The sequence below is a fragment of the Rhinolophus sinicus genome, chromosome 18 (genome assembly GCF_057876585.1).
Source record: "Rhinolophus sinicus isolate RSI-liver-muscle chromosome 18, RSI-T2T, whole genome shotgun sequence".
In the NCBI taxonomy this organism is placed as follows: domain Eukaryota; kingdom Metazoa; phylum Chordata; class Mammalia; order Chiroptera; family Rhinolophidae; genus Rhinolophus; species Rhinolophus sinicus.
Genome location: NC_142518.1, coordinates 28,203,746 through 28,323,332, shown reverse-complemented (window position 1 = coordinate 28,323,332; position 119,587 = coordinate 28,203,746). Strand labels below are relative to the sequence as shown.

Genomic DNA, 119,587 nt, shown 5'->3' with positions numbered 1-119,587 from the left:
AAAGGATTACTAATGTCTATTTATAGAACCTTGCCGGCCACCATGTCCAGGATCAAGATACACACACTGTCACAAATAAAGAATAGGCAGCAACACTCCACAGAGTATTTTTGTAATATTTTATTTGACACAGTCTTAAGCTTTAAAGGAAAAATATGTAGCTTAGAATTATTAATTAAAGTACACTCAATATTTAGCATTAGATTTTATTTTAAGGCAAAGGATTATCACAGGTTTTATATTATTAAATAGACTGTACATAAATCGGGGGAGGGGCGAGAAGCCAATAAATAACATCACTTTAAATGCTTACAGAGTCCAGTTTATGGCAAATTATTTTCTACAATACAAAACTAATACAGAAAACACATCTGGAAAGATCACAGTGTTTAGAACGTTGTGACAGCAGTTTTAAAAACAGTAAGGTACATCTCTAAGTGTCTGAGTCAATCCTGCTTTTAAAGAGATTTCATTATACCATGCATTGACTGTGAGCAAACGGCACTGGGAAAGAAGCGGCAACATCAACTGGCCAGCACTTCCCCCTCCAGGAACAACCAATAACAAAAGCTAAAATCTGATGAGCATTTGCAAGTTGATCCTTCTCAGTCTGCACGAGCTAGTAACTTGCCCCATTGACTATGTCTGTATGTATTATCATTTGCCTTTTTGTCCTTGAGAAAAATGTATGCATTTGAGCTTATGATTGCTAGTTTCCCTGTCAAATACCTAAATGGATTTTTACTAAAGATCAATTTAATGTCATGTATTGCATTATACTTTCTTGCTAGGACTGAAATACTCATTATTTTTAAAAATATGTACACAATAATAGACTTATAGAAAGTGGGTTTTTTGGTATAATAATATGTAAGACCAGAATACTTGAGAATTTGGTTTTATTATAAAATACAGTACTACGACATTTTGTGAGATAGTAAAATATCTGACAGAATGTTCTGCTCTAAATTTAGACCTAACTGCTATAGATACGTCTTTGAAAGCGCCTCACGGTACCTCTAAAGAAATATATAATAATTATCAAGAGGTCATAGAACCTGTTTTTGGCAAAAAGGCATTTTTGAAGAAGCTTCTTGTTTTCTGTGCAGGACTTTCAAAAATTTAGTTATATAATACAGATAACTGGTGTTGGATTTAGTGCTAATGGAAATTAGTAGGATTTTAAAGGAGTAATAACTACTCTCTATTACTTGGTTAATTTTACATAATTTTATGTTTTTAATTGCATTTGTGCTAAGAAAAATCTATTAATATACTAATTGATTGAGCAGTTCTTCAAAATTCAATACTACTTTAAATAATAGTATGTATTCTTTCCTACATATAATTAGGAACAAGCAATTATAGTCTATTGACAGAATATTCTTTTATATCTCCCAAAATAATTAAGGAATTGCACTAGTTTACTATTGAGTATGAAATGTATCATTAGGAAGGTGAGCTTTATTCCTCCAATGATACAATCATATTTCTGTAAGTATTGTGAATTGTGCAAAAAATCTTTTTGGTAAATTCTATTCGCTTGGGAAATGCACATTCCAAAACTAACATGTGGTGCTTGACTATTCCCGCATATGGCTTTGCAAAGTGTTTCCCCTAATAACTGGATTCTACAAAATCCATTTTTAAAATGTTTGTTAATTTAGTGCCACTAAATCCATGAAATTAAAATTCAGACTTCCTTTCCAAATAGAGCTCCGCCAGATGTTCAAAGTTGGGAAAGCTGTCACCTTTTTAGAGAATGGGCTGCCCTTTCTTATTAGAAGGATTCTAAAACCAAACTTTTGCACTTAGAATGTCCCACTCCCATTCCTGGACAGTCTACATAAAACTCATGGTATATTTTGCATTTTCAAAAGCAAAGGGATTCTACTGCAGCTACAGTCTCCAGAAGACATCTCTAATATTGAAAAACTAAAGTCCTAAAAAACAGAGACAAAACTGATCATTTAAGTCAATCTTCTTATTTGAATACATCTATATATAAAGATTACTAGAGTCAACTTGGGCCAAATTCAGTGACAGAAGTTATTTCTAATTGGTAACTGCCATGTAAGCACGGATCATAAAACAAAACTTATGCGGGCAACATCAGAGGTCCCACTAAAACAAAAGCAAAAACATCATTTGGTAAAGATTGACAGCTGCCAAGTATAGTCTATATCTTCTTTAAACTGATTAAGTCACAGCTACTTTACACACTTTACAAAAATAGTACACATTAAAGCATGTAAATTAACACAACACACAAAATATAAAAAGAAAGCATCAGCAGGACCGGTATTACTACTTAGGAAACTGTATTCTGTGTTTACACATACGTATACACATCGAGATGTTTCTCCCCTCATCTTTTTAGAGTGCTCATAATTTCTGGAAGAATAAGAAAAAGGTGTGTATTTAGGTACTGTCTGAAGATCTACGTCCATGTGCAAGGCATTACGCCATCAGCTGGTTTCGATGTACTAGGTGGTTCCAGAACAAGAAGCTATAGCTTGGCTCTCAGGTGATTCTGAATACAAAGAATAAGTAGAGATAGGCTCCCAAAAGAGTGGAGGAGGGGAAAACACAAAGTTTTTCTTATATAGAGCTACTTGTGGCAATTTCTGGAATTCTCGTCCCCAAAAGTGTAGTAAAGAAAGACCTCAGGTTTCTGTGAGTGCAAGATAATAGGGACTAATACTCTGGGACAGAACCATTGTTCTAGTATCTTTAATGGGGGTGGGGGGTGTCGAGTGAGGGGAAGGGTGTTAGAACTCCTCTGTAGAACAAAAACAAATATAAGCATACCATAAACGTACCATGCCAGACACTAACCATGTTTTTACAGCAGTGGCTGGGCAACAGGGACTATCAGGAGGTTGACGTTACCGACACAGAACTCAACAACTTCAAACTGGTTTCTTTACTCAAGGAGAGTTTTCTCAGAGTCTATGATACATTAATCCACCGTGTAAATCTCCAAAAGGGGGTAAAAGAATAGAACTTTCCTAACTTACTTAATCATGGAATATATTTTTCCACAGGGCAGCTCTTGGTACTAGTGCTCTGCATTTGAGGAAACACCTCAGTAATCAAGTAACATGCCGTGTTTTGTTGCCCTTTTCTCTCCTAACAACAAAAACGTACATAAGCTGTAGAAAGAAGACCTTATCATTACTATGAAACCTGCACTCTTCAATACAGAGGCCAAGCGACATGTAGCTCTTGAGCACTTGAAATGTGACTAGTCCGATTTGAAATGTGCGGTAAGTGTAAAAATACACACCAGATTTTGAAGATTCAGTACCAAAGTACTGATTACATATTGAAATGATAATATTTTGGATATACTGAGTTAAATACATCATTAAAATTAATTTCACTTTTTTGTCTTCACTTTTTTAATCTGGCTACTGAGAAAAATTTTAAATTACCTGTGTGGCTCACATTTGTGGCTCTGTGAAACTCACATCTGTTATCTTCTACAGATGGCTACTAATGGCTTAAACATGGCAGAAGTTTTAATGAAAATGAATGCTTAAGACAGACAACTAGAAGTATAACTAGGGCCCTCATTAATTATGTGCTAATTTGTTAGACAGCAATTAACACCCAATGAAGACCTATTCATTAATCAATGTATGCTTGCATATATCCGTTCACTCAGATGTATCTAATAGCTAAATGTTGGGTTTTGTTTCATATGTGATACTGACTCTCCCTAAGTCATTCGATCTCTCTCTCTCTCTCTCTCTCTCTCTCTCTCACACACACACACACACACACACACACACACACTCTCACAGAGTCCTACAGGCACTAAGAAAAACCAAAGGGGAAACAAACAGCAAGTACCTGCAAACTGTTTTCACAGTCCTTGACAGTCAAGCCTTGTGTATCTTTTCTCCCTCTCTCCAGATTGTGTAGGAAGGAGAAAGGCAAGGAAAAGAAAGGGCAGTCTGCTCTTTTAACCGTACTGCTCACTAACAACCCGCCCCCCCCAAAGAACAAAAATATGGATGATTTGGTTTTCATTTTAAATACTTTTTCAAATTCAGTTCAGAGGGGTAACAGGTACACAAAGGCAAAAGAAGATGCAGGAAATTCTGCAGATAAGAGACTGCCATTTGTGGAAGAGTCTTGATGGGAATGGCAGGGTTCAATACTTTAAGAAAATAAAATCAAATATTTTTTAAACCCTAAAGACATCATTCATCAGGCCTCTATTTATTAGCACTTTCAATTAAAGAAATCAGGAGAGGGCACCCCCATGATGAGATTTATGATAATGCAAGAGGCCCAGATATTTAATGTCATCATCAACTTTTCTTTTCCTTCACAACAGTACAAATAAAATGGCCAGGAGGAGAAGCAGGATAAATGCAGTCACCATTCTCTTCTCATGCACAGCTGCACTTGAGGTGGCTTGTTCGGGACCTGTGATCTGACTACAGTGGGCCCAAGTCCTTCTGCTGCTGACCTTGAGGCCGGCCCTTCGGTCCAGAGTGGAATCCAGCCTTATTGAGCCTGTAGCTCTTAGCTACAAATTGACATGGATGGAAGACATAAGGAGAAAACCTGCCCTCTCAGGATAAAGTAGGTCAAATGATTAAGCAGACATAGGAAAAAAAATTCAGAATATACTATTAAAAGAGGAAAAGGACTAGAAGTTGCTGAATGAGGGAGGGGGCATTAGAAGTCCCAGGAAGCAATAAAACCCATTAAATGTGCATCCACAACTCCCACTGAAATGCTGAGCTGCAGAAAGCTTTCCTCCACCTTTTGCCTGCCTTCTCATTTGCTTTCCTTGCCAAGTTTATGCCAAGGTCACATGGCTTTTGTGAATATGAGGCCTACTTATTTAGCTATTAATTTAGGATAGCATTGAATAAATAACCAAGGTCCCCAAAAGAAGGCCTTATATGTGACTGAGAATATATTTGTATCATTATGTCATGCAGTTCTGAGGCCTGAATTAAAGTGCAGACCAAACTCAACCCAAAATATTTTATTTCCCAGTCCATTTTTGCCCGGTAGCTCTAGCCTGCCAACTCCTTTTCTCACACTACGGGCACTGTAATTGTTTGTTTCCAGCAAGCAAAATAAATATTTGCATTAAAAGGAGTTCTTGAGCTAAACCAGCCTATTTCTATATACTACGCCCTGGTGAATCAGAACCTTCTGAGGCACAAATGCCATAGTCAGGATTGGTTCTAGAATATAAAAAACATACACTTTGTTTTTACCCATCAAGTGATCCAGACCCTGAGTACTGCACCCACATATGGAGATTCCATTTGGCTGAAATGCTTATTAGAAGTCATAATTGAGCATGATTTTCTATGCATTGTAATAGGTACATAAAATAGTGTCCCCTTTAAATATATAAAGGACCTGCATATTACAAAACTGTCATATCCATTTCATCATTGACAATCCTCACGACAATTCTGTGAAGTGGAGAGGGTGATGGTGATGATGATGATTGCCCATGGAAGTGGCAGAGAAAGGTTTTAAGATTTCCAACACAGGGCTCTTTGTATTACTAATGTGTTTTTTTTCTCCTTTTAATCATGTTTCCTTAATATGATTATATCACAAACTTAAGTTTGTTGCATTGAAATTACTGAGATTGAAACAATTTGAGTACTACCTTAATTAAAATCTTAGTGTGTCAAAGAAAGTTAAAGATACAAATTGCCATGGAAGAGTTCCAATTTAGCATAGACCAAGAAAATGATTGTTTCTCGAGTTATCAGAAAGTGAATACTATTGTTTAATAATTAGTCAGTTACCTGAATCACAGGGGAATATATGCTGTCAATCTCTGTTCTCACTTATCCGATTACAAATGGAACAAGGAAAGTAAAAACCGAGGACTGATATGAAATTGGGCATAATGAAGATATATAATATTTTAGGGTACGTATGGAAGAGAAGGCACATAATTGTGTTAGTGCAACAAAATACACAAAATTGAACTATGTCCCCAAAACTTGGTGTTCTCAAGGAATAATGCAGTCTGCCCATTGTTTAGAGATTCTTTCAATCTATCCTCAAATATTTCCACTGTTACCTTCAGGGTTTACAACAGTTCATGCTATTAACACACATAGTAAATAATACTAAAGTTATATTAGTTGTGGTGAAAATGCCCCCACAGCCTTCAAGAGGCAAGATGCTTGATTAAGCACTATTCAAAAATAATGTAGAAGGGAACAAATTGGTTAATTAAAGAAGTGACATGCCACACTTTTTTATAGCAACACTTCGGGATATTTTTTCCCCTTCTTGGGAAAACAAGATAGAAAAGGACCTTCCCAAACCTATAATTCTACTCTTTCAGGAAAATTAAAACGTAAAACATGTTTAAGTGCTAAACAAGCTTACCCTGGCTTCTAATTTCCCGAGGTGTCAATTCATAGACACACTAAAACATGGCCTTTGCTTTGATTTGACACACAAAAGAGTTGCCTTTTTACAATGGGCAGCACAACAAAGTCAGTTACCATACTGGACCTTGCAAGGGCAGGTGAGCAAGAATGAGTCCAGTTTTTCTGAAGTTCCCAGAAATGAAACTGATATTTTGAGCTAGATAATCACTTCTTAGTGTTTTAGGTTTTAGGTCTCAAGGATGAATGGTGGAGCCACAAACAGAAACAGATGGTAACTCCCAGGGGTTTTTTGTTCACTGCTATAGCCCCAGATTGTAGTCTAGAATGATGGATAAATACACTTGGGAAGTGAAACCTAGATTTGAATCCTCACGCTTCCCCGTCCTAGCTATGAGACTTTGGACCAATTCCCTAAAGCATCTCAAAGGCTTTCTGGATAATGAAAAAAGCATGTGTTCCATAAAGTCCTGTTTATCAGATGCTTATTACCTTCAGCCCATAGGGGTCAAATGAAATGAACTTAAAACCAGATGGTGGAAGGTAGGTACCACTATCATTTCAAAAGGAACCTACACTGTCAAAGGCATTTTGTCTTAAGGCTTTCTGAGAGGTCCTTGATTATTCTTGAAAGAACTTCTAGAATCCAACTTTAGGAGTCATCTGAAAGCTGCTGTTTATGTGGTATGGCCCCAACATGAGTATTTTCAAAGATAAACAATTGAGGCCAATTTTATATGTTTATATCTGAGGATGTGAAAATGAAACAAGAAGCTAAACAAGTACATGCTATTCAAAATCATTCTGTCCTAGTTTGTTCTGATGCGTGTGAACATAAACAGTCACAAAATATACAAAGGTTCTTAACTTTCTTCAGTCACAGATTCTTTGAGAATCCTATGAATGCCAGACATCCTCTTCCCAGAAAAATGAGCACACACACACACACACACACAACACACACGTACACATGCATACATGCCAACACACACAACACACACACGCACCCCCACAAATATTTTTCGGCAACAGAACACTCCCCGACTCTTCCCAAACTTCATATATGAATCAAGAACTACTGAACTAAATAAGTACTTGGATTTACATGGGGATAGATGTAAAATATTTACACATATCCACGTATTTAATGGCTATTTAAATAATTCTTAAATCTTATACAGTACATAACTTCCTCCTCCACTCTGATACATGAAATTGCCAGTGACCAAATTCTAGGGAAGGGGTAAACTCGTGTTCTGAGTATTGAAGTGACAGATGCTCGTACAGTGTTCTACAAACCACTATGACTTGAAGGAGTTTTGCAACCTCTATGTGTGTACAGCAGGGTTGAATTTAATGTGACAACTTGGCTCAGTGGGTATTGTAGACAATTTCTAGTGCAGCCTGTGTGTTGAAAGATAAGGTGATTAGCCAGGGAGTTCACTCATCTCTTAATCTAGCAGCATAAAACTGAGCTACGTTCTTTTCACAATCACTAGCTCCTTTTTCAGCCAGTGTCTGTCTGTTCCAGGGCACACAGTATTATACCATCAAAGGCAGAAACATCACACTTTTGTAGTGGTTACCCTGATCTTTGAGATTAGTGACTTTTACCAGGAGTATACTTTATAGTTCAGCAAATAGCTTCATAGGAATTATATAGGCGTTTAAAAAAATGACAATAGACAATAACAGCTCACACTTCAAATTGAGAAAAACATTTGACAGCAACACTTGCTACAGTATTTACTAGCCTATGAATTTTACTATTCTCACTGAGCTTTAGGAAAGAAATAGCAACCAGGAAAAAAGATGCTCTAAGACTTAAGGAAATTGTATTTCAGGGTTGAAACGAAGTTATGATATCTTTCAAGTGCCCAGGGTAATGATAAAAATAGAGATTCATATGCAAAGTTCTCCATTCAGTAAAAATCATGAATTTCAATAACTAAAGGCATAGGATAGCCAAGAGTTCCCCTTTTTGTCCTTCAGCAAGCTGACACTTCATCCCTCCTAGCAGTTTTCAGCTGGGCAATTATTTTAGCTTTAGATTGTCTTTATTTCTGAATTTAGGTGTGGAGGGCACCCACAAATGATCAAATTTTCTCTTCATTTGCAAAAGTATGGGCACTTTATTGCTGTAGTCCACATTTCAGTTTTGTTTTCTATGCCCTAAGTGAAAAAAAAGATGATTTCTCTTTCTCTTTCTCCTCTGATCTCTGGTGTCACATCCAGTCCCTGAAATATTGAATCTCTACACTTTTTAGAAGAGTTTTGTGGTGTCTTTATTTTGCAGGTTCTCAGCCCATCCTCCCTTAAGTCTGGTATCATGTTGCCTTCACCTGCCTCCTTCCTTCCTTCCCTTCTGTCTTTCCTTCCTTCCTTCCTTCCTCCCTTCCTTCCTTCCTTCCTCCCTCCCTCCCTTCTCTTCTCCTTCCTTCCTTCCTTCCTTCCTTCCTTCCTTCCTTCCTTCCTTCCTTCCTTCCTTCCTTCTTTCCCTCCCTCCCTCCCTCCCTCCCTCCCTCCCTCCCTCCCTCCCTCCCTCCCTCCCTTCTTTCCTTCCTTCGGGCAGCAATGTTAAGGCTCATGGTTGTGATACCATTGAATGTGGCTTGTGTGGAAACTGCCTCAAGTAGGCTCAGGAAATCTCCAGGACCTTCTGCAGGGCCACAGTAGGAGATGGAGCCTTCTAAACAAAGACGCTGAAGAGCGGGAACTCAGCCTGACTGGGCTGCAGCAGATCGATCAGAAAGCACACCGTCCCGGAGAAGCCTTCATACAAGCTGTATATACTCTCAAGGACCCGAGAACCGGCCTTGAATTCCTCGGTAAATAAAAATTCAGCAAACCTAAGAGAAGAAGAAGAAAATATGAAGAGATTTAACATGAGTGTTTCCACATTGTTGGCCTTGGGTTGCTTCTTTCTCCTCTCTGCTGAGTTAAAGTTTTAGCATCATTTTCTTTCCAGAATTGTATAATGTTTTAAGAGAGACTTTTTCTCTGCTCAAACAAACAAACAACAACAAAAAACAGAGGAGCCCTACAGAGGAGCTATTATGTAATTGTATATGTTTCACAACAAATCATGTTGACAGGCAAATTCAACTATTTTGAGCATTTGCAAAGCATAGCAGTTTGGTATTTACTGAGGATTTCAATCCTTCTGTCATCCAATTAAAAATAAAAAAAGACAGGTAAGTAGCCATACTTTTATTTATTTTGAACAGAAGCAAGCTGATGTATGACTGTTCCTTTAAAAAAGTAAATATGCTGTCTTTCTGCAGGCATATTATTGCTAAACTAGGTTTCATTTATATGTGACAGGGAACAGAGACTATGAAAATAAATGGGCAAGTTTTTAGACAATCTGCTTTGGGCAAACAAGGGAATACGATGAATGGGAAAAGGCAAGCCACATTTTATAATCATGACATCAAATAGCAAGATAGATTATTTTTCGGACATCTGCCTTAAAAATAAGTCACTGGCCTCTAAATTCTCTATGAAAGAGCTTTTTTCTTTTACTGATATTTGCCACAAATCCTATTCAAATTGTTTATCATGAGTAACATTTTTAGTAATGAACAGCATTTAAAGTTCTGTCAGCTATGTCATCTCTTTACTGACTAGCTCTCCTTCTTCCCATCAACAACAAAAATAATCACCAATTCAGAGGCTGGCGCTCAAGGGTTGGTAAGGCCTGACAGCTGATCCTGCCATGAATTTAGATGATTGCTACTACACAGGGGGTCTTATGAAGAGTAATTACTTATTTGATCTTTGTAGGGTTCTTAGAATTATTGCTGGCAGCTTAAAATAAATCAGCAGGAAACACTGCAATTTTGTTTGGTACGAATTTTCTATCAACTGTTTTCCTGAAGATGTAACAATTTCTAAATGGAATTCAGAATTTTAAACAGTAGAATAATGATGCATCTTAAGAGTTTATTCAAAATTTGTAATTATACAATGAAGCTTCATTGTATAGCTTCAAAGAGTCTTAACCTTTTTAGTGCTATGGATTATTTGGCAGTCTGGACTCCATCTCAGAAAAAAGTCATCAAATACATAAAATAAAATACACAGGACTCCCAAGAAAATTAATTATATTAAAACACAGTTAGCAAAATTTTGCAGCCGTTATGAAGGCAGTGTGGAGGTTCCTCAAAAAATTACGAATAGAATTACCATATGACCCAGCAATCCCTCTCCTGGGTATCTACCCAAAAAATCTGAAAACATTTATACATAAATGTTTTGTGTACTCCAATGTTCATTGCAGCTTTGTTTACGGTGGCCAAGACATGGAAACAACCAAAATGTCCTTCGATAGATGAATGGATAAAGAAGTTGTGGTATATATACACAATGGAATACTATTCAGTGGTAAGAAAAGATGATATAGGAACATTTGTGACAACATGGATGGATCTTGAGAGTATAATGCTAAGCGAAATAAGTCAGACAGAAAAAGCAGAGAACCATATGATTTCACTGATGTGTGGTATATAAACCAAAAACAACAAAAGAACAAGACAAACAAATGAGAAACAAAAACTCATAGACACAGACAATAGTTTAGTGGTTACCAAAGGGTAAGGGGGGTGGGGGATGGGAGATGAGGGTAAGGGGGATCAAATATATGGTGATGGAAGGAGAACTGACTCTGGGTGGTGAACACACAATGGGATTTATAGATGATGCAATACAGTACTGTACACCTGAAATCTATGTAATTTTACTAACAATTGTCACCCCGAAAATTAAAAACAAACACAGTTAGCAAAATTTTTAAAACCAAATTTGTGATATAATAACATATGTATTCTTTATTAACATATTAAATAACAAGATCTAGTAGTGGGTCTAATAATTGCAGACATTTCTAACTAATGATGGGAGTGAAATATATTTCACAATATCTGCAAAAATAGTAACATGATGATATGTGAATATCTTTGACATCTATTAGTGACATTTTTAATAGTGAACAGCATTTAAAGTGCTGTCACCTATGTCATCTCTTTACAGATACTGCTAATTGTCCTGTGGCTTATTACCTATATTCAGAATTGAAGGAAATGTTATATTTCAATTTGAGACGTAATATTTTTCTCAAGTAAATTCACAAACCCTAGATTAAGAACTGCTGGTGTAGTAAAAAGAGGAAGAACTTTAGAGTTGAATTATCCAACTCTGATAATCTCATGTTATATGACCTTTGGCAAATATCTTAATCGACTTTAAAATGGTGAAGTTGCAGAATTGCATAAAGTTACCTGTGAAGATTAGAGATATCATATGCTAGTCTCTGAGCATATAGCAAACATTCAATATATGGTAATTTTCATTTTTTTCACTTAAACATATTATAGTGGAATAGTTGTAAAACATAGACAACCATTGCATACTTTAAAAGAAACCCACAGTTAATTTTACTCTCTCTTCTTCCAACTTTTTCCCCCCCTAAGCTTTGATTGATTTATTACATTTTTGACATTGGGCTGCATAATATTTGGTCTACTACATTGTTTTACTTAAAAATAATATGATAAACATTTTTTGTGCTTTTCAAAAAATTTCTAAATGATATACAGCAATTTACAAGAGCACCAACAATGTGTGAGAGTAGCTGTTTCATTGTATTCTGGCCTGTATAGTGTGTCATCATATTAACCTGAAAATTATTTGTTTCCAAAATCTACCCAATGGTACAGAATTAAAATTAACAAACTCATTTTTCTAAAAAATTCTGTCAAAATAGAAGTCAGAATGGTAATTAAAGTGAAATACATCAGTCACAAAAAGACAAACACTGCATCATAACACTCATATGAGGTATCTACAATAACCAACCTTATAGAAGCAGAGAATAGAATGGTGTTTGGCAGGGACTGGGGGAGGAGAGGGAAATGGAGAGTTACTTACTGCTCAGTGGGTATAAAGTTTTAGTCATGCAAGGTAAGTGCTAGAGATCTGCTATACGACACTGTGCCTATAACTAACAATATGGCATTGTGAACTTTAAAATATGTTAAGAGGATCGATCTCATGTTAAGTGTTCTTAGCACAATAAAAAAAAATCACAAATACACATATCCTTTGGCCCAGAAATTCTACTTCTAGGGATTTATGTTTCAGATATACCATACATGTACAAAATGATGTACAAGGTTATTCATCATAGCATTCTTGGTAAGGGAAAATACTGGAAATAATCCAAATGTCCCTCTGGGACTGATTAAATGAATTATGGTTCATTCATACAAGGTAATACTATGCAAAAATAAAAATCACAAGTCCTGTATGCACTGATTTGGGTGATCGCTAAAATAACAAGTTGCTACCATTTGTGTAAAAAAAAAAAGAGGCAGATTATTTTGCCCTATTTGCTTGTATATATATACACAGACTATCTCTGAGAAGATAACTAAGAAACTGGTGACACTGATTATCTCCTGGGAAGTAAACTAAATTATTTACAGTGCATAGTTGATGTATTTCTTTTTACACTTTTTAAACTATGTGACTCTATTATCTATTCAGAAAATTCGTTAGAATAACATTTGGCAAAAAAATACATGTGAAGAACAGCTGACCTTTGGGCTCGGTAGATGTACTTAGAGTTTCCTGTGAGCCGGTATAGCAGCAGGAAGACATAGGCACTGCCAGCTACACCATGGCAAATCCCCGGCCCCTTCTTTAGCAGGCCCTTCTGCCATGTGAGTTCCCCACATCGGATACATGTGTCCAGGTACTGTGGTTTCTTGGAAACCAGATAAGCTTTGGCAAACAGATAGGCAATTCCTGTGAAAATATCAAAAGACATTAGAGGTGACTTTCAGGGCTTAATACTATAGAGTAGAACTTCTCAGATTGTAAAAGGGTCACAAATCACCAGTGTATTGGTAAAATATGCATTCTAATCTGGCAGGTCTGAAGTGGGCCCCAAGACACTGCATCTCTAACAAGTATACTGCCGGGGACCTCATTTTGAATAGCAAGGCTACAGAATTTTCTACAAAGAAGTCTTATTTTACCTGTGAGATTTAGTTTAAGTTCTTTGAATTGTATCATGGTGTTGGCTGCTGGAGAAAGAGCAACAAGTACATAGGTTGATAAAATCCATAATTTACAAATGGGTTAATATTTAATGCATACTCTGGTGAGCATTATGCATATCTGGCTGTTTGGAATGGCTAAATGTTTACAGTTTGCCCATTCCCCTTCAGAGGTTCAGAATTTGTCATGTTAAAGTACTTATAACTCTACACCTTTTCTTAAGAACAAAACTTGTAGTCCTGCCAAAAACAACAATGATCCCAAACCACTGAGCCAAGACTTCTATTCCAGCTGTGAAGTGAATTTTTTTCCCAATTTGATTGTTCCAAGGAAGGACACTTTCCTTCAAAACTTCTCAACAAAGGCAATCTCGATTACACAGGCAGGAACAGAAACAAGAGAAGTGACAACTATTAATAGAATCATTTCCCCCCAAGCTCCAGGTGCTCATACGCAGAGTGAAGATTAGTGACCTAAGATAACTCTCTCTCCTGCGTGGCCTATCTTCTCCTATATAAAGTGGGAAAGACTGAATTTTAGTTGGTATCTTGAGTAGCCCATCCATGAAGGTTTCCCTGCCTTTCCTTGTCTTTGACTAGGCTCTTTTACAACTCTGTAGAGATAGGAATTACCATGTAGAAAACTGATAGTAATGTAAAGAATTCCTGTCCCTAGAAGCTCACATTGTCTGGTAGCAGTCAGACTGATTCCTTCAACCCTTGTGGAAGCAGCCAGGTTTTCATCTATTAAGCAAATTCATGTCTGCATTCCTAATGGCCTGTAAATCCATCTGCTCTTTGGATTTTCCTTTGAACCAGTCGTAACACCTTTCTGGTTCCGTCATTAATTAATGAGCAAATAAAATTACTGACATATATTTATTTTATATTTGTATGAGTTAACTTTATTCTCTTTTAAAATTTATCATTTAACACTTCCTATGATTAGCACTTACATAACAGGCTCTCCTCAGCCAGTGCTTTCCAGTCAACCGCTGATAACGTCACGTATAGCATTGTCGTCCTTCAGTTTTAGGAACAAAGTATCTCCCACAAACTAAAGGATGATTTTAAAAGAACTGAACTGATGTAATTATACATCCATTCATTCACTGTATCCATTCATTTGAAAGTGTTCATTGATTATCCATCCACTGTATGCAGAGGCCTACGCAGGACTGGCTTTATGGGCATGTGACCTGTACAGCACCACAAGGGCCTCCAGAAGGGCCTGATGCTGGCTTTAATGCTCTGCTGTCGCCATCTTGAAATTCTTCCATTGTTTAAAAAGAGGTTGTATTTTCATTTTGTACTGGGCCCCCCCAAATTCTGTAGCCAGTCCCGGCCCTGGGTGATATAAAATAAGTGCTAAACATGATCCCTGCCCTTCAGGAAGGCAGTGTCTAGAAAGGGAGAGAAAAATAGTACATGTGACTGACATATAATAGGACGTGTAGTTCATGATGATAATGGAGCATGAAATGAATGGTGCTATCAATAATACTAGAGGGATCAGAATAGTGGAAGCTACCTGAGGGAGACAATCAGATGAAGCAGCGTTTCTTCAGGACTTTGTAGAATGCCTAGGGAACTCCAGGCCCAGGGTGAGGTAGAGAGAGCATCCTAGGCATCCAGATGGGCAAGGGCAGGACAAACAAGCCACACAGAGACCAGCAGGTCAGTGCTCTAATCAAGAGGACAGTGAGGTGGAAAGGAAGATCGGGTTCACATTATGGATGGTTTTTGTTGGGTTTCATGTTTTGTAGTTTGTTTGTTTTTTCAATCTAGTTGTGGAGGGAACAGCTCCACTGGCCCATGTATGACTTGAACCAGAGACCTTGGTGTTATGAGCACCGCGCTCCAATCACTGAGCCAACCGGCTGCTGACCGGCAGCTCAGCTCCAAGCTCAAGCCGTTGTCTTCAATCTAGTTGTGGAGGGCGCAGCTCACTGGCCCATGTGGGAATCGAACTGCAACCTTGCTGTTCAGAGCTCACACTCTAACCAACTGAGCCATCTGGCCACCCCCATTATGGATGGTTTTATAGGTCTAGTTAGGCAGTTTGGACTGTATTCTGTGGGCAATAGGGAACCAGTGGGAATGTTTTTGTTGTGGATTGGTTTTTATTTTTAATGACGTAATTAATTATTATAAACAAAATACCCCACAATGGTGTTAAGAGAGACCTAAAGAAGGGCAATGGGATAGCTATGAGCTGATCATGTTGGCAGAAAGATGGCAAAGGGGCTAATGAAAGAGACAGCTTACAGGATTTGGTGGCTGTTTAGATATTCCTTGAGCCCCGACTATACGCCAGGCACAGTAGTAGGTGCTAAGCCTTCATAGTGTTTACAGCCTAACTGGGGGAATTGATTAGGCTAAGTGAGAGGAAGCAGAGGTGCTGTGGAAGCACACAGGAAGGCTCCTAACCCACACCCGGAGGGAGGAAAGGCCCATGCTGGGGAGTGACACCATCTCACCTGAGTACCAAAGGATGAGGAGTTATTAGCCAGGCGAACCACAAGCCCTTGGTGCTCTGCCAGATCCCCTTTACCTCCCCAGCAGCAGGTGCCCCATCTCCCAGTAGCTATGGCCACTAACAAAGCTCATATCTGCCCTCTTCTTGGGAGATTTGCCCTCCGCCAAATGGGAGACTGGGCCATGCACCCACCCCCAAGCAGATTTCGGCCAATGACTGACTGACACGGGTACAAAAGAGCAGCCACTGCCTTACGACAAATGAACGCTGAAGTGTAACCTGTGCCTCTTAGTTTCCTCTTGGAATCCAGGTGAGGCTGGAATCCAGGTGAGGCCAGTATCCAGGTGAGACACAGAAAGCCCTTTGTGACCCAGCTCCTACTCTGTTCTCCTGCCACTTCTCCTCCATTCCCTACTTGCAGTTCTTCACTTAAGTAAAGCCAAAGCACCTGAAGTTCCCCTTCCTTTGCTATGTGGTTCCATGCCTCTGACTGACTTTTCTTGGAACTTTCTACCTTTCCTGGCCTGGCCAACTTACCTCAGGCATCAGCTCCTCCCGGAAGCATTTTCTGAGGGAGAGGCACCAGGAATCCCTCTGAGTTCCCATCACTCCCTATACAAACCTTAGCACTTATACAGTATCATATTAAAATGACCTGTGTACATGTCTGCCTCCCCTACTATAGTGCAAACTAACCAAGGGGGGACCTCTATCTTGTTCATTTTTGCTCCCCTAGTCTGTGGCATAGTGTTTGACACATGGCCAGGGCTCCACACTTGTCTGCTGACCTTATAATGTCTCATTTCTCACATCAGCACAGGCCAACACTGAGGTAGAGATGAGAGATGTGGAAGGAAGAAGGGCTGAGATGGTCCAATTGTGATACTAGGCTATTAGCCCCAGGCAGTTAATGGGTATCGATCCTATGGTTCCAGCCAGAGAGAAAGGGCCTCTTCCTGCAGGCTGGATCACAGAATGGTACACAGAAGGGACCTTGAACAACTTCTTAAGCTATTGTCTCCTGACTGGACTTAATGAAATCCACAATAAGACAGCTTAATCTATAAGAAATAATGTTGAATTTCTTTGCTTTTAATGGGAATGTGTCATTTCATCCTGGGAACACTGATTATGGTGCATTGATAAGAAACTTGAGTCAGCCACAAATCTATATGTCTTTGCCAAATACAATTGGAGAAAGGAATTATTACTTAAGAAATATGGTTTGAGAAACTAAATCTTTGAAAACATGCAGTCTAGCAGAGGTTTGTGACAGCCGGACTTGGCACACACAGTTTCAACTTAGGAGAATCACCAGGCAGGTCCATTCCGGGATCTGTTATTTCACATAGGCATACATTGCACAGTGTGCACTACAAAGCTTAGCAACCAATGATACCTGCACTGCATAAGCCCTTGTTGCTCTCTATTCAAAGTCACCTCCCCAGGAACCTTTGTGAAATGACTTAAAAAAAGAAAGCCACACCTGTGTTTCACACAGAGGAAAGGAAACGCACTATCAGTGTTACCACAGTGATAATGTAACATAATGCAACCTAGAGTTTATTTTAGCCACAGTATTTGTTTTAATGATTTTGTAAATGATTCTCATCCTGTATTGCAGAATCATTAAGGCTACGAAGAGGTCATATGAATCTGCCTGCTATACTTCTTGCATTTAGTGATAACAACTACACACCATACTGGGTATTTATAAATGTGGTGTCTACAAATCTTTTGGGACATGTCCCTCAGCGACAGCAAGGATCCACAGGATAAAAGGGGTCTGTGGTGAAACAAGATTGAGTTTCCCTACTTCATCTCAATGTGCTCATTTCACAGATGAAAAAACAAAGGCACAAAAGACACAGTGTGGTTTTCTCAAGGTCACTTAGCTGGTTAGTGTTGGAGTCACAATTAGAACCCAGAGTTATTAACTCAGAGTCAAGAACTATTTCTATACTTCAAAAATGATGACTTAGGCTGTCACCTGTAGAGGTGAGTTGAGAAAGCCAACAGGAAACAATCATAGGGGGAAATAACATATCATTGATGAAGTTCGATACTGTGGATTATTTCTGGAAGGTTTTAAATCACAGAATCAGTCTGCTGACCCAAACCATCTGCACTGTTCATAAATAAACTCTCAAATATTTTCCTCAAACAAATGAAAATTATTTTTCTAGGTCTTCTCCTGTTTTAAATTTTTGGAGAGTTTACTGTTGCCAACTTCAGAGAAATCTTGGTGGTCTTTGACCTGCACTTATCAGATTTATAATCACTCTTGATGCTGTTTTCAGCACATCCCGTAAGAGGAAAACCAATATCCTTGAGATGGGAGTGCGGATTGGCAGAAATAAAGGGCCCCAAATGGTTCTTTATTCATTTGCAAATTGATTTTTGGTAGTCCAGTGAATACGTGGGTTGAACGACTTTACTTTGCAACCTGTGTTTAATCTTACCAAGATATTAAACATGAATGATACACAAGGATAATAAAGTCCCCAAGCTGATGAATCCTGTGCTGTACTGTTATGGTACCTGATTTACAAACAGATGGAAGGTACAGAAATGATGGAATAAGTGCCCTTCGAGATATCTACATCAATGAACTGACCCACTCGTGTTAGATTATCTTTCTTTCCTTTTACAACTAATACAACTGAGTCCTTTTAAAATATTCTGTATTTAACTTGGGACATCTCTAAAATTCAAGGATCCTGAGGTGCGTGGAGGATATCCAGACACCATCCCTGAAAATGATTAAAGAGAATGGGAAAAAGAATTGCTGAGTGTAACATGAAGAGCTATCATTTCCAGAATGGTAAATAACTGCTGTTTGTCTCCAAAAAGCTCAAAGAAAGAAGAAGTGAGCTCAAGTTGGAACTGGCAGAATTCACCTGGACATTACGCACGATGCGCTGGCACTGGCACCAGCGCACACAGGAGCCTGGGAAGTCCCTTCCTTCCGTAAGTGTGGCAGGCAGAGAAAAGGTGACCAGGGGACTAAGACGTATGTTATTCATCAACTCAAACTGGACTAAGGGAAAAAAGTGAAATTACAGTTGGATTAAAGGACATTAATTAGGTAAGGAGAGGGAAGGAAGTAATAAAAATCAGGTAACAAACTAAAGAGAAATCAAGTGTATTTTATAGCTGTGCTCACGGGATTGAGGCATATCCTGGAAAATTAAATCCAAATCCAGTCTTACAAAATAAAGAGGCCACCAACTGAATGGGAGAAGATTTTTGCAAACAGTGACTCCGATAAGGGGCTAGTATCCAGAATATACAAGGAACTCATGCACCTCAACAACAAAAAAACAAACAACCCAATTGAAAAATGGGCAGAGGACCTGAAGAGACATTTCTCCAAAGAGGACATACAAATGGCAAATAGACATCTGAAAAAATGTTCAACATCACTAATCATCAGAGAAATGCATATAAAAGCCACAATGAGATATCACCTCACCCCAGTCAGAATGGCTATCATCAACAAATCACATAGTAACAAGTGTTTGAGAGGCTGTGGAGAAAAAGGAACCCTCATGCACTGTTGGTGGGAATGCAGACTGGTGCAGCCGTTATGGAAGGCAGTGTGGAGGTTCCTCAAAAAATTAAAAATGGAATTACCGTATGACCCAGCAATCCCTCTCCTGGGTACCTACCCAAAAAATCTGAAAACATTTATCCATAAAGACAACGTGTGCTCCAATGTTCATTGCAGCTTTGTTTACGGTGGCCAAGACATGGAAACAACCAAAATGTCCTTCGATAGATGAATGGATAAAGAAGTTGTGATATACACAATGGAATACTATTCGGCAGTAAGAAAAGATGAAATAGGACCATTTGTGACAATATGGATGGATCTTGAGACTATAATGCTAAGCGAAATAAGTCAGACAGAAAAAGCAGAGAACCATATGATTTCACTGATATGTGGTAATATAAACCAAAAACAACAAAAGAACAAGACAAACAAATGAGAAAGAAAAACTCATGGACACAGACAATAGTTTAGTGGTTACCAGAGGGTAAGAGGTGTGGGGGGTGGGAGATGAGGGTAAAGGGGATCAAACATATGGTGATGGAAGGAGAACTGACTCTGGGTGGTGAACACACAATGGGATTTATAGATGATGTAATACAGAATTCTACATCTGAAATCTATGTAACTTTACTAACAATTGTCACCCCAATAAACTTAAATTAAAACAAAAAAAATCCAGTCCTAATCCAAAAATGTGCTATTTGGTATTTTAAATCTCTCCCTGGCCATTCAACCAAAAGTAATGGATTTATTAGAATTAAACTTCTTTCAAATTGCCCCTTCTCCAAAGGCCTAATTAGCAGTGTAATGGGATTTAAAGAAAAAGGCAAAGATGGGGTCTGATAAGTTTCCAGGCTCAGTTCCAGAGAGTTCACTGCAGACAGCTTTTTATTTCTCTAGACTTTTTTATTAGGTGATGATTGAAAGCCTCATTTGAAAAAAAATTCTAGAATGGTGCCATCTCAAACTCTAATGTGCATACTAATCACTCAGGGATCTTGTTAAAACTGATTCTCCTTCATTGGGTCTCGGGTGGGGCCTGAGATTTTGGATTTCTAACCATCTCCCAGGCTGCCCATGCCAGTAGTCCAGGGACATTTTGAAATGCCCGGCTTCAGATTTGCAGTGTCCAGTGTAGCTACTGAGCAGTTGCAATGTGGCTAACTCTGAATTGAGATGTAATTTAAGTACAAAATATACAGTGGATTTCAAAGATTTAATATGTCAAAAAGTGAAATACTTCGATTTTTAAATTGGTTACATGTTGAAATAATATTTTGGGTATATTGGGTTATGTAATATATAGTATTAAAATTAATTTCACCTGTTTCTTTTTACATTTTTAATGGCTACTGAAATTTAATTTGATATGTGGCTCATTATATTTTATTGGACGGTGCTAGTTTAATTGATATACAAATAGATGTAGATCATATATTTTTAAAACCACAGGATCATTTCTGGAGATCCTTTATAGATCAAGAAAGATATTTTGGCTTTGAAAAGTTTCACCTTGACCTTTTTATCTCATGTAGTAATGATGTAAGAGGAGAACTACCCTCACTTCTCAAAAAAGGTATCTCTGGCTAAGCCCGATGAAAGGCAGTGTTTTCAGATAATAGTGCGTGTGAGACCTGGGGCGCCGTGGCACCAGTGTACCAGCTCGTTCTCTCTCTCGATGGCCTCGCCGAGCTCAGGTGGCCAGTTGCAGTTCTGCTCTTGCTCCATAAGGAAGTCCACACTCTGCCATACCAGTTCCTGATCTGAGGGCTTGAGGTGCTCATGGTAAGAAAGAAGCATCTGGAGAATGGACGACAGGCCATGAGCTGCTCCTATATTGGCAAACAAAGCATAATTAATTTACATAATTGAGAGGGGAGCCGGTTTAATTTAGTGAAAAGACAGTCACAGTATAAATAAAAAGAAAGGCAATAATACTTGAAAGCACACATAGTGACGTAATCATTGAGTTGCCTAAGAACGAGGCTTCTGGGGAACATAGGTTAGAGCAGGAGTTGACAAACTGCAGCCTGTAGGCCACATCTGGCTCACAACTTCTTTTTGTAAATAATGTGTTTTATTGAAACACAGCCACACTCATTCGTGTATTGTCTATGGCTGCTTTTGTACTACAACAGCAGAGTTGTATTTGTGAGAGATCATATGGCCCACAAAGCCAAAAGTATGTATTATCTATATCTTTATAAAAAAAAAGTTGAGTAACCAACCCGTTTTAGAGAAAAGACTTTTTTAAAACTTTGTAATGAACATATCTATAGCTTTTATGAAAGTGCTTCTAAAGTGCTTGAAAATAATTTGTTCTTGGTATCCTAAACATTCATTCATTCATTCGACATAAGAATTAAGTACCTACTATGTGCCAGATACTATTCTAGGTGATGAAAATAGATCAGTGAACAAAACAGACTAAATCCCTTCTTTATTGATTGAAGCAGAGAGTTGCGGAATAAACACCCCAGCTTTCTTACCCCTTGGGTGGGACAATTCTGAGGCATGTTCTATACAGTCTCCAAGAGTCCCCTGTGGAACTGAGCCTCAGTTATCCACAATTGCTCATTACCACATGCTCTATTAATTTCTTTGTCTACCCTGTCCGATTTCCTTACTCTTCTATCAACACTTTGTGAGATCACCTCCCAAATAAACCATTTACACCCAAATCCTTGTCTCAAGGTCTGATTCTAGGGAAATTTAGAGCAGGAACTTAAAGCTTCCTTGAGAAAACTCTCAGAGAACTGCTAGTCTATAAGCTCATTGTTCATCAGCCATCCATTCATTCACTTGGGCACTTGGACTCATTATGTGCAGGGTCTTGGTAAAGGTCCAGGGATCACAAAGATAAATGAGAGAAAGTCTTTATCCTGAAGGTGCACAGAACCTGCTAAGGCAGTTGGACAGGTAAGCCACTAATTACAGTGCGATGTGATAAGGGCTCCAATAGGCAGGGTGATATGACACGACCCAATTGTGCTTCAGGGCAAAACCTGAACCGTGTAAATGTTTCTCCTGAGAGGGTTCAGTAAACCTATTTTCCAAAAACACACAGTTTCTCAATAGAGCTAATGATGTTTGAAGTCTGGGTGTAAGAATTGCAGATAGATGAAGGGGTTGGGGAAAGCCAAGCATTCTAGGCAAAAGGAACAGGCACAAGAGTTACACAGATATGAGAACACTTTGCTTGCAGAACACTATGCTGGACAGAACCAGCAAGGGGAGAGATAAAGCTTGAGTTTGGAGAAGGAGGCAGCGATCTACAAAGAGCCTTGCAAGTCATGCTCGGGGTAAGGGTTCAAAAGAGAAGCAACTAATTTTCACTTTACAAGCCTCATAGCTCAAAAGTCGCGATTGTTAGTCAGTAATCTATTATTCATCCACTAATATTAAAAACTTGAAAATGTTAGAGGAACTGAATCCTGTTTCCCTGTATAGAGGCAGTATTTGCAATAAGCCTGTGAACTGCTCACAAACTCAGCAAAATTAGGCCAATGAACTCACAATCTAGAATAAAATCTTTATTTTCGTCTTCAGTGAAATTATTGTTAAAATGGCTATACTTGTCAGGCAGACTGTGAAAACAAATATTAAACTGTGACTTGTAATATCTATCAACAGTTGCTTTTCAATGGCATTTCAAAGTATTTCTAGTTAAATGAATAGTGATGACCTATGCAAAAACAAAATCTTCCCATCTTTAGTCAATGCTGATATTAGAGACTCCTTCACCAATGCCTTCACTCACCCAAGTATTCGGTTCCATAGTAAGAATACATCAGGGGAAATGGTTTCCTCTTTTTCATGGCATATTGCTTCCCAGAATCCAGAATCGCCTGGCAAATTGATTTGATCTGTGCTGGGGTCAGCACCTGAGGAAGGAAGTCAAGAGACAGAAGTCAAATCAGGATCTTTTTTCCTCAGAAAATGGGTTTTCTTGCTTAAAACGTCCATCAGCATATACCCAAAGTCCTTTTCTTAGGTGTAAGTAAGCTCAACCAACCATACCTAGCTTTTAACCTCTGATTCTCTCCTTGTTGTCATTTATCAGCCCCTTTCAGAAAATTTGCTGCTTTGACGGGAAATACACACCTTTACTACTATAGGCTTTTATAATATGCAAAGACCGTCTTACAGTTGTTATATCATTAATCTTTGTCACAGGAACAAGAGATTGCTCAGAAAAGAAGACGGGTTCGAACCCATGATGTTTAACAAAGGTGTTATTCCTGGTGTATGGTGCAGATCTGCCCCAGACAATGGGCCTTCAGTTTGTGTCACTAAACGGTGCTTAGAGAGCCACAATTCTATGACAAGCTACTGCTACATGACAGATTCACTTTTCCTGAATGAAACCAAAGTCCAAAATGTACCAAGGCAAAATTACTTCTAATTTCAAAATGACTCTGAATAGACAAAGGCTAAACTACAATCATTTGCAGTTGTCAATACTTTATTCAGTCCACCAACAGTCATTTTCAGGATAATAGAGATAAAAATGTTCTCAAGCCTACAAAGCATCATTGAGTTTATTACAATTCTGCTCAGGTTTCAGAATCTTTCTTCCTCCCACTCTACCTCTGGGCAGATTAGATGCTCCCTTTGGCACACTCTTGTATGAGGTGAGACAATTAAGTTTGTGAACTCATCCTAGAAAATGTGCTACATACCTCATTGCTTAATATCTCTACGGTCACCTGTGAAGTACTCCCCTTGGGAAGCTGTGCACCAAATGCCAGCGCCTAGTCCACCCTTCAAAGCAATTGTGGAACTCTTTTTCTGGAATGGCCATCAGACCTGTCATTGTATTACCCTTGATATCCTGAATGTCATCCAAATGTCTTCCTTTCAATATTTCCTTTATCTTCGGGTAAAGAAAGAAGTCATTAGGGGCCAGATCAGGTGAGTAGGGAGGGTGTTCCAATACAGTTATTTGTTTACTGGCTAAAAACTCCCTCACAGACAGTGCTGTGTGAGCTGGTGCATTGTCGTGATGCAAGAGCCATGAATTGTTGGCAAAAAGTTCAGGGCATCTAACTTTTTCACGCAGCCTTTTTCAGCACTTCCAAATAGTAAATTTGGTTAACTGTCCAGTTGGTATAAATTCATAATGAATAATCCCTCTGATATCAAAAAAGGTTAGCAACATCATTGCAACAAGTTCGCGAACTTAATTGGAGACCTCGGATCACCATGACTCCTTGGTGTAGCACTTATCAAACCAGTGTGTTACGTCTCTCTCTACTAGACGATCAGTTATTTGAGGGCAAAGACTATGGCATCTCATCATTTTGGTATCCTTGGTTCCTAACACAGAACCTGAGAGGTCTTTTGGTAACAGATAAGTGAGTAAATAAGTGCCAGGTTTACCAGCATGAAAAACAGAGCCCTCCCTCCCGTCTTTCCTTCATTCCTTCTCTAACCTCACTCCCTCCATCTTTCTTTCCCTTCCTTCCACAATTGTCTCTTAAGCCCCTACTATCTGCCAGGGAAGCCTGTTCTAGATGCTGGAGATACAAGTGAGGAAGATAGACAAGACCTCTGTTCCCATGAAGTCAATTTTCCAGAAAGGCTGACCTGTACATGAAAAGTACTCATCAGAGTAAAAATCCTCTCTCTCTCTCTCTCTCTCTCTCTCTCTCTCTCTCTCTCTCTCTCTCTCTCTCTCTCACACACACACACACACACACACACACACACACACACACGCCACCTATAGTTCAGCCTTAGCCTGACTGAATGAATCTGGGATCAAGGGAAAAAGTTCATTGGATTTTGGCCTCTCTCCTAACATATGAAATTTTCCTACCTGATACCTGCCATTAGATTCACCAATTCCTTTTGAAATAAAGTACTAATGACTTCTTAACTCATAACTTGCTCCTTTGATTTACCCAACATTAGAAGGGTAAAATATAATCCAGGTTTTGGCCTCCTCAAATCTGGCATCTAATTTGGAAAAATAATTACATAAAGAGGAAGCTGTTCATTAATTAATTCTGCCAATTAACATTTAGTGAGCCTTGTACTAGGTACCATAGGGGGGATTCTAGAAAGCATGGGACACATTTTTTTTTCCTACAGGGAACTTTCTATCCAACACTGGAGATGAGACATAGACAAAAGTCTACAATAGAGCAATTAAAGTTCATGAGCCTCAGGGAAACAGTAAGGCAGAGTATGGCACGCAGACAATGAAGCACTGCTCAGCTTCACTAAGACTTTACTATGTCCTCGGTTTCCATCTGGTTGTTCAGAAACAACTGACTTCAATTTTCCTTTTATTAGCTACCCATTTTGTCTCTCGGGTTTACTCCTTGTTTCTGCCTAAAATTCGGAAACACCCTACCTTCCCATGCATTCCCACAATCATCTCAGGACTCAGCTTTGGGTCTTTCCTTAGCTGAACAGCAAATTTCTCCTAAATGATTTCTGCTCTGCATCTATTCAAATTACTACCAAAACTTTCATTTGCTGTTAAAAACGTCTTACTCTGTGTGTCTTCATCAGTACCGACTGTGCTTACATTTAGTCTTACTCTACTTAATATGCGGCATCATCAGCCTCGTATTAATCCCCCTGTCCTGGTTCACTCTCGGAAAGCTGCTAAGACCCTTGAAGGGCATGAACGTAATAGGACTCTAACCTGGTCCCACTCCCTATTTTCCCAGTAATATATCTGGCTCTTTGAACTTGGGTCCTGTCTGCCGATACTGGTACTGAATCCATGTGAAAGAGGCAGTTTTCATGACAGGAAAAGGTCACTACATTTTCGGGGTATATACTCATTTGAATTACTCAAAATCTCCCTATTTGACTCCTGTGCCAATAATTGAAAATCAGCTTATTCTTTCCTCAGTTGAACATTTATTCATATACCCCGACCCGTGTGTGTGTGTGTGTGTGTGTGCACACGCACATGTGTGTGTACTCTCCTGCTTAGTTTTAACCCAGATTTTTAAAAAATCAACTTAGGTTATATGTGGTGCATTCTCCCATTCTTTCCATACCTAATCCACAGCTCAGACTAGAGAATGACTTTATAAAATATTTCAAAACCTCCCCAGTCACGCACCATGTCTGGGTGGTTTCCTCTTATCTCTCAGAAACACTGTGAAAAACAAAGAGAAACTGTGCTTGTTTGGCTGGATAAAGACCGGTCATGCATGCAGTTCTTTATCTTTGGGAACAGACAAAACCTACCCTTGGGTTTACTGATCAGTAAATAAAAAGTGAAAACAGTGCTCATGAAAAGTATGTGAAGGGGAACACTGAGGAAAAGGGCGCTCTTTTTCCCCTCTACACAAACAGTACAGAACGAAGAAAGGAGAGGAGTTGTAAGGGGAGGGGCCTGTTCTTGTTCTCTCATTTGCCTGCTTTCTCAGCATTCCCCGCTCCCAGCACATAGGAACACGCGCATGAACACGTATACTACCTCCAAGAAGATGACCTCCAAGCTTCTGAAACACTCTGAGGCCCTGGGAATGAGGAAATGGTATTGCCAGTGGGAAAAAAGTAACTGTGATGGCAGGGAGGGGCACCCAGCCCATTAAGCCTTTATCAAAACAACCCCAAATTCCCTCTCCTGTATTTGGAGCATATAAGACATATGCACATGTTGGTATCTTGGTGGATTTAGTTCTCTTTTTTTTTAAATTAAAGTTTATTGGGGTGACAATTGTTACATCATCTATAAATCTCATTGTGTGTTCACCACCCAGAGTCAGTTCTCCTTCCATCACCATATATTTGATCCCCCTTACCCTCATCTCCCACCCCCCACACCTCTTACCCTCTGGTAACCACTAAACTATTGTCTATGTCTATGAGTTTTTGTTTCTCATTTGTTTGTCTTGTTCTTTTGTTGTTTTTGGTTTATATACCACATATCAGTGAAATCACATGGTTCTCGACCTTTTCTGTCTGACTTATTTCGCTTAGCATTATACTCTCAAGATCCATCCATGTTGTCACAAATGTTCCTATATCATCTTACCGCTGAATAGTATTCTATTCTGTATATATATCACAACTTCTTTATCCATTCATCTATCAAAGGACATTTTGGTTGTTTCCATGTCTTGGCCACTGTAAACAAAGCTGCAATGAACATTGGAGCACACGTGTCTTTATGGATAAATGTTTTCAGATTTTTTGGGTAGATACCCAGGAGAGGGATTGCTGGGTCATATGGTAATTCTATTTGTAATTTTTTGAGGAACCTCCACACTGCCTTCCATAGCAGCTGCACCAGTCTGCATTCCCACCCACAGAACACTGTATGAGGGTTCCTTTTTCTCCACAGCCTCTCCAACACTTGTTACTATGTGTCTTGTTGATGATAGCCATTCTAATTGGGGAGAGGTGATATCTCATTGCGGCTTTTATATGCATTTATCTGATGATTAGTGATGTTGAGCATTTCTTCATATGTCTATTTGCCATTTGTATGTCCTCTTTGGAGAAATGTCTCTTCAGGTCCTCTGCCCATTTTTCAATTGGGTTGTTTGCTTTTTTGTTGTTGAGTTGCATGAGTTCCTTGTATATTTTGGATATTAGCCCCTTATTGGAGGCACTGTTTGCAAAAATCTTCTTCCATTCAGTTGGTTGCCTCTTTATTTTGTCGATGGTTTCTTTTGCTGTGCAGAAGCTTTTAAGTTTCATACAGTCCCATTCGTTTATTTTAGCTTTTACTTCCATTGCCTTTGGAGTCAAATTCATAAAATGCTCTTTGAACCCAAGGTCCATAAGTTTAGTACCTATGTTTTCTTCTATGCAGTTTATTGTGTCAGGTCTTATGCTTAAGTCTTTGATCCATTTTGAATTAATTTTGGTACACGGTTGAGGATTCTTTCTTTGTTGTTGATTTTTGACAGTTTCAATACAATGTGCCTTGGAGAAGGCCTGTTGGGGTTGAGGTAATTTGGTGTTCTATTTGCTTCTTGGATTCGAGGATCCAGTTCTTTCCACAAGTTTGGGAAGTCCTCATCGACTATTTGTTTGAATATACTCTCTGTTCCCTTCTCTCTTTCTTCTCCTTCTGGTATGCCCATTATTCTTATATTGCTCTTTCTGATGGAGTCAGAAAGTTCCTGTAGAGTTCTTTCATTTCTTTTAAGTCTCTAGTCTCTTTCTTCTTCCATCCGTGTCATTTCCAGGTTTCTATCTTCGATGTCACTGATTCTTTCCTCCACCTGGTAAACTCTACTACCTAATTTTGGTACATGGTTGAGGATTCTTTCTAAGCTGGCTATTTCAGTCTTAATTTCTTCTATTGAGTTCCTAATCTCCAGAAATTCTATTTGGTTCTTTTTTAAAATTTCAATCTCTTTGGTAAAATGTTCATGTTGTTTTTTATTGTGTTTCTGAGTTCATTAAACTGCCTTTCTGTGTTTTCTTGCATCTCTTTGAGTTTTTGCAGAACTGCAATCTTGAATTCTCTGTCACTTAAGTCACATATTTCCATATCTTTAAGATCATTTTCTGGAGACTTTTCACTTTCTTTCTGAGCTGTCTTGTTGCCTTGGTTATTCATGGCAATTACTGATTTATTATTTGTCTTCCTAGACATCTACAGGAGTGGGTTCTGCAACAGGCTGATAGGAAGAGATCTTCCTTTTGTTTTCCAGCACGTGTTTGTAGAATGTTTTATTTTCTCTCCGACTGCAGCCTTTTTTTCTCTCTCACACTGTAGTGTTATGTTTTCTCTGCACTATTCTAGCTTCTCACACAATGGGGCGATTCCCTGGAAGGCGGGCTTCTCCTGTGTTTACAGTTCGCCTGGGTCATAGGGCACCAAGTAGTGTGGGTATGCATAGAGCTTTTGAAGTTCCAAAGCTCTTCCTGCACCAGATTCAGAGGCCCTGTGTTTCAGCAATTCTGTTTACTCCTGTCTGCTGTGCAGGGAGTCCTTTGTGGAGTTACAGTTTTTCAGTTTGTTGTAAATTCCAGGGGAGATTTCCAGAGGCTCACCTCACACCGCCACTTTGATCAATTTAGGTCTTTAAAAATGTTTTTACACTGAATTAAAATAATTTAAGATATCTTAAAAATATCTTTTTTAAAAATACAAGTCTGGTGGTTTGGTTTAAAGAGTTTCATTAGTTTAATCGATTCCCTTCACTGATCCTCAAACAGAGGAGTTTGCTGTGAAATTTTCCTGTTGGGCTGGGCTCTGAATAGGAAGAGATGAGACAGCAATGAACCTCATGCTATGCTTCTTGGCCCTAACTGAAGGTTGTGCTGTGACTGAAACACTGCCATGCTGAGGAAAGATGACCTTTGTTGTTAAGGAAATGAATGAAATGCACCAACCACAGACCCTTTACCAGGGCAAGTGTCCTTTCCACAGGCAGTCTGAAGTGGCAGTCTTTGCTACTATATATCAACCACTGCCAACATCACCAAGCAATAGTCTAAAATGCCCTGAATATATGACTGCCCATCTACATGGAATGTAAAAACTCACTCCAACAGCATGCGAAACACATACTTAACAGAGTAAGAATCTGATATTAACTAAGGTGTTTTCCTCCAGCAATGTATTTCACCCCAATCTTTTGTCCCATCATTCTGGTGGTAGCAAAGGCTTCTGCTCAGAGAAAGAAACAAGCCATTTGACTACCAATGAACATCAAAATGACCTTTATTACCCATGGACAATAGCTTTGAGGAAAATACCATAAATAACAGACTTGAAGAGTACGTAGAATCAGGAGGGAGCTGAAAGCTGTTCAAGGTGGGAAGAGATGACATGGAAAAGAAACCAGGAAGTTGAAAGTCTGGGTGGAGTTCCTGCTACATCCTGTCGTGCCAAGCCTTAGAAGAGATCCTATAACTGCCAGATAGGTTTGAGGGCCGATAGGTAGTTAGGATGTATGCCCACCCTCTGCCTGGAATTTGGGGAGATGGTAGCCTCAAAGATGTGTCTCCTGCCTCAGGGTATGGGGCCAGTAAAAGAGATACCACCAGATGGCACAATCCATGAGACAGCCAGAGACAATCCTGAGTTTCCTGTGGGCACCATGGTAGACCAGAAAAACATCTTATCCCCAAAAGTAAATTTATTTTTCAAAATTCCCAGTCAAAATAATTTCAAATTAAATAGTTGGGGACTTATTTTGCTTAGCATAATAATTTCAAGATCCACTCATGTTGTCGCAAATGATATTATTTCATCTTTTCTTATGGCAGAGTAGTATTCCATTGTGTATATATACTACAACTTCTTTATCCTTTTATCTACTGAAGGACACTTTGGTTGTTTCCATGTCTTGGCCACTATAAATAAAGCTGCAATGAACATCGGAGCACATATATCTTTATGGATAAATGTTTTCAGATTTTTGGGGTAGATACCCAGGAGAGGGATTGCTGGGTCATATGGCAATTCTATTTGTAATTTTTTGAGGAACCTCCACACTGCCTTCCATAATGGCTGCACCAGTCTGCATTCCCACCAACAGGGTATGAGGGTTCCTTTTTCTCCACAGCCTCTCCAACACTTGTTACTATTTGTCTTGTTGATGATAGCCATTCTGACTGGGGTGAGGTGATATTGTGGTTTTTATTTACATTTCTCTTTTATGAGAGATCATATCAAGTCAAAAATGTAAACACAAAATCTCTGAGACCAAGAAGGGCAGGTTCTCATGGTAACCCAAGCCTGGGTTCAATATTTGAAATTAATGTACTGGAAGTTTCAGTGAGGGTCAGAGTGAAGAACCCAAGGCTCAATTTCAGTCTAGCAAACTCTGCAGAGATGAAACACGTGGACACCAGTGACATCGATATGCTCGGCTTGGTTTCAGGGAGATAGACTTCTCCATTTGTTAAGGACTTGATTTTTATTCTTCCCTTAAATGAAACTTTTTTTCTTTTAAAAAAAAAGTTAGGGAAACTTTTTGTACAAAGTCAATATTCACAATTGATTAGATTTTTACTTTTGATGTGTCTTTGGGGTTGTGGTTCGCCTGGAACCCACTAGGTTACAGGGAAGAGTCAGGCCTTTAGAAAATCTCCAAGCGGTTCGAGAGTTACTTCAGGTGTGGAGATGACAAAAAGTCAGGGGATTTGCTTTGAGGCAGAAGCTTAAAGAGACAAGGTAGGGCTAAGGGAAAGCTTTCAAGCAGGAAACAGATCTTGATGAATCTAACAATTCATATTATATGCAGAGCCTGTGCTGGGCACTTTTGAGGGAAGATATAATCTTAATAATTAGACTAAGCTAACATCTGAACCATTTAAACAATGAAACATTCAACATTTGTTTAAATTCTAAAAGTCAAGATAAACAGGTATAAGATGGAGGGAGTAAATATTGAGGGCTTCACAGAGGGAGAGGGTATGAGCTATGCTTTGAAGGACAAGTAGGAAGTAGATAAACGAAAGTAGGGGGGAGAGAGGGCATTTTAAGCTATAGGGGGAAACCCTGTTTATTGGGCAATGCTTCTCAAATTGCAATGTGCACAGAAATCACCTGGTTAAAATGCAGATTCTGATTCAGTAGGTCCTGACTGGGGCCAGGATTCTACAGTTCTAACAAGCTCCCAGGTACGTAATGCTGTTGCTGCTGGTCCATGGAAAACACTTGAAGTAGAAAGGGATTATGGGAACAGAGAGGCTGGTTCCCACAGCAGAGAATTTCTCTTGGGAAGGGTGAGAAATTAGACTGTAAGAACTACAGGATGTTCCCAAAGACATTCAAGGAAGCAAGAGGGCGCACCAGGCAAGAACACTGCACACCGTAATTTCAATGATCAGCTTACCCAGGAAAAAAGCAGCGGCAGCAATGGGAAATTCTCTTCCAATATGCTACATGTAGGAAAAATGTGTCCAAAGTTGCAAACCCCAGTGGGGCGCTCTCTTAGCCAATGTGGGCAGGTTTGTTGTTTTCTTAATTAGTCTCCAAATGGGGCACGTGTGCTGGTGCAGAGTGAGCAGGTCCCTTCCATCTGGCTTTCCTGATGCTCCCTGACCATGATTATGCTGGGCAATGAAGAATGGGAGTTGGGTTGCTCCAGTAATGATTATCTTCCAGTCATTAAAAGGATTCAGCAGGGAATTTCAGTTGTAAACATTTGGTTCCAGATACCATTTCAGAGCTGGTTCTTTTCCTTTCTCATGTCAAGAAACACAAGCCAAGAAAACACTGGAAACCAGCAAAGTAAAACAGGTTTTACCCCATTCCTGTAGGCTGACTGCTGGCTTTAAAGATTTATTACAAGTACCTGGTAACCCAGTCTGCACCGGGTGTCACTAGGTGATTTCAAGTTTCCTGCAAGAGACTAACTGTCTCAGAGCCTGAGCTTCCTTATCCTAAGATGATGGTGAGACTCTTATGAAAAAGCAGTTCCCAGTATTTGGCTGCACACTGCAGTCACGTGGGGAGCTTTTACAAATCCTGATGTCCTGACCACACCCCAAAACAATTCCATTAAGACTCCGGGTGTGGGACCCAGGCGTCAGGATATTTTAAAGCTCCCCAGGAGATTCCGAAGTGCGGTTAAGTTTGAGAATCACGGCTATGAAATACTGAATGAATGCAAAAATAGGTTTTCAAAACAAAGAAGAATGTCATGGTGATGATGACTATAATGATGAAGACAGCTAAAGAAAAGACAAGCAAAAGACCTCCCTCCCAAGCCAAAGGCACTCGCAGGTACATAGAAACATCTTTGGTTTGAGTCATGGAAGCATGGAAGGGAGAAACCCTATGTGCACATGAATAGACATGCTGGGTCAGGCCAGAGGGCCACTGAACCTCAGCCAGTGTTTCTCACACGGACACCGATGCACTTTTGTGGGAGAGGAACAGAACACATCAGCCGGTGCACTGGATTAGGATTCGGGAGATCTGGGCTTGAGATCCGACTTTGCCACAGTAACTGTGGCTAAGTCATCAGAGCTCAGTTTCCTCATCTGTAATATAAAAGGACGGGACTAAATTTTGTGCACTAAGTCTGTGCGTCTTCGATTTTAGTGTACATACAAATCATCTAGCGAGCTATGGTGTTTCCCCGAAAATAAGACCTAGCCAGACCATCAGATCTAATGCATCTTTTGGAGCAAAAATTGTTATAAGACCCAGTCTTATTTTACTATAAGACTGGGTCTTATATTCTATAATATAATAATGTAAAATGTCATATAATACCCGGTCTTATATTAAGTTTTGCTCCAAAAGATGCACTAGAGCTGATGATCCAGCTAGGTCTTATTTTGGGGGAAACACAGTAGCTAAAACATACCTTCCCAGGCCTCACCCTGAGAGATTCTGACTCAGTACCGTGTTTCCCCGAAAATAAGCCCTAGCATGATTTTTCAGGATGACATCCTTTGAACATAATCCCTAATGCGTTTCTTGGAGTCAGAATTAATGTAAGACCCAGTCTTATTTTCAGGGAAACACAGTAGCTGTGGAATGGGGCCACATGCGCTGGGCTGGGAAGCACACACTGAGCAGCACTAGGTGACCTCTAAGGTTCTTCTAGGCTCCAAACCCTCCAGTTCTCTAAGGCATTGGAGGAAATCTGGCTCTTGAACCAAAGAAGGAACAGCACGGTGATCAAAAACATGGGCTTTGGGGTCAGATAGACCAGAGTGCCAAACTTAGCTTCATCACTTCCTGGCAGTGCGGATTTAGGCAAGTTACTTAATACTTTCTAAACCTCAGTTTACTCATGTGTAAAAAGCAGCAACAATGAGACCTAGCTACCTCACTGGATTACTATGCGGATTCCATATAAAGCACTTAGTACTGGTCCTGCCATAAGGCACACACACGACGCATGGAGCTGTAGTTAAAACAGACATCCAAAGTCCAGTAGTGATTCAGCTCCCAAGATTCAGCACCATAGGTCATGGAACTCTGCGCTCAGGGTATCACCCATAAAATAACCCTGGGAGATGGATTGCTCACCTCCCACCCCACCTTCCACTCAAGGACCAGCTTGTGTCAGCTTGCATTCCTAAGTTGTTGTCACTTGTAATTCATAAACTAGTCAAGTATGGCCCTTCATGTCTGTGTATTTTTTTTTCTCATCACCACACTTTGAGCCTTTCACTATCCCAGTTTCCCCAAACCACTTTTTTTTTTTTTTTTTTTGCTATTTCAAAATATTTGTCAGGTTTATCTGGTTTCTAGACAAGTCTCTGTCACCAACTATGTATATTTAGCCCAACCATGTAACCTCTCTTGACCTCAGTTTCCTCATCTGAAAAAGCCAGGACTAAAGCTGAGGCAGTCTTTAATGTGCCTTTCGGCAATACTATTTTGTTATTTGTGATTCAACACGTTATGACAACTATTTACAAATATACATATACTTATTTGGCCTCTAATTCTGGGATATGGATGTGATGGTATGTTTCAGTGGATTCCTTTCGTACAGGCTAGGGACAAAGTCCTCTCTGCAATGAGATGATAGCACATGTTTAACTTGGCCTCTATTCTAGGCGTTTTAGTCAAGCAAGATGCATATTATCTTATGCACTTTCTTCCTAGTAGAAAGCTTAAGGAATTAGAAAATGTTTTAGCCTCTTAGCATTGGTTACTTGACTATCTGGAGTCTTTGGGCTCCCGATGTCCCCAAAGTAAATGACTATTATTAAGGCTGGATGCAGAATTGAACATTTCACATCCAACCCTCCTCTAATGCACTGTTGAATGAATGTCATTGCAGTGTCCTTAAACTGTGGTTCAACAGACATTTTTCAAGTTCTTGCTGGGTGCATGGCACTGTGCTAGAGTACAGAAATTCTAGAGATTAGTAGTTACGTATAATCAGGTAGAGAGTAAATGCCTTTCTTATTTGGAAAGACCAATTCCAATTATATATCTGTGGTTTACAATATTAATTAGCTTCTCAACAAGCATTCTCTCCTTATTCCTTGCTAACTAGATCTGTTTTATCAGGGTGACAATTGTGTTTAGCTCTAGGTGATAAACAGTGAATACCCTCAGCCAGTCTTGTCAATCCGATTGTCCCTTGCCAGGTACTCAGTTCTCAGCCTTCTTTGAAGCTAAGGTTGACTAGGTGGCCTCATTTTGATCAACGGGGAAATCTGCTGTAGCAGGAGCTTCTTGGACAGGTTTTTACTTCATGGTAAATGAAAATAAAATGGACGAACTTGGCTGTTATCTGCCTTTCCTCTTTTTGGTGTCTTGAATGCTTATGTGAGGCCTGGAGCTATAGCAGCCATTTTGCGTCCTGAAGCAATGAGCATGTGGGTGAAAGACCAACATTCAAAGGATGATGAAGGAGAAAGGAAGATCCTGGGGTTTGTGGACATCACTGAGCATCTGTACCACAACCAGGACCACCTGTCACCAGACTCTCGTTATTAGAGAAAAATCATTCCCTTTCTTACAGTCACTGTTGATGGGATCACTTACAGTCAAACTCACATCAACTGGGCAGCCATAAAGTATCAACCCAACAGCACTGCTAGCATTCATTTCCCTGTAAAGTGATTTTTGCCCATGTGTACCTCTGTTTCCACAGAAACCTCTAGCTCCAGAGGTCTTCAAAGTGAGGCTGATTGTCTGAGTAGACAAATTCAAATGCACATTCCACTTCTGGCTGCACTCACAAAGTTGTGATTGATTTTTCTTGGTAAGTGCTATATCCTAGAGCCCAGAGACAAAGCCTGAGAAATATACTGTCACTTTGGTGCCATTGCCCTGGGTGGCCTCCCTACTCCTTCCAGGTCAGGGACAATGGACACTCTGCAATCTGCCACCATGACAGTGGCTCCTCAAATTCTCAAAGTCTATTTTTTAAGACACAGAGAAAGAAGCCCATGGGCACCTCAGCAACAAGTGCTGGAAGCAAGTATCTTCTTTTCCAGGAACCACTGTCACCCCAATTAAGTGACTGCATTACATACTACCTACCCTGTCATTTTAGAGAGCTATTCATGAAAATGGTCCTAGAAGAACAACATCTGAACAATTTGTGACATTTTAAGGTTCAGTAACTATTACATCTAGATACTTTAGACAGAATAAGTTTGAAGGGGTTTCTGTTGTTGTTTTCGCCATGCTCTTTGACATGGGCCTGTGGGATTGATGGGTGCCCTGCAGGTCCTAAACGGGAGGCAACAGAGATTCTTCAAAACTGCTTTTTTTTTTTTCAGTACCTTAAAACACATTTAAATAAATGTGTTTCTTGGGGCTAAGGGAAGCAGTGTGATACAGTAGAGGTTTAGCCATGAATGGTATGTTCTCTGTGGGCAAAAGAAAACCTAAAACTATTGGGGCGGGGGTGGGGTGGAGTGGATTGGGTGGCCATGATTAGGAAATTTGGAAATTCTGGCTTTGTCAATACATGGCTCTGAGTAAATGATAACTTTTCTGGCTTCACTGTCTTCATCTGTAAAATTAGGTGGCCAACCACATAATTTCCCAGGACCTCTCTGATTCATGATTTACATGATTTATAAATATGTATCTAACTTTCCTCCCTCCCCTTGTGTTCACTTAGGTGTTGTAGGGAATCCTCTGTCTGATCATGTCCAATGCAGTTTTGATATGTTGACATTGTGTTTTCAGGTACTTTACAGGGAACAATGATTGTTTTCTGGTTTCTTCTCAGAAAGTTTTAGCCAGGGATCTTTAGGAGAACTAGATTATAAAATTCAGATAGAATCACTTTCTATATAAACAACACATCAAAAAAGGCGATTTGGGGTGACCTGGCCATGAAGGCATGCTAAAGGGGAGCTGCCCCCCTACCCCCAATTAGGGATCAGGCAACCATGATGAACAAGTATCACTGGCTGGTTTCATTTTTAATTTTCCACCTCAGGGAAGCAGAAGGAATGGAGAATCTCAGGAGGAGCCGGCACTGTGTCTGAAGTGGAGAGAAGAGTGAAGTAAATCAACACCTTTACTCTGTTAAAGACAAGAAGCTCTGCAAAGCCTCTTCCCAGGATTTGATCTTCCACAAGTTCCAAGTGGTTGTTGCTAAAGGAACGTAGCTGGGGAGGCTGAGAAAGGCTGGCGTGAGCGACTGGGATACATAACCAGTACTGGGCAAAGCAGGATTTATAACCTTATCAGTTAGTGACTAAGGTTCTTGTCTTATACAAGGTTTGTTCTGGAAATATTTATTGAGCCCTACTATGGCTCACTAGAACTTCCAAGAACAAAGGAGAGAAAAATCCCTACCATCGTGATTACATTCTAGTCTGAATAAATTCATATTGTGCTCTATGGTTTATTACCCCAAATGTGTCTTATTTATCCACTCTCCATAATTTGTTCTTATTTTAACGGGGCTGTCTTCAAAAAGAAATCAGTATTAAGTAAATTGTGTGCCTTGTCTCATGTTTCCTGGGGAAAATTTAACAGGAGATGAAATCCACTCACAGGTCCCAATGTTCAACTGAGGGTAATCACCAGAATTGTAAGGATGGACACAGGAAAGAGTCAGCTGCCAGCTGCTCTAGCATATGATCACATGGGAAGATTTAAAAACAGAAGCCCCAGTCTAGACCAAGATTTTATGGTCGTAGGACCGTACACAGATTTAAAAAAAACCACAACAACAAACAACCTGCACACATGATGCTGAGACCCAGGCATTGCTTTACAGGGCTTTGCATGGCAAATCCAGCTCTATTTAGTATTGCAAATAGCACAGGTGGTTGGAACAAGGATCTCAGCTTAATCTTACGTGGTTCATGTACCTTTGCTGTATTTATTTCTGGTCATAGCTAGACTATTAATTATAAGCTTAATGCCAGGTACCCTCCCTATAAATTTGTTTCATTAGTTGTAACACAAACTACTACTAACCGTTTACCAATTTTTAAATAAACAAAAGATGCATCCCCATAATACTGATAGAGTAGCCCATGTTTAATATGTAAAAGGAGTAGGTACATTACACACATAATTATGAAGTACTTACAAAATAAGGTCTCCCAATTACATTACACTATGAAGGAACACTCAAGAGAAAAATTTATCCAGGTGCATACCAGATACACATCTATTAGATACATATGTTTTTTTACAATTTCTATTAAATTTAGGGGAGTGTCATTGGTTAGTCAAATTATATGAGTTTCAAGTGTACAATTCTATAACTGTGAAAGATGTATAATTTATACTTCCACTACAGTACATCAGTGTCCAAGGGAAATAAGTATCTAGGTCCACTAGTATAAGAATGTCCCCAGCAGCTTTATTCATAAGAGTTTATTCATAAGAACTGCAAACACCCTAACTGTCCTTCTCAATAGGAGAATGCATGAATAAATTGTGGCATAGTCACCCAATGGAACACTACTCAACAATAACAAGGGAACTACTGATACATGCAACAACGTGGATGGATCCCATGAACATGTTGAGCAAAAGAAGCCAGACACAAAAGTGTACTTGCTATATGATTCCATTTATATAAAGTTCAAGGACACGCAAAATCAAATTACGGTGCTAGAGGCCAGAAAAGTGGTTGGCTCCCTCCCTGTGTCCCTTGTGTGTGTGTAGGAAAGTGGTACTGACTGGGATTAAGGGGCCCTCTGGGGTGACAGAAATGTTCTTTTTGTTAATCTGGGTAGTGGATATATGAGTCACACAGTGAACCAATTCAACTAGCACTTAGGATTTGCACATTTTGCTATGTCCACTATAATTTTAAAAAGCAAAATACATCAGGCATATCTATGAAATAGTTTAGCTGTTTGTTAATACATTTTGTCTGCATCTTAAGGTCCTTTGGTTATAAGACACCGACTTTACTAGTTATCCTGGAGAAGGGTCTTCCTAAGTCTTGTGTGAAATGAAAAAAAAAAAGGTGTGCATGCACCCTACTGAGCAGATGAATGGCAAAAAGAAGCACATTACCTCTGGGCTGATGCAGCTCCAAGGTCAAGGCTTAGTGATCAAACATGGAGGCTGGATTGCACTTCCCTCGCCCTTCTGGCCAGGTGCCCTTGTTCAGGACACAGCCCTGCCAATCACACAGGGCTGCCCAGCTCTTGGGAAGGAGGCTGGAGCAGCTCCTAGAATCTAAGGGCAGCCAGACCCAAGAAGGGGTGAATACTTGGATCCAGAAAGCTGCTAGGTCCCAGAAAGTGAACTCTCTCTTGATGACATTAGTCTCCGCCTCACTTTCTACAGACCCGTTATTTCTGCTTCTGTATGGCTGACGGTGACCTCCCTTCACACACACCATCACACACACAAGTTTTCAAGTTTTATTATGTCCCTCAGTTTTCACCACACTGCAGGATCAACTAGAACCACTAAAACCCAATTTTGAATTCCTATCAGAAATCATCTGATTGCCTCAGCCTCAGTCAGGGGCGCTTAGCCCAAATGCATCAACATGGATGCAAAGATTCACCCAGAGAGGGAGCAGGACAGTGTTTCACAGAGAACTGGGGTTGTTTTGAGCTGGGCAGACTGCCGCAGAAGGGGCTATGACACTTGTATCAGGAACGTGTTTAACCCAAATTATTAGAAAATCTGACTTCCAGTGGCCTAATCAAATAAAAGGTTATTTTTCTCATATAATAAAAAGTCTGGCAACAGCCAACTGCTGACATTGTTTAGTGGTTTGTTATGTCAGAGCCAGGGTGTCACAATTCTCTTCCTTCCCTCATGTTGGCCCATAGACACAGAATGGTTGCTGTAACTCCAGACATCATGTTTATATTCAAGGCAGGAAGAAATGGGGAAGGGTAGCACCAGTCACATCCATTCTTATTTTTCAGGAAAGCAAAAGGTTTCCTGGAACTCCAGAGCAGACTTACAGGGATATGTCATTAGCTAGTACTGTTCAACATAGCCACCCTGACAGAGAGGTTGTAAAACCAAGAAATAATCTGAGAACATTGCTATGCCAAAATAGGGCTGATGCAGGAAATATGGAAAATGGAAATATGGAAAATGGGTATCTGGTAGGCAATAGATGGCATCTGTAATCAGAAAGAACTATAGGAAGCTATATTCTCTGAAAATTTTGTTAGCCATTCGTGATGGTGTCTGAACACAGCTGATGGAAAGCATATTCCTTTCTTTTTTTTTTAATTCATTGCTTTTCACTACACACTAAGCCACTATATATTCAATTTTGCACTCCACCATCAAGGATCATTCAGCTAGGATTTTCATACTATTTCAAAAGCTATCACAGAGGTAATTGGTCAAGGCAGGTTTATCAGCTCCCAGTCTAACTATCCAACCACCACACAAATGTCTTTTCTATACCAAAAGATAATACAGGATTATAGGAAGCATGATTAAAGTAGCTCTGCTTTCTCTAATATACTGCTATTTCAGAAGTGATCTCAAAGATAAGTATTTCAATATACACAAATGGATACTATTCCATTTTAAATCTGTTCCTTTGTGTGAAACAGGCACAGGAGATGGAGAGTGAGTAACCAACCGCAGGCAGTTTTCACCTTTAAAAGGAGTGGGTGAGGCTAGATGGCTTCTAAATATCCCTACATGTCTGTTATTATCCTTTCTAAATGGACTGAAATCAGTCGCTCCAAATCATGAGGGACATTTCCAAGAATTGAGGCTAGATTAGTGTTCCTTTTTAAGCAAGAGACAATGTATTTTGTGAGGTGGGAAAAAATGCCATGGAAAAGTACCGAATGTCCTTACACACACATTAAGTAGAGAAATTCAAATCTTCCAGCTGATTTTCACATATAGTGTTAGAAAACAATTACCATTGCTTTTCATGTTTTAATATTTTATTTATCACATACACATTGAAGGCAAAATTTGGAGGGAACCATACTAATCATGTAGGGGGATCCTGTTAAGATATTTTTCATAGAACATATTCGTGTTACAGCACACTTACCATTTACGTTAATCTTGTTCTTACTTTAACTCATATTCTAACTTAAAAGTGAAAGAAAAAGAACAAATTTTGGGAATCCATTTATAAGCCAATATGAAACGGAGTTTTAAACATCTGAGATTAGAAACTATATTTATTATCTGTGAGTCCTTGGACAAGTCACTTTTGCCGTCTGAATTTCAGCTTTCTCGTCCACAAAATGGAGACATTAAAGGACCTTAAAAGCCTTTTTCTTGCTCTAAATTTCTAGGTTTCTATCACTCTGTTAAAGAAGCTTATCCGCACTAACAATTGTCACCCCAATAAACTTTAATTAAAAAAAAAAAAAGCTTATCCAGATCAGAGTTTGCTCTGGTGGCATTGAGTCTTCACTTCCAGTTCCCAAGGCCCCCATGCTGCCCTGAGTCTTACACCTCTTCCTTTAATTCTGTGAGGTTCCCCAGTATTCTGTTAATGAACCCCCCTTTTATTTTTTGGTAAATTTTTAGTATAGAATTGCAAAAGGTTATAAGAATAGTACAAACTTTCCCGTAGACCATTTTCCTATAGTCATGTCTTGTTAACATTTTGTCACATTTGCTTTCTCATTCTCTATTTCTGGAGGGAGCATTTTAGAGTAAGTTGCAGACATAGTGCCCCTTTACTCAAAAATACTTCAGTATATATTTCCTATAAACAAAAATAGTCTCTCACCTAACTACAGTTAAATTATCAAAATCAGTAAATTTAACATCAATATAATACTATTATCTATCCTACAGTCTATATTAAAATTTTTCCAATAATCTCAATAATGCCCCTTAAAGAGATAAATACATACATGCATACACATACATATGCATATATGTATATATGTATGTATATTTTTTGTCTAAGATCCAATCCAGATCCACACATTGCATTTAGTTGTCATGTTTAGACATCATTAATCTGGAACAGATTCTCAGCTTTTGCCTTTCTTAACTTTGACGTTTTTGAAGAGTAAGGGAAATTTATTTGATAGGATGTCCCTCAATTTGGATGTGTCTAATGTTCCTCATGATCAGATTCAAGGTATGCATTTGGGAAAGGAATATTCCAGACATTATGTCATGACATTTGATCCATATTGGTGCCCCCCTTTTAAAATTAAGCTACTTCACGTTGAATCTCTGAAATTTTAGAAGTTATGACTAATTTAAGGCTTTAGTTGCTAAAGACCCACACAGGCCCCTTTAATTCGGGCTCAACAGTAAGGTGTGTCATCATTTAGACCTGGCTATATCCCAGCTGGGAAGAACCAGAATTTAGGACTTTAGGCGAAAGAAGGCCACATGATAAATATACCATGGAAGTCAGGTAAGTCAGAGGTAGGTGGTGGACAGACAGGTAGGTCCAGGAAGTCAGAGGCTATGAGGGCAAAGTCAGCAAGCACCAGTCCCTAAGCACAGTAAGTACTGATTGCCGGGCAGGGCTGTGGGCTGGCTGCCCAGCACTACAAAGCTAATGGGTGGAGCTGGCCCTGAGCCCATGGGTGTTAGTCACAGACCTCAGTGGAGTGCAAGAGTAAGGTGTTCCTGGCTGTGGCAGATTCTGAGGGGCCAGCACTTTCTCACATACCTCAAGGTTGGCATTACTGTGCCATTTCCCCTTCCTCCAGACCAGTGCGTCTCAGATTTTAATGTGCACATGAATTCCCTAGAGATTTTGTGAATGTGCCAAGTCAGAAGCAGTAGGTCTAGGGTAAGGCCTGAGATTTTGCACTTCTAACAAGTCCAAAGATGGTGCTGGTGGTGCTGGTTGAGACCATAGTTTGAGTTTCAAAGCTGAAGGAAAACACTGTCTGTGGCTGTGGCAGAAATGGACGCGTGACCACTACCTCCCACACACTGAAGTCAGCACGAGTACCACAGTCCCCTACCATTCCACAGAAGCTTCTTTCACTCAATCAATTCCGAATTCACTGAACACCCTAAGTCATTTAAACCCAAAAAGTGACTCCAAAATGACAGAGAGGTGAGAAAGGAGAAGGGGACATATTTGGCACACCGCCAAGCCAGAAATAAAGTGAAACTCCATAAACATTAAGCAGTGAATAATGGCTTTATAAAAATAAATTTACATAAAATCTCGTGTTGATAGCTCTGAAATTTATGTCCTGAGAAAAGGTGGCTCCTCCTGGAAGGGGAGTTGTTGGCTTTGCATCAATTTTCACTTTTTCGATAGAAAATTATAGCCTACCTACATAACAAACCTGGTGACCAGCCTCATTTCCTTTCAGCAAGCACCTGTAAATAGGCCTGTTCCAGCCTTAAATACTCCCAGATGTTCTAAAACTGAGATTAGAATTGAAGTAACAAGGGCATTACTCACAGGAGACAAGAACCTGCTTATTATCATCAATTCACATTTCTGGCAAACTCTTCAAAATCAGTGTCTTTTGTAAGGCTCTGTCTTGAAAAAGCAAAAGGTGCTGACTGGTGTTACAGCTCGGTGGCAGGTAAATTCAGGACACGGCAGCAGAAACACTATATGAAAAGCCAGTCTAGCGATGCAGCAAATTGTTTTATTACATTTGCTTTCCATTAAAGGGAAAGGATTTTCCTCTTGGAAAAAAAAATGCCGTTTTACTCCAGCAGAGGGAGCCATGAAACAGCCAAAATCACCCGTAAAACACCACTGTTCATAGAATCTTGTCAGAGCGAATTAAGGGTCATTTGCCAAAAAAGAAAAAAAGTTACAATTTATTGAAGCATGAAAGCATAATAACGACCTTGAAATAATGATTTCAGGTGTTCAATGAATGCTTGCTTAGTGAAGAAACCGTTTGCCTCCTCCCTCAAGGAAGCCTTCATCTCCATGACTTCTCACCTACTCATCACCCTCACAGAAAGCCACATTAAATCTAACACCTGACTTCTGGGAGGAAACCATTTAGTAAACAGAGTTCGGGGGTGCGGGCGGAGATCTAACTTTTGTTAAGGGCCTCTTATGACACATGGTTTATGTTTAATCCTCACACCAACCCACAGAAAAGAGCCCAGCACTACCTTGAAGATAAGGAAACTAAGGTTCTAAGGAGTTAGTGATTTGTTTATGCTCACAAACCTAGGAAGTGTGAGAGGTTGGACTACTGTTCTCATATTCATTTTACTGTAATAGAATTATATATCCACATCTTTGCCATGTTAACTGTAGTACTTCCCATTGTGGGTGGAGCATAGCTCCCTGCTCTACTGATGGCCTTGGCCACGTCAACTGCTTTGGTCACAGGAATGTTAGTGATAATTAGCAGCTTTAAACATATTACTCATGGTTTGTCTTGTCCTGAAACCCGTGGAACTGGGCTGAACCTTACCTGCAGCCTAAAGCAGAGCGACTCCCACCATTGATGACCTGCAGGCCATTAGCCAGAAAAATAAGTATGTGCTATTGTAAACCACTGGATTTGGGATTTGTTACAAAGTAAATTTGACTAATACAACAACTCTGTGAATTGTATCTAGCCCCAACTTGCAGATGAGAATACTGAGGAGTTGAGAAATTAAATGGCCTGCTCATATAGGAAAATAATTTCCCAAGGGCACCCAGAAGAGTTCTCCTGATGTCTCATTGGCCAGAACTGTGTAACATGGCTACCTATAGCTGCAGGAGAGGCTGGAAAAGTATCTGGCATCGTGAGCCTCCACTGTGGGGACTAAGGTCTACCATCATGGAAAGAAGGGGAGATAAATGGTTTTTGAGTAGGTACTCAACAGTGTCTGCCATTCCAGTGTTCCAGGCTCCAAAGTCCATTATCTTTACCAGCACCCTATGTTGTGTTCAATCATAGATAAGCAGAAGCTCCTTGGAAGTCCTCAACTTGACCTTGGTGAGCTCCATATGGTGGTATGAATTGGCATGTTCCTTTTGCACCTCTGTGCTTGCCATGAGAAGAACATCCTCCAGGTAACTGACAGCCCAAGGAGAATGAGGACACATATAGAGCCACGCTGAACCCACACAGAGCTGCCCTATGCAAAAGGAACTTAAGTCACTGAGAATTAGGAGTGTTTGTTATGAATTTTAAAAATAGTAAGTGTTTTGAAGCTCACCCAGCCCTGCCTAGCTATCAATTCCAGACTCCAAACTAATGGTAGAGATGAGCTTCAATTTGGAACCTCCCAGGTTTGTCTGCACAGGGCACTGTGCGGTAGCTACCACATTCAATGAGCATTCCAAAGAATTTTGTAGGGCCTCCCGCTCCCCAGTGCCCTCGGTTTGACCGGCATACCATACTGTGGGTTTTCCTTCATTCACAGGCAGTTGAAAGGTGACCAAATCTCACATGAGAGTGCGAGGAAGGTGCTGATTGTGGACTAATAAACTTATTGGGGCTACCCAAGGCCCTGGGCATCACGAGGAAGAAGCAATGTAGACCAAAGTGGAGGCTGACTCCTTAACCATCACTATCGCCTCCACCACTGCCGCTCAACTGCTGCTACCTCATTCAAGTATGGCTCATCCCTCTCAAACTTCAGGCCAGAGAATCTTTGGAGAGAAAGTTGGTAAAAAAAAAAAGAAAGAAAGGAAATGTCAGAAATGTGCTACCCATTATATTCTGGCCACAGGTGGTACCAAATAAATATATCAAACACTAGGTATATAATGGCTAATAAAAAACTTGGCCTCTGTTCTCATGGAACTTATAACCGATTTAAATGGTATTGTTTTTGCAATCACTTAGTGTAATGAAATAATTTCCAGGTGGATAAAACATTTAAACATTTAAAAAGTAATCATAAAAGTTGCAGAAGAAAACACATAGGAATGATTTCATATATATTGGCAAAATATGACAGATGATATTAATATTTTAAAGTTTATAAACCAGTCAGAGAAAAGCCACAATTCAAAGGAAAAATGGAAAAGAACATGAACAAGAAATTTACATATAATGATATGCAAAACACTTGAAACTTATGCAAAGATTATCTTCATTCATAATTAGAGAAATGAGATACCGTTTCTAATCTAGCCAAGGGGGAAAAAATGGGTAAGTTAAATTTATGGCACAGGCAACTCCTGGGGAAACAGGCACTCTCATACACCATTGAGAGGGAAGGTAAATAGGTGCTGCCTGTTTGGAAGGCAATTTAGCAACATTGATCAAAAATTGTCTTAGCAATGCCACCAAATATTTGTGCCCGGGTGTACAAAGATGTATGTATAATGCACTACAGCACTGTATGCAATGGCAAAAGACTAGAAACAACTAAAATTCCTTTTAACAGGGTACTAGTTAAATGAAATGTGGTACCACACATACAAGGAAATATTACCCAGCCATGAAAGGTATGAAATAGATCTATATGTCGATATGGAAAGTTCTCCAACATATATAGTCAATATTAAAAAGATAGGATGCATAACAGTGTTTGTAGCATGCCCCACTCACACATGCATGTGCGTGGATATGTTTAGAATATTCCCGGGAAGATTCACAAGAAGCAGGTAAAATTGTTTGCCTACGGGGATAACTGGAGACTGGGAATGTGGGGTGAAAGGAAGACTTACCTCTCATTTTATATACCGTTTGTACACTTTGTGTGTGTGTGTGTCTCTGTGTGTGTGTGTGTGTGTGTGTACCAAGTACATGCAATCCTTTTTAAAATGAAAACCTATTTAATAAAAATAAATAACTGAATAGTCCCTAAAGGCATACAGGAAAACCAAACAAAACCTAATAGCCTTCCCATTACTCTAGAAAAATCAATGCATTTAAAAGGATAACTTTTGTTTTTAAACAACGATCTAGTGATTAGACTATGCAAGGGTGAATTTTCAGGGACTATCAAATTTCATTCAGTAGGCATAGAATGATCTGAAAACGAAACTGACAGTTTTTCAGTCAGTAAGGGAGGCAGGGTTATTTACATAACTCTGAGGACACAGGAAAGACACCGCTGCATTATCTTCATGGCTCATCTTCTACTGCAGAGAGGCCGAAGGGACAAGACCCCGAAGGTAAACCTATGGTATGAATGAGTGGTCCAGGAGAATTAAAGTGTTTCTGAGGCACTAAGCCATGATGAAATTTCAAAGCAATCACTTTTGTTAAATTAGGAGGGGAAAAAGCCCACAACATTCATTCTCTCCTTAAAGTGGAAAAAAGTGTTGCACTTTCACAGGGTAAATGCAGAGTAGATTCTCAGGGAAGAACTGAACTATACCTGGTTAAGGAATAACACTCAATGCCCCCAAAAAAACACACAGAAACAAACAAAACAAACCTCTGCCTATCAAAAGATATCACTTCTATGGTCAAAAGAGCATCGTTGTTATCCATTGATCAATGAAGAGGTGTTTAGTGCGTTTCTTATATCCTCAAAAGGAGGTACGGAGAACCAGTGCAGTTGGATGCGATATGAGATGTGATCACAAAATATGGAGAATGTAGAAATTAAAAAAATATTACAGTAAAAGACACATTGCCATGAATTCCTCTCAAAATACCACCCCCCCTTGCGTCCAACACACTTGTCCCATCGTTCTTGCCACTTTCTGAAGCAGTTCTGGAAGTCCTCTTTCGTGTCTTTAGTTGCACTATCGTGGCTGCCTGGATGTCCTGAATTGATTCAAAACGTTTACCTTTCACGGTCATTTTGACTTTGGGGAAGAGCCAGAAGTCACACGGTGTCAGATCCGGTGAATAAGGTGGATGAGGACACACCATAATGTTATTTGACAGAAATTGCCATACCACAAGTGATGTGTGACACGGAGCATTGTCATGATGGAGGATGAAGACACTCACAAAAGAGTATTTCCAGAACTGTTTCAGAAAGTGGCAAGAACGATGGGATAAGTGTGTTCAAAGCAAGGGGGAGTATGTTGAGGGGGATTAATGGCAATGTGTCTTTTGCTGCAACAATTTTTGTTTTAATTTAAACATTCACCGTGGTTTTTGATCACACGTCATATGGTCATGCCTTATGGGAATGGAGGTTCTCTGGGAGAGAATTAGGCATTAATCGGTGCATTACTGGAGGCAAAGAGTATTGGCAGTTAGAGAAGGGAGAAGGTGGAGAAGGCTTCACACAGGATCTGGCACACAAGCTGCGCCTAAAGGCAAGAGTATCCAGGTAGGTAAAATGGCATGAGCAAAAGCCTAGAGGTGGACCACCAGCAAGCTGAGAAAATGGACACCAGTGGAATAGTACATCATGTTGTGAACAGGAGAGAGAGAACGTTTAGGTTGAATAGAGAAGCTCAGTCCAGTTTGCAGCAGGCTTGGAAGCCACGTGGAAGTGTAGAGTTCATGTGTTACCCATGTGTTGACAAAATTCTGTCCTAAGAGATAACACTATCAGTAGGGGGGAAAAAAGAGGGTCCGGTCCTTGTGGTTAAATATTTGAGACATGTTAGGTTAAAAGAAGGATTTTTTTTCCACTATAGGATTTCTTGTGTGGTACGCATCTCCAAGAGTGGGTTAGAGTTTGCAAAGAAAATATGTGACAAAAAGTCCCTCTTTTAGCACAACCTCTGATAACATCACAACTCTGCTTGGGAAATGCCAGGGAGGCAACAGGGAACCCGTACTGATATCAGAGAAAGGAAATGATGCAAGGACTTGCACAGAGTCTATCAACTGTGGGTTGTAACATGAGTTACAGTACTGACATGAAACACTGGAAAGTCCCCTTTATGAGTACACAGGTTTCTCTTCAGCTTGAGTTCCTCTCACGTAGATGTAATTCACACAACTTTTCCTCACTCGAAGAAGTATGACACGAGGAAATTCCAAATGGGAGGTCAATCTTGTGGGGGTCTCTTAGAATAAAGAAGGAGCTGAGAATTCTGAGGTAAAACATGGTGAAGAGGAACAGAGGCTCTAGCAATGATGCCAGGAGAAAGACAACAGAGGATGAGATCTGCTCAGGCCTCAGAACCGTCAAGTATCCTCACGGGGTACCTGAGAGACATGTGTGAGCGGAGCTGAGCACCGGTGCTTTGGTTTGAGCTCCGGGGGCAGGGCCGAGGGGATACCACCAGTGAAGGCGAGTGGGGGCAGGAGCGGACTGGATCCACACCAACATAGCTTTTTCTATCTCAAGCCTCCAAGTGACTCCACATCCCTGATATGGGAGTTCACTAAGGTGGACGACTTGGAGTTCAAGGTCAACAATTTCAAGTCATAAAATCAGAAAGACTGAAATTCTGGACATGGGACCAGACACAGTCCAAAATTATCTTTTAACAAATGAGTATTTCGCCCAACAAAGCAAAACAAATCATGTTATTGAAACTGGAAAGAAGAAAGGCATACTTCTCAAGGGAGCTGAGGAAAACAGAAAATAGGGGGAAAATCACCAAATAATTTAAAGTGATAAATTGTCACTGGCATTCTCTTTATTCAGAATGCTGCTTTTAAAATTTTATTTCAGTGAATGTGAAAATGTTTGTAATGGTTTGCCATTGATCCACCCACACTTATTTCCAACATAAAAATGACCTCCAACCAGGATTTCCTTCAGCAGGAGGTTTTTCTGGAACTTCACACCTACAGCTAGATAGACTACATAATTGATCTTCCTCAGAAACAACCAAGTATCTTGAATTATCAAGCAGCAGCAGCTGGGTGTTCTACAAATGCTGTGTCAAGCTCTGGGCAGAGTCTGAAAAACTAATAAAAGACACAGTGTGTATAAATGGACAAGAGAGGCAGGGTTACAACAAACCCTGTACTACCTACTGGACCTGCAGAGATTGCCTGAGGAACAAAATAATGGAGGGAAAACGACAAGGAACTTGTTCCTGAGATAGCCAAGGCCAGCTTGGTCCAATCTGGAAAAGGTGAAGTCTTGTATTACGATTTTCTTAATTTGGATTTAAATGAGACAGGAGAGCTATCGGTGTGTCAAAAGTTAGGCTGTGATCTGTGGGAATCAGTATTGAGAAGTTGTAAGCTAAGAGCCTGCTGCCACTTCCCCAGCCCTTTGGGTTATTCCAAGAGTGTGCTAGAAGAATGCACACCATGGCAAGGGCCTCTCAGCTTTGGCAAGGTCATTCCCTTAAGTCAGGCATGTGGGCTTCAATGTTGAAGAATAACCAAGAATCCAGATGACTGTTCTGGAGACAAGATCTCATCAGTTTTCAGCAGCTGTTACCACTGATCTGAAAATAATGAGGAATAAAGGTGGGCTGGCCCCACGCCCCCATGGCTGGGGTCTGCCTATGTGCAGTCCCTCCTGGCACGCCCCTCAAGTGCCTAATTTTGGTGCCCACCTTGGGCCCAGCTGCTTCTGTCCTGCCCCGATCTGTCATCAGGAGGACCTAGCTTTAATAAAGACTGAAGAAACAAACAAGAAAAAAAAAAGATAATGAGGACTACAGCTGAGTCCTTCAGGCTTGGCCATGGTCTCATGGTTGGTCCTACAGTCCTGGCTCCATTTGCAAGTTCCCTGTGGCACTGGGAAGTAAGATAGTCACAGGAATGCTGGCACTTCTGGTTCTGGAAGTGGGGCCACCAACAAATGAGAACTGCGTGGGCAGGGGGTAGTTTGTGCTGGAGTTTTACCGCAAATCCAGGCTACAATGGACTTCAAAGTCTTTGGACCTTCTCTGCAACTTGCCCCAGCTTCTGTAAGGCCAGGCAGAGTCTGGATCTGCTCCCCATCTCTCTAGACCTGATAGGAACTTGGGTGGATGAAATTCACTGACTCCATCACAGGCCTAAATATCTGCTTCCTTTTCTTCTTTAGGAGGGGTTTCATCCTCCAGTAGCCAAGTGGTACCCAAACCTGTATGTGTGCCCTGTTGGTTGTAGTTGTCATCCCACGTCTGAGACCGCAAGAGTCATCTGCTCTTTTGCCTCAGGCCTTCTTTCTCTTGAGGCTCTGACACTCTGCATTTCACCCTAGAAGTCAGCTGGGTCTTATGGAAGTAGAATTCCAGAAAACGCCAACTAGTCAATAATGATCAGCATCTCATGCATGGCAGACCAGGAGGGCAACAGAAAGAGGAGGAGACCAAGCTGTGTCACCTGAGGATTTGTTTACCTGCCTTTCTGGAGGCTTCCCTATTTTATGTCTTCTTATAGGTGCTCCAGAGCGATCTCCTTGGCTAAGTCTTAAAGGAACAAGGGATATATTGTGACAGAAAATTAAGAGTGAAAAGCATTCTAGGTAGGAGTGACAGTGTCAGCAAGGGCTAACTGTCATGCTTAAAGTGCTCTGAAGAAGAGAAATTGAAACAGGCCCCGGTTGGGACCCCCAGAAAAGAGGCCTTGCAATGTCTCTGGCCTCGCCTCTCCCTGCCCTAGAGCTTAACAATTGAAAAACCCCCTCCTTGGGGTTTGAGCTTGAAATGGACCCTGTCCAGTTCCTTGCTTTAGATAATTACCCTGAAACTTGTGCTTGCTTATGATCTCAGTACCCCTTGGTTACTGATCACAGTACCCCTTGCTTACTGATCGCAGTACCCCTTGCTTACTGATCACAGTACCCCTTGGTTATGATCACAGTACCCCTTGCTTACTGATCACAGTACCCCTTGCTTACTGATCACAGTACCCCTTGCTTATGATCACAGTACCCCTTGCTTATGATCTCAGTACCCCTTGGTTACTGATCACAGTACCCCTTGCTTATGATCACAGTACCCCTTGCTTATGATCACAGTACCCCTTGCTTATGATCGCAATACCCCTTGCTTACTGATCACAGTACCCCTTGGTTATGATCACAGTACCCCTTGCTTACTGATCGCAGTACCCCTTGCTTACTGATCGCAGTACCCCTTGCTTACTGATCACAGTACCCCTTGGTTATGATCACAGTACCCCTTGCTTATGATCTCAGTACCCCTTGGTTACTGATCACAGTACCCCTTGCTTATGATCACAGTACCCCTTGCTTATGATCACAGTACCCCTTGCTTATGATCGCAATACCCCTTGCTTACTGATCACAGTACCCCTTGCTTATGATCGCAATACCCCTTGCTTACTGATCACAGTACCCCTTGCTTACTGATCACAGTACCCCTTGCTTATGATCGCAATACCCCTTGCTTACTGATCACAGTACCCCTTGCTTATGATCGCAATACCCCTTGCTTACTGATCACAGTACCCCTTGCTTATGATCGCAATACCCCTTGCTTACTGATCACAGTACCCCTTGCTTATGATCACAGTACCCCTTGCTTATGATCACAGTACCCCTTGCTTATGATCACAGTACCCCTTGCTTACTGATCACAGTACCCCTTGCTTATGATCGCAATACCCCTTGCTTACTGATCACAGTACCCCTTGCTTATGATCACAGTACCCCTTGCTTACTGATCACAGTACCCCTTGCTTATGATCGCAGTACCCCTTGTTTATGATCACAGTACCCCTTGCTAACTGATCACAGCACCCCTTGCTTACTGATCACAGTACCCCTTGCTTACTGATCGCAGTACCCCTTGCTTATGATCACAGTACCCCTTGCTTACTGATCACAATCTCTATGGTTAGCATTCTTTCCATGTTACTGTCATCACTGCTCCTGGGTTGATGACCACGTTGGAGCCACATCACCTGAGGGAAGACTCCATGCAGACCTGGGGCACATCAGGTGGCCTCTGGAGGAATGTCCAGATTTTTCCTTAAATATCCCAGGCTGGTCTGAGAATGTGAAGGCAGTTTCTGGAGGTGTTAACCCGCTGCCTTCTCAGACCACCGGTGCTCTGATAATAAAGGCTTATTCTATGACCCAACTCCTGAGTCGGTCTATTGGCTGAGTGGTGCAGGCAGCATGAGCCCTGGACTTGTTTGGCCTCCGGTTTCAAAATGAACAGAGCTTGCTGACAGATTAGGATAAAGGAGAGAGAAGAGCTGATGACACAAATAAGAGTTTTTGAGTACAGGGAGGTTTGAATGCAGGTTCTTTGCAGTCATTTGCCATTTCCAGGGGAAATGGGAGAAAAGGAAATTTTCACTGACTAAGAGGAAATGGTCTGAACATCAGACAACGTGTTTGAGTGTGAGAAAGTGAAGAGACTACAGCCTACACAGTAACTTCTCCTTTTTGCTTTCTTGATCCAGGGCTGATTTTTGTCACTAATAACTACTATTTAATTAGTAAGTATCAAAGTTTAACAATAAAGTATGTCACCAAATTAAGACCATATCCTCTAAATCTGGCCCAACCAAATTTTAACTCCACCTTTTATCAGTGCCCTTATTCCTGAACATTATGATTTTTTTTAAAACTCCATTTTATGTTTTTTCAGTGTCTCATTTACTATCTCTCTCCATCTTCCCTTGGGTTTCAGCTCAGTGTTGCATGAACTCTGCTAAATTTAAGAAGATTCGGTTATACCTCTAAGTAAAGGGTTTTCTGCAGACAATCCTGTCAGAAAATGTCCTCAAGGAAAATTTATTAAGGAGTAAAAGTGGATGGGAAAAGGGGATCTTGATCACTGGCAGAAAGAAATGTGCTTCCAAATGAGAAGCTGTGTGGAAGTGCTATATAAACGGTAATAGTGGTAATAATTAGAATAATTTTTATTCAGTCTTTTGATTTCCCTTTTTTTATTCATACTTAGGATCAGATACACAAGATTGAATACAGTGGTAATTTAATCTCAGTTTTCTTTTCATACACGATTCCACACAATCACCTCTTCAAACAGAACAGTGAAGATGAAATTGTCCTTAAAATAACCCATCTTCCCCACTAAGTTCCACTGGTGTAAGTTGACTAGACTGTGGCCATTGGGATCAACAGTGGGAGGGAAAGGCCCAAGAGGAAGGGAAGTAGAGGTTTGGAATATGGGGTGTGTTACGGGCTAATTTGTACCCCTCCAAAAAGAGATGTTGAAGTCCTAACCTCCAGTACCTGTGACTATGACCTTATTGGAAACTGATGATGAAACTATGATGAGGTCATTAGGGTGGGCCTTAGATTGGACACAGAGGGGCATGTACCCAGGGGTGACAAAGTGAAGGCAGGGCGGGAATATACCATGTAAGGAAGGTCAAGATCTATAAGCCAAGGAACGGAAGGGTCCTAGCAAACCACCTGAACCTAGGAGACAGGCACAGAACACACACTTCCTCACATCCTCAGCAGGAACCAGCCCTGCCGACATCTTTATCTCGGACTTCTGGTCTCCAGAACTGTGCGACAATACATTTCTGTCGTTTAAGCCACTAAGTTCGCGGTACTTTGTTACAGCAGCCCCAGGAAAGTAATGCAGGGAGGTAAGGGCAGGAGGTGAGGAGGCAAAGCACTTCTCAAAGAGCATAGAGCTCCCCTTCCTCTGCTTGTTTCCCCATGATGCTCTCAAGTCCTATTTCAGGGAGTCAGTGTCGGGAATAGGATTAAGAGGTACAGGGCCACACGTGGTATGTGCAAAGAGCAACACCATAAAAACATACATACCCCGCCTGTATCATATATTTTCAATACAAACATGTGACGTGTCCACTTGAGGCCAAATGGCCTCTTGGCCTCCTGTGAGGAGAGGGTCCCAGAGAACTGTAGGTGTGGCAGGGTCAAAGTAGCAGTGTTGGGGCACCGTTCTTCAGCTTGGCCTTCGAGAAGCCCTTTCAGTACAACATGACTATAGTTCACACTGCTGTATGGTCTATTTGAAAGTTGCTGAGAGAATAGATCATACAAGTTCCAATCACAAGGGAAAAAAAACATTTTTCTGTGTCTGGCTATATGAGATGATGGATGTTAAATAAACTTATTGTGGTAACCACTCCACAATACACACAAGTCAACTCATTATGTCGTATAGCTTAAGCTTACACAGTGATGTATGTCAATTATATCTCAACAAAACAGAGAAAACAAAACAAAAGAAAAACAACTACTTTCAGCTGTGGTTGGCCAGAGGCTGAGCAGGCCAGCTCCAGACCGCCCATCTACTTTTGACCAAAACAGCTATGCTTTCCTCTCCTTTGTGAATTGGGCTTTCATATATGATTCCAATTGAGCACAGGGTTCCATAGACTAAAAATAATGTCTTGAATTCCTTCATAAGATCCCTATGCTTCGGTGAAATGCATCTAGCAAGCACTCTTCACGTACACTTCACCTGCTGTGCCTTCTTCCTTAATCCCTTTCCCTCTCCTGGGAACGCCCTTACTCCAGACTCCACCAGCTGAAGTCCCTCTGTGTCATAAGATGTCGGTGGACTACTCAAAAACTTTGCCATTTAAAAATACTTGTTCCCTGCTAAAAGAAGCCCAACTCGAATTGAATATTGGACTAGGATTCCTAGAAGCCATGGCAGGTCGACCAGCCTCTGGTGCAGTGGTGGCCATATGCCACAGTTCCAGTCAACGAGGCAAAGGGGAGGTTTGTGGGGAGGCCTCTAGGAAAGAGTTGCCTCCTTGATAAGAAAACAGAAGAATTCTTTCCCTCGTGCATCTAAGCTTCTTGAATACAGTTGGATGAAGATGTGATTCTCAGAGCTACACCAGCCATCTTGTGATCATAAGAGGGGAGAAAAAGGGCTGCATAGATGGACCTTGAGGACATTATGCTAAGTGAAATAAATCAGACAGAGAAAAACAAATACCATATGATCTCACTTACTATGTGGAATCTAAAACAAACAAATGAACAAACAAGCTCATAGACACAGAGAACAGATTGGTGGTTGCCAGAGGCAGGGGTTGGGGATTGGGAGGTGGGCAAAATAAGTGAAGGGGGTCAAAAGGTACACATCTCCAGTTATAAAATAAGTTAAGTCCTGGGAATGTACCTACAGCATGATGACTACACTTAATAATACTGTACTGCATATTTGAAAGCTGTTACGAGAGTGGATCTGAAAAGTCGTCAGCACATGAAAAAAATTTTAAATTATGTATGGTGACAGATTGTATGGTGACTAGACTTACTGTGGTGATCATTTCACCCCATATACGAATATCAAATCATTATGCTGTATACCTGAAACTAATATAATGTTGAATGTCAATTATACCTCATTTAAAAAAAAAAAACAAAACCAAAAGACATCTGCAGAGTCCCTGATCTGCTTGATACCCAAATCAGCGCTGGAGGCCGACTACCTCCCGACAACCTCTTGTGTAAGAAAGAACAACCCCTCTTCTTTAAGTGACCCTCATCAGATTTTCTGTTACAGACAAATGCAGTCCTGATACACCTCCTGTCCTCCTGGGCTCCCTCCAGGAAACATTCAAAGATCCCCTCACCTGCCACCAGGTAAAATTTCTCTACCTATCTCCCAACCTCTTCTTTGTTCTTATCGTCACATCTCTTCATGTTCCTTATCACATTTGATTATCCATATTCAAATTTAATTTTTTCTTCTAAGTTATAGGCCCTGAGGACAAGATCTTAATGCGTTCTTCCTCTGGTAGAGGTGATCTCTGAAAACAGTGTTTCTCAGCAAAAGAAACCATCGACAAAATAAAGAGGCAACCAACTGAATGGGAGAAGATTTTTTCAAACAGTGTCTCCGATAAGGGGCTAATATCCAAAATATACAAGGAACTCATGCAACTCAACAACAAAAAAACAAACAACCCAATTGAAAAATGGGCAGAGGACTTGAAGAGACATTTCTCCAAAGAGGACATACAAATGGCAAATAGACATGAAAAAATGCTCAACATCACTAATCAGCAGAGAAATGCAAATAAAAACCACAATGAGGTATCACCTCACCCCAGTCAGAATGGCTATCATCAACAAGACAAATAGTAACAAGTATTGGAGAGGCTGTGGAGAAAAAGGAAGCCTCATACACTGTTGGTGGGAATGCAGACTGGTGTAGCCGCTATGGAAGGCAGTGTGGAGGTTCCTGAAAATGTTACAAATAGAATTACCATATGACCCAGCAATCCCTCTCCTGGGTATCTACCCAAAAAATCTGAAAACATTTATCCATAAAGACACATGTGCTCCTATGATCATTGCAGCTTTATTTATGGTGGCCAAGACATGGAAACAACCAAAGTGTCCTTCGATAGATGAATGGATAAAGAAGTTGTGGTATATATACACTATGGAATACTATTCAGTGGTAAGAAAAGATGAAATAGGAACATTTGTAACATGGATGAATCTTGAGAGTATAATGCTAAGCCAAATAAGTCAGACAGAAAAAGCAGAGAACCATATGATTTCACTGACATGTGGTATATAAACCGAAAACAACAAAAGAATAAGACAAACAAATGAGAGACAAAAACTCATAGACACAGACAATAGTTTAGTGGTTACCAGACGGTAAGGGGGGAGGAGGATGGTAGATGAGGGTAAAGGGGGATCAAATATATGGTGATGGAAGGAGAACTGACTCTGGGTGGTGAACACACAATGTGATTTATAGATGATGTAATACAGAATTGTACACCTGAAATCTATGTAACTTTACTAACAATTGTCACCCCAATAAACTTTAATTTAAAAAAAAAGAAAGAATACAGTGCTTCTACAATTGTAATGTGCATACAAATCACCCATTAAAAATGAAGAGCCCTGGGCTCCAACCACAAAGTTTCTGATTCAGTGCGACTGGGGTGGGGTCCAAGAATCTGCATCTCAAACAAGCTCTCAGATGATGCTGACACAGTCCAGAGCACGCTTTGAGGAAACGCTGCTCTAAGACACTGTGTACCGTTCATATTATCCTTCACCCACACCATCTCTTACTGTTAACATCTTTCCTTTTCATATTATACATCTGGGAATTTTATGAACTCCTTGAGGGCAGGGACCCTATTTTATGTTCCTTCCTACTACGTCCGGAGTACCTAGTACAGTGAGATTCAAGAACCTTTATTGAATACCTGAATGAAATGAATCAGTGAATGAGTGAAGTGAATACAGCCACTAATCTTTAGGTGTAGTTTCTTATTCCCAGCAGTGATACACATGAGACAAGCCAGTACTTCAACTGACATTTCTGCAGAGAAAGTAACAGCTTCCAAATTCTAGTCAACAAATGCAGCCAAGTGTCCTTTTCTTAACATTGGACCCCATTAAGATGTAGAGACACTAGGATTTCACCCCTAATTTCTGTTGCATGAAGTCACATATTTTTATGAGTCACATATTTTATATCACATACTTTATTCCCTCTGGTTCTCTGAGCCAAGAAGTGCCTCCTAAAATAATCTAATAAGGAAATAAATTTTCTTCCAAGCAAAGCCTCTTTGTCACATATATGCATTATCTGATTGGAAAACACTATATCCAGAATGGTGGGAGTAGGTAGAGAGTTCTTCCTGGAACCTGTAATGATTAAACTGTTGCAAGAAACATGAAATTTGATTCTTATTTTGTTCTCTGATGGGCCTTGTGCTCAGGAGTAAATTGAAGGTATTAGGACAGAGCGAGAGATGGGAGTCTGAATGTCATCCTCCACACAACTGCACTGAACGTGGGGGTCAAAGCTACCGATGGAAATATTTCCTTTCAGCCAAAAAGTGGAATATAACTTTTTTCTGATGACAAAACCTTAAATAGCAGACATGTTTTTGAATGAACATTGTGTCTGTATCGACTGGTATTTTTAATAAGAACTATTCCTATCAGGAGGATGCCAGTGTCTGAGTCCAAACTGACCAAACTGCTTGCATCCTAGGTTCTATCGGTTACTATCTGTGAGCCTTTGGTATGGTACTTAACCAATGTGTGCCTCAGTTTCTTAATCTATAAAATGGGGATAATAATGAAAACTGGGTGAGCTCATAGGGTTGTTGAGAAAAATAAATGAATGACTACATGTAAAGAGCTTAGAAAAGGACATAGCACATAGCACTCAGTAAGACTCTTGTTATACTGAGGATTGAGTTGTAACTACTGAATGCACTAAATAACAAACAGAAATGATCTATGTAAATGTTAGCTGCAGTGGACAAAATACTGTTGGGTGTTGTCAGGAAACAAATGATTAAAATATAGACCCTGACCTCATGGCACTTGTGACCTATTATTGGTGCTAATTCTGCTTATATGTGGTGCCCATGGGAAAAAAGAAAAGAAAAGAGTCACAGTTAACAGCCTCAGAAGCATCCATTCAGTGATAAAGTGAAAGCATCCCTGCCACAGCCTGGATTTTAAATGATGGATCTAAATTGTAATTCATGAGCCAAGCTTGATTTACTACTTCTCTAGACACCACGGAGTTAACTAATACAGTGGAAGAAAAAGCCACATTGCTCTACTTGCTCATTTTCAAGCAGTTCCCATATAAATTGCTCCCTGAGATTTAGAAAGGTAACAGCATTTAAAAGAGCCCCATCAAGTAAGTTATGTGAAAACAAGTCGATTCTGCCTGATGGGGAGAAGAAGCTGAGTTGATTCTATACATATGCTGTTTCCTAGGATAAGATGTGTCCTGCAATGGTTCTCAAACTTGGCTACCTATTAGAATCACCTGGAGATCTTTCCAAAAGTATTAATACCCAGGCCCATGCCCAGAGACACGGATTTAATTGCTCTGGGGTAGGGCTCAGGAATGGGTATTTTTTTAAAGTTCCCCACGTGATTATAATGGGCAACCATGGTTGAGAACCACTGCTACAAAACACATTAGGCCCTGGGGCGGCCGGATGGCTCAGTTGGTTAGATCGTGTGCTCTCAATCACAAGGTTGCCGGTTCGAGTCCCACAAGGGATGGTGGGCAGCGCCCCCTGCAACTAAGATTGAACACGGCACCTTGAGCTGAGCTGCCGCTGAGCTGCCAAGGGGTGGCCAGATGGAATGGCTCACTTGGTTAGAGCTCGTGCTCTCAACAAGGTCACCGGTTCAATTCCCACTCTCCACCTCCTGCCCCGCAAGTAGATTGAAAACAGCGACTGGACTTGGAGCTGAGCTGCACCCTCCACAACCAAGACTGAGGACAATAACTTGACTTGGAGCTGATGGGTCCTGGGAAAAACACACAGTTTCTCAATAAAGCCCCAGTAATACACACTGTTCCCCAATAAAGTCCTGTTCCCCTTCCCCAATAAAATCTTTAAAAAAAAACAAAAAACCCATTAAGCCCAAAGCTGCTACAGTTAGTGGAAGGAATTAGCAGCAAGTGAACAGATTCAAGAACAAAGAGGAAGAGAAGGGAAGGAGGTTGTTATTCTGCTTCTATGCCTTGCGACGAACAACCAGGAACGTGGCTTTGGTCTACCAGGCCAAACAGTGGTTTTGTAAATTTGATTTAGTTTCAGACAGACATCATAGGCATAAATAAGAACCCTGAGTAGCAGGAAGAAGGGACAGTTCCAGAAACGGAGGACTGAGAAAAATGGGATAAGGAATAAGCCATCCAAAACAGCTGCCATAAAATCCATGCCCTTTACTCACAGAGCCTGGCAGAACCATTCTCAAAACTCATTTTCCATATCAGCCAAACCTGGAAATAAGCCACATGGAAGGAAAATGGGTTAAATATGTTGCAGTAAATTCACGCTGAATATCACAAGCAATGACAGAAAGCAGGAAGTGCCGTTCCACGCGGCCACATGGATGAATGTTACAGACATGATGCTGAGAAGGCTGACAAGAGCCCAAACTTCATGATTACATTTATATGAAAAATCAATGGTGATAGAAGTCAGAAGCGTGGTTACCTTTTGGAGGAGGTACTGATGGGGAGGGGTCTAGGGAGCCTGCTGGGTGGGTGCTGGAAATGCGCTGCATCTTGGCCTGGGCGCAGTGATAATGTGTACACATACATACACTATTCATTGAGCCGAACACTTACGATGGGTGCACGTTAATCGATGCAAGTTATGCCTCAATAAAAAAAATAATGAAAAAGAAACATATTTGCTATCATTACTCAATAAATATTTACTAAAAGCCTACTCTGAGCCAGGCCATGTTCCAGGTGCAGAATACAGAGAGGTAGCCTACACTGACAGAGCCCCTGCCTTCTTGGCACTTACATGCCAATGAAGAAAACAGACCACAGAACATAAACAAATGCATCTAACACGTCATCAGATTGTGATAAATGCCACAGAGAAAAATCACGCAGGGTAAGGGGGCTGCAGCGTGTGTATGGGGAGTGGGCCATACTATTTCAGACAGCAAGGTCAGAGAAGGCCTTTCTGAGAGGGCAACATTTCAGCAAGTTCAGGGTATCTGGTTTCCAGCCCACAGGAGGTTAGAAGCAGTGTATTAGATGAGGGGGGGAATGCCGTTTGAAGACAGACAAACTGACAGAAGCAAGGGGTGCCCATGACAAAGGAAGGACACAGGAGTTAGGAACTAGCTGGCCCAAGCACTCAGAGAGCCCCGCAGGAGGGCCACATACCTTCCCTTCATTAGCTTTTAGGACATCCCGGTGACAAAACTCCAAACAGCCTTCTATTCTATCGCTTCTCTTACTGTGTCATGGCCATTTCCTGGCCTCTCCTCCACTAGACAGTGAACATCTTGCAGGCAAGGATTTGGTCCTGTTTGTCACTGGAGCCTCAGCACCTACCATGAGGGGACAAAGCAAGGCAGTCAATAAATATTTACTATGTGCCTGGCTGTCTGATGATGCTGAGACACCCCGAAAATAGTGCTACAACACGATTTCCAGATTCCATGTAAGCATGTAATAGAATTTAGACTTCAAGATAAGTAATACATCGAGTTGTAACTTTTAAGATTGCGTATTTAAAACAAGAGGAAAGTCAGCCATCTGGAAAACTCAAAGGAAACTCCTCATTTCCCCCAGTTGTTGAGGAAATGAGGTGTTACTGTGCTAATCAGTCTTGTCTTGACACCACCTGACGGCTCTCTCCGCCTCTCAGCCTGGAGCACATGAGGGGCTGGTTAGAAATGCACATTTCCAGACTCCACCTTCAGAGACTGATTCACTAGGAGTGGAATATGGCCAAGAATACTCAGAAAACAACTCCCGTTCCTGAATACTTAGTCATTGCCAAGCATCATTCTAAATGCATTTCATATTCTAGCTCATCAAACCCACAAAACAATCGTAGGAGACGCACTTTACAGATGAGGAAACTGAGGCACAGCCAGCTCGGGTAAGTTGTCCAGGGTCACAGAACTAGTGAGTAGCTCTGGGATTCAAAGCCAGGCACTCTGGATCCAAAAAGCCTATGCCCTTGCAGCTCCCTCAGTCATGTGCCAGTCGGGACGGATTTCTGTCAAGCGGGCCAATGATGCTGGCAGCCTAGGAGCTTCACTTGAACAACTCCGGCCTATATCGTCAGTCTTTTCCTTCAATTCCTGCATCCTCTATCTGTAATTATTGTTACCCTGACCCTGCACATTCAGGCAACCCTCACATTTCCCACATCAGAAGGGGGCCACAGGCCCTATCCTTTTGGTTTTATGAATTTATTTTGCATAATGAAAGAACAGAGTTTTCTAGCTTTTATTAAAAGAACTCCCAAAACTTGAGGAGCCCACTGTACCTCACCCCCTGAGTATAGACTGAGCAATCGCAGTTGCAATCCCCAAGCTGATCATACCCCTATCCTCCTTGTTTTAAATGAGAGGACCACTAGGCCTACATCCATGGGAAAGACAGAATATGACACAAACCAAGGTAAGACAGGTCAGCACAGGTACCTCAAACCATAGTTTGGGATGGGAGACCACAAAAGAAACCAGCACAGCCATGGAGCAGAGGAGATGGACAAGGGAGGGATGCTATGTGAGAAGAGGAGGAGAGAAAGCTAATCAGCATTCAGGATTCTCCTTCTCTGCCTTGGGCTGAACCAGCAGCAGCATCTGGGAGGTAAGTGAAGACTGGCGCTGCCTGCCTAAAGCCTTTCTCTGGCTTCATGAGTGTGTTTAGTCTGGGCATGGGACAGGCTGGAAGTGTCAGATGCCCCCACCCAACGAGAGACAGGAACTGGTGGATAAATGCTCCACTTTCCTCACTCCCCCCAGGGGACACATCTAGGGTGTGTACTACACCGCGTATCAAAGGTCCCTGTGGGGTTGCAGCCCAGAAGCCCACAGGGCCAACATGCTCATTATCACACTTTGTTGGCTTTCTGGCCTTCGCTACTTCACTTTCTACTCCCTCACTGTGCTTCCCGGGATCACGTCCCCAGTAAACTACTTGCTCCCAAATCTTTGTCTCGGAGTGTACTTTAGGAGAACCCAAAGTAAGACAGTGAGTATACACAGCAAATATAGTGCCCACTACCAGTGATGTACAAAGATTGGTGAATCTTTTAATGTGTTCGGGAAGGCCACTGCTGGTTGGAAAGGCCACTGATGAACAACTTGCAACTTCTGTTTCTCTTCTTTAATACTTTTTGACTCTCTTCTTCCCAGCTCTGGGACCTGAAATGTTTAAAATGGCCCAAACTGGCCTCTTAAACAAAGATGGGGGGAAAATGAAGATTGTTTTTAGGATTGGACTTTTAGGATGGGCCAAGCATACTGTCTATAGGGATAAAAGGAGGAAAAGGAGAAACACTGAGGCATCTGTTTAACTTTTGTAAACACTCATTGAAAGCCTAAAGCATGCCTTAGGTTCCCTTGTGAAGCAGATATTATCCAAAAAGGTCCACAACAGTCCATCCACATGCTTTTCCAGAACCTTTCCATTTCCCTTGAGCCTCAAAGGCCATTGTGACTGCTTTGACCAACAGAGTACTTCAGAAGTGACACTATGACATCCAAGGCTAGGGCATGAAATGCCACGCACTTTTGCCATATTCTCATAGGATGCTCGTGTAATCCAGTCACCATGTTGTAAGAAAGCCCACGCAGTCCATGAAAAGGCCAATGGGGAAAGGAAGCAAGGCTCCCAACCCCAGCTGACTCCCAGCAGACAAGTAGCACCAACGTGCCACCCATGTGAGTGAGCCATCTTGAAAATGGTTTCCTTAGCCCCATGTTGGGCCACCCTGGCCGACAGGGGAAGGAGAAGAAGCAGGCCATCCCTGCTGAACCCTACCCCAATTACAGATTTTTGAGCAAAATAACTGAAAATGAAAATGCTGTTATTTTGAATTACTGAATTTTGAGGAGGTTTGTTGGCAGCATTAGGTAACTGATACACTCCGTTTCCCAAGAATGAAAAGCTGACTCAAAGTTTTTACCAGAACCTGTTTTTGAAGCCACAGTACATTTTCGCCTTTCTGAGGCCTGTGTAGTCTCCAGTTCTCCCCTGGACCTCCATGCCCCTACCTCTTTCACTACTTCTGCTGGTGCAACAGGAAACATTGCCCATCTCAGCAACAGCAAGAGCTTTCATGTGACTGCAAATATTCATTAACTGATGGACAGGAATAGTGTTCCTCACATCCCATCCAGGCTGGTTTCCTTGGAAACCTGATTTTCCATGAGTTCCCTTGATTTCCTCTTGCAAACAAACTTTATTGGAGAAGAGACTGAGTTATAGGTCCCCTGAGTAAACTGAACAAGCCTAAAGACCCACATGGACCATTCTTGGAACAATATCTCTTTGGGCAGCTACAGATCATCAAAATCCATCTTTCTTTTTTCATCTTTCAAAGTGCAGTAACAGAACTCCATTCGTACCCATAATAACACTTCCTCAAACCCCTTCCCCATTCTCCAATTCCTTTCTTTGCCCCTCACAGCTGCTTCAGAATATTTTAAACACAAATGATTTCTTGAGCCCCAGAATCCATTTGGGCTCTTCTTTTTTTCCGCCCTCTTTCTTTTCTCTCCCCTTTTCCCAAAACCTTGATTTAGCCTCTAGGTCAGCAAGCAATAATTTTTACCCATTCTAGGAAGGTGAAAGGGACAATGAAGGGGGATTCTGAGCAGGCAAATATGGATTTCCTTTCAGCAGGTAGGAGGTTTCTGGAAGGAGGTGGGAAGGAAGGTTGCTACCCCCAATTTTGATTTGGTCTCTGTATATTACAAACCATCCATCCATTTTAATCTAAACTAGCTAAGGAATACAGTCAAAAGATAAAAACAGGGGGCGACCCAGTGGCTCAGGCGGTTGGAGCACTGTGCTCCTAACACCTAGGTGGCGGGTTCGATTCCCCCATGGTCTGGTGAGCTGCGCCCTCTACAGCTAAGACTGTGAACAACGGCTCGACCTGGAGCTGGGCTGCCGTGAGCTGCCGCCGGCCGAGGGCCAGCAACCAACTGCCTCAGCCAGGTGGAGAGCATGGAGCGCAATGCTCCTAATACCAACAAGGGCCAGGGAGCTGCATTACCCACAACTACGTAGACTGAGAACAACAGTTTGAATCGGAGGCTTGAACCAGAGTTGCAGGGGGTGGGAATAAAAAAGATAAAAATAGGAAATAAGATAAATTTAAATTTTATGTTTATGAAAAGATATGCTTAGAATCTATGTAAGAATTTGTTTTTTGTTTTTTTTTAATTAGTTTCAGGTGCACAAGACAAAGCAAAACTTAGACATTTATCATTTATATCCCTCACACTGTGTGAACCCCCCTCCCCCCATCCACTATCCCTCTGTACATTCCCAAAACCTCTCACCTTCCCCTTATCCCCACCCCCCTGCCCCTCTAGCAACCCTCTGTTTTTCCTCCATGTTTCCAAAACTGTTTCTGATTAGTTCATTCACTTATTCTTTTCTTTAGATTCCGCATATAAGTGAGATCATATGGTATTTGTCTTTCTCTTTCTGACTTATTTCACTTAACATAATGTTCTCTAGGTCCATCCATGTTGTTGCAAATGGTGTGTTACGCAGCCATAAAGAAGAATTTGGTTTTAAGATTTAATCTTAATATCAGGAAGTCTTCCCATTCTGTAGCACCAAGGAAAACTTGAAGCACATTTCTGGCAACAGATTTGTTAATTGGCCCAGACAAACAACATTTGGAGGGATTAAAGTCCTGCTTTAAAAGTTCAATTCTCTTTGTCAATTCAATTACCCTTTTTTTTTTCTTGTTTTCAGTCATCATTCCTGGATGTCTTTTTTCCTATGTGAATATTCCAGCTGAGCAAACGCAATTTGATGATTTCCTGATGAGGATTTGGATTCTGAAGACACATTTACAATTAATCATTATTCCATATTTTGAAAGACCTCTTAGGGATTTTCTTTTCCTTGGCATTGGTTTGCTATGGTCCCTTTCCCCCATTACCCAGGCCCCCAATGGGTCATAATTCTGAGCCAGTCAAGAAATTTACCAGGCATTTGTGCTAATAGTACTAGAAACTTATTTAACAATTACAAATGCAACAGGAAAAGAAAAATGACTAAAATACCTTCTATTCTCTGGGTACAAAGATACTCAGGACTAGCTAAAATCAAACATGCCCTCTTCCCCTCACAGAAAATTCCACATTTAGTTTCCAGACTATTCCTTCCACGCCTGAGCCCAGTGGTTCTCCAAGTGTGGTCAATGGATCAGGACCATCAGAACCACCTGGGAACTCGACAGAAATGTCCAATTCCCTGTCCCTATGCCAGACCTATGGAAACAGAACCTCTGGAGTAGGCCCCGCCATCTGTGTAGTAACAAACCCTCAGGGTTATTGTGATGCCTGCTGGACTGTCAGGACCACGGCCTTAGAACATCAAAGTGGACCAAGAAATGGCACAGCGACCTGAAAGTGCAAGGACCTGAGTCTGTTCTGTGCTCTGCTATTAGTTTACTGTGTGGCCTTCGTCAAATCACTGCACCTCTCTGGACCTCAGTGCTCTCATCTATAAAATAAAAGATTTGGGACAGAAATTCTTTTTTTTTTTTTTTTTTTCGGTCCTTGCCAGTTCTAGAAAGTAACAAAGTCACTGCCCTCAAGAGCACTAGCCGAGTACTGAAATATGGTTGCATTTTTTTTCATGGCAGGTTTTTTAAAGTTTCAGGAAAGGCTAACCCAATCTTGTCAAAATGACAAAATACTTTAAACAGTTAGAAGCTGTGTTTAAAACCAAGACCTTCTGTCAAAACCAAGTCATTTGTTAAAGTTGCTAGTGAACGCTCCCTGACAGTTTGTCTCCCTCAGAAATTATCATTTCTCTACCAGAAATATTAATTCATCTGATCAGTAATCTTGATGTGCAATTATTTTTTATTTGCCCTAAGAATAGATTCATAATCACTCTTCCATTCAGAAGAGTATTTTCCCTGTATAAAAGTGACTTAGCATTAGTTAGGATGATTATTAAGATACAAACCGAGCATATTCAATTGGTGGGAATGGTATGTCAACACATTCTTGCAATAGTATTAAAAGTTAATTCTGATGACAAATACCACATAAGATTTATATTCTAAGACAGTGCTATGCTATTCATTCTGAAAACCTTTCATTTTCTCCAGCTGATAAATTCAATTGAGTATTTTTGAGCTGAGACCAATCTTAAGCAGAGACACAGAACAAGGGCTGGGTGTTCTTTGTTGAATTTCAACAAATGATTCATTCCATCCATTTGTCAAACTTCCGAATGTGACAAGCAAGCCTCAGGTGAAGTAGACACTTTCTAGACGGGATGAAATTCTGACACAAGTGGTTTTGAAATTAGCTTAATCTCTCTATTACTGATGGAGCAGGGTATGAAAAATGAGGTTTTTACCTGAAGAGTCACTGATAATAGATAAACTAAAGAGCTCACATAGTCACAGTGAAAAATGGTTCAGGATCTGGAAACAAAGAAAAAGAAGGAAATATATATGGCGTGTGTGGGGAAAGTCCTTCAACATGGCAGTTTTGTCTTTAAAAATAAACTTTAAAAGAAGAAATGAAGACATTGCTTGCATAAATGTCACAGACATGGGCAAAAGTCAAATAGTCCACCCAGGCCAGTTTTCAGTCCAAACCAGTTAATAATGTTTAAGACAATACAGCGTTTACTCAGCACTGTACTCGGCACTGTGGAATGGAGGGAAACAAATGTGGTAAAGGGAAAAAAACAGGATCAAAAGAGCAGCTAACTAGGTTACTCCAGACATGTTGCTCCTGGCCCATGGACTCGTAAGGGAGAAGGTCCTTTGCAGCTCCTATGCTGCCTGATTCCATCATAAGACATTGGCATTTGTTGAAGAGACGGCTTCCATGTGAGAGAATCAGAGTAGAATGTGGAGGGTCAGCTTGTTTCAGGTCCCCTGGCCAGGGAGTTGAGTGAGTGGGAGTCTATGGGCCTGCTGGTTTGCGTAAGGCCTCGAAGGGGTAAATCAGGAGACTGTTCCTCCTTTTGTGTGGTATTTCTGCCACAGAGAAAGTCCACTCAAGGGCCTGGGTTCCGTCTCTTCGTTCAATAAATACTTATTGAGCACTGAACTGTGTGTCAGATATGGTTCTAGAGGATGTATCATGAAACAGAACCAAGATCTCTGTGCTCAAGAAGCGTATATTCTTGCAAGGTGTGCAGAAATGAATTTTCATAGTAGACCTGAGACTGCCATCCTTAGAAAGGCCTGCTTGCAAGGTTGGCCCTTGGCTGGCATTTGGGAACTTGGATTTCCAGACAGGACAACCATTCCCAGGGCAGGTAAGAGTGGCTCACTGGGCCATAACTGTTTGTGCAAACAATATATGCTGAATACCTGCTTTCCTTCTGGGAGTCTGGAATTTGGGTACATGCTGGGCAGAGGGTGCCCATGGGACCAGGCCCCAATAAAAACCCTGACCCTGAGTCTCTAATGGGCTTCCCTGGTGGACAACACTTCATATGTGTTGTCACAACTCTTTCCTGGGGGAATGAAGCGTGTCTTTTTTTCACTCCACTGGGAGAGGACCCTGGGAAGCTTGTGCCTGCTTTCTCCCAGACTTCACTCCAGGCGCCTTTTCCCTTTGCTGATTTTGCTTTGTGTCCTTTCACTGTAATAAATCATGGCTGTGGTTAGGACTATATGCTGAGCCCTTTGAGTTCTCTGAGTGAATCATCAATCCTGGGATGGTCTTGGGGACCCCCAACATGCAGGAGAGGGAGGTTCAGATAATATGCAATTAATATCATAAATTATTTAGTAAACGAGAAAATACTGGTGTTAAAGTAAAAAGAAAATGGGGGTGGACGAGTGGCTCAGTTGGTTGGAGCGCGTCCTCTCAACCACAAGGTTGCCAGTTCGACTCCTGCAAGGGATGGTGGGCTGCGCCTCCTGCAACTAGCTATGGCAACTGGACCTGGAGCTGAGCTGTGCCCTCCACAACTAAGACTGAAAGGACAACAACTTGACTTGGAAAAAAGTCCTGGAAGTACACACTGTTCCCCAATAAAGTCCTGTTCCCCTTCCCCAATAAAATCTTTTTTTTTTTTTTAAAAAAAAGAAAGAAAATGTAGGTCAGGGAAGAATTGGGCTGTTGTGGTGAAAGGGCGCAATGTATTAAAATAGGAGGGTCAATGTCTGTCTCATTAAAAGGGGGCCATGTGATCACAGACCTGCAGGAGGTGAAGATATTAGCCAAGGTGATGTGTGAGGGAAGAGTTCTCTAGGCAGCGAGCACAGCTCATGCAAAGGCCCTAACGTGGAAGTATACCTGTGTGTTTGAGGAACAGTAAGGAGGTCAGTGTATCTGGAGCAGTGACCACCAGGGGGAGACAGGCAGGAGATGAGGCCAGAGAGGTGAGGCCCGGGAAGGAGGATGCCCATCATATAGGCTTTGTAGGCCACCACGAGGTTAACAAGAAATAAAAATCAGAGCAGGATAACTGAGATGAAGTCAAGGGTGAGGTGAATATACAAACACAGATGCACCACGGACTTTCTTAGTCGGCAAGTGCGCTATATATTTGTATTGGTCTGAGAGGGAAAAATCTCAGGTGTTGAGTCATTATACAGCAGGTCCTCAAATAATGTCATTTCGTTATAACGTTGATGAGATACCGCAGGAACCTAACTCATTTATCTCAATTAGCCCGTGGTAAACTGGGTTTCATTATACATCGTTTCACCTAAAGTCTCAGAACCTATCCATGACGTTAAGTGAGGACTTGCTGTATTTCAATCTTAAGGCAGGAATATGTCAAATGCAACAACATAATAAATAGCCTAATAGCTGGTTTGAATAATCAGTATTTTTTTTTTTTTTTTTTTTTTTTTTTTTTTTTGCTTTTCACCAGAACGGCAAATAGCAAAAGGCAAAAGCACACTACTGAACAATACCGTCTCCTTTCAGGCCTCATTCTGCACTTATGTACACGGAATACCTAGCACTGGCCTTATGAAGGAGCAAAGGGATACATGGGCTATGATACGTGTGAGGTGAAGAAAGCTGTTTGAGATTCTTCATGGCAGCCCTAATGAGAGATGTTACAGGCAAAAAGGACTGGAGGGTGTGCAACACTCCTCAGAACCTGTCCCACCCCTTCTCTAGCACACACATCTCCCCATACTTCCCAGAAGTCTCGAGCCCTGAGAACACACATCCATGCCCAACATACTACTTCATGATGCCTCTGACATCACACTCTGTGACAGACTGAAAAACCTGCCACAAAGTTTTTCCCTCTCTGCCTCCATGCCCTTGCAATCTTACTTTGTAGTTCCTTTCATCCAGAGGTGAAGTCCAGCTCTTTACCCTTTGAAACTGGACTGGCCACGTGACTTGCATTAGTCAATAGAATTCGGTGGAAGGGATGATGCAGCACTTCTGAACCTAAGCCTCAAGAGGCCTTGCGTGTTTCCATTCCCGCTCTTGGAATTCAGTCATCCCGATCGTCACCTCAGCCAACAGCTGGCTGGCTGAGAGACACATGTATAGGTGAGGCCATCGCAGACCAGCCAGTTTCAGCTGGCCTGTCAGCTAACTGCAGACACGTGAGCGAGCCCAGCCAAGGTCAGCCGAGCCTGGCCCAGATCAGCAGAACCACCGGGCCTACAGACTTGTGGGCAACAATAAGGAATGACATATAAGCCACTCAGTTTAGAGGTAGTGAGTTCTGCAACAATAGATAACTGATACATGTGCCCAAGCTTGAGTGTCTCTGAAAAAGTTCTCCAGATGCCTCATAACAGAAGCACCAAAGTTAAAACCACCACAGAATCTCTCACAGGATCTCTTAGGACCCTGGCAGATGTGACCACCACTTCAAAGCCAGAAGGACCTGGTGTGAGGCCACTCACTTCAAAGATGCAATGCTTAACTTCAGAACAGCACTCACATTTTGGCTTGAGAGTCCAACAGTTGTTACACTGTCTCTCCTTCTCTCTCTACCTCTCTTCTTCCCTACCTCCCTCCCTCCCTGGCTCACTGGGAGAACAGCAATTGAAATGTTGGAAATATTCTCTACTCAAGTACAACAAAGGGCAGATTCTCACATGGCTCAGGGAGGCTGGGCCTTTGGCAAAGTGGGGAACAGCAGAAAGGTCACAGATGCCAGAGCAGCTGAGAAAGAATTCAGTGCCAGGGTGAAATGCAGGCAGTGTGCCCAGCAGGGAGGCTGGCATCATTTCAATATTACAGCCTCATTTTGTAGACCTGAGAGAATATTTCCATCTCCCAAGAATAAGTTTCCCATGTTACTGTATGTTTCTTAGGCAACAACATGTGAAGTTAATTTAAAACCTGAACACATCCGTGCCTGTCAACCTCCACCTTTTTCATTCTCTTCATCCCCAGACTTTATTTTTGTTTTACTGCTGCACAAGATATCCCTTCTAATCATTGTGCTCTGAAAAGAAAAGGTCAAGATATTTCAAGTACCTTTCAAAGTCATACCAAGAATTCTCTCAACACAAGTTAAATAAGTACAGTGAAAGCAGGCACAACTTTCCAATGAAAATGTGGATCATAAAATGAGATACAAACTCAGATGTAAGAATCACGAAGAGGTTCTTCACTTGTTCGCCAATTTATTTGGCATCAACTATGGTGAACCACACAGAACACACTCCCTGCCCTCTGGAGTTTGACGGCTTCGGTCTGCCCTCAAAGAGCTCTCAGCCCTGGCAGAGCTCAGGACCCAAAGTGCCAAGTACTATGGATCTGTGCTGACACAAAAGAGGTCCCAGTGCTTACAAGTACATCAATAAGAACAGAGGAACCAACGTGAAGTTAGAGCACAGCTTTCCACTGCAATGTTCACATGGCCCGGGTTCCGTGAGTTCAGTTCATTCACTGGGAGGCATACACAAAAAACCCTGAAATTCTATTTTCTCGTATCTCTGTCACACGATCCCACCAGGACACTACCCACCCTTTAGATACACCACGAACTATTTTACACTCTTTTGGAAGCAAGAAAGGGAATTCTCTGTAAGAACCAATCTCCTGTTTCACGATAGATTAAAAAGAAGCCCATCCTTATCTTTATCTTTCCACAATCACCATCTTCTGCCAGACCTTCCATGGGAATCTGTGAAACATTTCTATTTCCTTTTGATGGATGAAACAAAATTAAAAGTTGTCTTTTACTTCACTTTTCTCCTCCAAATTCTAAAATCTGCACAACACAGAAATTGTCACTCCCTTTCATCCTGTGACTAAGGTACAGATAAAAATGTATGAACTAATTCAGAGCCAGAAAGCACAAAGAGGATTAAACAAGGCAATCACCTTCAAAATGTTACAGAGCCAAGCTCAAAAGCTTGATCTTGACCATCTACATATTTTTAATCAAAAGAGAAATACATCACCCTCTTCCCCCGAAAACTGTATTTTTCTTCATCTTTGAAGGAAGAGTTAAATCCTAGCAACAAAATGATCTTAAGGTTAAATGAAGGAGGAAAAAAAAGCAGTTCCTCAGCTCAACAATGTGCAAAATCCTAATCTAATACAGATCGAATGAACTCTAACTGATGCAAAAGGTTGACTAAAAATCAACAGCAAATATATAGTAACATCATTGGAAAGATATTTATTATTCAAGAATCCATGTCCAAAGAACATTTTTAAAAGAAATAAGCCCCCAAGATTTTCACATTCCATGCTGCTTCATTCTTTGTCAAAAAACCTTATTGATTGCTCTTTATCAAGAACTGAATCTTCAACTGTCCCAAGAGGCACTCTAATTATAATTAATAGTGCAAGGTTTTCTTTAAAAATCATTAGGGATTCACTAAGCTGACAACACAACCTGTTTAATACTTGAATGTTCTTTTGAATCAAACTGCAGGATAAGGATTACTGCCACATTTATGGCATTGGAAATTCTGTTGCTGAATTTCCAAACTACTTTGTGTGTACCATGTGATATCCATTTACCTTTCCTTTTGATTTTAGGTGTAATTTGTACCTTCAAAACCCAATGTGTATACGTATCTCCCTGGGAGGGAATGGAGTTTGGATGTTGACAAGCTGTTTGATTGTTGCTGCTTCTTTCTACCTAACCTTCCCCTGCCATACACTCACTGTATTTCCTAGCGATGAATGTTGGATTCTGCTGAGAAAAGAAGAAAGTTTTAATCACAGAAGGTAGGGAAATTTTACTTCTAGTTACTTTAGGTGTGGCACATAGTTCTTTGCCAACCCAATATCTATTTCTCCCTTCTTTCTTCCTAACAGAACCCCAGTAGTTTTTCAAGTGGCCCAGATAAATGCAAGCTTTCTCAGTCTTTCTTGTGTGGCCAGGTGACAGCTCTGGCCAATAGCTAGAACAGGGGTGTCCAAACTGCAGCCCACGGGCCAACTGTGGCCTGCGATCCATTGTTAATTGGCCCGCAGCAAATTCCAAAAATATATTTAGTTTACTGAAATAAACCAGGTGAGACAATACGTACTTCACCTCGAGTGAGCGGCCCGGCTGTTTGTGTATTTTACCGCATATGGCCCTTGGTGAAAACCGTTGAAAAAAGTTTGGACACCCCTGAGCTAGAAGGACAAACCTGCTGGAGATATTCTGGACAGCTTTTTCTTCCTTGAGAATTTCAGGTGCTGTTAGAACAGCCTTTGCTCTTCCCCGGGGCCTTGAACCCAGACATGGTATTTGGAGTTTCCACGCACATTCTGCAACCATGAGGCGGGAAAGGCAAAGAAGTGTAGAGACACTGACCCTGAAACCACCAACTCATTAAGTGCCAGCAGCCACCTGCTTCCAGACTCCTTTATATGTTAGAATAGTAACCCTGGCTGTGTAAGCTGCTGTAAGTCAGGTTTTCTGTCACAGCTAAAAGCATTGCTGACACATTTGGCCAGGAAAAGAATCCAGCCTTCACCCTCACATCTAAGTAGATTTCCTTGTTTAAAATACTCCTTGTTGGGTTCCTGCAGTTTGCCTGCTCCTTGGGAACAGAAGCATGTAAGGGCCACGCAGTGAGCGATGGCCACATACAGGCTCTAATATCGCTCATCACTCCTGTTTCACCCAAGAGCAAAGCAAGCAGTGAAATGATTTTGTTAAAGCAGTAATCATCCTCATGCACCACTGACCACTGGTCACAAGTTCAAGCTTACAAGTGAAAGCTGTGGCCTTCTGAGGACATCATTTAGGCCACATCACAGAGCTTGTTTCTTCTCTGATATGATGCTATGGAATTACCTTCCACGTGGCGATCGTGACAATTCTTCCCAACAGCATTTTCTGATGGAAATAAATTTGGCATCTTTAAAACCAAAGTAAAAGGATCATAAAGGAGACAGACAGAAAAGGAGAAGCTTCCAACGTGAATACTGTCCGTAGAGGAAGGAGAATACTGTCCGCAGAGGATGCAGGCAATGAGCACTTTGGGGGACCAGGCTAAGCTTCTGGATGAAGGGCTACACCAATACCCCACTTACTATGCAAAAAGGGATCCCCCCATGAAAGCAGGTGGTTCCATGATGTTTAGCATCTTGCCACTCGATGTGTGGTCCTCACACCAGGCACACTGGCACCACTTAGGAGCTTCTGGGAAATGCAGAAGCTCAGGCTCCATTCCACATCTTTAATAGGTTCTCCAGGTGCTTCAAACGCATTCAAGTTTGAGAAGCACTGGTTAAGAACCAGTGAGAGGAAGGTTCCTCTCACGTTATATAACCCCTGAAATCAGGAGATGTTAATTATTCCCACTCCAGCAAATGGCAGTATTGTCCAGTACTCCGAGGCCCGTAAATGTTCCCTGCGGACAGTGCAAGGATTCACAGCACTTACCATTGCAGCAACGAGAAAATTTACTCTGCCTGTGGCATCACTGATTAATACATGTGACTCATCTAAAGATATTAATTTTCCCCTAAAGGGTCATTTATCAAGGTCTCTGAGGTTAATACATATTCTTCAAGATGACAATGTAACAACAGTTGTTGCTGGGAACTATGCTATGTACGTGCAATACAGATTTTTCATAAAGACACTTCCTCCTATTGCCTTAACAATGCGATGTCCGTATTTCAGAAGTCGGGTATGCAGTCTGGTTTATACCACTGGAGAGGGTTATCTCGGGCATTTGTGCTAGTTGGTCATACCCTAGAATTCTGTCAACAGATTGTCCAAGGCATTATCAAAAGATCCGGAAGCTTATTTACACCCCAACATGGCACTAATTCACTTAAGGAAAATACACATTTTGCTATTCTAGAACTGTGACTAGCTAATCAAATATGACCACATATACCCTGCAGCCTATATTGATTGAGCCAGCCCTGAAGGTCAGTGGTGTTCTGAACAAAGCACCAAGGAAAGGAGATTAAACAAACTGAAGTTTAGGCAAGTTATTCTTTTTATTATTACTAAAATGTATTGACGTCTATGGCCATAGCACCCTGTCATCTGATCTCAGAAGCTAAGCAGGGTCAGGCCCAGTTGGTACTTGGGTGGGAAGCTACTCTATAGTCATTAAAAGTAAGAGAGATCACTGCAAGCAGAACTTTCCACAAGAACATCAGGACTTCTTGTCCTACAAACCAAGCTGGAAATCCTTGGCAATAAGATTTCTGCTTCCAGGAGGACTGTGCTCTAGGGCAGTGGTTCTGGAAGCATGGTCCCTATAATAGCACGTCAACATCACCAGAGAACCTGTTAGAAATGGAAATTATCACAGTCCACCCAGACCTACCTAAGGCCAGAAACCTATGATTTAACAAGCCCTCCTGGTGATACTGCCTGTAGCTAACCTTTGAAAACCATTAAGATCAATGCTACTCAAACTATTATCAGTGAAGGACATGTTTTGCTTTTGCTGTTGTTTTCTAATTGATCATGGATGGATACTTTTGTAAAATAACATACTGATACATCGCCAAGAAAATGAAATACAAAAGACATGTGAAATACAAATCCCAATGTTGTATTATTAAATTCAACTGACAAAAAATAACTTGGTGTAATTACTAAAAAAGTTCCTAAGTGCTTATTCTCAGTTTCTGCACTTAAATCCTCTTAGACCAGTAACCAATTTGCAGAATGGTACTGTCCTGCAAGCCACAGTGTGAGGAGCACTAGTCTAGATACTCAGAAAGTCCTTTTTCCATAACCAAGTAACTATGTAATTTTGTCCATTCTGAGACGCACTTTTTTTTTTTTTCACATTTTAACCTCTCTGAAATTGGAATGTATCTCAAAATCCCTACCCACCTGGAGGCAGTAGGACTTAGTTCTCATGGGCTGTGCATGTGCATTAAAACCTCCAAGATGGGTGTCAACCACCTGGAAAAATGCCAGAGACAAAGTAGAAGACTGTTAAGAAACGCTGCATCACCAGTGCTTTTGATGGTACCGAGGATATTTTGTGGAAAATCATGGTCATCAGTGACTCTGAGGAGGAAGTGATTCAGACCTGCTGGAGGGTGAATATGAGAAAGTTTTCTGACTGTCTTAATGAATTTATTTTGCTCACATTTTTCTTTAAGGTGTACCCACAAGTGACATATGAGAAAAATCAATGTCTAAATAACTCTAAAAGAGCTTTCTCAATAAGTACAAAATCCTAAATGATGAGAAGTACTACATCAGTCTAACTGACTGCATTTTTCCTCTTTCTTACTGGTATATTAAAAATGCATCTTATAATTGGCAGATTATAATTGATTAAATATTGCACACCCTTTATAAATCTTATTTACCAATACATAGCTAGGCTCAAAACAAGTAAGGGGAAGCCCTAAGTTCCCCCTAAAAAAGAAAAACAAGGGCGGCCAGATGGCTCAGTTGGTTGGAGCGCGAGCTCGGAGCCGCAGGGATGCCAGTTCGATTCCCACATGGGCCAGTGAGCTGCGCCCTCTACAACTAGATTGAAGACAACGAGCTGCCGCTGAGCTTCCAAGGTAGAGAAGGAGGCATTGATATTAAAAAATGGAAATCATAATCTCGTTTTAGGCAGTCTTCTTAGGTAAGACACCAAAAGCACAAATGACAAAAGAAAAAGTAGATAAACTGGGCTTTATAAAAATTAAAACTCTTGTGCTTCAAAGGAAATCATCAATACAGTTAAAAGACAACCCACAAAATGGGAGAATATATTTGCAATTCATATTTCTGATAAGGGACTTGTATCCAGAATATATAAAGACCTTTTACAACTTAACAATAAAAAGCAAACGACTCAACTAAAAACGGGCAAAGGATTTGAAAAGACATTTCTCCAAAGATGTGCAAATGGCTGTTAAACAACTGAAAAGATGTTCAACATCAATGAATCATCAGAAAAAAATTGCAAATCAAAGCCACAGTTATATACCACACCCATTCAACATGGCTATAATCAAAAAGTCTGATAATAACAAGTGTTGGTGAGAGTTTGGGGAAACTATAACCCTCATGTATTATTGGTGTCAATGGAAAATGGTGCAGCTGCTGTGGAAAACAGTCTGAGAGTTTGTGAAAATGTTAAACAGAGTTACCATATGACCCAGCAATTCCACTCCTAGGTATCTATCCAAGAGAAATGAAAACATACATCCACACAAAAATGTATACATGAAATGTTCATGGAAGCATTATTCATAATAGACAGTAACTAGAAATACATCAAATATTCATCAACTGATGAATGGATAAATAATATGCGGTCTATCCATACAACAGAATACTATTTGGCAATAAAAACGGAATGAAGTACTGATACAGGCTACAACACAGACGGACTGTGAAAACAGTTTGCTAAGTGAAAGAAGCCAGCTGCAAAAGGCCACATATTGTATTATACCCATTTGTATGAAATGTCCAGGATAGGCAAATCCTAAAGACAAAAAGTAGATTAGTGGTTACCTAGGGCAGTGGGGGTTGAGGTACAGAGTAGGGGTTGGGTAGAAGAGTGACTGCTAATAGTTTCAGGGTTTCATTTTGGGGTAATGAAAATCTTCTAAAATTGACTATGGTGATGGTTGCACAACCCTATGAACATATTAAAACCACTGGTTTGTAAATGGGCAAATTGTATGGTATGTGAATTATATCACGAGTTGTTACAAAATGGAGAAGAGGAAATATTTGAAGGAATAATGGCTGAGAATTTGCCAAACTGATTTGATACATGGATCCATAAATACAAGAAGCACAACAGGTAACAAGTAGGATAACTAAAATGAAATCTACCCTAGACACACTACAATGAAACCGCTGATAGCCTAAAACAAAGAAATCCCTGGCAATCAAAATTCAGAGGGCATTGCAAACACACTGAAATCATCACAGTATCTTAACTGCCAGAGAACAGAACTTCAGAACAAGGGACTACTCAGAAGGTACCAGAAGGTACCACATTTAGCCTGAAACCTCTAGGAAAAAACAAAACACTGGACAGAAACAAATTGAAGCGGTATTGCCCTGCCTTTGATTCACATTTGATTTGTCAGAACAGGAACATAGCTTGCCTGATGGAAAACATAAAATGCCTCAAACTTAAAACCTAAAATGTTAAAGTCATCAGTAGTTTTAGTTAGAATCTCTAAGAAGTCATCTGCACTAAGGGGAAGAATGGAGACTTTTCTCTGACTGCTGGAGATACGTTGGTCAATACCCAAGAGTATAAATCAGAATCCGCTGTCTGTGTACATCCACACAGGGTACCATCTTACTAATTGAAAGCCCATGCTGCCTAAGATGAAGAGAAATATTAAGTTAAGTCATTTGTATATGCTGCAGGAAAATTCTGAGGGTCCATTTTTCCTAATTCCTGATTAAATTATCCACTTCAGTTATCTGTTTATTCACTATGGGAAGGACATGATGAGGTATTCATTTTTTAGCAGTAGTAAAAATATACTTCCTGAAAAGTGGCTTTGAATTTTCCATTCCTATAAATATATAATTCATAAATATGTAATTCAACTGTTTAAGGAACAGTATTTTAAGATACAATTAAAGTGACAGCTTTCTACATTACGTTCTCCTTTCTTTACAGGAAAAGTGGTAAGTCCTTTAAGACAAACAAGAAAGAAATTCTAATAGTTCATTATGTGCCTACATCTGTCAATGTATAATTTATCAAGAGTGAATGCAAGTTTTAAAACAGAGGGAGATAAAGGTTGAGAAACATACAAGATTTTATCATTTGCATGACTACAAAAGTAACAGATTAATTTAAAAAAACAAAACAAAGACCTTTTTAGATGTCGGGTATTGTACAAGTCCAAAACTATAGTTTCCTAAAAGGTAACTTTATGTTAACAATCAGAGAATTCTGTTTTTGAACACAGAAATACGTAAAGGGCCACGTTTCTCATTTTGTATTGTAAGAGTGGTAGAATTTTACCATCCTTTGGCTGGAAAAAGGCTGATTGTGCGTAAGAATTTGACAATACTCATGACCAACCAAGTATCCTGCCCATCAAATCCTTAATCCTAAATAGCACTGTTTTCAGACCCATAAAAGCTAAAACACATTTAGGTAGGAGCTCCTTTTAAAATGTGAGTTGTCCCTTCTTGAGCCTCAAATAAAGGTTGTTATCTAGTTTCATGAAATTAAAAACACCTCATCTGCATTCCTTCCTTTCTTCATTAAATATGTATTAATATCAGGAATTTTCTGTTTGCTAGGAGTGAGCCTGTTACTCATTCAGCTCAGTAGCAGTGAAAAGAGTGGAGATTAAGAGCTCATAGTTGCCCCAGTTTAGGGTGCATATAGGCTCCCTCAGAAACGTGTAGGATGAAGATAAACATACGTATGCGCAGTGAATGGTACACCCAAGGGGGAAGCCAGAGATGCTGGGGAAAGGGATTGATTCAGACAAAAGGCTTGTGGGAAAAACAGCAAAAGAAACTCAGGCAACAAATGCGATGTGAGAAGCCTTCTGCTAAGGAGTTTTCTTTTTATTTCACAATTTGCTGTCTACTTTCAGTCCTCACACTTAATCATTCATGTCTGTTGTCTCCAATATCACACTACTAGTTATTTTATCATGTTCTATTAGGTTGGTGCAAAAGTAATTGCAGTTTTTGTAATTAATCTTTAAACCGCAATTACTTTTGCACCAACCTAATATTTGGGAACTTCCCACCTGTACCTGAGTGCCTTCTAGACACCTCTCGGAATTTTCAAACTACCGTGAGCAATCTTGGGTGAGAGTGAGGAACAAATTCAGTCCTGAATCCCTAGGACTGATTCAGAAGCCCTGCCCACTCCCTTGAGGGTCCTCTCAATGAACAGAAACAATTACTGATATTATTGGACAACATTTCTTGGAATGTTTAGGGAATGGAGAATTTTCTTTAACACTAATGATACCACCAGCCCAAGGCAGCAGAAAAATCACAACTCTGAAGAACTTGAATTCTAGACTAGATTCAACCCCTTATCAACTGGGAGCCAAAAGTCCCACAGGAAAGGGTCCGTTCGGATCTCTTGTCTTAGATTCCCAACTGGTTGGTTCCTATCAAAAGCATCCGGGTTAGGCAATAAGTGTTACCATTATCCAACTTTTCAACCCTGTATCCTTGGGAAAATTACTTTACCTCTGCAATGTTTTCTATTTCCTATTCTGAAAATGCAAATAGTAATAATATATAACTTGAGATATTGTGAGAATTAAAAGGGACAGCTTATGTAAAAAGTACTTAGCAGACCTAAAGTTCTATATAATTATTAGTTACTTTGGGTTGTAATGACTTGGTAGCATTTTAGGATCTTGGAGTATTTTAAAGGCACTACCGTGAAAAAAAATTCTTCTTCTGCTGTATATAAATGGTTCAATCAGTCTTTATTATATTCAAATCATCTATCTTTTTACTTCTGGGCAGAAGCTTAATAAATATAGTTCTGGACCTCATTATTTTATTAAAGACACAACTATTTAAATTAAACTATATGAAGGTTTTAATTGACAGCTATTAAACCATTCAAATAAAAGTCATCATTAAATCCTAATTTAGTATTATTTATAAGAATACAAGGGATGTATCAAGCCATATTTTTGATGGGGAAATATTTGTTGACAAAATTTATCTACAAATGACACTGTTTCTGTTATTGGGTAACATTCCATAAATGTTCTGGAAATATTTTTAATCATTGAGCAGGAATGGAAATGTGAAAAGCTAAAATAAATGAATGGGACTATATCAAACTTAAAAGCCTCTGCACAGCATTGACAAAATAAAGAGGCAACCAACTGAATGGGAGAAGATTTTTGCAAACAGTGCCTCCGATAACGGGCTAATATCCAAAATATACACGGAACTCATGCAACTCAACAACAAAAAGACAAACAACCCAATTGAAAATTCGGCAGACGACCTGAAGAGACATTTCTCCAAAGAGGACATACAAATGGCAAATAGACATATGAAAAAATGCTCAACATCACTAATCATCAGACAAATGCAAATAACAACCACAATGAGATAGCACCTCACCCCAGTCAGAGTGGCTATCATCAACAAGACAAACAGTAACAAGTGTTGGAAAGGCTGTGGAGAAAAAGGAACCCTCATACACTGTTGATGGGAATGCAGACTGGCGCAGCCGCTATGGAAGGCAGTGTGGAAGTTCCTCAAAAAATTAAAAATGGAATTACCGTATGACCCAGCAATCCCTCTCCTGGGCATCTACCCAAAAAATCTGAAAACATTTACACATAAAGACACGTGTGCTCCAATGTTCATTGCAGCTTTGTTTACGGTGGCCAAGACATGGAAACAACCAAAATGTCCTTCGATAGATGAATGGATAAAGAAGTTGTGGTATATATACACAATGGAATACTATTCGGCGGTAAGAAAAGATGATATAGGAACATTTGTGACAACATGGATGGATCTTGAGAGTATAATGCTAAGCAAAATAAGTCAGACAGAAAAAGCAGAGAACCATATGATTTCACTGATATGTGCTATATAAACCAAAAACAAAAGAACAAGACAAACAAATGAGAAACAAAAACTCATAGACACAGACAATAGTTTAGTGGTTACCAAAGGGTAAGGGGGGTGGGGGATGGGAGATGAGGGTAAGGGGGCTCAAATATATGGTGATGGAAGGAGAACTGACTCTGGGTGGTGAACACACAATGGGATTTATAGATGATGTAATACAGAATTGTGCACCTGAAATCTATGTAACTCTACTAACAACTGTCACCCCAATAAACTTTAACTAAAATAAAATTAAAGAAAAAGAAATGTGAAGAACAGAATATGGGGAGATGACGGCCAAAATAGCACAGGTATGATTAAGAAAAAGACGTTTATTTTCTTAGTGTTTATATTTTTCAAAGAAATACACGTGCATAGTTTAAAAAGTGAAGAGGAATTCTTTAAAATAATATCAGGCTCCTGCCCTACCCCTCTCCATCCACATTCTGACTCTTCTGAGGCAAAAACTTAAAACACTTTTACGTGTATTTTTTTCTAGCTACTTACAGTGAGCCCTCACTTAACATTGTTGATCGGTTCTTGGAACTGCAGTGAAACAATATATAACAAAACAATTTTACCACAGGCTAACTGATACAAACAATGGTTAAGTTCCAACAGCATTTCAGCGTTATAACGAAATGATGCGATTTGAGGACCTACTGTATCTTCCTATTTCTAAATGACATCCTTTTACAGCTATAATCTGACTTTTTCATTTTAGGTGTTCTCTTAATCTCTTAACTTGGAAGATGAAGGTTTAGCTCTCTTATACATATGTTTCCTTTCTCACTCATCCAAACATGTATTTCCTTTCTCAAACATCCAAAACAGTCACATTACATTTTTACTAAAACAATATTTATTTGGGTAAATCAATATTCATTGATCAAAACTACATGCAAGATTACCAATTCCTTTCTCCTTCTATCCCCCACCACCCCTAGTTAACAAACTGCCTTTTCCTTTTATACTGTTGTTTGGTTTTCTATTTGTCTAGAACAAATTCATACCCAAACTTCCCGACAGATCTGCAAAACACTGCTAGGTATAGCCAAACACATCAGGTAAGCCTTTTATTTCATTTTATTTTATTTTATTTTTTTTCTTGCCAACATCCTGGCTGTAGCTATGCTGTTAGTACTCAATGTTGGCGTTCAAGGCCTGATACCCAGCTGTCATCCTGGGACATCCTTTACCATCACTCTGGAAATTTCCTATGATTCCACCTATATTGGTGCTCCTGGTTTTAAGATCCCATATTTTCCTATTTCTTGGTTCATTTTCCCTTTGCAATGGACCAAAACAAAACATTTCACCAGTTAGCAAGCTGTTGCAGTATTCCAGATGGTAGCTGGTTCACTTGGAACTTTTGGCCCCTAAGTTCTTTTAACACTTGTTCTGTGAGCCTAGATAACCTGCCTTACGCTTTTGAAAGAAAACAAAATTTTTAATCTTTTTGAGATCCTGCAAAGATATTTTTTTCTACTCTTACACTTGACTGATAATTTTGGCTGCTGCAGAATTTTAGTTGACAAATAATTTTCTCTGTGAATTTTGGAGGCCTTGCTCCATTGTCTTGTAGCTTTCTAAATTGTTATTGAAAGTCCAGTGCTAATCCTTTTATGGAACTAGTTTTTTTGTTGTTGTGCCTTTGCCCCTTGGAAGCCTTTAGGATCTCTTTATTCTTTTTCCATCCAACATGCTGGTAGGCCCCTTAAGTCTGGAAACTCATGTCTTTCACTTGTGGAAAACATTCTTGAGTTCTCTTTTCATAATTTTCCCTTTCATTTACTCTGTTCTCTTTTATCGGGACTAACTATGAGACTGGTTGGACTAATTAGTCTTTTCTCTTTTTATCAATCTCATTGTCATAAGGTTGAACTTTCAGGGACATTTCCTCAACTTAATATTCTATCCTACTGCATTATCTATTTCTCCTACCATATTTTTAATTTCTAAGAGTTCTTGTTCTGTTCTCTGAATATTGCTTTTAATATTACCCTGCTTTGATTTCACCTATGTGATCACTTTCTTCTCTGACAATATCAATTATAGATTTTGGCACTTAGGGAGTTTTCTTCTGCTCCCCATATTCACTGTTTACTCCAAGTTCAGTTTTCCTATTTGTTTATTTTGTTATGATTGCTGTGCTTCACATCAGATGCTTTTCAAACGTTTTCTGACTGACAGTTCCTACTTAAAAGTCTCATTGGAAACTCTGGGTGTAGAAGGCTAGCGATTTGGTGGAATTCACTATAGAGTGAAGGCAGTGCCACTGCTTTTTCATTGGAAGGCGATACAAGTGCAAAACGTCAGTATTTGTGGTTCTTTTTTGTCAAATAACTGACAACCATGGACCGTCCGTCAATCTACCACATGGTGGACGAGTGCGTCTGCCAGTGTTCTGGGAGCAACCTGAGGAAAAAGCTAGGTCAGCGAGTGAGGGGAGGAGATGGGGGCATGTCTCACCACTGAGCATGTAATGCTCTTTTCATGGAAATACCTCCTCTCTGCCCTTGACAGTGCCTTGAGCCTCAAAGTCCAGAATTTCTCTAATTCAATCTGTCAAGAAAGTGAACTTCAAGGTTTCTACTAAGGTCTGGAGGGCCCATGTATGGAAACTGTGGGGGTTCCCACCAGATCCCTTCGGATCCTTCCTATTGATTCTATTGAATCCCTCCCCCAGTGTCCATGTGCTTCGCTTCTAACAACTCTCACCTTCACCTGCAGCCTTCTTCTGAGACCTGCTTTTAGGCTACAAGAGCCACTTTGGCAGCATGTCAACAGAACTGGCACTACCTGGAAGATAGCCCCCCCCCACCCCCAGCTATAGTGCATTGTTGGTGCCAGAGTGTGCCTCTAGTCAGGACAATCTCTGAGATGTAGTGTACACTCCAGAGTTCCCTACACCATGAGACAGAAACTGGGACTTAGCCTTCAATTGTCCCTTTGCTTGGCTTCTTCCCCTTCACTGTGTCCCTCACTCCTGTACTGCTTTCTCCTGGGAGCACGTCCACATGATGGTAGGGAACTCTGGAGTGTACACTACATCTCAGAGATTGTCCTGACTAGAGGCACACTCTTGCACCAATAATACACTATAGCTGGGGGTCGGGGGGGTGGTTATCTTCCAGGTAGTGCCAGCTGTGTGATGACAGGCAAGTTACTGAACCTCTCTGTGACCATTTGCCCCCCAAGAAATGGATATATTATGCTTATCACAGTGCCCGTCATGTAGTGAGTCCTATCATTTGAATTATTTTCTGGTGGTGAAAATACATTGTTAGTACTCCCACCATATGCCTTCACCTAGTTCCCACATTTCGGGGATGTTGGTCAGGGTTAAGGGTATAGTGTAAGGCAGTGACTCAAAAAATGTCGTCTCCAGACAAGCAACAGCATCACTGAGCACTTGATCACAGGGCAAAGTTTCAGGCCCTACTCCAGACCTACTGAGTCAGAAATTCTGGGTATGGAGCCTACTGTGTTTCCCCGAACATAAGACCGGGTCTTACATTAATTTTTGCTCCAAAAGACGCATTAGGGCTTATGTTCAGGGGATGTCATCCCCAAAAATCATGCTAGGGCTTATTTTCTGGTTAGGTCTTATTTTCGGGGAAACACGGTAGCCACGTGTGTCATCGCAGGCCCTCCACAGGATTCTAATGCACACTCAAATGTGAGAAACACCGCCTGAAGGCTACAGATCAGAGAAAACTATAACAGACCCCCATGGAGATAAGACCACGACCTAGAGCGAGTTGGTGTGGTATTAAAGATCGTAAACAGAACAAATGACTATATACAAAAACTCAATCATTAGGGCTAGGAGGAAGTCATAATTATACCTTTATCATTAGAGTAGTATAGTTGTAAATATTAAGGTCATGTTATAAATGAATATAAATCAGAGCTGGGAGCTAAAGAGTAAAATGCAGATTCTACGTTTCTAAAATTGACAGGAAGTCTATACCATAGAGTCTTGAAATGCAAATAGAAAAGTGCACTAATGCAATAAAAACATAATTCCTGGGCCCAGAAGCTGAAGAAACACTTGATAGAGTCCTTTACTGCATGAATGCTTTTCTGAAACAAGCTACCAAATGTACATGGTCTGGAACATTTGCTGAGGAAAAACTCATTTGAAGTTGTCACTTCACCAGACACACAACTATTGAAATTCGTTTGAAATTCTGAATTACTGCCATGCAATCAGATGATCTTTAGAAGCAAAGAGAACTTCAGAGCAAGAAAGAGCTCCCTGAACGTGCTGCTCAGAATCTGGGGGAACTGAGCAAGAATCAAACATTCCAACATCACCTTCGTAGGAATTTACAGTCGCTTAAAGTCAATTAGGTGATTTACTCTGAGGAGTACAAAACAGAGACACAAGAAAGCTAATTCCTAGATTAAGTCAGCCAAGGGCCTGAAATTTTAAAGAGAAAAGAACAACCCTTTCCCTGAAGGAAGCAAAGCGCACAGGGTAACTCACACAGGTTAGTGTGCAGGGGTGATGACCAGCCACTCAATTTACTTTGACACATAATCTCTGAGCAGCTCAGTTTAATCTCCTGCATGGCAGAGCAGAGGATATTTCCCTCCAGCCCTTTCTGGCCTCTGTGTGAAGACCTCAAAGCTCTGCTATTGAGATCAGGGACAGAGCAGCTGTGAATACCACCACAGGGAATATTAGACCGGCTGAATGTCTGAAAAGCAGACCTATTTTATTTAATCAATGCACACTCTCACTTTACATTAATGACAACAATACTCAAACTACTGATAAAACAATGGCTAACTTATACAGTCTTTACTGTATGCCTAGCAGACCTCTGCTAAGCACATGACATGTACACTCTCAGTGGATCTTCATAACACACCAAGGAGGTGGGTGCTGCTTGTATTACATTTTGCAGATGAGGAAATTAAACTTCAACAATGCTGAGTAACTTGGTTAAGGTCAACCAGCTACTGTGGTGGAGCCAGGATTCAACCCCAAGGCTATCTGACTCCAAAAACTCTGTACTTAACCCCAGATGTTTCAATGCCTTCATTGAGAGAGTCCAACCTATTTCCACAGTTGCAATCTGTGATACATGCAGTTTTCTTTGCCTCACCAGGAAAGGAGAAAACACTTCAAATAGCAATATTATCTTACTGAAACGTGCATGAGGACAGTACTTCCTTTCTGGTTGAGTACTGGATCTCTCAGCTTTAGACAGCTGTAAAATCTGTTCAGAATGTGGCACCCTCCTAAAGTCATTGTGTTAGGTGGGTGCCAAAGTAATTGCGGTTTTTGGAATTTTTTTTAACCTTTTAAACTGCAATTACTTTTGCACCAACCTAATAGTAGTGGAGATTCAGCTGGTCCCCACAGTGCTTGCTTTGAGATTCGTGATGCTTTGGTTGCCATGGACACCAAATTTCAACACACCACTGAGCACCGGGAATTCATCCCCTGCAAAGCAATGGAGCCAGCAGATGGGCACAGTAACAGCTAACTGCTCATAATGCTATGGCCAATATTTGTTTTGCCACCTCTCATTTAGATGATGTTCTCACCCGTGAAGTCTGTAAAACTGTCTCTCATGTGGGAAACAGCTTCCTTATAACCCAGGTAGCAATACTCACACTTCACCACATCAAAGTCATTCATTTGTCTGGGTTGTTGAATGGGTAAAGCTATTCAGAAAAGGAAATCTGATCTTATACATACCACTTCTTTGTTCAGCTTGCTAAAAGAAAGAATGGATCAAATGACTTCTTGAAAATTCAGTTGGTCCAAGTGGCTAGCACCCCAAGAACAATCAGTCTGTTAACTTGGTAGGTTTCCCTAAAACTAAATCCATAAAGAAAACAATTAGGAAAAGACAAGTAGTGTTTATATATGTATATCTATATCTAAAATGCATGAGAACAACGTATTTTTCCTTGAGACAAACCAAACATCCAAGGCATTGTATTTAATTAATGAATGTAGGTCAGAGATCAATTAGAAAATGAATCATGAAGAGAAACACTTAGTTGCACACATCATGGACTGTCGGCCAATTTACCAAAGGACCATCACCACATGGGGATATTAAAAGACGACTCTGCCACATGGAGCAAATCTACTGTGTATTGTGTAAGAGCCACTCACATGACAAACATCACTCATTAAATTAACCAGCAAAAATGAAATTAGCCAAATTAATAAGAAGTTAATACCATCTATCATTTTCACATTCAGGTCAATAAAAATAGTGAAAGTCCATTAAAACAACCTCCTCGTAGAACACTGACAGGTGGAATTATTGGCAAAGTAAATAATTCAGTACATTTAAAAGAATTTTTACTATGCTTATTTCCCCATTTATTCAGTAATAAGAAAATTACAAAACCATGCTCTCTTCAAATAATTACAATAGAAATAAGTTTAGGTTTTAGTGGAGAGTATGTAAACAAATGAAAAGGTCTACATAAATTATACCTAAGGAAATCTGGGTTATTTTGAGCAGAGTTGTTAAATCACTGCATCAGAAAAAAATAAAAATAATAATAAAAAGGAAAATGTCTAAGTATGTTCAATTTAAACTAATTCAGAGTTGTAGGCAGCACTACTTTATGTCACACAGGCAAATGTAATTCGATGATTTTAAAGTGAGAATGGTTCCATGAACCTCAAGATCATATCTTCTATCTGATCTGGGAATGTGTAATCAAGTGCCTCTTCTTTTACCATTATGAAATAACTTAACACTGCTGGAACATCTATTTGGGCCTTTAAAGAACTTCTAAGACACCATCTGTCTAGAGTGCAAAATTACATTTATCAGAAAACAGAAATCCACACATTCACTCATAGATGTGAAGAGTCCTTAATCCTGAAGGAGGTGTGCCAGGCAGTGACTGTTTCCTTCAGCATAAACTCCAAACTGGAGAGCTGATATTCTTGCCTTTGTGGAAGAGGTCATCTTCAGTACAAAGGACAAATGATGAAAATCATGAAGTTTCATGGGAATACATCAAATATGTTGGTAGGCAATCCCATAAGATTAAAAGAAATAGTTATTCAGAGTTGTGTACTCAAATCTGCTCAATGAACCAGCAGCAGTAGCATCATCTGGGGGTATGCTAGAGATGCAGAATCTTGGGATTCACCCTAGACTTGCTGAATCAAAACCTGGTTTTTAACAAGATCCCCAGGAGATTTTTGTGCACATGAAAGTGTGAGGAGCACTAACTGAAAGCACAGATTTGGCAACCAGCCTGTGGGAAATGGGACCCCTGTCTCTGCCACTGGCTAGCTGTGTAACTCGGAACAAGTTCTGCAACCTCTCCGTGCCTCAGTTCCCTCACTGGGTATGATGGCAATAGTAATGGCACCTACGAGTATGTCATACGATCGCTGGTAGCATGAATGACAGTACATGTAAAGTGCTTACAACAGTGTGCACAAGCAGTGTCAGCTCTTATAGCCTTTTACCAATCACAGAGCTCTATATCAAGAGGAACAAAGGATCTAAGCTGTAGCCTACAGAAGTACCCCACTTTCTGGCAGGTGTACAATTAGTAGGAACTGAACTTGGACTTGGCCTACAAAAAAATCCAGCTTCCCCAATCTACCGTCATTTCAAGCCAAACTTAAGGGTTTCCTTATGCAGTGCACACACACAGCTGCTTACAAAATAGGGAGCACTCAAATCCAGACTGAGTGCAATCCAACACCTGCATTTTGATTAGTGAGTGTTGAATCCCCACAATAAGGGGATTCATTTTCTACCCTAGAAACTTCTATCCTCATTTCCTACCCATCAGTTTGTCATACATTAAAAAGTCTGATGAAACCCAGTGCAGAAAATAATGTGGGAAGACAGGCACCCCCAAACACTGGTAAAGGGAACAGAAATTGACACAACCTTTTTGGAAAGCAGTTTGGTAATCTGTACCAACTTAAAAATATCTGTACACTTTGACTCATCAATTGTTATAAAAATGTATACTACATGTACACTTGCAACAGAAGGCAAACATACATATACAGAAAGATATATGTATGTGGGTATGTACATACTACGTTTAAATATTATATATGTATAGATGCATATTTTATGTATATGTGTGTATCTTTTACAGCACTGGGGTTTTTTTGGGTTTTATTTATTTATTTATTTATATTAGTTCCAGGTGCACAAGACAAAGTAATACTTAGATGTTTATCATTTATATCCCTCACACTGTGTGACCCCCCTCCCCCCATCCACTATCCCTCTGACATCGCACATTACATTTCCACTGTCTCTATTCCTAAAGTACAGCACTGGTTTTGATAGAAAGAAAAAAAACTTGAATCAACTTAATGTCCATCAATAATGATTAAGTTATTGTATAGTGTGGGGACAGAGCCCCAGAGAGTAGTTTACAGGCTTTCGGCCTCATGTGGAAAGGTGCTGGCTCAGCTGTGGCTGATTGGCTGTTGGCTGTGGCCGGTTAGCCAATTGGCCGCTGGTATAACTGCTGCGGCTACCGAGGATTGCTGAGGATTGCCGAGGATTGCTGAAGAGCCGAGCAGAGCCGAGGAGAGCGGAAGAGAGGAGAGGAACAGAGTCGAAGAGAGTGGAGGGGAGTCGTCGGTAGGTCAGTTGGCGGAAAGGCTGAGGGCAGGTCGCGCGTTCGGTGAACCCAGCTTCCAGTGAGATCATAGTGGTATGACTCCCCTACCTATGGCTCCGTGGGTGTTCCTTTTTGGCCTCACCATATCCTGCGTTCTTGTGTGGGGAGCGGGAGCAGAGACCCCGCAGGCCGCCCCGCCTAAAAAATGGCGCGGCGAGCAGGCCTCCGCGCACGACAAATGGCGCAGCGAGCAGGGTCTCCCGCACGACATATAGCCATTAAATCAAACCAGTATAAAGAATGACACATCTCTCTATGCAATAATGTGCAAAGACGCCCAAGATACATTAAGCAAGAAAGCAAGCTATATCTTTTGGTATCCTCTTATTGTTTTACCTTGTTTGATGACAGTAATAATTTTTAAGAAAAACAAAGAAAAATCTTAAATAACCTAACATTACACCTCCAGGAACTAGAAAAAGGAAGAAAAAAACTGAGCCCCAAGTTAGCAGACGAAAATAATAAACATTAGAACAGAAATAAATGAAATAGAGACTTGGAATACAATAGAAAAGATCAATGAAACTAAGAATTGGTTCTTTGAAAAGATAAACAAAAATTGACAAACCTTTAGGTAGACTAAGGAAAAAAAGAAGACTCAAGTAAATAAAAACACACACGAAAGTGGAGACATTACAACTAACAGCACAGAAATACAGAGGGTCTTAAGAGACTCCTATGAATAATTATACACCAACAAACTGTACAACCTAGAAGAAATGGATGCTAGAATTCCTAGAAACATACAATCTACCAAGATCGAAGCATGAAGAAATACAAAATCTGAACAGACCCATAGCAAGTAAGGAGATTGAATCAGTAATCAAAAACTCTCCCCCCCCCCAAAAAAAAAGCCAGAACCAGATGGTTTCTGGTGAATTCAAACACTTAAAGAAGAATTAATACCAATACTCCTCAAACTCGTCCAGAACACTGAAAGGAGAGAACACTTCCAAACTCATTTTATGAAACCAGCATTGCCCTGATACCAAAGCCAGATAAGGACATTACAAGAAAAGAAAACTACAGCCCAATATACCTGATAAATATAGATCAAAAAATTGCAACAAAATACTAGCAAACAAAATTCAACAACACATTAAAAGGGATCATACAACATGATCAAGTGGGATTCATCCCTGGGATGCGTGGATGGTTCAACATATGCAAATCAGTGAATATGATACACATTAATAGAATGAAAGCTAAAAATAATATGTTCATAGATGCAGAAAAAGCACTTGAGAAAATTCATCATCGCTTTATGATAAAAATTCTCACCAAGTTGGGTATAGACAGAACATATCTCAACATAATAAAGGCCATATACAAGTCCAGAGCTAACATCATACTCAATAATAAAAGGTTGAATGCCGTTCCTCTAAGATCTGGAACAAGTGCCCACATTCACCACTCCTACTCAACATAGTACTAGAAAAAATAATCCTAAAGTTCACATAGAACTACAAAAGACCCCTAATAGCCAAAGCAACCTTGAAAAAGAAGAGCAAAGCTGGAGGAATCACACTTCCTGATTGCAAAATATATTACAAAGTTATAGTAATCAAAGCAGTGTGGTACTGGCATTAAAAAAGATATATAAAAAATGGAACAAAATCAAGAGGCCAAAAATAAACCCCAGTTTCTATAGTCAACTAATATCGGACAAGGGAGCCAAGAGTACTCAATAGAGAAAGGATAGTCTCTTCAATAAATAGTAATGGGAGAACTGGATACACATGCAGAAGAATGAAACTGGACCCTTAGCTTACATCACTCACAAAAATTAACTCAAAATGGATTACAGTCTTAAACATAAGACCTGAAACTGTAAAACATAGAGAAAACATAGGGGCAAAGCTCCTTGACATTGGTCTTAGCAACAATTTCCAGGACATGACACCAAAAGCACAAGCAACAAAAAGCAAATCAATAAGTGGGACCACATCAAACCGAGAAACTTTTGCACAGCAAACCAATCAACAAAATGAAAAGGCTACCTATTAGGAAAATGCAAATCAAAACCACAATGAGATACTACCTCACACCTGTTACAATGGCTATTATCAGCAAGAAAGAAATAACAAGTGCTAGACAAGTTGTAGGGGAAAAGACACCCTCACACACTGCTGGTGGGAATGTAAATTGGTGCAGCCACTATGGAAAAGTGTGGAGGTTCCTCAAAAAATTGAAAATATTTTATTTTATTTTATTTTATTTATTTATTTATTTATTTATTTTATATTAAATTTATTGAGGTGACAATTGTTAGTAAAATTACATAGATTTCAGGTGTACAATTATGTATTACATCATCTATAAATCCCATTGTGTGTTCATCACCCAGAGTCAGGACAAAAAATTGAAAATAAAACTGCCATATGACCCAGCAATCCCTCTTCTGGGTATCTGGCCAAAAAAATCTGAAAACGTATATCTGTAAAGATATATGAACCCCTGTGTTCATTGCAGCTTTATTTACGGTAGCCAAGACATGGAAACCGAAGTGTCCTTCAACAGATGAATGGATAAAGAAGATGTGGTATATACACACAATGGAATACTATTCTGCCATAAAATGAAATACTGCCATTTGTGACAACCTGGATGGATCTTGAGATTATCATGCTAACCAAAATAAGACAGACAGAAAAAGTTGAGAACCATATGATTTCACTCATATGTGGGATATAAAACTGACAAAAGAACAAGACAAATAAAAACTCATAGACACAGGCAACAGTTTAGGGGTTACTAGAGGGAAAGGGGGCAGGAGGAAGGTAGAAAAGACTAAAGAGGGTCAAACATGGTGACAGAAGGAGGACTGACTCTGGCTGATAAGCGCACAATGCAATATATAGATGATGTATTATAGAATTGTACACTTGAAACCTATATAATTTTATTAGCCAATATTACCCCAATAAATTTAATTTAAAAAGAGAAAGAAAAAATACTCAATAAAAAAGAAAAAGCAACCTACAGAATAGGAGAAAATATTCGCAAACCATGCTTCAGATAACGAGTTAATATCCAAAATATATAAAGAACTCGTTTACCAGGTCTAACAATTAAGTTTGCGAACTTGTTGCAACAATGTTGCTAATCGTTTTTGATATCAGAGGGATTATTTTTTATGAATTTGTACCAACTGGACAAACAGTTAACCAAGTTTACTATTTGGAAGTGCTGAAAAGGCTGCGTGAAATAGACGACCTGAACTTTTCGACAATTAATTCATGGCTCTTGCATCACGACAATGCACCAGCTCACACGACACTGTCTGTGAGGGAGTTTTTAGCCAGTAAACAAATAACTGTATTGGAACACCCTCCCTACTCACCTGATCTGGCCCCCAATGACTTCTTTCTTTACCCGAAGATAAAGGAAGTATTGAAAGGAAGACATTTGGAAGGCATTCAGGATATCAAGAGTAATATGATGACAGCTCTGAAGGCCATTCCAGAAAAAGAGTTCCAAAATTGCTTTGAAGGGTGGACTAGGTGCTGGCATCGGTGCACAGCTTCCCAAGGGGGGTACTTCGAAGGTGACTGTAGTGATATTCAGCAATGAGGTATGTGGCACTTTTTCTAGGATGAGTTCGTGAACTTGATCGTCAGACCTCATAACTCAATAGCAAAAAAACAAACAACTCAGTTAAAAAAATGGGCAGACGGGCGGCGGATAGCTCAGATGGTTAAAGAGTGAGCTCTCAACAACAAGGTTGCCAGTTCAATTCCCACATGGGATGGTGGGCTGCACCCCCTGCAACTAAAGAATGAAAACGGCGACTAGACTTGGAGCTGAGCTGCGCCCTCCACAACTAGATTGAAGGACAAAGACCGATGGGGCCTGGAGAAACACACAGTTCCCCAATATTCCCCAATAATATACCTATATGTGTGTGTGTGTGTGTGTGTGTGTGTGTGTATGTGTGTGTGTGTGTATATATATGGGTGTGTGTATATACACACACACATATATTAAAAAACCCAAACTCTTGTTTAAAAAAAAACGGGCAGAGGAACTACATAGACATTTTTCCAAAGAAAACATACAGATGGCCAACAGGTACATGAAAAGATGCTCAACATCACTAATCATCACTAACCAGGGAAATGAAAATCAAAACCACAATGATATCACCTCACACCTATTAGAATAGCTATAATTAAAACGACAAGATACAAAACGTGTTGGCCAGGATGTGGAGAAAAGGGAACCCTTGTGCACTGTTGGTGGAAATATAAATTGGTGCAGGTACTATGGAAAACAGTATGGATATTCCTCAAAAAATTAAAAATAGAAATAACAATAATACTCACTTCTGCGTATTTATTTGAAGGAAATGAAAACAGGATCTCAAAGAGATATCTGCATCCCCATGTTCTTTGCAGCACTATTCACAATAGCCAAGGAACTGGGAGGTCACAAGACAGGCCTCGCCAAGGGGCAGACACTTAGGTAACCACCTAAGAGCCATCCCTGTCTCCTTTCTTCTTTCTTGTCAGGACCTCCGTCCAATGATAAAGGTTAGAAAGGAAGGACACTTAACCTTCCCAGCCTCCTCCAAAACCAGAAGTGGCCAGTGACCAAGTGCTGGGTAATAAGGCAAAAGGGAAATTATTCAAGGATAGACTGTTCCATATGATTAAAAAAAAAAGCCTCAGATCCTCCCTTTGTACTTCAGTTGCTTAGGAACACGACGATTGGAATGGCAACGGCCATCCTGCAATCCTGAAGACTGACAGAGCTCACACACTGAGAATAGCAGAGAAAAGGGTTGGAAAGAGCTTGGGTTCTCATGACTTTCCTGAGTTGCTGAACCAATCCTGGAATGTCCTAGCTCTACACTCCTTATAAAGTGAGGTAATAAATGCTCCCATGATTTAGATCACTTTTAATGAACATTCTGTTATTTGCAACTCAAAGCATCCCCACTTCTACAGCTGCGGACTACCTGCCTTAGGAATGAGCTGAGGACCCAATTAACAGTCTTGCAATAGTTTTGTTTTGTTTTGTTTTAATCATCCATGAAGCTGGATTCCTTGTACTGGGTCCTCATAATTTTCTATGTGATGTTCAGAATCACTTTTAATTTTCTGTTAGTAGATGCAAAACGAATAACACTGATTTTGCAGCTGCTACTATACGCCAAGTACTATATCAGACATGTTATCTAGGGTGAGTCATCACAGCAACTTCCAGACTAGTCCCCTTTGGGAATATAAAAATCACATTTATATTTTCTCAAATCTTAAACAATTTCACACTTACTTTCATTACAAATGCAGACTACAAACCACAGCAGTACTTGTCACTTGTCGTCTATAGAAATCACAGATGAATTCATATCACACTGCAGTTGTTGAAGATATCTCAAAATATCAATGACCCCCATCACTGTTTCAAAAGTACCATAATCCTTAGGCCCGCTGCCAAATCTTTTTATTTAATGTGTTAATACAGAAGCACATATGCTACTGCATCACACATTCTAAAAATATTTCGGTATTTCAACGCCAATATAACTGGCTTCCTTTGTAAGCCTATGTGATTTGACTTTATGCATCGAAAATGTTATTAAGAGGTACCAGATTTACAAAGAAGTCCTTGGCACAAAAGGGGTTTAGACCCCCTGTAACCAGTCTCGCTTGTGACCATTCTTAACACTGTTCAATTCACTTTCTATTTGGAAAACCAGGGGGATCCTTTTAAAAGGTAAATAAGATGAAGAGAGTGCCCTGTTTAAACCTGAAACAAAGGTAAACTCACTGTGACTGACATGGCCCTGCAGGATCTGATTTCACCCTCCTCAGGGCTCCTATCTGGCCTGGCACTCCTCTATCCCCCAGCCCTGGCTCACTCTGCTCCAACCATGCTGGCCACCTTCCATTTCTTTGAAATCTCCAAGGAGTTTTCCACCTCAGGGGCTTGCTCTTTGTTGTCCCCTCCGCCTGGAATGTCTGCTCTTAATGCAGCCACTTCACTCTCCTGCTTCTGTGGTGAGCCAGGAAATCACTCCCACAAAGACTTCCTTACTAACCTATGCCACACAGCGACCCCCGCCCCTTGTCCTGCCCCCAGTTAGTTCCTGTTTACTTCCTTCAGAGCACTTACAACATAATTATATTGATTTTTCTTCACTACTAAATTCTGGTACCTAGCAAGGGGCCTGGCACACATAAAAACCTGACATTCACCGAATGAGTGAATAAATATAGTAAGTGAATGAGGAAGCTGTTATTAATACATTTCACAAGTGAGAAAATTGAGGCTTAAAGATGTCGAATTATTGTCCAAGGTCACCCAGTGGCAGTTATTTTAACTGTGGTCCCTAGACCTCCCCTTAATCCCGTCACTATTTTTTCTAACTTCCTTTTCCCTGCTACATTTCCGCCAATCCGTGGAAAGCAGAATAGACCCAATACAAGTTTCTATGGCGTGATCTTTTGGGACTTTAATACCCCATTGCTCAAGGATATCTGCCTAACAAATCCTTAAAGCTACTTCCCTGGAGTATTTCCAAGAAGGAATATATTACCTGGATATAGTGATTCTTTCTGTCTCTCTGTACACACATATTTTTTTCATCTCTGAATCTTATAAACATAAATGCAAACCAGAAAATCAAACGCAAGGCAGAAAAGGGTACATTATGGAAGAAAAAATATGTAAGATAACCCCAGGGTAAATGCTAGTATACAAAAGTACCTATGATGAGGCACTGTACACAGCCTATGGGGACCACAATTCTGGCCATATGCTTCCTAGGAGCCAACATAAAGTGAAAAACACAAGCAGTTACGTGACACATCCTGAAGATTAAAAACTCAATCAACTTCCAGGAGGAGCACAACTACTCCTATTTCCAAGTCCTGAAAGAAATTCCTCTTGTGAGTCCCCAGAATGAAAGCTTGACAGGATATAGTGATCAGTATTCTAAACTACAATCTTATAAATACATATATCAAGCTTCACAGAATGGGGGCTCATAGCACACCTGAATAGACACGGCTGGTATAAAGCCACAACCTATGTACCAATGTATTGCCCTGCTATTAAAGCGTGGTCCCTGGACAAGCAGCATCACCTGTGAACTAGTTAGAGATGCAGAATCTCGGGCCCAATCCCAGGCCTGCTGAGTCAGAATCTGTATTTTATTAACAACCTCTTCAAAGTTTAACAAGCACGGGTCTAACGGTTAAGCTTGATCTGAGGCAAAATATGTGAGAAACTGGTCTTCACTTATTCATTCATTCAACAAATACTTACTGAGACCTTGGCAGTAGGATTTTTAAAAATATGGCACCAAAAGCACCACCATAAAGGAAAATATTGATAAATGGGACACCATCAGAACAGAGTGATAAATCAACCCATAGAGCAGACACTATTTACAACACCACTAAAAAAAGGAAAGTTGAGCACCTAAGTATGTACCAGGCACCATCTTAATGTTGGCAATTCAGCAATGAAACGAAAACTCTGCTCTTATGGAGCTTACATTCTCATTGGAGAAGACATCAATAGAACAAGTAAAATGAAGTAATAAAGGGGCATAAGTCAAGGGATGGCATTGCAGTTTTAAATAGGGTGGACAGGGAAGGCCTCGCTGAGGAGGTAACAACCTGTGCAAGGTCAGGGAGCCAGGTGTAAGAATAGCTAGGGAAAGAGTATTCTAAGCAGAGGTAACAACCTGAGACAGTAAATGTCTGAAACAAGAAGAAGGCTAGTGTGGTTGAAGCGGAGTGAGCAGGAGTGGAGTAGGTATGCAGGGGGCCAGAACATGTGGGGCCTGCCATTTTAAGTGGCATAGCTCTAACTGTCAAAGTGAGATGAGAAGCCAGGAAAATAGGTAATAGGGAGCCACTGCAGGATGTTCACCAGGAAAATGACATCATGAAACATGTTTTTAAGAAGACTGGTTTCTCAGAGGCACATGGAATGGTTTTGAGTGAGAGAATCCAGCTCACAGTATATCACACTAATCCCAGTAAGTGGTGATTCATTCATTCAATTATTAAGTGCCAAAGAGGTGTGGGGAGGATCCAGACTGCGGTGGTAACTGAGGGAAGTGCCAGAGGAAAATGACTATACATGACAGTGGAGAGAAAGAAACCCAGGACACAAGCACAGATTATTTATAAAGAAATCAGAGAAGTTTGAAATTCAATTTTATCAAGGTTTATGAATCATCTACTGATAAGACTTGTATTTTGTGCATAAGAATTGTATCTTCCCCTCGAAGGGCTTCCAGCCTGGCATGCTTAGCCCCTGCCTTTCACCTCCCTTTCAAGCCTGAACTTCATGAATTGCTACAACTGGGGATGACCCTGTGGCTAGCTGATTTGCTCATGTTAAGGGCTGGTTTTTTGTTTACTTGGTTGGTTTTGGTTTTTTTGTGGCTTTTTTTTTTTACCCTCAGAGCTTGTTCTGTCTCTAGGAGCAGGGGCCAAAGCACCTCAACTTGGTTAGCATAAACAAACAGATCTGGTTTGGCAGAAGAGCAGAAGAGACGTCCTAATAAATGGCTTAGTGGATCAGCCTTGCAGACTGGCCCTGGGACCACAGTTTTGGGGCAAGGAGTCCTGGTCTGTTTCCACCTTTATGACCTGACGAATCTCCCACTCTTTGCCATTCCATTCTGGAGAAAAGACCCCAGGCCCCAAGGCATGCAAAGGGAATGAAACAAGTTTAAGGAAAACAACTGGGGGGAAAAAAACGAATTTGAAAATTGCCTACTGCCAGACTCAAGGTCTGAGGGGTATATGCAACTATAATGCAAAATATATGTAAATAGCCCTGTGGCCCTCTAAAAGGTTTTATAGGAAACTGCTAGCAGATAACAGTGACTCAGGCAGAGTGAACTGTTTCAAGACAACTTTGTCACACAGACCTTTGCTGCCCTGGTAGCACAGCACAGCCTTCAGTCATCGTTTTTTCTCACCTGGGTCAACCTCACTTGCTATAAAAAAAAAAAATCAAGTCTGCCTCTGTTAAGGTTATCTACGTTAATTACAATTTTAAAACACTGTGTACCTTTAATTTTTCTTCAAACACGTCTCTCACCCAACTAAACCCAAGTTAAATGTGTCACTTCCTCCCCAGAACAACACTTGGCTCCAGTGGGGTATGAATGAAAGAGCCTCTCTTTCAGTTCTAGTTACTATGATCCTTTGGAGGATTTTTTTCCTAGTCACAGGAACTGGCACAGTCTCTTCTAATATCCACACGCTATATTACAAGTGAATCCAGAAAAAAAAAAAAAAAACACCTATATACAGGTGTGAGATCCAGTTCACTTCAAGAAGTCACTGGAAAAGCTTTTCATTAAGAAAACCTGCCCTGTCCAGTATGCTGTCATCTTGACAATCCTAACTGCACATTTGAAAGTGAAAAATGCACATTCGATTACAACGGGGTGCAATTCTGTCTACATTTCTATATTTAACAGAGACCACCTCCATCCGATATGCATTTTATAAGAGCCATGAGATTAACTGAATGGTAAGCACATCAGATCTACAGCTGGGCAGTGATTCTAGGTTACAGCCCTGGGGGTAGAAGCTACTTACCTCCACATTAATGATGGAATCAATGATGGCATAATCAGCCCCCAAAACTTTCATCACTTTTCTAGCACTCTAACATTCAAGGGTGCTTCCGCTTTTGACAGGAGGTTCAAAAGAAGGGAAATCCCTTTCATTTTCGAGGTTCTTAAAATCTCACTTGAAAGGGCCTCCAGAAAGTTATTGGGCAATGAAGCATCTGGGGAGGTGGCACGTTCAGTGGAAAACACGAACAAAGTGCAAAGACGCGGAATCCCAACAAATGAGAGACTCAAAAAGAGGAGGGCAGATAAACAAAAGCAGGAGCTCAACCTCAAGAGAGTGAAGCAATGACAGCTCTAAAGAGTAACAAAGAGAGATGGAGAATGGCCGGGAGCACCCAAGCCGGAGCCCGGAGTCCGGAGTCCAGGGGAGGGTGGCGGGGCAGGGCCCGGCAGGCAGCGAGCGCCCCCAGGTGGCCGGGCTACGTCTTACCTCCTGGGCGAGTTTCTGCTTGAGCACCAACGCGGCGCACAGGTAGCCAGCGCGACCCACGAACAGCTCGTCGGAGCCGCACTCCAGGAAGGAGACTGGCACGCAGACGGCGCACAGAGCCCGGAACTTGCCCAGTGGCTGCACGTAGTCGGACCGGCCCAGGGCGTGGTACACGAGCGTGGCCACGGTGTACACGCCCGCGCCCCCGAGCAGGAAGGCGGCGCGGGTGTCGGCGTCCGGTTCTCCCCATTCCTCCGCGCGGGCGCACGCGTCTATGAGACGCTTGGCTGACCGCAGGTAGCGCTCCCGGGCCGCTGCAAAGAGTGGGCTCTGCGAGACGTGGTAGAGCATGTAGGCCACCCCGGCCACTCCGCCGTACAGCCCTCCCTGGCAGCTGCTGGCCGCGGCCGCCGCCCCCCGGGGCTCAGCGCCGCCCCCGAGCGGAGGCAGCTCCTGGAGGATTCGCTCGATGGTGGCGGTGACCAAAGGCGCCACCGCTTCCTCGCACTGGCCCGCCAGCAGGCTGCCCTGGTAGTCATCGAAGCGGTTGGCGAAGCAGCGTTTGGTGTCCATACTGCTGCCCGTGCCCCGTAAGGCCGAGCCGGGGTCCGCTTGAGGGCGCGCTCTGAAGCCCCACGCACCACCTCTTGTTCTCTGAGGCACTCAGATGGCTGGGGATCCGGCCGGGATGGAGCAGGGAGGCTGAGACGGGAGGTGACAAGAGGAGACGGGAGGTGACAAGAGGAGGCGGGCGCGAGAAGCACGGAGCGAATTGCCAAGTGGGACACAAGGCTGCCGCGTGGTTCCTAGTGACCCCGCCAAGCGCTGGGGATGTGCGTCGCCGCCCCGCTCCTAGAGGCCGCGCCCTCGCTGAAGCCGCCCCCTCCTGCGCCGCTGCAGCTCCGCCGCCTCTTTAAGGGGCTGAGGTGATCTCTGGCAGGACACATGCGGCGCCCGCGCCACTCCTCCCGCTCCGCCTCCAGCTCCTCCCCTTCAGGCTGAAGGCCAGGGACACGCGGGACTCCGATCGGGAACGCTGAGTCTGGGCGTAAGCACACCTGGCGGGGGAGGTGAAGACCTCGAGTCCCTTGTATATTCAAAGTGAGGTCTCCAAGTCAGCAGATCAACATCACCTGGGAGCGTGTTAAAACTGCAGCATCTCAGACTTCGCCTCAGACCTATTGAAGCCGAATCACCATATTTAGCAAGCTTCCCAGGTGATTCATATGCATGTTAAAGGTTGGGAAGCCACTGAACTAATCTAGAGTACTACGTAGGGGGAAACTGAGCGCCCTCCGGAAAGTTGGTTTGCATCTTGGTCACTTTGGAGTTCTCATTCTGAATGCCTTGATCCCAGAGGCTGAGGGGTGGGGTGGCCAGTTAGCTCAGTTGGTTAGAGCATGGTTCTAATCGCACCAAGATTGCTGGCATGATCCCGGCATGGATGGGCCACCGGGAGTTGCGCCCTCCTTGAAAAAAAAAAAGACTGAGGGGTTTGAGTACATCACGTTTCATACATTAAAATAGTGAAATGCCCCATAGGGAAACTTTCTTGGCCTTGGTTGTCGTGATGTTTTTCTTGGAGTAAAATTTCAAAGAACCACACCAAATTAAGGTAAAAGAGCGGGAGTTGTCTTTCTTCCAGAGACCCCCACCCCCGCATGCATAATAAGAGCCCCAAAAATATCTTGAGGTCATTAGCTATAATATAAGGATAAATGCTCCATAAGAATTTTAGGTAGACTTTTTTTACCCTTTTCTGCGTGTCCTTAGTTACCTCTTTCCCTTCCTTCCCATGTTTCTTCCTTTCTGCTCTCCTTCCACAGATGGTAGTGAGGGTCTCTATGTGTCCTGGACTCTGGAAATAGAGGGATAAACAAAAGGGCCATGGCCCTAGACCTCCCGAAGCTTGCAGTCCAGTGGGAAAGGCAGGAAATGAACAATTACACAATGAGTGGCCTTTCTTTTGCTCAGCTGTTTTAAAATAATTCTTCCTTTCCCAAAGTGTCCACTAGTGAAGGCCAAAGAGGTCACCTCTCTCCTGGTATTTGCATTTTGATAGGGATGGTGCAAGACACAAAAGAATAAGTGACTCATGGAAAAGTTTCTGACACTTTGTGGGAAGAGCAACTGCTCCACTTACATTAAAGGCCAGTTTTGTTTGGAGGCAATTTTTTTTCTTCAGAATTGATAATTGTCACAATGATTTGGAAGCAGAGATCAAATAGCCTTGCTTGATGCCTTCTGGAAAAGGAGCTCACTTTGCCAAAATGGCTGCCAGAACTGACATCTATATAGCGGATGGTATGGCCTCCATCCTCCTATAATACTGTCAAACAGGTTTGTTTTTAACTATACTAATAAGCTAAGTCCACTTTTAGGTAGAGAGCCTAATGGGTTAAGGTATCAAAGGAGCCACTAGAATGCTGAGTTTCTGTTTGGGCCTTCTTCCTTATCGCTCAACCATAGCAAGCATTAGGGATGATTTTTGTCCCTTCACACGGGAGACATAAAATGCAAGCCTCACAGGCAGAAATGAAGTCTTATTCCACTTCATTTCTCTGCGTCTCACCCGTGTCATGAATCTAGAGACAACTGTTAAGTTTGACTCTGATTAGCCTTCCACACAGCCCAGCACCGAGGTATCACCAGCAGCAATGACAGGGACCTGTGCTGACTGGCTTCAAAATGGAACTGTAAGCAGGTCTCCAAATAAAGGAGCTCTGCCTTTTCCTGGTTGGGTCACCCCTCTGTTGCCCCCAAATGCTGCATAACTATAATAGCAAGCACAAAATCTTGTACCATATAACAATAAGTTAATTGCTCATGCATTTGGGACCTTGGCTGGGCTCATTCCGGTGGCTGGGGGTGAGCTGGCTGTTGGTTAGGGAGATTGGGGTAACTAGGCTCTAGTCCACATGTCTCTCATCTCCAGCAGGCCAACCCCAGCATGCTTGCATGGCAGTGACAGAGAGGCAAGAGCATAAGGAAAAACATGCAAAACTTCTTTAGGTCTGGTCTCAGAACGGACACAGTCGTGTCTGCCTTGTTCCATTGGCAAATCACATGAGAAAATATAAAGTGTCTTTATGGAACTTCAAGTTATATAACCAAGGGTATGTATACAGGGTGGGGTGAAGTATTGGGGGTTTAAGGGGTTTCTTTTGGAGAGTGATGCCAACGCGTAGAACAAAGGTCATAAGATGGATGTGAAGCAGTATGATTTGGGAAAAGCACAGAGGTTAGCTATATCCAGAAGCCCTCTTAAACTCACGGGACAAATTAACCCTTTCATCTATACAATTCTTTCACGAAGACCTCACTTTGTCCGTTGCACAATCACCTGGCAAAACTTCAGCCCAGAATACACTTCAGAATATAAACAGATGTACTATTTAGACCACATGAGGCCTCACCTCTAACTGTCGTCTACTAAATTCACAAGTAGTGTGATTTATTTTAATGTCATGACATCATTAGAATACACTCTCCATGAAGGCAAGGCTTTCTGTTACATTTATTACTGATATACAAGTACACCAAGAGCCTAGAATAGTCCTTGGCACATGTAGTAGGCACTCACTAAAAGTTTGTGAAATGATGAATGAGTGTAGAATGCAGAGTGAAGCCTTTATTGAAATTTTTTTTTATAATTTTTTTTGGGGGAATATTGGGGAACAGTGTGTTTCTCCAGGGCCCATCAACTCCAAGTCATTGTCCTTCAATCTAGTTGCGGAGGGCGCAGCTCAGCTCCAGGTCCAGTCACTGTTTTCAATCTTTAGTTGCAGGTGGCACAGCACACTATCCCATGCGGGGATTGAAGTGGCAACCTTGCTGTTGAGATCTCGCACTCTAACCAACTGAGCCATCCGGCCGCCCCTCCAGAAACTCAGCAGCAGCTCGTTATCGTCAATCTAGTTGTGGAGGGCACAGCTCACTGGCCCATGTGGGAATCGAACCGGCAACCCTGTTTAGAGCTTGCGCTCTAACCAACTGAACCATCCAGCCGCTGGCCTTTATTGAAATTTTAACCTGATTTAATTAAGCTCCCACTGTTTTCTTGGATCCTTTTGCTCTTGTGAATGCAAGAATGTGAACATTCTTCAGTTTCTGACTCTTTACTTTGTTTCTCCACAAAGTCTGGTGACCTCTATACCTTGAATTCAGTGACTTCACACATTCTGTTTTTAATAACTAACTCTGTAGCAGATTATATTTTCCAAACATGGCCCAAATAATGTCTCCTATGCCACATGCTCCTCTACAATGTGACCTTGACATTCCTCTCATCAAGAGGTAAGGTGTATGCCCCCTCCCCTTGAATCTGAGTGAGCTTATGGCTCACTTGGAACCAACAGAATGTGATGGAAATGACACTGCATGACATCCTAGGCTAGCTCATCCAAAATGATGCAGCTTCCATCTTACATGCTAAATACTCAGATTTGGAGCCTTGAACCACCTTGTAAGAGTCTGACTACCATGAGGCTTCTATATTGTGAGGAAGCTCAGACAACATGTAGCAATCATTTGTGGTACTTGAGTCAACAGCCCATCTGACAGCATCAACTGGCGGCCATGTGACTGAGCTACCTTGGATATACAGCTCAGTTGACCCTACAGCTACCATCCCAAGCTCTTCCATAATTCCTGACCCACAATATTATCTGCAAAAGAAAATAGTTATCTCAGGCTACTAAGTTTTAGGGTAATTTGTTGTGCAGTGATGGTAACTGGGATATCCTTCTAGCTTCCCATTATCCAAGACCATAGAAGTCCCCTATGAGCCATAGTGCCCACTCAACAGGGCAATAAGCAGTTGGGCAGAGGGATATTTGGGGGGAATCTGGCCTGAGAGAAAAGAAATATGCAGGCACACAGAAAGTTGTGTTCCAAAGTAATAATTCTAGTTGGATTTGTTAGATTTTAGAGGTAGCGATGACCCCACAAGAAATATGCAGCCTATACAAATCTTGCTGAAGCCATTAATTTTGCTCTTATCTGCAAGATTTGTCCTGATCTCTAGCAGCATTTGCTGACAGGCAGCTCCCAACACATGGTTTCTGTGATCTTGCTGAATTGCCCAGTTCCTAATTTTTCCTCAGTGCTTCCTAATTATGAGATTATGCAAAACTAAGCATGGAAAATAGTTTTAGTGGCTTCATCAAGGAAATCATAAAAGTTATGCGAAACTACCCAGGAAACAAGTATTAAAATCAAAGGGTCCATCTTGTGCAAATAATTCTGTGTATCCCCAAAAATAAGACCTAACCGGACAATCAGCGCTAATGCATCTTTTGGAGCAACAATTAATATAAGACCTGGTCTTATTTTACTATAATATAAGACCGGGTCTTTATAATATGATATAATATAATATATTACCGGGTCTTATATTAATTTTTGTTCCAAAAGATGCATTAGAGCTGATTGTCCACCTAGGTCTTATTTTCGGGGAAACATGGTTGCTATCTAAGGGTAAATATGAAAAAAAAAGTAGTTGTGTAACTGTCAACTCTCAACACTTAAGGCTTAGTACATTTTATGGAATAAGCCATCTTAAAAATACTTTCAGAATACTTTGCATCCTGGAAATGTTTTAGGTAACTGAGTCAGTGCTATGTATAGTCCATAGAGAACATTCTCTTTGGAGATGCATCTCGATTTATTAGCTTAGCAACCTAATTGTAGACTTCTGCTTCTGTTCTTTCACCCCCATAGGCCCTTCTTAAAACAGCAGCCAGAATGTTATATCAAATCTTGCCTTCTGATTGATTTCAGTGTTTCATCTGTCCCTCAAAGTCAAGTCCAGCATTCACAGGATGGCCTAAAAGGCCCGCTGCCATCTGGCACTCATTACTTCTCTGATCTCTTATTCTTCTTGCTCCTTCAGTTCCAGCCACCTTCATATTCCTCAAACATACTAGTCATAGTCTTAATTTGAAGAGTTTCCTTTGCAGTTTCCTCTACCTGGAATACTCTTCAAAAGATATACTCATGGCTTGCCCTTCACCCCTCTCTCAGTGAAATCTTCCATGACTTATTATTTGAATTTTTTTTTTTAAGGAGGGCGCAGCTCACACTGGCCCATGCGGGGATCGAACCGGCAACCTGGGTGTTACCAGCACCATGCTCTAACCAGCTGAGCTAACTAGCCACCCCTCCATGACCTATTATTTTCATTTAAAACAATACCCCCCCCAACCATTGGTATCTACAAACTATATTTTTACTGATTTATGTTGTTTTCTTGTCTATCCCCCTCCACTAGAATGCAATCCCCACTAGGACAGGAATTTTTGTCTCTGTTGTTCCCTGCTTTATCCCCAGCATCTAGATGAATGCCAGGCACACAATATTTGTTCAAGAGATATTTGTTGAAGTCTGCAATGCCCTTCATAATGTCGAAAATTTCAACCAATTCCTAATTGATGGATGAGGTTTGATGTCTATTTTCTGGACCAGTTTCTTGATTCTGCTCTTCTGCACAAACAGCCATAAAAATGTACATTTGAACATAGGATTTGATTCTCTTTCTTGTCTCTTTTTCTCTACCTCCAGCATTATTAATTTTAAGTATTTTCTTTTAGCCATTATGTGTCAAACAGGATCACCAGTCCACAATGTAATGGCAGAATTAGAAACCAGGTGCAATAAGTAAGTGAACTGGCACTCATCACGGGTGCCTAAAGCTGGCATTGCCAAAGGAGAAGGATTAACCCTGCAGCTGCTGGTGGCCATTCTATGACTGCAAGGAGAAAGCAAGCTGAGGATAAAGCCACACAGGAAAGGAACTGAATCATAGACAAAAAGTAGGACCTGATGACATTGTTGGCACCCCGCTTTACCTGAAGGACTGTTCAATTATGGGACCCAGTGCATTCCTTCTTTTGCTCAAGTGGGTATCTCTCACTTGCAAAACAAAGAGTAACTTGGGACTAACTTGGGTTTTTAATAATTTAAAGTACTTTGCTGTGATTTATTTAGAGAAGCTGGGTAGGCAGGGAAGGAATCAAGAAAAATGTTCGGAAAGCGTGTAGAATTCATGTTTGAGGGGAGGGTTGGCAATAAGAGCTGATGGAGAACAGCTCTTGAGCAATAGAATGAATGGAGGTGTTGAAATGAGATCTGATATCAAATTGCTGCTCCACCAAATCTAGCTGTGTGCTCTTGGGAAAGTGATTCCTAACCTTCAGTTCTCTCATCTGAAAATTGGTAATGATAATAGACTCTGTCTCACAGAATGGTTAGGGTAATGCCTATAAAGGGTTTAACTTGATGTCTAGCTCTGAATGAATGTTAGCATTTGTCCAAAATCATTATTGTTTTCCATGTAGTTACTTTAAAAAGTAGATTCCCACTTCATGTTTACCATCTATCCTCTTTTTATCATCCCCTTTTTCTAAATTGGTTCTTAGAAAAGAATCATGGGTTTTTCTTCTTTGTTTATTCATTTTGCTCATTCTTTCTCACTGATTCCTAAATCAAACATACTCCACATACAAGCCTAAAGGGTTTTTCAGTGTGAGAAATTCAACTTCTAGGGTAAAAAAAAGAAATTGTGCTGTATTTTTTCAGCTTTGATGTGATCACTGGTAATAAAGATTCAAGTTGACAAATTTTATTGCTGATGCATAACACAGAATTAAATCAATCCTTTTCGAGACTATTTGGTTCCACAGTGCTAAGAGTAGGCAGGAAAGGAAAACATGTGACATAAAGCCATGTAGGTGAGCAGATCTACAAAGAAAGGATAAGCATGCACTGCATGAAGGAGATATTTAACTCAGTGGTTTTCTATCTTTTAAGTATAATGGAAGCTTTCCACAATTTCTCATTACTTTACCAAACTCTCACCGCTTTGAAAAAACCCTGCAAGATGTCTCTGGTTGTTTTGGTTATTTGAACTGTTTCTGGAAAGACTGATAGAGAAATTTGGTTTATTATTGGTGAGAAGTTGTACAAGACAAATTTAGTTAAAAGAGGAAAACATCAATGATAAACGACTAAGTTTTGCTTTGTCTTGTGCACCTGAAACTAATAAAATTTAAAAAAAAAATCACCCAAACTGCTATATATACAATAAAAAAAGAGGAAAACATCAGTATCTTCAGTCTCTATTTGTATTTTCCTTTCAATTAAGATGTTCCATAAAGTTGTCAATATTAGCTTTCTATTTAACATGTAGGTGAGTGGTTCATACATAGTTACTTAAAATTCACAATAAGCACCTTCACATAAATGAATCTCCAGGCCACCACTACTCAGTAAAATAGGTTTTTATTCAGATGGTGACTTTAGCCTTTTTTTGCAAAGAGCACTGTACATTTGGATTTTAAATTTTGCATGAGACATAAAAAATTGGAATTAAGACATAGAGTGCTAGTGAATGCAGAAGAGATAAGTAAATAAGTACATATAAATGATGAGTGTAAAAGCATCCAAAAGATTGGTCTTCTATAAAAGGGAACCTGGAGATAAGTCAATGGAATAGAACATTATGACAGTCTAATATGTTCCTGCTACCAGATAAATGTAATGAAAAAGCAGAGATATTTATCTAGTCTCAATATTTATTTTAAAATCTGAGGTCTATTACCTCTTCTAATGGCTTTATTTCATTTACCAAATGGTTAAATATAAATAAAATGAGACCATTTATTTAGTACCAGCTGATTCTGGTTTCTGAGCAGACTAAGTTTCCAAACCAAAGAAAGATGTGGAGTACGAGGCAAGCCAAGGGATTAACATCTGGATAACTGCTCTGTTCTTCCTAATTAACCAAAACAGCATGAGAACCATTGTTTTCCTATCAGTAAAAACAAAAATGAATCAAACATGAGAATTTGCTTTCCTGGGATCTGCAAGTTTATATATTTTTTAACTTCTTTTTCAGAAAATATTTTGGGAAAGAAAAATACTTTGAATCTTACATTTATATTGTCCTAGATTTGTAAAGTTTTAAGACTTCATCTAATATTAGCTACCACCCACAGCAGACATCTATCTGTATCCATTAATATTGTTAGATTTAGCTGGTTAAAAAGAAACTCTCAAAAAAATTCTAACCACAATAGAAGTTTATTTTTCTTTCCTATTAAAAAGAAAGAGTCAAAGGTACAGAGAGTGATGTCATTAAGATGGCAGAACAGTAGCCCCAGAACTTCCTTCCTCTCAGGGAAATACTGATTCAACAATATATGGACCAATTCCCACTCTGAGAAATCCAGAAACCAGTTAAGAGGCTTCTGCACCCAAGGCAAGTGTGAAACCAGTTACACTGAAGTCCATAGGAAAATTTGTAGCAATCTCTTGCCATAGTCTCTCTCCCCAGCACAGTGCTGTGTAATCTGGAGCAAACTCCTAACTCCTGGCTTCTCTGGGGGAGTGAAAGAGAAGACTGGATCATACATCCAATGTCCTGACTTTCAAGGGCTGCCAAGGGACTGGCTTCTGTTTCACCTGTCTGGGAACACTGATGGAAACCTGCGCACTCTGGATGCCTAGAGGTTGCTCGGAACAAAAAAGAGCTGGACAGCATGTTGGAACTCCAAGAGAACAACAGCACAATGGACAGAGGCTGACACAACTCACAGCCTCTCTTTTTGGGGGGCAAGAAAAGAGTGGAGAATGTGTCCAACATTCTGGATTTTCAGGGGGCTTCCTGAGAGACTGACTCTGTCTTGCCCATCTCAGAATTGGATGGACCCAACAAAGTCTAGATGTTTAGGGGCCAGTCAGTACAAAAAAGAGCTGTGTGGCATGCTGCTACAATAGAACACCTGTGGCACAGCAGACAAAGGCTGACACAGCTTGGTGGTGTCTCCCTTGGGAGTAGAGGTCTATGGATGGAGTATGCATCCAAAATTCTGGCTTTTGGGGGGCTGCCCAACGGACTAGCTTCTGTCTCACATGCCTCAGAACACATACAGGAACTGGCATCCTTTAGATGACTGGGGTCCTCTGAGAACAAAAAAAGAGTTGGGCAGTATGCTGCTGCTTCAGAGGACCCACAGTCGAGCATACTGACACCAGAGGAAATGAGATCATAAGCTCCTGAAAATAAGAAACCAACAAATCCCTTTAATTAGGAATCTACATGCACAAGTCCAGAGAAGACACATCCACAGAAAAGGTTTGAGAGACCCCAGAATCTCTACTTGGGCTGATTGGTGAAAGTACTTCCTTGTATGAAGCTAGTCCATAAAGACTGGGAGAGTTAACTGCTTCTTAAAATGGCAGATACAAATACAAAGTTACAAGGACCACAAAGCAACAGGGAAAAATGGCCCAATCAAAGGAACAAAATAAATTTCCAGAAAAATCACTAAAAACACAGAGGTATATGAATTACCTGGCAAAGAATCAAAATAACTGTCATAAAGATGCTCAAGAATCTCTGGAAAGTTATGTATAAATGAATTAAGAATTTCAACAAACAGATAGAAAATATTAAAAAAAATGAACAGAAATTTTGGAGCTGAAGAATAAAATAACCAAATTGAAATTTTTCTTAGATTCAACACCAGGCATGAACAAGCATAGGAAGGAATCGGCAAACTCAAAGAAAAGGTAATTTGAAATTATCAAGTAAAGGAGAAAAAAGAAAAAAAGTCAGAATAAGAGGGAAGAAAACCCAATAAAATTATGTGACATAAAAAAAAAAGGACCAATATCTGAATTATGAAAGTTCAAGAGGAAGAATAAGAGAGAAGGAAAGGGACAGAAAGCTTATTTAAAGAAATAATGGCTGAAAACTTCCTAAATCTGGGGAGGAAAATAAAGTTCCAGATTCAAGAAATCTAACAGATCCCAAAGAGGATGAATCTAAAGAAGTCCAAACCAAGACACATTATAATCAAATTGTCAAAAGTCAAAGATAAAGAGAAAGTTTTGAGAGCAGCAGGAGAAAAGTGACTCCTCACATTCAAGAGAACCCTGTAACAATATCAGTAGATTTCTCAGCAGAAACTCTGCAGGGCATAAGGGAATGGGATAATATATTCAAAGTGCTGAAAGAAAAAAATGCCAAACAAGCATACTATATTCAGCAAAACTTTTATTTTTGCCATACCACCATGTAAAATTAAACAAATTTTCCAGATAAACAAAAGCTGAGGGAATTTATGACCACTAGAGTTGCCTTATCAGAAATTTTAAAAGCAGACCTTCAATTAAAAATTGGAAGATGCTAAAAAGCAACACAAAATTATAAGAAAATACAAAGCTCACTGGTAAAGGTAAATATATAGACAAATACACAATACTGTAGTAATAAAATGGTGATGTGTGAATCACTTTTAATTCTGGTATAGGAGTTAAAAGACAAAGTATAAAATGTAACAATAATTATAAAAATATATTAATGGATATACAATATAAAAATGTAATTTATTACTTCAATAACAAAGTATGTGGGGGAGGAAAAGTAAAAGTGTAGAGTTGTATTTGATTGGTGTTAAGTTGCTATCAGCTTAAAGTAGCTTGTTACAACTATAAGGTGTTCTTGGTAAGCACTATGGTAACCACAAAGAGAATACCTCTAGAAGATACACACAAAAAAATGAGAAATGAATTGAGGCATGCCACTATGAAACAAACAACCCACTATAATACAAAGGAAAACAGCAAGAGGGGAAAAGAAGAACATTATAACTACAAGTCAGACAGAAAACAATTTTTTAAATGACAAGTAATTGCCTATCAATAATTACTTTAAATGTAAATGGATTAAATTCTTCAATCAAAAACATGGAGTGACTAAATGGATTTTTAGGAAGACCCAATTACATGCTGTCTACAAGATTCACTTCAGTTTTAAGAACACATATAGGCTGAAAGTGAAAAAATGGAAAAAGATATCCATGTAAATGGTAGCCAAAAAAGAGCAGGGGTGGCCATACATATACCAGATAACATAAGTGAAGTATTGTCACAAGAGACAAAGAAGGACATTATATAATGATAAAATGGCCAATTCACCAGAAGATATAGCATTATATAATGATAAATGGCCAATTCACCAGAAGTTTTATATATATATATATATATATATATATATATATATATATATATATATCTTTATAAGTTTTATATATATATGTGTGTGTGTGTGTATAACTTCTAAGAATAAGTATACAGCAGAAATTGGATAACTTGGAAGAAAAGGATGAATTTCTAGAAGGATGTTACCTACCAAAACTGAATCATGAAGAAATAGAACATCTCAATAGACCTAGTAAGAACATCTCGATAGACCTACAACTAGGAAGACTGAAGCAGTAATCAAAAACCTCCTAACAAAGAAAAAAAAAAAAAAAAAAAAAAAAAAAAATATATATATATATATATATATATATATAGCCAAAAAATGTATACACATTTTAAGAAAGGAAAAAACTGTGTTAAACTTGTAATACTCAATATATACCGATAACAAAAGATGAATGGATGAATACAAGTCATGTGTGTACATTTTTTGGCACCCCCAATATATATATCCATATATATATATATCCAAGAAGAGAGCACCTAAATATATGAAACAAAACACTGACAGTACTGAAGGGAGAAATTGACAGCAATACAATAATAATAGGAGATTTTAACATCTCACTTTCAATAATGGATAGAACATCCAGACAAAATATCACTAAGAAACAGAGGATGTGACAACACTATAGACTAATGAACATAACAGACATATATAAAACATTCCACCCAGCAGCAGCAGAATAATCATTCTTCTCAAGCACAAATGGAACAATCTCCAGGATAAAGCACATGTTAGATCACAAAACAAGTCTTAACAAATTTTCAAAAATTGAAATCATATCTAGTATTTTTATTGACCACAATGAAATGAAACTAGAAATCAACAGCATAAGAAAAACTGAAATTCACCAATATGTGGAAATTAAACAACATGTTTTTAAACAAACAATGGGTCAAAAAAGAAAACAAAATGGAAATTAGAAAATATTTTGAGACAAACAAAAACATAATATATCAGAACTATGAGATTCAACAAAAGCAGTACTAATACAGAAGTTTGTAGCAAAAAAAAAAAATGCTCACTAAAAAAGATCTATCTCAAATTAAAAAAACTAATTTTAGACGTTTATCATTTATATCCCTCACACTGAAACTAATTAAAAAACAAATAAATAAATTTGGAAAAAAAAAACCAAAAAAAAACCTCATAGACACAGACAATCAATCGTTTAGTGGTTACCAGAGGGTAAGGGGGGTGGGGGGTGGTAGATGAGGGTAAAGGGGATCAAATATATGGTGATGGAAGTAGAACTGACTCTGGGTGGTGAACACACAATGGGATTTATAGATGATGTATTACTGAATTGTACACCTGAAATCTATGTAACTTTACTAACAATTGTCACCCCAATAAACTTTAATTTAAAAAAAAACCAAAAAAAAAACTAATTTTATACCTTAAGGAACTAGAAAAAGAAGAACAAACTAAGCCCAAAGTTACCAGAAGGAATGGAGTAATAAAGATTAGAGCAGAAATAAATGAAGTAGAGAATTAAAAAAGCAAAAACATAAGTTGGGTTTTTTTTAAAAAACAAAATTGACAAATCTGTAGCTAGACTGAGAAGTAGAGAGAACTGAAATAAATAAAATCAGAAATGAAAGAGAAGGCATTACAGCTGATGCTACAGAAATAAAATGGATTATAAAATACTTCTAAGAATATGTATGCACCAGAAATTGGATAACTTGGAAGAAATAGATAAATTTCTAGAAAGATACTACCTGCCAAAACTGAATCATGAAGAAATAGAACATCTCAATAGATTTACAACTAGTAAGATTGAAGCAGTAAATCAAAAACCTCCTAACAAAGGAAAGCCCAGGCTTCATGGGTGAATTCTGCCAAACATTTAAAGAACAAATAATTTTCGACAAAGGAGCCAGAAACAAACAATGGAGAAAAGAAAGCCTCTTCAACAAATGGTGCTGGGGAAATTGGAAAGCCATGAAAAAAGAATGAAACTAGACTGCTATCTGTCACCGTACACCAGAATTAACTCAAAATCGATCAAAGACCTAAATATAAGACCTGAAACAATAAATTGCATAGAAGAAAGCATAGGTACTACACTTATGGACCTTGGGTTCAGAAAAGATTTTATGAATTTGACCTCAAAGGCAAGGGAAGTAAAAGCAAAAATAAATGAATGGGACTATATCCAACTAAAAAGCTTCTGCACAGCTTCTGCATCAACAAAACAAAGACGTAACCAACTGAATGGGAGAAGATATTTGCAAACACCACCTCCAATAAGGGGCTAAGATCCAAAATATATAAAGAATTCATACAACTCAACAACAACAAAAAAACAATCAATCCAATTTAAAAAAAAAAAATGAGCAGAGGACCTGAACAGACACTTCTCCCAAGAAGACATAAAAACAGCCAGCAGATATACGAAAAAAATGCTCAACCTCACTAGTTATTAGGGAAATGCAAATCAAAACCACAATGAGATACCACCTCACACCTGTTAGAATGGCTATTACTGACAATAAGTGTTGGAGAGGCTGTGGAGAAAAGGAACCTGCATGCACTGCTGGGGGGATTATAAATTGATACAGCCACATTGGAAAACAGTATGGAGTTTCCTCAAAAAAAATTAAGAATAGAATTATCATGTGACCCAGCAAACTCTCTCCTGGATATCTACCTCAAAAATCTGAAAACATTTACCCACAAAGATATTTGTACTCTGATGTTCATTGCAGCTTTATTCATGGTGGCCAAGACATGGAAACAACCTGTTTCCTTTGATAGATTATTGGATAAAGAAGATGTGGTACATATATACAATGGAATATTACTTGGCCATAAGAAAAGATGAAATACTGCCATTTGTGACAACATGGATGGATCTTGAGAATATAATGCTAAGTGAAATAAATCAGACAGAAAAAGCAGAGAACCATATGATTTCACTGATATGTGGGATATAAAACTGAAAGCAACAAACAAACAAGACAAACAAACAAAAACCCATAGACACAGACAACAGTTTAGTGGTTACCAGAGGGAAAGGAGGGAGGGGGAGGTAGAAAAGGATAAAGGGGGTCAAATATATGGTGATGGAAGGAGAATTGACTTCAGGTGGTGAACACACAATGCAATAGATATATAGATGACATGTTATAAAATTGTACACTTGAAACCTGTATAATTTTACCAACAAATGTCACCCCAATAAATTTAATTAAAAATATTCTAAGGAAAACCTCTGATTGACTCTGAGTCATGGACTTACTCCTGGGCCAATCAGTGATGGTCAGGTGGTGCTTGATAAAAGGGAGGACCCTATCTCCAGAAATTTGGGTTCAATAGGTGGATCCTGGGAATTTTCATTGTTAACAAGCTCTTCCAAGTGATTCTGATTTAGGTGATTCTTGAAAGAAACCCAGAAACATTTTTATCTGGCACCAAGGTGCCATTTTTGGCATTGGCTTAGAGTGCCATACTTCTCTCCACATGCCATAATGCTAGGAGATATGCTCTCTTCCAGCAACACATTTTGGTACTGTCATGCGGGGTCTCTGGTCCCACTCCCCACATAAGAACGCAGGACATGGTGAGGCCAAAAAGGAACACCCACAGAGCCATAGATTGGGGAGTCATACCACTATATTCTCGCGGGCAGCTGAGTTGGAGACACAGGAAGCAGGAGCCACACTATCCACAACCTGCCGTCCACTTCTCTCTGCCAACAAACCTCACTTGCTAGCTGCAATCCGCCGTGCTAACTGCAATCTGCTCTTGCTAGCTCAGCCACCATCTTCTTGCTAGCCCCCATTTTCTGCTAGTGTAGCCACAGCAGTTATATTAGTGGCCAATGGCTCACTGGTTACAGCTCACGGCCAACTAGCCACAGCTGATGGCCATGCAATCACAGTTGCTGGCCATTTACTACCTGAGCCAGCACCTTTCCATGTGAGGCCAAGAGCCTGGAAACTGAACTCCTGGCTCTGTCCCCACAGGTACTTGGGCAATAAGGGTCAACCATGACAATATGTGAAAAACTGTAGAATTAAAATAGCAACAGCTACATTGAAACAATTTGTTTACTTTTGTGAACAGCTGGCATAAGGTAGCAACTCAGGCATGGGGAAGCTTATGGAAAAATTACTTTACTACATGTGGTGAAAAATACTCCAGGTCTTTTGTGGAATTTCTGCAATAGCTCTTTTTTTTTAGGCTACATGTTTAGCCAAGCCTAATTTGCATGGAAATTGGTTGAAGTTGGAGATCAATTTTATATCTAATAAGACGACTTCTGAAATTCAATGTACTAGTGCCTGATGGGAAGAACATTCCAAGGCCTTGCAGATAAGTGAGTTAATGCAAACAGACAGGAAGGGCCACTTTCCTTGTTCTGGGTACTGTCACTGCTGGGAGATAATGAAAAGGGGTGCTTTGCAGGGCAGTGAGGTTGCCAAGCTCATTTGCCTGCTGTAAGAATTTCGCACATGAGTGTCTCAAATGGTGTTTAGCTGAAGGATGTTAGGGAAACAATTCATGAAAAGGAGTTAGTTAGGACTGGATTGAATGGTAAAAGAAAGAGACTTGATGAAACCTTTTATCTCCTCTTTCATATCTAATTATGGCTTTTTGAAAAATCTGTGTCAGATTATATTTGAATAATTTTAGTAGGCATTAATCATAAAATGGTCCAAAAGAGGTTCTGTAGTGGTGTAATTATTTTCTTCATTTCTTACTTTAAAACACAATTTGTGATGAATTCATTTTAAATAACAATTCACTTGGTTATTTTTAAGTCATAAAATTTTAAAATATACCACATGTTCTGCCAGCCTAGAAAAATAATCCTTTAAAAACATATGGTTTAAGTTCTTTGACCATTCTTAATTAATGTATGTATCTATAAAATATATGTGTATCCTATCTGGTTTGAAAAATCATAAATATTATTGAGCATGGATTCTGTATGGGTCGTCTATGAGGTTTTGTGGTGGAGGTGGGAGGGAAAAGAACAAGGGACACAAAGGGAATAAAACATTTCCTATTCTTAAGGACCCTTTAACTCAGTGGGAACAACATGTATAAATAATGTGACATAAAATATAGCAACATAAAATATAGGCTACTGTGGGGACAGAGCCAGGAGTGCAGTTTCCAGGCTCTCGGCCTCACATGGAAAGGTGCTGGCTCAGGTAGTAAATGGCCATCAACTGTGATTGGATGGCCATCAGCTGTGGCTAGTTGGCCGGGAGCTGTAACCAGTGAGCCATTGGCCACTAATATAACTGCCATGGCTACGTAAGCAGAAAAATGGGGGCTAGCAAGAAGATGGTGGCTGAGCTACAAAACGGCGGAGTATGGATTGCAGATTGCAGGGAAGCAGATTGCTAGCAAGTGAGATTGTTTGGCAGAGACAAGTGGATGGCGGGTTGTGGATCGTGTGGCTCCTGTTTCCTGTGTCTCCAACCCAGCCGCCAGCGAGAATATAGTGATATGACTCCCCTACCTATGGCTCCGTGGGTATTCGTTTTTGGCCTAGACACATCCTGCGTTCTTATGTGGGGAGCGGGAGCAGAGACCCCGCAGGCCGCCCCGCATGACAGCTACATAAAATATAGGCTAAAGAGTGCTGAGTGTGTAAAACTCTCCGTATATATTTATATATTTATGTAAAAATACACCATAAAAATTGCCTTAGGTCATGATTCTCAGAAGCAGACCCTGAGAAGAGGATTTGCATTCGAGTGACTTATTAAGGAAATGCTTGGCCAGGTGGGGGATTGTGAAGGGGGGCCTGGGGGAGGCGCCAGTAATGGGAGTGGGAGAAGTAGAAAGGGAAAAGAGAAAAAGCCAAGTGTAATGCGGGAGACCCTGCTCGCTGCGCCATTTGTCATGCAGGGAGGCCTGCGGGGTCTCCGCTCCTGCTCCCCATACAAGAACGCAGGATATGGTGAGGCCAAAAAGGAACACCCACGGAGCCATAGGTAGGGGAGTCATACCACTATATTCTCTCTGGCGGCACTATACTCTCACTGGAGGCTGGATCCACACTGTCCGCAAACCGCCATCCACGCTTGCCAGCCCAGCCGCCATCTTCTTGCTAGCCCCATTCTTCTCTCTTTCTTCTCTCCTTCTCTCTCCTTCTCTCTCCTTCTCTCTCCTCCACTCTCCTCCACTCTCCTCCACTCTCCTCCACTCTCCTCCACTCTCCTCCACTCTCCTCCGTAGCCGCAGCAGTTATATTAGCGGCTAATTGGCTAACTGGCTACAGCTGACGGCCATCTACTACCCGAGCCAGCACTCCTCCACGTGAGGCCGAGAGCCTGTAAACTACTTTCTGGGGCTCTGTCCCCACACCAAGTAAGTGTGCCATTTTAGGCAAATCTCGTAGAGGGTAGCTTCAATCTGTTTCCATGAGGGAATGCTGGAGTGTAAGCTGTGTTTTCAAACTTCCATGTTTGCAATCATTGTGCAGCAGTTCCAGT

The 119,587-nt window shown here is 40.6% G+C and overlaps 1 protein-coding gene across 1 annotated transcript; it reads right to left on the bottom strand.

The window, feature by feature from the left end:
- Positions 1 to 8,947: 8,947 nt before the first annotated feature.
- On the bottom strand, positions 8,948 to 102,133 carry LANCL3 (LanC like family member 3). Its single transcript, XM_019718415.3, has 5 exons — positions 101,075 to 102,133; positions 23,252 to 23,375; positions 21,126 to 21,323; positions 12,995 to 13,202; positions 8,948 to 9,244 (listed from the first exon to the last, which is right to left on the bottom strand). Exons 1-5 carry the CDS (start codon positions 101,645 to 101,647, stop codon positions 9,085 to 9,087), a joined length of 1,263 nt encoding a protein of 420 aa, XP_019573974.1. The 5' UTR covers positions 101,648 to 102,133; the 3' UTR covers positions 8,948 to 9,084.
- Positions 102,134 to 119,587: the final 17,454 nt, after the last annotated feature.

Bases quoted from the DNA above. Each gene is read 5' to 3' on its own strand.
- LANCL3 (XM_019718415.3), bottom strand. From the start codon at position 101,647: ATGGACACCAAACGCTGCTTCGCCAACCGCTTCGATGACTACCAGGGC. The intron at 23,376-101,074 runs GTAAGACGTAGC...TTCCTTCCTCAG, and splicing joins AGCAGAAACTCGCCCAGGAG to GTGCTGACCCCAGCACAGAT. The intron at 21,324-23,251 runs GTGAGTGAAGGC...TTGCCAATATAG, and splicing joins CTATGGAACCGAATACTTGG to GAGCAGCTCATGGCCTGTCG.